The following is a 140325-nucleotide window of genomic DNA, read 5'->3' on the forward strand; positions in this document are numbered from 1 at the left end:
CCAATACAGAATACCAAGAAAATTCCTCCAGTGGAGAAGTAAAGCCGTTGCAATTAACAGAAGCAAAAAACCAAGGACGCTTCTCTCTGCTTAACATCACAAATGTGTTTTAATATAGAGGATTTGGGGAGAGGGCAGTTCACAATATAACCCTGAGGAGGGGTCTCCAACCATGGCAACTTTAAGACTTCTGGACTTCAACTCCCTGAAGTCCACAGTGGAATTCTGGGAGTTGAAGACCACAAAGTGGCCATGGTTGGAGACCCCTCCTCAGGGTTATATTGTGAACTGCCCTCTCCCCGAATCCCCTATGTTAATGGAAGCAATAAATCCTAGGAAGGAAAGAAGGAAGGAAGGGAGGAAGGAAAGAAGCCTAGGCAGAGGAGAGCATCGTCCTTCCACACGCCGTGACAGTCATATCCTCCACAAAAGAAGCAGAGTTTGTTTATCACTCCCCCCACCACCATAAAATGTACAGGGAACCATCTGCCAGAACCAGGGGGAAGCTGGGATGGAAATGGGGGACCCCTCCAAGCGACATGGCACCCGGGAAGGAAAGAAACATGTCTCCCTTTTGTTTTGCTCCCTTCCTCAAACAACAGGCGGGTGATTGATGTCAATCACAGGCCTCACAGCTCTTCTTTCCAAAGCCAGACAGCCAACTGGGGGAGGGGGGGACACCACCTACCTCCCCATAATTATGGAAAGCAAGGCAGGCGAGACCCAAACGTTATGGGTGCCACTGCCAGGCATCGCTTCCAATGTTTATGCCAACCATGTTTATGGGATTGGAACCCACCCAGATGCCGGAAAGGAGGCAGAGAAGGAGGCGGTGGTGCTAAAATGTGGCTTTGCCAGCACCCACCGGCTCCTGAACATGGAAAGGGTGGGGGAGTCGAAGGGGGAGGACTGAGGGATCCCAAGAAGACAATGGAGGCCGAAGGGAGAAAAATGGAAAGAGAACCCCTGCGATGGAATCCCTACGACAAGCAGGAAACCGGAACACTATGCACAAGAGAGAGTTCTTTTCCTCCCTTCCTCCTTCCCTCCTCCCTCCATCCCCTCCCTTCCTCCTTCCCTCCTTCCTTCCCTTTCTTTCCTTCCTTCTTTCCTTCCCTCTCTCCATTTCCTCCCCTTCCCTCCTCCACCCATCCCTCTCTACACCATCCCCTCCCTTTCTCCTTCCCTCCCTCCCTCCCTCTCCTTCCTTCCTTCCCTCTCCTCCCCCTCCTTTTTCTCACCTTCTCTCCCTACACCATCCCCTCCCTTCCTCCTTCCCTCCTTCTCTTCCCTCCTCCCTCCCTCCCTCTTTCCTTCCTCGTGTTCACTTGTTCCCTTGCAATTGGCCAACCATCTCCCTCTCTGTAGTGGTGCCATCCTGCTGCGCTCGCCCTCCGATACAATCCAGCAAATATGCCGTGATGCTTATTTCAGAGAGAATTATTGATGACACAGACAAGATCGCTCTCTGGTTTCGGAGGAATTGACATCTTGCTCCGCCTCAGGCCCACCGAGGGCCACATCCCCGTCTCAGCTGGGTGGCCTGTTCAAGAGCCGCTCTTCGGCTTGTTCGCCTCCCCTGCCTGGTACCACCAGAAGTCATGGCCCAGTTTCACAGAAAGGAGGGCAGAACCGGGCCCTGGGATCGAAGGCTACGGGCATCCTTGAACTCGGGCTCGGTTGGGGATCCAGCATCTTGTACCTGAAGCCACACTTCCTGAGACGATCTCCGTGGTGTTGCCTTTTAATATTGTGGGTTAAGCCTTAGATACGCTGGCTGGGGGATTCTGGGTCTTGCAGTTCTCACTTCTTAAAGTTGCAAAGATTGAGAAACACTGAGCTGATGGAAGGAAGGAAGGAAGGAAGGAAATAGGATGGATGGATGAAAGGTAGAAAGGAAGGAAGGATACAGAGGAGAAGATGGATGGAAGGCAGAAAGGAAGGAAGGAAGGAAACAAGATGAATGGGTTGTAGGTAGGAAGGAAGGATACAGAGGAGAGGATGGAAGGGAGGAGAGAGATGGGAAGGAACTAAGGAAGAAAGGAAGGAAGGAAACAAGATGGATGGATGGATTGTAGGAACAAAGGAAGGATACAGAGAAGATGGATGGAAGGCAGGAAGGCAGGAAGGCAGGAAAGAAGGAAGGAAGGAAGGAAGGAAGGAAGGAAGGAGAGAGATGGGAATGGGAAGGAAGGAAGGAAGGTAGCTAAACCAAACCAGGGTTTAGTAGAATATGTGAAACGCAGCTGGCGTGAAGGGGGGAGTTTTGGGGCGTCCACCTCCGGCTTGTGAAAAGCACCCGTGCCTCCTTCCAAAAGACCCCTTATTTGTATGTGAGAGAGGTTGGTGCCAGATTAAACAGGCAAACAAACGGGAGGGATGGAAATCAAATATTTGCCTTCATTGAGTGTGCTTTATGGTGGTGGTTTCACCCAAGGGCTGTGCACCACTCATCACTTCGGGAAAGTTGTTTGCGGAGATTATTGCTTTCTGGAGAGGACCAGCCCAGGAAATAAACACCAGATGGCAAATGGACTTTCTGAAGCAACTGAATGCACCTGTCTCTTTGGAAGGCCCATCCTGGCCCAGGTGCCCACAAGAGGTGGGCTTCTGCCTCTAGATCCCTGGGTCCCTCCTTGACTTGAGGACCCTTCATTGGAAGGGACCTTGGAGGTCTTCTAGTCCAACCCCTTGCTTGGGCAGGAAACCCTACACTACTTCAGACAGATGGTGATCCAACATCTGCTTAAAAACTTCCAGTGTTGGGGCATTCACAACTTCTGGAGGCAAGGAGTTCCATGGGTTAATTGTTCTAACTGTCAGGAAATTTCTCCTTAGTTCTAAGTTGCTTCTCTCCTTGTTTAGTTTCCACCCATTGCTTCTTGTTCTACCCTCAGCTGCTTTGGAGAATAGCTTGACTCCCTCTTCTTTGGGGCAATCCCTGAGATACTAGAAGGCTGCTCTCGTGTCTCCCCTGGTCCTTCTTGTCATTAAACCAGCCAGGCCCAGTTCCTGCAACCGTTCTCCATGTGTTTTACCCTCCAGTCCCCTAAACCTCTTGGTGGCTCTTCTCTGCACTTTTTCTAGTCAACCTAAAAGTTTGGGCCTTTGTGGAAATAAGTATGAAAATACATTATTCAAGGCTGCAGCCTCCATCCCAGCCCTGTTGGTCTGCCTCGGAGAGGAATTGTTTTCCTTGATTATCTCCCTCACCCAATTTGCCCTTTTTGGGTAACACTCCGATTAATTAGATGAAAATGTGCAACAAAACACTTTGCAGATTAAAAAAAAATCAACAACCCAGAGGCACCAAAGTCTCTTGTTTATGGGTGATGTTTTTTAGCCCTTCCAGAGCTGTGAAGAAGGAGAGACCATGAAAAACTCCACAATTAAGGTTCTTAGAAGAGACCAATAAAGACACAGATTTATTTAGGTATTTATTTCAGGGCTGGTCCAATCTTGCCAACTTTAAAACCGGTGGACTTCAACTCCCAGAATTCCCCAGCCACCTCTTTTATTAATAGAAACATAGAAGATTGACAGCAGAAAAAGACCTCATGGTCCATCTAGTCTGCCCTTATACTATTTCCTGTATTTTATCTTAGGATGGATATGTGTTTATCCCAGGCGTGTTTCAATTCAGTGACTGTGGATTGACCAACCATGTCTGCTGGAAGTTTGTTCCAAGCATCTACAACTCTTTCAGTCAAATAATATTTTCTCTCGTGGCTTCTGATCTTCCCTCCAACTAACCTCAGACTGTGCCCCCTTGTTCTTGGGTTCACTTTCCTATTGAAAACACTTCCCTCCTGAACCTTATTTAACCCTTTAACGTATGTAAACATTTCGATCACTTCCCCCCTTTCCCTTCTGTCCTCCAGACTCTACAGATGGAGTTCATGAAGTCATTAATAATTCCTCTCCAAATATTTCTTCACTCAAACCATCACACAAAAATGCATCTCTTTATTTAATGTGTGCTCCAGTTGGTAACACAAACGCTACAGGACATCACTGCTTGGATTTTATTTATGTCATTTAAAAAAGGATGGACTTTACAAAATTGCTTGTGGTGGTGGTTGAGAAAACAGCACATTTTTAAAGAAATACCAAGTCAAAAAAACCCCAACTTATCTTAAATACAGATATACATGTTAGGAATGTTACATACAACAATGACTGGTACCTGCTTTTTCATTTGTGGAAAATGTGACACAACAGATTAATTTTCAATGCACGCAATATTGCACAAGATGGACTGAGGGCAATGAACTCTCGTGCCAATGGCTGAAATTACTTTTATTTACTAAACCCTCAAAATTCACTAGCTGGAAAAGATTGTCGAATGTCTCTGCATTATGTTCTAATTTTGTCATGCAAGAGATTGTTGCTGATGCAGCAAATTCAATTTCCTTTTAATTTTGGTCACATTTTTTGTAGACCACTAGTAGTTACGAAACCTTGTCCATCTATTCCAGAGCTGGATTAGTTCTTCTCCCTGACACTTCTGGGGACAGAAGGAAAGGTTCCATAGTCCGTGTGTCTTTCCAGATACGATCCAAAGCGATTTTCTTAGATTTGAGAGAAGTAAAAGCAACTTATCGAGCTATAAACCCAGGGCTGGATTCTAGCTCATCGTTTCAGATTTAGGTCTATTCAGTGAAAAGAAAGAGAGGGGGCAAATGAATTATTTCCCAAATTAACTGGGCATGAAATTGAATACACGGGGTGCTCCTAGAAAAAAAGATTTATTCGTGGACTATGAAATCTCATGCAAAAGTTGACAAGAGAGAAAAAGTTCCTGGACAGAAGCCGAAGGAAATAATTGTTCTCTGAAGTGTGATTTATAGTGTGGAAGGAAAGGGTGGTGGTGGTTTTACTAGAAATTCTCCACGGGGAAAATTGAGGAGTGCAGAAAATGAGGCTGCTCATATAGAAGGTGATAGAGTGAGAAATCACACCTGGATTTACACAAGTACAAATGGCCAGGAGACATACCATAGAAACATAGAAACATAGAAACATAGAAGACTGACGGCAGAAAAAGACCTCCTGGTCCATCTAGTCTGCCCTTATACTATTTCCTGTATTTTATCTTACAATGGATATATGTTTATTCCAGGCATGTTTACATTCAGTTACTGTGGATTGACCAACCACATCTGCTGGAAGTTTGTTCCAAGGATCTACTATCCAGAGAGATCACCGTTTCAGGGTCCTGTCTAAAACAAGTTCAACCTAAACTTCCCAATCCTCAGACCAGTGGAGGGTTTGATCCATCCCCCCCCCCACCCCCCGAGTTCAAAATACGCTTATTGCCAAGAATTTGTAAGATGCAGTGAAGACTTTACAGGTTGAAGTTCAACCACTGGGTCTTCCTTTGTCATGAAGTTTGTTTATGTGGTTAGGATCAGGTGTTTATGCCATAACCTTCAAAAAACTGTGGTAAGAATAAACAAGAATGTACAGTGGTGCCTCTACTTACGGACTTCATTTGTTCCATGAACAGGTTCTTAAGTAGAAAAGTTTGAAAGAAGAAGCAATTTTGTCCCATAGGAATCAATGTAAAAGCAAATAAGGCGTGCGATTGGGGAAACCACAGGGAGGGTGGAGGCCCTGTTTCCTCCCAGGAGATTCCTAGAGAGGCCCCACGGAGGCTTCTCCCTGCCTTTTTCAGCCTTGTTTCCTCCCAGGAGATTCCTAGAGAGGGCCCATGGAGGCTTCTTCCCACCTTTTCTGGTTACAGTTTCGGAGGCTCGGGTTTGTAAGTGGAAAATGGTTCTTGAGAAGAGGCAAAAAAAATAAATCCTGAACACCTGGTTCTTCTCTAGAAATGTTTGTAAGTAGAGGCGTTCTTAGGGAGAGGTACCACTGTACTTAGAATCACATAACCACCGCTGACTTAGATTCACCAAGCCAATGTCAAGTTCCTCCTGAAACCACTGAAGTAATCCGAGAAGTCAACCACACAGAACTCTGGATCATTGCTGGAAACCAATGATCTACTGTAATCCACGTTGGGTCCCAAAGCTCAGAGTAAAATGGATTCTTTCTCAGTGAGCGAAATGGCTTTGGTGACGCTTTTGCGTGAGAACGACTGGACCGAATGGATTGTGTCCTCGGTCAGGGCATTAGCCAGCCTGGACAGGAAGGTGACCTTAAACTTCTTGAAATCTTCGCCCATGAAGACGTAGAGAATGGGGTTCATGCAGCTGTTGGAAGCAGCGATGGCGGTGACCAGGGGCAGCCCAATCTCGAAGACGGTGCTTGAAACTGAGTGGTGATGGATCTCCAGGAGGTGGAGAGTATGGTATGGACACCAACACAAGAAGAAGGTGGTGATGATGGCCACAATAATTCTCAAGGGCTTCTTGGATTTGGCCAGGCGGTTCTTTCTCAGCCGAAAAATGATGGTAATGTAACATACTGTGATAATGATCATGGGAATGATAAACCCCAACAAGAAGCGAATGGTGGTCACCATTTTGTGCCTCTGCTGGCCGAGAGCGGTGGCATTGGGAGACATGGACAAGGTGAAGTTGTTAAAACAAAGGATGCGATCCCGGGAAGGGGTGATGTCTCGATAAACAAGGGAAGGGGAGCTCATCAGAAAACCAATCACCCAAATTAGGGTGCAGAACAACCAAGCAATTGTCGGGCTCCGGCGCTTTTGCGATTGGACTGGGAAGACCACCAGGATGCAGCGGTCAAAGCTGATGGTGGTCAGCAGGAACACACTGGTGTACATGTTGAGGTTGAGAAGCAAAACGTTGACTTTGCACATGTCCCGGCCGAAAACCCAGTGGAAACCCATGGCGGTGTAGGCGATGTTCAGGGGCAGAAAGACATTGAACAGGAAGTCGGCCGCTGCCAGGTTGAGGAACCAGATCGTGGTGACCGATTTCTTCATCTGGCAGATAATGGCGATGACCAAACCATTGCCCAATAGGCCCAGGAGGCAGGTGATGCTGTAGATGACAGCAGCGACCACTTGGACTGCAGTCAGGGGGTCTATTGGGGTTTTTGTACTATATATGTCTCTGTCAGGGTTGAAGTCTTCGAAAATATCGTAGTCCATGTACGTATAGTTCTCCCATTCTTCCATGACCTGTTGGAACACAGATTGATCAAAAACTTGACTGCGCGGAGACGGACATGTTAACATTAAAATTAAAAAACAAAGAAGACTTATAAAATTCGGATAGAAAGAAGACTTATAAAATTGCAATAGAACAATGTATGAATGATAAACATCCAGAAATTTAAAAACATTTAAAATAACAATTTGTTTAAAATGTATACCGAAATTGGTTATCTGAATTACATGATGAAGATAAGGCAGTAGGAAATTATAATAGATGTATATATAGATAGAAATTAATAACCGAATTAATTTTATTATGAATTAATTAATAACCACATAACTATTACCCTTTACTTGCAAGAAACATCAAATCTAGTTACAGATATGTAATCTTACAATCCTACTCAAAAGAACGATCTAGAAAAACGACCTTATGTATGAAATGTAAAAATAGCTATTCAAAATAGCAATTTAAAGGCTTTGTAAATAATGATAGTTAACATATTAGTTGAGCCTGTCTCTTTCTTTTCCCTTTCTTTCTTTCTTTCTTTCTTTTCTTCTCTTCATGTTTTCTCTTCTTTCTTCTTCACCTTTCTTTTCTTTCTGTGTTCTTTTTGCTTGTTTTTGCAATTGTATTTGATTATCACTTTTTGTCCGTTTTTTTATATGCAAATAACTAAAAAAGATACTTAAAAAAACCCAACTAAGACTGCCTGCCTGTAGCAGCTGTGTAACAATTGAGTAACAACAAAGAACTATTGTTGCAAGTCCAAACTAATTGTTACGGATGGATGGAGAAGAACATAGACTAATTTCTTCACAACTCCTTCCTTGGATGACCCCAGTCCTAACCAATTCCCATATGAAAGGAGGATTCGGAACACGGCTTTCCTGAAAACAAATCTCCTGCCTTGAAAAAATGTCCAGAATCCCTTGCAGGAGAAACAAGGCAGATCTAGTGGTGGAACATCAGTCTGGTACCTCTGTTAGATTAAATTATATTACAGCACCGGTAGACTTTGTCTAGGTGACATTTAAAAAAGAAGAAGCAAAAACCCTTTTTCAAGCAGAGCATAGTGGTGTAAATTATTTAATACATAAACCACAATTTTTTACTAAAAAGTCTTTGTGAGAGGTAGCAGCCGATGCCTTTTAATAAAATTTGTGAGTTGGAAAAGGTGGTGAGAAGTTTTATATACAAATATTTATTTATTTATTTTTATTTATTTATTTATTGGATTTGTATGCCGCCCCTCTCCGTGGACTCGGGGCGGCTAACAACAGTGACAAAAACAGAATGTAAAAATCCAATACTAAAACAGCTAAAACCCTTGTTATAAAACCAATCATACATACAAACATACCATGCATAAATTGTAGAAGCCTAGGGGGAAAGATTATCTTAGTTCCCTCATACCTGACGGCAGAGGTGGGTTTTAAGGAGCTTACGAAAAGCAAGGAGGGTGGGGGCTATTCTAATCTCTGGGGGGAGTTGGTTCCAGAGGGCTCGGGCCGCCACAGAGAAGGCTCTGCTCAATATACTGCTCAAAAAGAATAAAGGGAACCCTCAAAGAACACACCCTAGATCTGAGTGAGTGAAATATTCTCATTGAATGTTTCATTTGCACAACTTATTCCATTTGCACAACAGCCTGTGAATTTGATTGTCAATCAGTGTTGCTTCCCAAGTGGACAGTTTGATAGAAACATAGAAACAACATAGAAGATGGACGGCAGAAAAAGACCTCCTGGTCCATCTAGTTTGACCTGATACTATTTCCTGTATTTTATCTTAGGCAGCTCAAGTCCACAAGTCTTAAAGTGACCATGGTTGAGAAAAACTGGGTTAAAATCTGAACTAAGAAGAACCCAACTAAAAGCATATACATATTTTTAACCAGCATTGCCTTCTCCTTGGAGATCCTGCTCAATGGAACCAAGAAATTTTAAGCTAGAGCTTAAAGACAAGACAAAGGATTTCCAAGCAAACAGAAAACATTAATATTTCACGGCCAGATTTTACAGAAAACAGAGGGGCAGTTGGGATCCTGCCAGCAAGAAGGGGCCAAGCCACCTGGCCTCTAGAAGACCAGATGGACTCCCCTTCCAAAGCTGTGGGCGAGATGCAACCAGACTCCAGAACGGTCCCAGTTCCAAGGTTCCTTGGCCATCTCAATTATCATACGACGAAGCCAAGAGAACAAGGATTTCAAGTTATTGTCCAGTTGGATCAGAATGCAGAGTAGCAGAGTTGGAAATTCTTGGCAGTCAGAACAGTTGATCAATGGAACTGCCTGCCTCCGGAAGTTGTGAAAGCTCCAACACTGGAAGTTTTTAAGAAACTGTTGGATAACCGGCCGTGGAATCCCTGTGGCTGGTTAGGTCCCACAGAGTCGGCCTTCTGCAGCTCCCATCAACCAGACAACCAGACAATGTCATCTGGCAGGGCCTAGGGGAAGAGCCTTCTCTGTGGGGGCCCCGGTCCTCTGGAATCAGCTCCCCCCAGAGATTCACACTGCCCCCATCCTCCTCGCCTTTCACAAGAGTCTCAAGGCTCAGTTATGTCGCCAGGCTTTAGGTAAATAGATCCAGACCCCCTGACCAATAAACCAATACAAACATTTAATATATTGGGTTTTTAGCTTATGTAGTTTTTTAATTAATTAGATTTGTTTTGTATTCACTATTTTATACTGTATCCTGTGAGTCTTTGGAGAGGGGCGGCATACAAATCTAATAAATAAATAAAATAAATAAATAAACCCTTTGTCTGAAGTAGAGTAGGGTCTCCTGCCTAAGCAAGGGGTCAAACTAGAACATGACCTTTCCAACTCTGCTATTTTATTTTATCTGCACCCCTAACCCCCAACATTTCTCCCTTAGACCATCCATGATTGACCTCTCCAGGTTCCTAAGAGGTCAGTAAGGGGCGGTACATAAGTGCACCAGCCTGCCTTTCGTCCCCTGTCCAATTGTCTTTCCTTTATCTCATATCTCATATATCTTTTCTTCCTTTCATATATCTTCTCCTCTACTTTTATATCTTTTCTTTATCTATAAGACTTCATGTCTATCCTCTTCAATATGTATTGTGTATTGAAATAAATAAACAAACAAACAAACAAACAAATAAATAAATAAGTTTAGTTTCTCCAAACGGCATCCCAAATCACAGGCAGACCACAGGTTTTCCTGAGCCAGCCAAACCAAACCAGGGCCCAGGAGCGAAGGAAGAGAAGGATCCCAAAAGGTCCTTGAGATGAATCTTCTTACCGTCCACAAGCGACGCTCAACGCAGGTCTGCCCTTGCCAGTTCAGCCGAGTCGGCCTCACGGGGAACTTTTTCCTGCCAAAGGTACAAAACACACAACAACAATGACACCCGGTGGAACGAAGCCTCTCAGCCAAGGACGAGGGAAGCAACGTTCCTGCTTAATGAGCCGTCGGAGGCGAGGTCTGCTTTGGGGCTGCTCCGCAGGCAGGCGGGGGTTTTGGAAAGAGGAAACGCTTTCAGGGAAGTTTGGCTTTCTGCTTTCCCTCCTGGTCTGTGTGGGAGGGAGGGAGGGAGGCAAGCAGCTGTTTGGGTGGCACCCGAATGGGCAGGATCGGAAACTTTGCTATCCTGGATGGAGCCACAGCAGCGGCCAGCCACAAAGTTCTGAGTGAAGTTGTCACTCAAGGATAGAAGGTTTGGGGGGAACCTTATGAAATGAGGGTCCTGGATTGGGCAGAGCTTGGAGTCCTGCATTTTTGTAAGCATGAACATGGCTTCTTTCCAGAAAAGGACCACCTGGTGGGCTCCCACCCACCCCTGCCTCGTTTAATTAGTTCAATTAATCTTTTGACCACCAAATTGACATCTCCAAATAAGGGGTCTCTGAGGATGGAGAAGAAGGTGGAACAGGACCGAGCAGAAGCCCAATTAGGACTTCAGAATAATAATAATAATAATAATAATAATAATAATAATAATAATAATAATAATAATAACAGCAGCAGCAGCAACAACAACAACAATAATAATAAATAATAATAATAATAATAATAATTATAAAATAACAACAACAGAGTTGGAAGGGACCTTGGAGGTCTTCTAGTCCAGTGTTTCCCAACCTTGGCAACTTGAATATATTTGGACTTCAATTCCCAGAATTCCCCAGTCAGCGAATGCTGGCTGGGGAATTCTGGGAGTTGAAGTCCAGATATCTTCAGGATGCCAAGGTTGGGAAACACTGTTCTAGTCCAACCCCCTACTTAGGCAGGAAACCCTACAGTACTTCAGACAGATGGTTATCCAACATCTGCTTAAAAACTTCCAGTGTTGGGGCATTCACAACGTCTAGAGGCAAGCTGTTCCACGGATCAACTGTTCTAACTGTCAGGAAATTTCTCCTAAGTTCTAAGTTGCTTCTCTCCTTAATTAATTTCCACCCATTACTTCTTGTTCTACCCTCGGGTGCTTTGGAGAATAGCTTGACTCCCTCTCCTTTGTGGCAACCCCTGAGATACTGGAAGGCTGCTATCCTGTCTCCCCTGGTCCTTCTGTTCGTTAAACCAGCCATGCCCAGTTCCTGCAACCATTCTTCCTATGTTTCTCCATGAATACCAAAGCTTCTAACCGTGTCCTCTTTGGGCTGGTGGGACCAATTCTTCACATTTTTGTGCATAGTCAGAATGCCCAGTGGCCCATTAAGCACTGCCAGAGAGACCCTCTATTCTTGATGGGAACATGCACAGTTCAATTTCTGTTCTCAATTCGGGTGGACTTCCAATTTTGCAAAAAGATTCTGCAATGCAACGCCAGCAACCAGCTCATCACTTTTTCTTCTCAAAACCCAAACAGGATGTCCTGATTTAGAAGCCTCCTGACTGAAGCCCTGACCACCAACCATAGTCAGCGCCCCCAAGCACTCCCCCCCCCAAAAAAGCTACAGGGTTGCCTTTCCCCTGGTTTCTATCTCGGCAACACCAAGGACGGGCAACTTGTTGTGCTTTGTTGTTTCTGGTAAGCTCGAAGGCACGAAATTGTTGCTGTCTAGGCAGAAGATAAGGATGCCTGTAGAACCGTCTGCTCAGCACAAAGCCAAGGCTATCAGGTGTTTGGAAACACAACCACCAGAGGAAAAAGAAAACAAAGGGAATCTCAGCCCAGGGCGAGATAGGAAAAGGCTACACAAACCACGGCACACAAGGGCGCCTGTTCCATCTCCCTTCTGCTTAGGATCGGGCTAAAGAGTTCCGGCCTCCACCAAGACAGACCCTGGCCTGGTTTAGCCGTGCAGCCCCCTGCTCCCTCGGCTTTCTTTCCAAAATTGCCCGTCTCCTGGAATTCGTGCCCAAACACACACACCAATGTGCCCATACTTTCCAAGTCAGAGCTGTGTGTTTTTCATAGGAGTTGAGCCTAGACGTGCCTGAATGGGCAGCTAATTTCTATCCCTTCAGACCAGAGTCCAAAAAAGTCAAGATTATTGTGGCCACCACATCCAAGTTCCACCTCTTTTCTAGATGCACACCGGGGAATAGAAACATAGAAACATAGAAGATTGATGGCAGAAAAAGGCCTCCTGGTCCATCTAGTCTGCCCTTAAACTATTTCCTGTATTTTATCTTATAGGATGGATCTATGTTTATCCCAGGCATGTTTCGACTCAGTTACTGTGGATTTACCGACCACGTCTGCTGGAAGTTTGTTCCAAGCATCTACTGCTCTTTCAGTCAAATCATATTTTCTCACGTTGCTTCTGATCTTTCCCCCAACTAACCTCCGGTTGTGATCCCTTGTTCTTGGGTTCACTTTCCTATTAAAAACACTTCTCCCCTGAACGTTATTGAACCCTTTCACATATTTAGTCATAGTCTTCGGAGAGGGGCGGCATACAAACTAATAAATAATAAATAATAAATAATGATAATATTTAAATGTTTCAATCGTGTTCCCCCTTTTCCTTCTGTCCTCCAGACTCTACAGATGGAGTCCATGAAGTCTTTCCTGAGAAGTTTGATGCTTAAGACCTTCCACCATTTTTGTAGCCCACCTTTGGATGCGTTCAATTTTATCCATCTCTTTTTGGAGGTGAGGTCTCCAGAACTGAACACAGTATTATTCCAAATGTGTAGAATGGATCCTTGGCCAAGTTTGGTTGATCCAAGGAGATCAACTGATTTCACCAGGACTGACAAGGTCATAAGTGGAAAGGGGCAGAACTTCCAATTTGGTGACCCATCACACCAGTTGAGTTGCATGAGAAATAAGGCAGTTGCATGAGCTTGCAAAGCATCTCCAATGCACAGATGCCCACAGAGAAAGTGGGTTGCAGACAATTTTAAATCTTAGCCGCTCTGCCCCTCGGAAGGGATGGAGAGAAAATCATTTCCCACCCTCGGGCAAGTGTGGTCTCTTCCCATGAGGTCTTTGGCTCTGCACTCCAACTTCTTTGACACTCTTAACGTGTCCCAGGAGGAGAATAACGTGGCTGCCTGTCATTCCGCAAACCCCACCCACCGGCATAGACCCTCACCTTGGGAAGAGATGGCGGCCTTACTTTGCTGGTGAGGAAACGTCGCTTTCAGAAGATGTTTTGGCCCAGGGAAGTCTTCAAGAGCAGCCGTCTGGATGGTCACCTGCGTGAATAGGAAAACAGTGCAAGGAAAAAATGAAGTGGAGTGCGAAGAGAAGAAGGGAAGGGTGAGTAAGTGATATCAGATATTACTAGCTCCCTCATCCTTCCTGGCTTCCTGTATTTGTCATTTCAGGGTGCAACACCCCCCCCCCCTTGCATCCTGCCATATCATGACACTTGCCACAAGATAACACTTGGGCATCTTCTCAAGAAAAGGTGGTCACTGATTTCCAGGAACCAATAGCCACCGCTTCCTTGAGACGATCCTCAATCTTGAGTCTTGTATTGGCAGTTCTGCGTTAGCAAAAACTCCAGAAGAGAAAGATTGAGGGGTCGGGATTTCTGACAGTCAATCAATCAATCAATCAAAAGTAATAGTAATAGTAATAGTAATAGTAGTAATAGTAGTAATAGTAGTAATAGTAGTAATAGTAGTAATAGTAGTAATAGTAGTAATAGTAGTAATAGTAGTAATAGTAGTAATAATAGTAATAATAATAGTAATAATAATAATAATAATAATAATAATAATAATAATAATTTATTAGATTTGTATGCCGCCCCTTTCCGAAGACTCAGGGCGGCTAAATGGGTGAAGCGTGCGGTCAGGCAGTAGGGAAAGCGAGTCGAAGGCTTGGCTGCATAGCTAGAGTTATCACAAGCAGGAAAAGGGAGATTGGGATCCCACTGTATAGAGCGCTGGTGAGACCACATTTGGAATAATACTGTGTCCAGTTCTGGAGACCTCACCTACAAAATGATATTGACAAAATTGAAGGGGTCCAAAGAGAGGCTACAAAAATGGTAGAAGGTCTTAAGCATAAAACGTATCAGGAAAGACTTCTCCTTCCCAAGTGTTGAATCTACTTCATCTCTTTTGGCCAGCTGGACTTCCACCCCTGAGTGAAATCAGAGCCCAACAGGGAAAGAGGAGCATTGGAAGCCCTGGTTGGAGTCGGCCCAGAAGCCTGAAATGAAGAAGGGATGAAACCGAAGTGTCTCCAGGGGATTCCTTCAGGATCAGAGAGAAGAATTCAATTCATGATGGAATCCCAGCACGAGCCTCCTTCGGGGTCTGCCCACCGGTGCTCTGGTCAGATTTCCAATGGCTTTGTGAGTGCTGCCCTCTGAAAGATCTCCAGATCCTCCCGCAACACTCTTTTGGCACTTGTTGAGCCCGGATGCCAGCTGGGAAGAGGCAGGGAGGGAAACCAATATTGTTACACGCTCCAGCCCAGATAAACAGCTTTGCACAGCCAGGGACACAGAGGGGGGGAGAGGTTTTTCCCCAGGCCCTCTGTTGCTTTGATCTAAGGAAGCTCCCCTGCTTATCTCTAGCCCTGGTGGCATTGCAAACAGGCTCAGCTGCTGCCTCCTCTTTGACAATTCTGGGTTTAGCTCCTTCCCCAGGGACAAGGGATCAAACTGGTGCAAGGTATGGTAGAAATCATGGTGGAACTTGCCCCCAACTTCCTAAGAAAACCCATTAACCCAGGCTTCACTGGGTTATGGGGTTCTTGGGCACCCCAAAGTGCCTCGAAGACGGATCAGCCCAAGGGATTTGGCTTAGCTCTCAGGTTGTCCAAAGCATCCCAAGATGAAGAGGATCACGGGCTGTGGTTGAGGAAACACCTCTTGAAACTCCAGAGGGATCAAAGGCTGGGTTAGATCAGCAATCACTGATACTATCACACCCTGCCCTAATTTTTTTAAAAAACATCCACATTGTGTTTGTGCATTCATTTATGGGTGGGTTTATTTATCTACTGAGAAGAGAATCACCTACAAAAAGATATGGATGAAATTGAACAGGTTCAAAGACGGGCTACAACAATGGTGGGAAGCCTTAAGCATCAAACTTCTCAGGAAAGACTTCATGAACTCAATCTGTCTAGTCTGGAGGACAGAAGGAAAAGGGGGGACATGATTGAAACATTTAAATACATAAATAAGGTTCAGGAGGGAAGTGTTTTTAATAGGAAAGTGAACCCAAGAACAAGGGGGCACAATCTGAGGTGAGTCGGGGGAAAGATCTGAAGCAACGTGAGAAAATATTATTTGACTGAAAGAGGAGTAGATGCTTGGAACAAACTTCCAGCAGACGTGGTTGGTCAATCCACAGGAATTGAATTGAAACATGCCTGGGATAAACATAGATCCATCCTAAGATAAAATACAGGAAATAGCATAAGGGCAGATGAGATGGACCAGGAGATCTTTTTCTGCCGTCAGTCTTCTATGTTTCTAAGTTCAGGTTGAAGGACAGAAGATGCTGTTATCCAAGCTGTATCTTTGGGCTCCTGAAGTCATCAAGAATGCAGGACACTTGGCCGGAGAGAAGTGACCGTTCAGCTGAATCAGAAACCTCCACCCAGCAGCTGTTCATGAAGAGGGCCAAAAAATGCAGAACTAAGCAGGCGATCTGTTGAGAAGCTGCTCCGAACTCAGCCTGCTTGGTTTCTTTCCGGACGTTTGTTCCAAATAAAAGATTGCAGACTTTTGACGGCAATCGCTTGCTTAGACAGACTTTGGGCAGCCTTTGACCGGGAGGGGTCTCGGCCTTTGCACCCACCGTTTCTTCCCTCTGGGGCTGCAGCTGGGCCCAGGTGGGATTCACAGTTAATAAGGTTCCTTCACTTGGTTTGGTTCAGAGGTGGGTGGGTTCTTCCAGGTTCGGACCGATTCTTTTAAAAAAAAATAATCTTCACTGTTTACACTTCTACAAAGGAATCATTGAGTCTGTCATCTGCACCTCTGTCACTGTCTGGTTTGGTTCTGCAACCCAACAAGACCGACATGGACTTCGGAGGAGAATCAGTATTGTCCTTATGTGTATTGTATGTTTATGATGAGGATGGAACTGGTAGTAACTTGGCGGCCTGGGTCGCTGGAACTTGGCCCCTGAGCCAATTCTCTCGGTTCTGCTGTTGCTGTTGCATTCTTATTTTTTGCTTCTGTGTGTGGAATTGTGAGTTTGTTTTCTATAGTTCTGTATATTATATTATACTCATTTTGGGTATTTCTGAGGAAGATACGGTGTTCTGTCGGGCTCTCTGGTAGAATCCTCCCAAAAATTCACAGGTACAAATTTCAGACACACACACGTTTGAAAATTCAAAACAATGTTCTTTATAATGAAAATTCCCTTAAACCAAGCCCTCTTTTGGTATAGCCAAGAGCACTGGTCTCCAACCAAACTGGTAACTTGTACAAGTCCCTTATCAGTTCTGTGATACTTAGCTTGCAGCTGTGAGGCAATTCACAGTCCTTCTTCTTTCACAAAGTGAAACACACTTTGCTCTGGTTTAGTTTCAAAGCAGGGAAAAATCAGCACACAAAAGGTCAAAGTCAGCAAAGCAGTCACGAAACACAAGGATCAGATAATCCTCCACAATGGCCAAACCTACAGGCTGCTCTTTATAGTAGCCTCACTAATGACCACAGCCCCACCCAACCACAGGTGGCCGCATTTTCTTTGATAATCATCTCTCAGTTGTTGCTGCCTCTGCATCGCTCTCCGCATGCGTGGCTGTATCATTAACTCTTGTTCTGAATCCAAGGAGGAGCTAGAGAATTGATCTCCTTCTGAGCTGTCTGCCCCACTCTCCTCCTCCCTGTCACTCATGTCTTCTTGGTCAGAGGAGCCTTCATCAGCAGATTCCACCGGGGGCAAAACAGGCCTGCAGCATGTGGATGTCTCCCCCACATCCACAGTCCTTGGGGCAGGAGCTGGGCCAGAGCTGACCACAACAGTACGAATTTGTTTTTAGGGGTTTGATGTTTCATCGATTTATGGTGCAATGTTTCTATATTTTCATTTTATTTCAGTATGAAAGGAAGGAGTGTCAATTTTTGTTTTTCTTTTAGGTTTTTTTATGCATTTTTTCTGTTTGAGCCATTTGTACCAATTTTCCCATATTTTGTAAAATTTGGATTTATCTTTTTCCTGTAGTTCCAAAGTCATTTGGACCTGAATTATGAAGCTTCAAGTTGTGGGGCTGTTTCTGTTTTGCAATCTTGCTGCCCTTATAATATGGAGGATTAAGTATTTGTCTTCATTTTTAAATTTCTACCTTGCAATACCAAGAAGGAAAAAATCAGGTTTTAAAAGGATTGACTGTGCCACAATTTGCTCTAGATAGCTTTTGATTTTGCACTGGGCAAGTCCACCATAATGTTGTGGTTGGCTCTGGCCCAGTTCCTGCCCCAGAGAATGTAGAGGTGGATGCAGGGGGAAATTCAACATGTCACAGGCCTGTGTTATTGCCGACAGAATCAGTTCAGAGTTTAGTTTCCTCGGACGAAGAAGAAGGTGGGAGTGACTTGGAAGAGGGGGGCTTGGCACACAGCCCAGGCAGTCAATCTCCATTATCTTCCATTGATTCGGATGAAGACGTCTTGGACCCACGCAAGCGCAGAATTATGCATAGAAGAGACCAAGTAAGGACATATTACAGGAGATAAGAGAGCCCACCTGTGTTTGGGCGGGGCTCCAGTAATTAGGGCTGCTGCTATTAATAGCGGCATGTGAGTTTGGCCATTGTGGAAGAGTATCTGATCGCAGTTTTTCAGGCATCCTGTGTTGCTGTTTTCTGGACTTTGTTTGTTCATTTTTCACGGCTTTGAAACCAGAGCAGAGCAACGTGTGTGTGTGTGTTTTTGGAAGAAGAAGGGTTGTGAAGTTTCTTCATAGCTGCTAGCTAAGTACTTAATGACTGCTTAAGGGAATTGTACAGACTACCCGGTTGTTTTGGGATGAGTGCTCTTTGCAATACAAAAAGAGTGCTTAGTTTATTTTGAATTTTGGGATAAAGAACATTGTTTTGAATTTTCAAACGTGTGTGTGTGTGTGAAATTTGTACCCTTGAATTTTCGGGAGGCTCCTACCAGAGAGCCCGGCAGAACACATAAGTGGTGGTAGGTCCCTGTTTCCCTTTTGCATTTCCAACAAAGCGGTGAAACATTTGGATACATTTTGTTGAGTCTGTGCATGCGTCAAAGCTTTTAAAAAGTACTGCGCACGTACGCGCCCACATCCAATGCCCGTGCCTACCCCTGAGTGAATCGGCAGTGGGAGAGGCCAGAACCCACCCCCCTGGCTTGGTTGGTGGGGTGAATTTGCCTGGCCTTCCGCGGGCGCAGGAAAGGAAGGGATTGTGCCACCGGGATGGAGATCCAGTCTCTGCCCCAGCCATCGTTTTAAGAGAATGAGCCCCTGGGGGCAATCGGCTCTTCAGGGGGCCGGATGAGCAGAGTGTGAATTTTGGTTGACCACAAAATTGTCATCTCAGCACCCGCTTCCTTTTTTTCAGTTTTCTCTTTGGTCCCTTTGCTGACTCAGCCAAACCGTTGTGCAAGTTTTGACACGTTAACTCTGACGATGCTCGAGCGACGCAGGTCCCTACGTGGGCTCTGGAGGGTCTCCAAGGATTTAGCAGTGGAAAACGACACATAAATTGTTGCAAGCTGGGTTTAAAAAAAAATAAATTAAAAAGGCTATTAAGCAGCTCCAGGAGATATCAAGGCCTGGTAGTGGGAGGCCTCTGGGTTGACCCACTTCCCAAAGGAGAACTTTGCGTGCCTGGGGCAAGAGAGGAGGAGGAGGGTCTTGGGCTGTAGCAAGGTCATTGTTAAGAGGGCAAATCCTGCAGACCATAATATTCAACATTCTGATCTTGTTTGGATCCGATGAGCTTGATTATCTCAATCCCAGATTGAGGGGTATTCCCAGAGCACATAAAACGAAACACACAGGTACAGTGTATGTGGTACCTTGCTCAACCGTAGTAGCTGTGAGAGGGACCTTGGAGTCCGAGTGGGCAACCATTCAAATATGAGCCAGCCGTGTGCAGCAGCTGCCAAAAAAGCCAACACAGTTCTAGGCTGAATTAACAGAGGGAGAGAATCAAGATCACACAAAGGGTTAATACCACTCGGTAAGGCCACACTTGGAACACGGCATTCAGTTTAGTCTCCATGATGCAAAAAGGATGTTGAGACTCTAGAAAGAGTGCAGAAAAGAGCCACAAAGAGGTTTAGGGGACTGGAGGCTAAAACATATGAAGGATGGTTGCAGGAACTGGGCATGGCTAGTTGAATGAAAAGAAGGACCAGGGGAGACAGGATAGCAGCCTTCCAGTACCTCACTCCATAAGGAAGAGGGAGTCAAGCTATTCTCCAAAGCACCTGAGGGCAGAACAAGAAGCAATGGGTGGAAACTAAACAAGGAGAGAAGCAACTTAGAACTAAGGAGGAATTTCCTGATAGTTAGAACACTTAACCCGTGGAACTGCTTGCCTCCAGAAGTTGTGAATGGAAGCTTTTAAGCAGATGTTTGATAACCATCTGTCTGAAGTAGTATAGGGTTTCCGGCCTAAGCAGAGGTTGGACTAGAAGACCTCCAAGGTCCCTTCCAACTCTGTTGTTGTTGTTGTTGTTGCTGCTGCTGCTGCTGCTGTTGTTGTTATTATTACTATTATTATTATTATTATTATTATTATTATTATTATTATTATTACCACCAGTCAAAGATTAAATTTGGCTAGGATGGTTATCATCCTGGACTTTTGGGCTGCAGAAACCCTGGTTTGTTTAGCTTGGTTTGGTTTGGTGTCTTCTCTGATATTCCAGAGCTAGGAAAGACTCACCTTTTCCAGGGTATACGCCCAAACATTCCTCCCTTCTCCTCTCCTCCACAAGGCTTGCTTAACTTCAGAAGCCCTCCAAAATCTGACGGAGACACTTGGGGAGGATATCAATAGCCCAAAGAGTCATCAGACCTTCCTTGGTCCTTCAGCCTCCTGGAGAAGATGCTGCCTTTTTCTCTGGCGACCTTCTCCGAAAGGGACCCTCTGGGGCAGAGGTCCTTAAACATGGCCACTTGAAGACTTGGGGACTTCAACTCCCAGAATTCTCATCCACAAGTTTTCAAGTGGCCAAATTTGGGGACCCCTGCTCTGGGGGGCTGAGCGATGCATTTTCAACCCTCGGCCTTTAGGGGTGTCTGACTCCCCCAGTGTCTTCGGGCTGAAGTCTGAGGGCAGCCTGTCCAAGTTCCCTCTGGAGGTCATTTCCAAACTCACCCCAAGGAACCTGTAAAAGGAGACTAGGAGCAGATATCAGTTTAATGACATCAGTGGAGAGGACAAAAACCTCTCTCTCTCTCTCTCTCTCTCTTTTTCTCTTTCTCAGCCAGCTTGCTGAAATCTTGGCACTTCCTTTTGTTTCATCCATTGCAAAAAATAAAAATTTTAAAAAATCACTTCTGCAGAGGAAATTCCCCAGCGCTCTTCTCTTTTTTTCATTCTGCTGACCCTCCATATTGAGCTGGGAGGAATGTGAGGCAACCCAGAGAGCGGTTTATAAAACCACTGAACGACGTCTGGAAACCCCCCCTATTCAGATCAATATTTCTCTGAATCTGCTGCCCCTTCCCCTAAAGGCAGGAAAGACTCCATGAACTCCATCTGTAGAGTCTGGAGGACAGAAGGGAAAGGGGGGACAAGATGGAAACATTAAAATATGTCAAAGGGTTAAATAAGGCTCAGGATGGAAGTGTCTTTAATAGGAAAGTGAACCCAAGAAGCAAGAAGAAGGGGGCACAATCGGAGGTGACTTGGGGGGGGGGAATCAGAAGCCACGTGAGAAAATATTATTTGACTGAAAGGGTAGTAGATGCTTGGAACAAACTTCCAGCAGACGGGGTTGGTCAATCCACAGGAACTGAATGTAAACATGCCTGGGATAAAGATAGATCCACCCTAAGATAAAATACAAGAAAGAGTATAAGGGCAGACTGGATGGACCAGAGGGTCTTTTTCTGCCGTCAATCTTCTATGTTTCTATGTTTCTAAAGTCTTATCGGGTTGGGTTGGGTTGGGGTCCTGCCTCCTGTCCATTGCAGCCAACCCAGCACTGTGGTTTGAGGATTGCTTTGTGGTTCCGTGTTGCGACTGTTGCAGACCGTCCTCGTGATTAAGCAGTGATTTGAGCGATGACTGAAGTTAATCACTTGTCCCTCTTGGCCTCCCTTCCTTATCTTCACCAGATAAATCCCTACACAAAGTGTTGCATTAACAGTATTGTGATTGTCTCAAACGGGGCGCCTGATAGCCTGGGATTGTTGCTAACCTTTTCCATGGGCTGCAAATCCCTGAAGCCGAGATGAAAAGGGGGGGGGGAATTTCCTGCAGAATTATTTGCCGTTTGGCCAGCGATGAGATACTTTACTAGAAGAGCCGTCCACTCCTCCACTCGCAACAGAATCCCCTACGCAACTATACTTACAATCCTGGGTTTAGAAAGCTTAGAACTATGTCGCCTTAAATACGACCTGAGCATAGCCCATAAAATCATCGGCTACAACATCCTTCCTGCCAATGACTACTTCAGCTTCAACCACAACAATACACGAGCACACAACAGGCACAAGCTCAAAGTAAACCACTCCAAACTCGAATTCAGGAAATACAACTTTAGTAACCAAGTAGTTGATGCATGGAGTTCACTACCAGACTCTGTAGTATCATCACCTAAGCTCCAAAACTTGACCCTTAGACTGTCCACTGATGACATCACTCAATTCTTAAGAGGTCAGTAAGGGGTGTGCATAAGTGCCTTCCATCCCCTGTCCTAATGTTTCTCTCTTACTAGTATCATGTATATAAATATTATATCTTTATATATAACCAATACAAAACAAACAAATAAATAAATAGTAGCCCAAAGGAACTTTTGATTTTGCAAAAGAGGTCCTCCAAAACCAAGGTGAGTTATTTTCCTCTAGTTATTCCATCTTTTACTCTGTGTGTCTCTGTGTGGGTGTCTCTACTACTCTTTCGGTGAAATAATATTTTCTCCCGTAGCTCCTGATCTTTCCCCCAACTGACCTCAGATTGTGCCCCCTTGTTCTTGGGTTCACTTTCCTATTGAAAACACTTAAACCCTCCTGAACCTCATTTAACCCTTTAACACATTTAAATGTTTCGATCATGCCCCCCCCTTTCCCTTCTGTCTTCCAGACTATACAGATTGAGTCCATGAAGTCTTTCCTGATACGTTTTATGCTTAAGACCTTCTACCATTTTTGTCGCCCGACTTTGGACCCGTTCTGTTTGATCCATCTCTTTTTGTAGGTGAGGTCTCCAGAACTGGACACATTATTATTCCAAATGTGGTCTCACCAGTGCTCTATATAAGGGGATCACAATCTCCCTCTTCCTGCTTGTGACACCTCTAGCTATGCAGCCAAGCATCCTACTTGCTTTCCCTACCGCCTGACCGCACTGTTCACCCATTTGGAGACTGTCCGAAATCACCACCCCTCAATCCTCTTCTGGAGTTGTTGCTAACACAGAACTGACAGGGTTTTTTCCCTGCTCAGCAAACCTGCTTAGTAGGAACAGGGGAAGGGTAACATGCTATGCAAATCCCTGAACCCAATTTGCTAACCTAATGAATTCTCTGGTTACCCCATGCACTCAAAACATTAATGCCGCATTAAAGCCGCCTCTTTGTTCCTGAAAGAGCCACGAAGCAGAACATGAGAAAGCTTCACGGTTCCTTTTTGCTTCTAACACACGAGAAGTAGAAAACAGACCGGAGTTCAGCCCTGTTTCCCCCATCTTTAGATCTTTCAGACCCCATTAAGAAAACCATAGGTAGTCTAACGTCAACATCTGCTTGGCCAGAAGAAATTTGACCTGGATGTGAAGCCAATTTGGAATTCTTGGAGGAATTAAGTGTGGCCACATCCACCATCATCTCCTTGGCTGACCAGCACATCTGTTTTTGCAAAAGCAAGAAATAATTTCCTCCACTGACTTGGTGGGAGAAGAAATCTGAACAAAATGACCAAACGGCCAAACAGCAGATGAAAAAACAAGGTGTCCATCAAAGTCACACTACCTCAAGGTTATTTGGCCTCATCTGGACCCAAGTCTTCCTCATTTGAATCCAGAAAAGCTGCACTCTCTAAGGAGAAACTCTAAGAATTGTGGGGCTTTTGAGTCATTGCCATCATATCTGATGGAGATTCTCAGCTATATTAGAGGGAGAAGAGCGGCTACTATCTACATATACATAAATACTGACAGATTGGTTGGTTGGTTTAATTATATTGCTGGTTTAATTCGACTTTGGACTCTCTCCCCTGTTTACTCTCTAGGCAAGAAGGAAGGTAGGCGCCTGAGGGCCACTACCAGCTGAAAATATGCCAGTGGAGGCTTTTCAGTCTCTCCATCCCTTTCGTAGACTTCTTGCCCAACTGTTTCACAACCCCCTGAACTTTACAAGAGGAGGGAATTGTGCTTACGAGGCTGCTGTCTCAGGGTTCAACTCTGGGAAAGGAGAAAAAAGGAGAACCAGGGATTCGAGTTAGAGGTTGAGATTCTCCTCCTTCGCACGATCCTCCTCCGTGAGATATAACACGTATTCAAAGATTGGGAAGAGGTTTGTGGCTACCCTACAGATGCTCAACTCCTTAGGTGGCCAAACACGTTGACCACTTTCAGCCTTGCCAAGCAGCAGGAAGCTGAAATTTTTCAGGCCACTCACGTTTTGTCTCAGGGTTCAGGTTTTGCAAGTCTAGATATAAAAGCTGATCAATGCAAAACAGGCGTGTTTTTTACTTCCCCGGAGAGGAGAAAACAACAACAACAACAACAACAATAATTTAATTTAATTTTTAATTTAATTTATTAGATTTGTATGCCGCCCCTCTCCACAGACTCGGGGCAGAGATTATTATTAATAATATGATAATATTAATAATAATATTAATGATATAATAATAATAGTTTATTTATAATGCCCTTTTAACAAAGGGCATAACAACATAACAGCAAGCCGTATACAACTAGCAATGACAGACAGATGACAATACACACACTTAGCTAAAACATAACTAATAAAACCACAAAACTTGTTGGAGACCTTCCCAACTTCTCCAATTTCTTCCCCTCTTGCTGATCCCCAGAACAATCTGCTGAATCAAAGAGAAATTTCTTTAATGCCTTGCGGAGGCGGAGAATATTCTCCTCTAACCGAAGGGAAGACTGTTCCACAGACATGGGGCCAGATCTTGAAAGGCCCTGCAATTTTGATGTGGCTGTATGTGTCTGTGGGACCCTCCCCTGCCGAAAGTTAAGTCCTTTGATGGTGTACACCAAGATACATACCATCCCTAACAGTTTAAATTGGGCCCTGTCTCGAATTGGCAACCCAAGGTAGAGATCTACTTGGGGCCAACACTTGGGAGGACCTGGAGAAGTTTAAAACCAACCGCACAGCACTATTTTGGACCAGGGATAATGGACGCAGCCAATACCTTTGGCTCAGCCAAGTCACCGTCCTGCGTCTTCCACTTCACCGAAAGCACTTTTCATTCCCTTCAGAAGGAGAAAAAGCGTCGAATTCCTCCAACGGCCTGTGGCGTTTCAGTCCAGGTGAGGTTTGCAGGTTCTCGCCAGGAACTCGGCCAGGGGCACCATCCCTTCATCGGAAGGGGCACCCTCGAGGAGAAGGAATGACCTCCGGATCTCCTGGAAGACCACGAGGCAGGTCCTTCAAGAGACAAGCATCTGCACAGCAACGGCGCAAAGAGAGGCGCGGGAAAGAGGTTGAAGGAGGAGGAGGAGAAGAAGAAGAGGACACGTTGTCCCAGGATTTCTCCACTCGACTCCTCCGCAGCTGGAAGGGGAGAGGGTGGGGCCGCCTCCGTCCGCCAGCCATGAACAGTGGTTGCTTCATCCCAGGCCCTTGGCTGCCAGATATTTTTCCTTCATGCAAAAGGATTACACTCCAGGGAGGCTGCACGAGGAAGTGACCGCATCTTTGAAGGTGGAGGAGGGAGAGCTGGGGGGGGTCACCTGACAAGGTTTCAAAGCAGGGGGGGCCTGCTGGGGGTTCAGGAGACTCTGGGCAGTTTGGAGAACCCCTAAATCCCATTCCTATAATAATAATAATAATAACAGCAACAGAGTTGGAAGGGACCTTGGAGGTCTTCTAGTCCAACCCCCTGCTTGAGCAGGAAACCCTACACTACTTCAGACAGAGGGTGACCCAACATCTTAAAAAGTTCCAGTCTTGGGGCAAACATAACTTCTAGTGGCAAGCTGTTCCACTGATCAAATGTTCTGCCTGTCAGGAAATTTCTCCTTAGTTCTAAGTTGCTTCTCTCCTTGTTTAGTTTCCACCCATTGCTCCTTTTTCTATCCTCAGGTGTTTTGGAGAATAGCTTGACTCCCTCTTCTTTGGGGCAATAACCCCTGAGATATTGGAAGGCTGCTCTCATGTCTCCCCTGGTCCTTCTTTTCATTCAACTAGCTGTGCCCAGTTCCTGCAACTGTTCTTCGTATGTTTTAGCCTCCATTTATCCCCTCATCCTCTTTGTCACTCTTCTCTGCATTTTAGAGTTTCATTGCTAATTTGACTCCTATGACAATCATTAATTGTTGCACCTCATGATTCTTGACAAACCTATATATTCTTTTATTTACACTGAGATCATCTGCACTCAAGACAAATTCCTTGGGTGTGCAATCACGCTTGGCCAATAAAGAATTCTATTCTATTCTCTTCTCTTCTTATTTCTCTTCTGTTCCTAATTTCTCTTCTCTTCTCTTCTCTTCTCTTCTCTTCTATTCTACCAAAGACTCAATCAAATCAGACCACCCTTAAGACCTCCATGAAAACCCCACCTCCATACTCACTGGGCTCACTTCTAGTTGACCTCTGCAAGAAGTTCTCCATCGGATTAAGCCATTTTTCCCAATTTCGGCTGCATCATTCACCTTCTGAAGACAGTAGGGAAAACGGGGTTGTCTTGAGGGCTTTCCTGCCTGGGAGGGAGACATTTGTGAATTGGCGACATGAAAAAGCGTTCAAGGTTTCTCGCTCATCAACTTCCTAAAGGCCAAAGGTGGAGCTGGGAGCTTTCTGGCTTCAGCCCAGTTCTTCCTGCAAATTCCTCACCAAGGATTCCTTCCAGGGGACTGCGGGTGCCAAGCCAACGTCTTGGTCAAAAGGGGAACGGCCGTGAGAATTGCCCTCCCTGGAAGAAATCTACCTGACAGACAGACCGTCCACCTGCCAGAATGGAGAAAGGGCTTTGGCAGAGGGAGGGACGGGGGCACGAACGGAGACAGAAGAACTGTTGCAGCTGCTGACCTAGAAAAAAGAAGCTCAACCAGCAAAACCAGCCAGGAATCAAGTCGAGACGTGCGAGGCAGAGGCTGGGAGAGGCCTCCGAAAGAACCAGCCCATCGCTTACAAGTGGGGAGGTCGAGGCAGCACACGGGACACTGCTGCTGGGCTGCCCCATCTCCCCTGGCCGGAAGCGAAGGCAATAATTTTAGGTAATTTAATTAGGTTTTCCTCTGCTTCATGCCCCATGACACGAGGATGTAATGAAATTTCAAAACGTGGTAATTTTACAGCCAAACGTTATTAATACTGCAACAGGGTTGCTTGTAGCCAGTCATCAAATTGCCTCGTTTGCAGGTGAGTGCAGCATTGTCCCTGCCCTTCCTCGTCCTTCTCCAAGGATGGTTAATGAGGATTTACACTCTGGGTGGCAGAATGTGGCTTTGATCGGGAGGATTAGGGTCTGAGAAAGAGGCGGGGGGGGTGGTTATTTGCCCCCCCTTGTTCCCATTTCTGCACAGGGAGAGGGAGGAGAAGCTGTTGCGAGGCACAGGGATAAAGGGTTTTGTGCCACTGTGCATTGGTTATAAATTATATCAGCTTGGTGTTTTTCAATTTCTTCCACTTTAAGAAGAGTGGGCTCCAGCTTCCCAGAATTCCTCAGTCTGCTTTGCTGGCTGGGCAATTCTGGGAGTTGAAGTCCACCTTCGCAACATCCCTAGGAACATAGAGGATTGACGGCAGCAAAAGACCTCCTGGTCCATCTAGTCTGCCCTTATACTATTTCCTGTATTTTATCTCAGGGTGGATCTGTGTTTATCCCAGGCATGTTTAAATTCAGTTCCTGTGGATTTGCCAACTACGTCTGCTGGAAGTTTGTTCCAAGCATCTACTGCTCTTTCAGTCAAATAATATTTTCTCACGTTGCTTCTGATCTTTCCCCCAACTGACCTCAGATTGTGCCCCCTTGTTCTTGTGCCTAATAAAAACACTTCCCTCCCGAACCTTATTTCACCCTTTAACATATTTAAGTGTTTCGATCATGTCCCCCCTTTCCCTTCTGTCCTCCAGACTATACAGATGGACTCCATGAAGTCTTTCCTGATCAGTTTGATGCTTGAGACCTTCCACCATTTTTGCAGCCCGTCTTTGGACCCATTCAATTTGATCCATCTCTTTTTGTAGGCGAGGTCTCCAGAACTGGACACAATATTATTCCAAATGGGGTCTCACCAGCGGGATCACAATCTCCCTCTTCCTGCTTGTGATACCTCTAGCTATGCAGCCAAGCATCCTACTTGCTTTCCCTATTGCTTGACCGCACGGTCCACCCATTTGGAGACTGCCGGAAATCACGACCCCTCAGTCCTTCTCTTCTTTTGCTGACACTTGGGGATAAGCTTGCGAAACCCTGTATTGATTCTCCAAAGCTCGTTTTTGCAACGTGGATAGAACAGAGTCCTCATTTAAAAATCCTGCTGGCTTCGGTGGTGCCGATCCCAGCATCTGAAGGTGCAGCATGGCGAGGCCCCATAAAAGACCAGCGTCACATAACAGCTTATGACTCTGCCAATGGCCGCTGTGGAGGATCTAGTCATTGGAAAGTCCGTATAAATCAATAGAGCTAAATTGGGAAACCTGGGCAGATGGCCACGTCAATCCAGAGCCCTCCCCTGCTTTTAGGGAAACAGCCCGGGGGAGAGTGAAGACGGCCGGAAAAAAGGCTGAAAATCAGCTGACCAGCACACACTTGCATGCTGGAACTGACATAGGTCAATGCTTCGCGGGCCCTTAGATATGGTTCGATGTGCCGCCTGTGGCATCCGTGTCATAGGTTCGCCATCACAGGGCTAAGGCTTTGCAAAGTGTTGGTCATCACCTATAAAGCCCTTCATGGCACCGGACCAGACTATCTCCGGGACCGCTTTCTGCCACACGAATCCCAGCGACCGGTGAGGTCCCACAGAGTCGGCCTTCTCCGGGTCCCGTCGACTAAACAATGTCGGCTGGCAGGACCCAGGGGAAGAGCCTTCTCTGTGGCGGCCCCAGCCCTCTGGAATCAGCTCCCCCTGGAGATTCGCACTGCCCGGTACCCTCCTCGCCTTCCGAAAGAGTTTAAAAACTCATCTTTGCCGCCAGGCCTGGGGTTCCTTAGATCATCTCCCCTGACCAATGAATGCTTTAGTTTGATTGTTGAATGAATGATATTGATAGTTTTTTAATTAGAATTTGTAATGTATTAATTGGATTGTTATTATTGTTCTTGGTTTTTTTTCTTTACGTGCTGTGAGCCGCCCCAAGTTCCCGGAGGGGAGCGGCATACAAATCCAATTAAATCTAATTTTGCACGACAAGCTTGGTAAGCAGTCCCTTTGATGTTGTGGGGAAAGCATCAGGCCCTGAGTTCTAGTCCTGCTTGCCTCGGAAACTCCCCTCATGGCTTCTGGTAGTGTCCAAGGCCAGGCTGGAGAGGCCACGAAGGAAAAAGAAATTTAAAAAATGAGAGAATAGAATATAATTCTTTCTTGGCCAAGTGTGATGGGACACACAAGGAATTTGTCTTGGGTGCAGATGCTCTCAGTGGACATAAAAGAAAAATATACACTTGTCAAGAATCAGGAGGTCCAACAATAATCGTCATAGGGACCAAATAAACAATGAGGAAACAGTCAATATTAATAAAAATCTTAAGGATACAAGGAACAAGTTGCAGTCACAACCTGGAGGGTCAATCCCTGATGTCCGTCTGTTGCGTAGATCTGTTTCTTTGGATTCTGGGGAAGTGGATGGGAGACTTTCAAGATGCAATTTGAGAGTTAAATGTGCGATTGGAACCCACAAATTATGCTTTGCGCTGCTCTGTTGTAATTAATGAGGGTTTCGTCAGTGATAAAGAAGGGCTGTGGGCGTGGATGAGTTAATTTGTTAATTAGTGGGAGCCTGATGGAGGGAGAGAGAGAAAGAGAGGAGGCCTCTCCTCACATCTCATCATCCTATTTTGGGTGTTCAAGTTTAGCCAAAGAAACAGTCAAAGACTTCGGGAAAGAAATTATTTTTTCCACTTCTGGTGGAAACTAGACAAGGAGAGAAGTAACTTAGAACTGAGGAGAAATTTCCTGACGGTCAGAACGGTTGACCAGTGGAACAGTTTGCCACCAGAAGTTGCGAATGCTCCAACACTGGATGTTTTTAAGCAGATGTTGTCTCACCATCTGTCTGAAGTAGTGTAGGGTTCCTGTCTAAGCAGGGGGCTGGACTAGAAGACCTCCAAGGTCCCTTCCAACTCTATAATAATGATAATAATAATAATAATAATAATAATAATAATAATAATAATAATATAATGGATAGAAGAGATGGAAGAGTCTTTGGAGAGGGATGGCATACAAATCTAATAAATCTAATAAATAATAATAACAATAATAATGATGATGATAATGATGATGATGATGAGAAGGAGAAGGAGAAGGAGGAGGAGGAGGAGGAGGAGAAGAAGAAGAAGAGGAAGAAGAAGAAGAAGAGGAAGAAGAAGAAGAAGAAGAAGAAGAAGAAGAAGAAGAAGAAGAAGAAGAAGAAGAAGAAGAGAAGATATAGGAGATATAGGAGAGACTATAGGACAGGGGACGAAAGGCACACTAGTGCACTTATACTCGCCCCTTACTGACCTCTTAGGAACCTGGTGAGGTCGACCGTGGATAGTCTTAGGGTAAAGTGTTGGGGGTTTGGGGATGATACTACAGAGTCCGGTAGTGAGTTCCACGCTTCGACAACTCGATTGCTAGAGTCATATTTTTTACAGTCAAGTTTGGTGCAGTTAATATTAAGCTTGAATCTGTTGTGTGCTCTTGTGTTGCTTTGGTTGAAGCTGAAGTAATCATTGGAGGGCAAAAATCTCTTGCAGCAATGGATTAACACCACAAGCAGAAAAACGGTCTCCTTCTCCCCCCCCCCTTTTTTCATAAAAAGAAAAGAGGAAAAATTAGGCAGCATCAGGCAGTGTCTTGCCTCCCCACCCGGACTTCTCTCTCTCCTCCTTAAGCAAAAGAACCTCCCCTCCCTTCCTTTTGGCTGCCATGGAAACCTGGGGAGGGGGAGTTAGAGATATATAGGGTAACTCGCTTTTAAACTCGTCTGCTTCTATTTTTAACCCCACCGGAGGAAGGACAAGGTGGGTGGGTGGGTTTTTGCCAGCCTGGTTGGGGAAAGAGGCAGTGAAGGCTCCCAGGGGACGCGCAGAAATCTCCACTTCCCAGACTTCGATGGGAAAAACAGAAGCTTTTACTACCAAGCAGAAATAACATGAAAGTTGGTTTTCCCCAACGGAAGATCCTTTGTTGGAGCTTAGGCTGGCTGCGTGCAATACATTGTAGCTCAACAAATCATGGTCTGTTGGCTTGTCTTCTGCATGCAGGCCACGCTGCCCAGACCAGAGCTCTGAACGGCACTAAACCTCTGCCGCCTTGGACTCGTTTTGAGTGAGAAGTTTCAAGGAGAAATTTCATCCTCCGTTCTTTGCCTCTGGCACTCTCCTGGGGCTGAGATAATGATAATAATAATAATAATAATAATAATAATAATTATTATTATTATTATTATTATTATTATTATTATTATTTAGATTTGTATGCTGCCCCTCTCCGAGGATTCAGAGCGGCTAAGATGAGATAGAAACAAAGAAGAATTGATGGCAGAAAAAGACCTCCTGGTCCATCTCGTCTGTCCTCATACTATTTCCTGTATTTTATCTTAGGATGGATCTGTGTTTATCCTGGGCATGTTTAAATTCAGTTCCTGTGGATTTACCAACCACGTCTGCTGGAAGTTTGTTCCAAGGATCTACTAGATGAGATGAGAGTTTTCCCCAGCTCTCCACTCAAACTGAAGCTCCTCCAAGGGTCTTTTATTGATGAAAAGGGGGTGATCCGGGCAGGGAAAGTGTTGGGGTCAAACCCCAAAGTGGTCCATATGGAGAGGCGATAGCAATAGCACTTAGATTTATTTACCACTTCACAGAGCTTTGCAGCCTTTTCTAAGAGGTTTAGAGAGAGTAAGTATATTGCCCCCAACAATTTGGGTCCTCATTTGACCGTACTTGGAAGGATGGAAGGCTGAGTCAACCTTGAGTCAGGAAGGAAGGAAGGAAGGAAGGAAGGAAGGAAGGAAGGAAGGAAGGAAGGAAGGAAGGAAGGAAGGAAGGAAGGAAGGAATAGCAATAGTACTTAGACTTAGACTTCCCAGTGCTTCCCAGCCCTCTCTAAGCGGTGTATCCATTCCTTCCAATAACAACCTGTTTTTAAAGAACCGCCGGCAGAAAATCTCAAATATTTAAAATGTTGATTGTGAATACATACTCAAATGAAAATGGAGGAAAAAAACAAACTGTTGTCAAATGAGCCATTATACCACAGAATAAATATAGTTGAAAGGAAACATAGAGAAATAGATATTGATAATTTAAGGAGACTAACGTGTATTAGTCAGTACGAATTGAAATGGTTGCAAATGAATAAGCTGCAAATTAAAAAAAAAATCCTGCTACATAGCAGGTATCCATTCTAAGTTCTGATACCAAAGTTACTTAATGTATAAAGCATAATGCTTTATTTTGTCTTGTTTGTATCTATGTATGTATGTTTTCCTTTTATGTTGCCTTGTTTTTATCAATGTAAATAATCAATACAGTATATATGTTGTGGTTAGCTCTGGCCCAGCTCCTGCCCCAAGGACTGTGGATGTGGGGGAGACATCCACATGCTGCAGGCCTGTTTCGCCCCCCCACCCGGTGGAATCTAATGATGAAGGCTCCTCTGACCAAGAAGACATGAGTGACAGGGAGGAGGAGAGTGGGGCAGACAGCTCAGAAGGAGATCAATTCTCTAGCTCCTCCTTGGATTCAGAACAAGAGTTAATGATACAGCCACGCATGCGGAGAGCGATGCATAGGCAGCAACAACTGGGAGATTATTATCAAAGAAAATGAGGCCACCTGTGGTTGGGTGGGGCTGTGGTCATTAGTGATTAGCAGCCTGTGGGTTTGGCCATTGTGGAGGATTATCTGATCGTTGTGTTTCCTGACTGCTTTGCTGACTTTGACCTTTTGTGTGCTGATTTTTCCCCGCTTTGAAACTAAACCAGAGCAAAGTGTGTGTCACTTTGTGAAAGAAGAAGGACTTTGAATTGCCTCACAGCTGCAAGCTAAGTATCACAGAACTGATAAGGGACTTGTACAAATTACCAGTTTGTTTGTTTACACACACACACACACACACACACACACACACACACACACACATATATACTGTATTATTATTATTATTATTATTATTATTATTATTATTATTATTATTATTATTATTTGGCAAGCAGATATTTCTGCCAACAATAAAACCGATCAATAATTGGATCAGAGGCGAGCAGAACCTCTGTTCTTTTCCCTTAAGGAAGAAACCCCTGCATGGTTGAAATACATCATGGATCAGCCTGGTAAGTAAACGCATGGTGGAGTTCTAAGCCCTTTCCCACAATTAATCCACCTGTCAATAAATGCCTTTTACTTACTTTTGAAGAAATACATGATGATTTAATATTAATCTATCCAAGACCCAGATGGCGAAATCAGGGCTGGTGGCAGCATTGGTTAACACTGAGATGAAAGGATTAAATTAGATATTGAGTTAAGATGTTTAGGTTTTGTTATAAATAGAAAAAGAATATAAGGGACTAGATTTTATAATATTGTTATTTGAAGATGAAATGTATCTCATGGGTGGTTAATTTTAATTGACTTAGCAAAGAAGAGGATAAAAAGTACATATTGAAAGTATTATTAGTGCTTTTTTCTCTCTCCGAATGTTTAACCTATCTAAGAAATATTATTAATTATTATTTTAAGCATTGATTCTTTGTTTTTTATTGCTCCTGTTGTTTTATTGTATGTTGAAAGAAAAATAAAGAAAAATTTTATACACCCCCCCCAAAAAAAATAAAATAAATGTCATTATTTTTAATTCTCCTGGGGGAAAACAGCCAGGGCAGCCCATCCCAAAGCTCCGTTCTGGTCGTGGCCAGGTGGAGAAGCTACCTGGTCTCTTGCCAGCTTCTTTTCACCGTCCGTGGCTAAGTCGAGAGATGATTGGGGAATGCCAGTCTCTGCTGCCCTCTTTCGGCAGGGGACTCTGCCTGGCGGCTGACCAGCCTGGACACTTGCCTCTCGGGTACCACTTTGGCTCTGCCTGATCCATAGATGGAGAGGGAAACTTTGCCACTCACGAGAATCCCTGAGGTTTTCCTTCCTAGCCGCCACCTGCTCCTTTGCACTTCCAAGCAGGATTTTGATTTTCCCCTCTGCAGATGTCTTGTTCCTAATTGTGTCATGAGCTGTTTTAAATATAAAATGGTACCATGAAGCCATTTGCACCATCTGCACCAAAGGCAAATTCCTTGTGTGGCCAATAAAGAATTCTCTTCTATTCTATTTGCAACTACAAGCAACTAGATTTTTTTTTCTACATACATTTATTTAAAAACCAAATAGAGCATCTACGTTCAATACGATACATGTATGCTACAAATCACATAATACACATATGTCAACCCATATTATTTGCTGCAGTGGTTCCATTCAATAATCTTATTTTATTTTATTCTTATATCTTCTCCTCTATCCTTTCTTTGATATATTTTACTACATGTATATTCTCTATAATCTGCAATGTGTATTGGACAAAATAAATAAATAAATAAATAAATAAATAAATAAATAAATCCTGCCAAGGGCTCTCCTTAAAAAGGAAAGCAACAAAAGACGCGGATTTTCATCATAAAACCGACTGAGATGAAGATGCGCGTGTTTCTCCGTTTCTGACGTGCTACTGGACTCCCGTGTTACCCTTGAAAGTCTGGGGAAATGACCTCATAAGCTTGCAGGCCAGGTTTCCGGATGTGGCGAAGCACTTCTCTTCTCTGCCCAAAACAAACATGGCCGCGCCGGCTTTCTGCGGCGGAAGTTGTCCTATGTGGAATGAGCGACGATCGGCAAATAAGGCCCGGGGGGGGGGAGTCATTCGGGCCACTTTTTTGTTTCCGCCCCCCTCCGAGAAAAAGGACAATTTGCGCCCCAAAATGTGGCGCATCCGCCGCCTCCCCCCGCCACCGGTCTCCTTGACAACGCGCTTCCCTCTTTTTTTTTTTTAATCCACGCGCCCCGCCTCCGCCTCCTCCCCAATGGCCCAAAGGACGCCTGTTGTGATTGACGTGGAAATAAACCAATCGCTTTCCTCCACGAGGCCAGCCTCTCGGGCCTTGCGTCTTAGCCTCCTCCCAAGAAAGGAGGCGAGACACGGAAGGAGATCGACACGCAGGGGCAGCCAATGGGAGGAGAAGAGGGGAAGGTCGGTGGAGGTGGGGCAGAAGGAGGTGGCCAATCGGAGGACGGGTTAATAAGGAAGGGGGTGTTGAGGGGAGGAACCGGAAGAGAAACTTTGGGTGGGTGATGGAGGAATGTGGGGCAGAGCGAGCCGGCTCCGGGTAAGTGCGGGAAGGAGGGCGCGGGTGGGGGTGAGTTGTGGGGAGGGGAGGGAGGGGGTCATTGAGAGGAGGGGGAGAGAGAGGGGAGGGGAGGGGGTACAAAAGGAATAAGGGGGAGGGGGCAGGTGGGGCATCCTGGGAGAGAGGGGGGGCAGGCTGGGGCCCGGGGGTGGGGGGCCCTCTGCTGCCAAGAGCCTAGTCCAGGGGAAGGCCAAGTGGGCTCTTCTATGACATGTGGACTTCAACTCCCAGAATTCCTGAGCATGCATGATGGGCTCAGGGATTCTGGGAGTTGAAGTCCGCAAGTCAGAGAAGAGCCAGCTTGGCCTTCCCCTGGACTAGTTAGTGGTGGCTCCTCTAGCCATGACCTGGTTCTGATGGGTTGTGTGAACGGGGCAAGGAGAGTCACTTGGGGGACACTTTGCTAATCTTTCCTTCTCTTCCGTCCCTTCCTTCCATCCATTCCTCCCTCCTTCCCTTCCTTCCCTTCTCCCTCCCTCCTTCCTCCCTCCCTTCCACAGGTGAGACCCTCCAGGAGAGCGATGCCACGATGCCCGCTGTTCCTGGCGCCCCGATGAAGCTGTTCTCCATGGCAACCGGCGTGGCAGCAGTGGAACCGGAGCTGAAATGGGTCTCCCTCTGGCTCCGGGCCCGCTGGGTGGCGGTGCTGGCAGCGGTGCTGGCGTCCCTCCTGGTGGTGCTGCTGCCGGTGCTGCTGGTGGAGGGCCAGTGCCAGGTGGTCCTGAAGGGCTGGGCCTTCCTCCGGAGCAAGATGGGCCTGGGCTACGTGGGCCTCACCACCTACGCGGGGCAGAGCACCCAGCTCAGCGTCACCTCCGGCGGGTTGGAGCTGATGGTGCTGAAGGCCAAGGCCTCCCCAGGTCAGTCGCTCGCTGGAGCCCCCCCACTCCCATTTGCCAGAAGAATTGCGGGTTGAAATGGGGGTCATGAGGTTACTTCCGCTGATGAAGTTACCTAGTTATTATTATTGTTTATCATATTATTATTATTATTATTATTATTATTATTATTATTATTATTATTAATTAGATTTGTATGCCGCCCTTCTCTGATGACTCAAGGCGGCTCACAGAATTGATACAAACATAAGCATGTAGCACAAATATAATAATTTAAAATACAACTAAAAGCCCCAGTGTAATACGCAATCATACAGTGCAATCATACAATACATTACATTTGGTGGAAAATCTGAAGCATCAAATTTATCAGGAAAGACTTCATGAACTCCATCTGTATAGTCTGGAGGACAGAAGGGAAAGGGGGGACGGGGACATGATACATTTCCTGTATTTTATGTCAGGATGGATCTGTGTTTATCCCAGGCATGCTTAGATTCAGTTCCCGTGGATTGACCAACCACGTCTGCTGGGAGTTTGTTCCAAGCATCTACTCCTTTCGGTCAAATAATATTTTCCCACGTTCCTTCTGATCTTTCCCCCAACTAACCTCAGATTCTGCCCCCTTAATAATAATAATAATAATAATAATAATAATAATAATTTATTTGATTTGTATGCCGCCCCTCTCCGCAGATTCGGGGCGGCTAACAACCATAATAAATATGTTCTTGTCTTCACTTTCCTAATAAAAGCACTTTCCTCCTGGACCCGATTTAGCCCTTTAACATATTTACCCTTTAACAATTGATTTTTATCAAAAGTTTCATGGGCTATACCTAAAAAAAGTTCAGTCTTCCTTCCTATTCTTCCCTCTAATATTTCCTCTAGCCAAATCTGGATTTCCACCCCCCAGTATCTCTTAATTTTCTCAAAGCTCCACTACATAGAGCAGTGTTTCCCAACCTTGGCCACTTGAAGATATTTGGACTTCAACTCCCAGAATTCTGGGAGTTGAAGTCCAAATATCTTCAAGTGGCCGAGGTTGGGAAACACTGACATAGAGTATAACATGACCCAAATGCGTTGTTCTTCGTTGAACAAAATGCCACGGCTCCCTAACGGCCTTTGCTTCGTTTCCAGAGGTCAGGCTGGAGGCCAAAGCGGCGTTGCACCAGGCGCTGGAGATGAAAAGGCAAGGGAAGCGCGAGAAAGCCCAGAAGCTCTTCCTTCACGCCCTCAAGATGGACCCCGACTACGTGGACGCCTTGACCGAGTTCGGCCTCTTCTCTGAGGAGGAGAAAGACATCATCCAGGCCGACTACCTCTACTCCAAAGCCTTGACCATCTCCCCCCACAACAAGAAGGCTCTGATCAGCCGGGACCGGACGTTGCCCCTGGTGGAAGAAATCGACCAGAGGTTCTTCAGCATCATCGACAGCAAAGTCCGGAAGGTCCTCTCCATCCCCAAAGGCAACTCGGCCCTGCGGAGGGTGATGGAGGAGTCCTACTACCACCACATCTACCACACCGTGGCCATCGAGGGCAACACCCTGACGCTCGCCGAGATCCGGCACATCATCGAGACCCGGTACGCCGTCCCCGGGAAGAGCCTGGAGGAGCAGAACGAGGTCATCGGCATGCACGCCGCCATGACGTACGTCAACACCACCCTCGTGTCTCGGATGGGCTCGGTCCGCGTGCCGGACGTCCTGGAGATCCACCGGAGGGTCCTGGGCTACGTGGACCCCATCGAAGCCGGCCGGTTTAGGACTACGCAGGTGTTTGTCGGCCACCACGTCCCGCCGCACCCTCGCGACGTGGAGAAGCAGATGCTGGAGTTCGTGCAGTGGATCAACTCCGAGGACGCCATGGGCCTGCACCCCGTCGAGTTCGCCGCCCTGGCTCACTACAAGCTGGTGTACATCCACCCGTTTGTGGACGGCAACGGCAGGACCTCGCGGCTGCTGATGAACCTGATCCTCATGCAGGCCGGCTACCCACCCATCACCATCCGGAAGGAGCAGCGGGCCGAGTACTACCACGCCTTGGAGGTAGCCAACGAAGGGGACGTCCGGCCCTTCATCCGCCTGATTGCCAAATGCACCGAGACCACCCTGGACATGCTGCTCTTCGCCACCACCGAGCATCCCGTGGGCCTCCCGGAAGCGGGGAACGGGGGCTGCAAACAGACCATCTCGCTCAAAACCCGGACCTGAAGGGCGCCCCCTGCAGGAGGAGGGCTGGGAAAGCACTTTTCTCTAAAACATTTCATTTATTTATGTCTTTTTAAGTTAAGTTGTTTAATGCGGCGGGCCCTCCCTATTTATTACCCCCAATAAGGCCCCGAGTAGCTTGTCTAATTTCATTGCAGTGGGGAAGAGGACGGTCTTTTAACGCCAACAGAGTTGCTTCTCTGGCTGGTTAAGAATCCAGCAGGAACTGCTTCAGCTGGAACAGAGGTAGGCCAAGTGGGCTCTTCGATGACATGTGGACTTCAGTTCCCATAATTCCTGAGCTAGCAATGACTGGCTCAGGAATTCTGGGAGTTGAAGTCCACAAGTTATCGAAGAGCCAACTTTGCCTACCCTTGAGCTGGAAGGATGCAACCCATGGTCAGCTGTCCAGCCAGAGATGGTCAGGTATGGAAAATGTAGCTGTTACTTTACTCATCCGAGTCCAGCTGAGTTGTTGATTGGTGTCCTTAGTGCAGTGTTTCCCAACCTTGGCAACTTGAATATATTTCGACTTCAACTCCCAGAATTCCCCAGCCAGCAAATGCTGACTGGGGAATTCTGGGAGTTGAAGTTCAGATATATTCAAGTTACCAAGGTTGGGAAACACTGCCTTAGTGAACTGATGCAGTTTTGGTATTGCTCAGTTTGCTAACGCCTGGGGGGGGGGGGGGGGGTACTAGCCCAAACTCCCACCTGTTGAGGGAAGGAAGCTTGTGCGAAACCCACAAAGCTCCGGTTTCACCTGCCCGCCCCCCCCCCCCGGTTTCTGTTTGCGGCGGTTTCACACCTGGAACCAAACCAGCTTCCTGCCTCCCGGTGCCTTCCTGGGGACTGGCATTTGTCTTGAATTGTGCCTTAGCCCTTTCCCCAGCAGAACCACTCCAGGGGATCTCGGTTCAGGCCAGACCCTACTCTGAAGCAGAGCTCTTCAAACGTGGCAACCTTTTTTCAAGGCTCCCAGAATTCTGAACGTTGAAGTCTTTAAAAGTTGCCAAGTCTGTGGATTCCGTGGGCTTTGAACTGCCGCTTAAAAACGAACGGAAAGAAAGCCGTCATAAACTGACTCCACAATACCCCAGCAGAGCCCCCTCTCTGGAAGTTGGAGACTTCTACGTTTGCTCTGGTGGGCTATTGTCTGTGGGAAAAGCCTTCCCAGCCTCAAGTCGAAGGGCTTCCTAAAACTCCGATAGCACTTTATACTTTTATTTTAATTGGAGCGTACAGACACCATTGCCTGAGATTTCAAAGGAGGAAAAGTGGAGGTGTGTGAGTTTTTTCTTAAGTTGCGAATTCTGCACCCCTGCACAACCGGTGCCCCTAAATGAGCCCCTCTCCCTCTTCCTTCTGCTCCCCCTCTCGACATCTTGGTTGCCCCCGGGAAGAACCCCCACGCGATGGGACAGGCGGGATACAACCGTAAGTCGGTCCAGGCTTCGGGAAGGGACCGGCTGCCCGTTTAACGCAAGCCGGGCAGGTACAACCACAACGCAGTGTGTGAAGTAGGAGCAGCGCCTAAGAAAGTGCTTTTGCACAACTCTTTTGGAAAGTGTCTGCCTATTTGTTTGCAATAAAGAGATTTTCCCAACTCTGGCTCTTTTTAAAAAAATAAAGGACTATATCTTTTCCCTCGCAGCTCCCAGGTACGTAAAATAAGACGGACAGCCTGAAGCGCTGGAATTTCATGTGTGATATTGTTTTGTTTGCAAGTAAGGGGAGCAGAATTGTGGGTTGCTTTTGTGAACAAGGGGTTGGGTGTCACTCTGGGATTGTTCCTTAAACCAGTGTTTCCCAACCTTGGCAACTTGGAGATATTTGGACTTCAACTCCCAGAATCCCCCAGCCAGCATTCGCAGGCTAGGGAATTCTGGGAATTGAAGTCCAGCAGCTCAGATAACCCCTTTGGGCATCTAGGGCAAGCAAAACTCCAGAGAGGGGCAGCATACAAATCCAATAAATAAATAAAAACAGGATTACTGGGTGTGAAGTCCAACAAATCAGAGGAACCCAGGGCAAAGGGGAGGGGGGTGTTTTTGTCCCCCTAGGAACTGTGATTAGAGGTTCAAAATGCAAACTTTTGTTTTAAAACACCCCAGTATCTTCCCTCCGTTTTTTGCAAAGCGCAAGGCCCACCCCCCTCGGCTTGATTCAAGCAGGTCAAATAAACAGCCACGTTCAATTGCAATAACAACTTTAATGAACCCAGAGGAGGAACAACGCCACAGGGTCACACTTTATATTGTATACAACTTTTTTTTTCTTAAAAAACCCCCAAACATTGCGAGCCAAACATCTCAAGAACCAAAAGGGGCCTGGCTGGAGACCCAGGCAGAGGGAAACATGGAAGCTGAGCGGAAGGCCCCTCCCTCTAGTGCAGAGGGGTCTCCGAATTTGGCAACTTTAAGACTTGTGGACTGCAACCCCCAGAATTCTGGGCCTTGGGAGTCCACAAGTCTTAAAAGTTTCCAAGTTTGGGGCTCCTCTGCTCTAGTGCCAGGTCAGCGAGAGCTCCAGAGCAGCTGGCATGTGCCGGTCATATCCACAAAGATGGGCATGGATTATATACGTATTTATAAAAAAACAGACTTAACCTTGAGCAAATGGGTCAGTATAAATGCCTACCCTCCTATCCCAATAACCAAAATAGGCCATTGCGGTGGAGTTTCTCACACCTGCTATTTATACTCATTTTGTACAAGAGCTGCTTTGTGTGGTGTGCAAGGGAAACAGCATATTGCAAAGCTGCCCGGTTTAGCTCAGCACCTCAAAAGTTTTGCATTACAAACCAGACCGAGAGGCTCGATTCAAATTAAACTCTTCATTTGTAGAACAACAGCTGAAAAAAACCCAACTATTAAAACATTCTGTGGTCAGCCTCGAAAGGGAGCGCTGGCCACATTAAACCCCCAATATGAGGGAGCATTGAAAAACTATCTTCAACATACACACATCCCCAACTCAATAACTCTGCCCTACGTCAAGGGGGTGGGGAATTGACACCCCCCTGCTTGGGCTTTCGGTGGACGTAAGAGTCCAAACTAGAATCGGCGGGGAAACCATGATCAGCCGCAGCGGCCGTTACAGGACAGGATCAAGCAATGACCTTCCAGGAGGGGGGCTTAGGAGCCCACCCACCCCAGCCTTGCCGGCCAAAGGCAGCCGCTCACTTCTTCAGCAGCAGCTGGGCAAAGTCCGCGTTGGACATCATCTTGGGCTCCTCTGCAGACGGGGCGGGCGTGGCGGCTGGTGGTTGCACCGTGCCGTTCTCTGCCTGGCCTGCTGGGTTGTTGTGGCGCTGCAAGGCACGAGGGACCAACGCCAGCTGGGTCCTTCTCTTCCGGCGGCTGCAGGGGAAGGGGCAGATTTAGGACGCTTGCAAAATGCGCACAGAAGGTTAAACAGTCTTGACGCTGTGGAGCGATGGAACCCGGGCAGCCCACCACCCCAACAAGGCCAGGCCACAACCCTAGTTTGCGAATCCCTTGAGCTGCAAGGTGCCTGCTTTGGAATAATCCACATGTGGCCCTGTTAGTTTCTCTGTTTCCAAAGACACGTTCCTGCCTTAATATGGTCGTGCGCCATGCAATTAATTTTTTAAAAAAAATCTAGCTGATGTTGTCAATACTGTATTTTTTGGTGTATAAGATGTCCCTTTTTCCTCCCTAAAAAAGGCTGATAATTTGGGTGCGTCCTATACTCTGAATGTAGCTTTCCCCCCACCCACCCACCCCAGCTCTAACTAGGTGCTGGCGATGTTCCCAGCTCTGACCTTGCAGGCTCTTTCATTCCTTCTCTCTGCAAAGAACGTTTTCCAAGCCCTGAGTCTTTGCAGGGTTTTTCCCACTGCTCTACTTGCTCCGAATGTTTCTCTCCAGGTGCTAACGATGTTACTCTCTCCAAATAAGGTTTTTTTTAAAGCCCTCAACCAGGGGATAAAACAATGTGCTGAAACTGACCAGACAGGACGCTGGCCAGGTGAATTATTTTCCCTATTTTCCTCCCCAAAAACTAAGCTGCGTCTTATACTGTGAAAAATACAGTAAGTATAAAAATACACAAAATGAAAACCCAACTGATTTCCTACCTAGCAACCTAAAAAAGTTCCAAAGTGGAAAAACGACCAAAGGCCTGGTGGGTTAGAATAAACACCCTTTGCTTAAATAAGGTTCAACCCCCCCCCCTTTTTTTTTTCATTCTGGAGTTCCGGGTTCAAAACACTCACGAGCCAGAGCCCTGCCGCAGGTTCTGATCTTGAGATTCCGGCTTCTCGGGAAACCTTCGGGACGGAGGGTTGCTGATGGCAGCGTTGATGACGAAGTCCCTGATGGTCAGCCCGTCCATTTTCAAAAGCGCCTGGGAGGCATCTGCTTCGTGCTCAAACTCCACGTAGGCCAAGCCCTGAGAGAAAAAAGGCAGAGGGACTATAAGAAACCCTCCAGGTTCCCCTCCAACCTCGGATCTTGGCCTCCTCCGGGCCTCGTCCACTAAGCAATGCAGGTTGGAGGGACCACGGGGGAGGGCCTTCTCTGTGGCTGCCCCGGCTCTATGGAACCAACTTCCGCCCGATATCCGTACTGCTCCCACCCTGCTGGCCTTTCGTAAGGCCACGAAGACCTGGCTTTGCCGGCAGGCCTGGGGGAGGGGGGGGCATGAATTTACATCAATTTTATGAATGGTGTGCATGTATATGACCATGAGTGTCGTTTATAATACCTTTTTATGGGGGTTTTACTTTTATAAGGTTTTATAAAATGTTCAACTTCTTTTTATCCCTTTGTATCTATTTATATTGTATTTTTATTATTGTTATAAGCCGAGTCCTTCCAGGATTGGGCTGCATAGAAGTCCAATAAGTAAATACATAATAAATGAGATCAGCGTCCCACAGTGGGTGGGCAGGGCAGCCTCCCACCCCCACCCCCACAAAAACCCCGCACCTTGGGTTTGCCAGCTCGGTTGGTGACCATCCGGATATCTTTCACCTTCCCGTGGGCGCTACAAATTTCCTCCAGTTCCTCTTTTGTGCACGAGAAGGGCAGGTTGGAGATGAAGAGCTTGTGTTTCTCGAGAGCGGTGCTGTACTTGAACACCTGCAGCGGGGCAGAGAACACCCAGGGGGAAGACTCAGGCACAGGCCGGAAGAGGGTGTGTGTGTGTGTGTTTGTGTGTGTCATAAGAGGTGCTGTAGATGGTCACTGGGTTGCACTGCGGGAGGGAGAAGGCCCAGTCAGCCTCTCGCGGGAAGAAAAAGATGGAGCGTGCAGGGGGCGGGGTCTAGTGGGATGAGAGGATGTGGCCCCTCCCTGCAAAAGCTGCTCGGAACAATTCAGGGCATCCACCCACCCAGGCAACCATCAATCAGCCAGGGGCTTCGTAGTCCCCACCAATTATTATTATTATTATTATTATTATTATTATTAATTGGATTTGTATGCCGCCCCTCTCCGCAGACTCGGGGCGGCTAACAACAGCAGTAAAACAGTACAACAAAATCCAATACTAAAAAAGCAGTTAAAAACCCATTATATAAAGACCAATCATACAGACAAACATACCATACATAAAATTATTTTAGCCGCTAGTCTAAATGGTGTTGGGAGTGACCCTTGTCCACCTCAGGCCATGCCTGGTTCTGAAGAGGATGAGCCAGACCCCTCAGGGTACCCTGGGTGCTGCCAGAGGAAGCTGAGAGCGAGAGTGAGGCAGACCGTGTCTGGGGGGAGCCAGAGGGGGCTGATGTGACATTGGGCGAGTGGTCTCAGTCAGACAGTGAGGAAGACATGTTGGTGGAAAACAACTGGATAAATCCTCGCTAGAGAAGAATGGCCAGAAGGCGGGAGGGGATCCAGAGTGAGAGGTACTAATCCAGAGCCTTAACTCTTTGAGGTGTGATGTCACTTCCGGGCTATATAGAGGAGGGGGTCTGGGAAATGGGGGTGTGGGCTTTCAACGCTTGTTACACGGAAGAGCCGAGAAACGGTGGCGTGGCTGAAAAGGAATCCTAGAAACCATGGTCGCTGTCTCCCAGTGCCTTCTGTGCTGTGCAAAAGTTCCCCGTGAGCTTCTGCCTGTGTTTTGATTGATGGGAAGAGAGTTATCTCGGGAGGGGGTAAGGAAGGAGTGTTGGCACGCTGCCCAGACCCCAAGTCGAGGCTGCTTTCGTAATGAGGTAGATTCGTCTCCTTCATACGCTACTTAAAACTCTGCACTGCAATCTGTGTGTCCTGCTTGATTGAAATAAAGAGTGACCTTTATGACTAAGGAGTGATTTTTCTGGAATTGGGATTTTATCGGAACACCCACCAGTGGACTTGCTGACCCTGCCCCCCCCTTGCGACTCCCAAGGCCGACGGTCAAGAGGGGCACCCACCTTGAAATCCGGATTCTTGCTTTTATCCACGTAGGGAGAGACGAACATGGGCCTGCCTTCCACCACGGTCCGGTCCAGTTCGAAGGCTCGCGCAGCTGACCTCTCGTCCTTGAACTCCACGTAGCAGTAGCCGCGGAATGTCCCTTTGTTACTGTAGATGGGTCGGACTTCGGACACTTCGCCACAGCTGGAAAAAAGGCCCTGGAGTTTCACCTCCGGCTCGGCCATGTTGTAGGAGAGGTTGCTGACGAAGACGGTGAAGTTCTCTTTCCTGCTGTCGTGAGGGACCTTGGGGGCGTCCTTCCGCTTGGGCGCTGCTGCCTCTTCCTTTGGCTTGGGGTCCTCCTCCTTCCCGGAGAGCTCCGCCTCCAGCTCTATGTTCCGCTCCAGCTCCAGCTCCAGCTGCCTCTTCATCTCTTCCTCATCGGAGTAGTAGTAATCCTCACTGTAGTAGGAGGGCACCGCCTTCTTGGCAGGGACTGCGGCTGCTCGGGGGGACACAAAGAGGTTGCTAAGGACCGGCCTGGCTCAGCGGTTAAAGGCACGGAGCTGGCCAGGTGGAAAGCTGACCACCTGGGTGGCAGAGCCAAGCGCTGTGCAAGAGGCTGGGCTCCCGTGAGTCGGGGGAAAGATCAGAAACAACGTGAGAAAATGTTATTTGACTGGAAGACTAGGAGATGCTTGGAACAAACTTCCAGCAGACGTGGTTGGTCAATCCACAGGGACCAAATTTAAACGCCCCTGGGATAAACATATATACCCACCCTAAGATAAAATACAGGAAATAATATAAGCGCAGACTAGATGGACCTGGGGGTCTTTTTCTGCCGCCAGTCTTCTGTGCTTCCCGTTCTTTTGCCAACACCTAGCTGTTTGAAAGCACACCTGTGCCAGCAAATAGGTGCCCTACTCTGGAGGGAAGGTAACGGCGTTATGCGGGCCTTTGGCATACAGTCTCACTGATTACCTGACCACAGAAAAGTCTCCGGACAACGCTGGCTCTCCCAGCACCCGCCTCCTACAAGTTGGGCCCCAGCTTCTGCCTCCTTTAAAAGCACCTGCTCTGTAGCCACCGAGGCCACACCTGCTTTCCTCACCTGAGGGCTCCACCTCCCAGCCACCAATCCATGAGCGGGAAAGAAACCCTGGACGCAACCTCTGCCTGGGCCCAACCCTTTCCCAGGCATTTCACGCACGGGGGCTCTCGCCTGGCTTGCCTGCTTCTGCGCCTACTAAGGCAGATCAGGGAACTTGATGCCTTCTGACCCTTCGAGATGGCGGACCTAAGGCACGGGCGCCACAGGTGGAACTCGGAGCCATATCTGCTGCCACGCGAGCTGTTGCCCTAGCTCAGCTCCAACGTGCATGTGTGTGATCCGGCCAGGTGATTTTTGGCTTGCACAGAGGCTCCGGGAGGGCGTTTTTGGCTTCCAGAGAGACTCCCGGACATGGGAGAGAGCATTGTTACCCTCTTCCAGCTCCCGGGAAGCCTTTGAGCCTAGGGAGGGCAAAACACGAGTCTATTGGGCCCACCAGAAGTTGGGAAACAGGCCGTTTCCGGCCTCCAGAGGGCCCCCGGGGAGGCTGTCTTTGCCCTCCCCAGGCATTGAATTATAGGTGTGGGCACTCCCGCTCACCCACGCTCTTTCAGCACCCGAGGGGAAAAAAGGGTCACCCTCACTGGCTTAAAATAGGAAAGTGAACACAAGAACAAGGGGACACAATCTGAAGTTAGTTGGGGGAAAGATCAAAAGCAACGTGAGGAAATATTATTTCGCTGAAAGAGTAGTAGATCCTTGGAACAAACTTCCAGCAGACGTGGTTGGTCAATCCACAGTCACTGAACTGAAACATGCCTGGGATAAACACAGATCCATTGTAAGATAAAATACAGGCAATAGTATAAGGGCAGACGAGATGGACCATGAGGTCTTTTTCTGCCGTCCGTCTTCTATGCTTCTATGTTAAAAGACCCCCTGCAAGGGCCTGCAGTGTTTTGCAAAGGGCCAGGTCAGGCCAAGCTAGCGTTCTCCCCTCCTCCCCGATTTCAGCTTCCTCATCACCCCAAAGAAGCAGCAACCCCCCCAGAGCAGAGCTTGAGGAGCACCGCCTGACCTTCCGCCTCCTTCTCCCATCCGCCATCGTCGGCTGCCTTCCGCTTGGCTGCGGCTTTCTGGAGCCTCCTGATGGACCTCTTCTTGGCCCGGGCCTGCCTCCGCTGCTCCACTTTCTCTTGCTGCTCCTTCGCCAGGGCAGCCTCCTTCGCCTCCGCCTGGCAGGAGAAAGGGCCTTGTGAGCGCAACTCCCACTGGGGAGCTCCCTTCCCCTTGGAGGGCTGCAGCTGCCGAGCCACAGGGCCACAGGGCTGCCCGTTCGGGGGCATCGCTCTGGAGCCATGCGGGAAGGGAACACGGGAGGCCTTCAGGGGCCCTCCCGATCATCCGCAAGGGCAAGAGGTCCCGTCGACTAAACAATGTCGGTTTGGCGGGACTGCGGGGGAGGGCCTTTTCTGTGGCGGCCCCAGCTCTATGGAACCCCGATGTTCACACTGCTTCCATTCTGCTGGGTTTCCGAAAAGCTGTTAAGACCTGGCTTTGTCGACAGGCCTGGGGGCCGTGAACTTTAACCCCAGACGTGCCCGAATCCATGTTCGCTTGGTATGTACATTGTTAGATTGATTTGAGGATTTTTAATGGGTTGTTAAGGGCTATGGAGTTTTAATTATTATCGTTGTTCGACTTATTTTTATTATTGTATTCTTTTTTATTGTAAGCCTCCCCGTCCCCCAAATCCCTCCAAAGGGGGCTACAAGTCATTGTCCTCCTCCACTGCAGCCAAAACTCTGAAGCAATAAAGCACGTCCATCAGGTAGCCAAAAGACGGGGTACAAAAAGGGTGGAGGGTCTCAAGCATAAAACCTATCAGGAGAGACTTCATGGACTCCATCTGTCGAGTGTGGAGGACAGAAGGAAAAGGGGGGACATGATGGAAGCATTTAAATATGTCAAAGGGTTCAGAAAGGTCCAGGAGGGAAGTGTTTTTAATAGGAAAGTGAACACAAGAACAAGGGGGCTCAATCTGAGGTCAGTTGGGGGAAAGATCAGAAGCCACGTGAGAAAATATGATTTGACTGAAAGAGTAATAGAGGATATAATTACAACACAGGAGGGAAGTGTTTTTGATAGGAAAGTGAACCCAAGAACAAGGGGACACAATCTGAAGTTAGTTGGGGGAAAGATCAAAAACAGTGGGAGAAAATATGATTTGACTGAAAGAGAAGTAGATGCTTGGAACAAACTTCCAGCAGACGTGGTTGGCAAATCCACAGGAAACTGAATTTAAACATGCAGGGAATAGTAGAAGGGCAGGTGAGATGGACCAGGAGGCCTTTCTCTGCCGTCCACCTTCTATGTTTCTGTGGTGAAGCTTGTAACTGAAGGAGACTTTTAAAGAGCAGAGACCCCACTTTGACTCTCAAGAGGACCTGGGGGGTGGGGGGTGCCCCCCCTTCTCTCACCTTCGCCCTCTGCTCTTTCACTCGAGCCATCCGGAGTTCTGTCCGGTGCACAGCCGTGTCCCAGTCTTCCAACGTCCCTGCGAGAGGACAGGAGAGGAGGTTGGGGGGGGGGGATCTCTGCTCCCGCCCCAAATATCAACCCGAGCAGGAAGCGGGGGGGAGGGGGGGCTGCTCACCTTCCAGCCTCTCCAGCGAGAGCAGCACCTCACAGATGTGCTCCGGGTAGTCGTGAGTGAACTGAATGGCCCGGTACAAGGCTTTCCTGGAGTGGAAAAAGTCCCCGTGCGCCCTGCAGGCAGAGAGGGGAGACAGGGCATCAACACCCAAGGAGACGCGGCTGGGTTCTTTCTTCTTTTTTTTAAATTCTGCTTTTCTTCTGAGCATGCCCAGAAGCCCTCTTGGTTTCGCCATCATCATCATAACAGTGGCACCTCTACCTAAGAAGGCCTCTACTTAGGAACTTTTCCAGATAAGAACCAGGTGTTCAAGATTTTTTGGCCTCTTCTCAAGAACCATTTTCCACTTACAAACCCTGAGCCTCCGAAACTATAACAGGAAAAGGCGGGGGGAAGCCTCCGTGGGGCCTCTCTAGAAATCTCCTGGGAGGAAACAGGGTGGAAAAGGCGGGGGAAAGCCTCCGTGGGGCCTCTCTAGGAATCTCCTGGGAGGAAACAGGGTGGAAAAGGCGGGGGAAAGCCTCCGTGGAGCCTCTCTAGGAATCTCCTGGGAGGAAACAGGGTGGAAAAGGCGGGGAGAAGCCTCCGTGGTGCCTCTCTAGGAATCTCCTGGGAGGAAACAGGGTGAAAAAGGCGGGGGGAAGCCTCCGTGGGGCCTCTCTAGGAATCTCCTGGGAGGAAACAGGGTGGAAAAGGCGGGGAGAAGCCTCCGTGGAGCCTCTCTAGGAATCTCCTGGGAGGAAACAGGGTGGAAAAGGCGGGGAGAAGCCTCCGTGGAGCCTCTCTAGGCATCTCCTGGGAGGAAACGGCCTCCTCCACCCTCCCTGTGGTTTCCCCAATCGCATGCATTGTTTGCTTTTACATTGATTCCTAGGGGCAAAATGGCTTCTTCTTACAAACTTTTCTACTTAAGCATCTGGTCATGGAACAAATGAAGTTCGTAGGTAGAGGTACCGGTACCACTTTATTGTTGTCATTAACGTTGTTGTTACTATTACTATTAGCCTTTATCGTTTATAGCATTCAGACTCCCCAGGGCTTTCAGAGCCTCTCTAAGCGGTTTGGGTTTCTTCCCCCTTATTTATTATGCTTTTCCCCCACGAATCCTCTCGTATTTCCTGAACTGCCGATTTCCCTGATTTGCTGGAGGCCCTGACATCCGGGTGCCAGCGCTGGTGGCCCCTTGGTGGGCCGAGAGGACGAGAGCCGGCCCTCTTACCGCTCCATGTTGTAATACTCCAGCCACATGTTGGCGTATTTGGCGTTCCCTCTGGCCATGATGTCGTCCCAGAGCTCTCGCGCTTTCTCCATGTTGTTGCACCAGCAAGCCTGGAAGGGGGGGGGGCAATTAATACCCACCTGAAAAGATCCCTGGGTAAACAACCCACCCACCCCGCCCCTAAAAGCAAAGGACGGGGGTGGGTGGGGTTGGGGTCAAGCTCACCTCAACCCTGGCCCAGTCCTGCATGACGCTGCAGGAAGGGTCTCCGCTCTCAGGGAACCCTGCGGACAAAGAGAATGAAGCCACGGTCATTTCTGATCGGACCACGGATCCCCACGGCAGAAGGAAGGGGAACCCCCCCCCCATTGTTTTCTAAATAAAAGGCAACCTACTTTCTTCAACGCGCTTTAGAAATTGGAGGGAACGGGCAAAATACGACCGCAGCTCTTCCAGCTCCTTACTCGACACTGAAAAACAGCACGGAGAGAGCGCAGGGCCCTTCAGGAGACGGCCCCGGGGTGCTCGCTTTCTAGAAGCAAGGTGCTTTTTTCTCCAACGGAGGAGCAGTCGGGGCCATCTCACCTATGTGGCTCAGGGCCAGACTATTTATGGGACCCTCTTGCCGCATAACCCCCAGTGACCTATAAGAGCACAGAGTTGGCCTCCTCCAGGTCCCATCGACTAAGCAGCACAGGTTGGCGGGGCCACGAGGGAGGGCCTTCTCGGTGGCTGCCCCGGCTCTATGGAACCAACTACACCTGCAACCAATATCCATACTGCTCTGACCCTACTGGCCTTCCGATTATGACTGCTTTGTAATTAATGGGTTTCTTTTAATACAGGGGTTTCTAGTTTTAGATTATATTCGACTTCTTTTTTTTATTGTTCTGTTTGTACTTCTATTATGATCATTATCGTAAGTCCTTGGGGATTGGGCGGCATTGAAGTCGAATGAAGGAATGAATAAATGTGGCCCTGGGGCAAAACTGACCCCTTGCTGGGAACTGGAAGAAGGAATCCAGAACGGGGGGGGGGGGGGCTCAGAGTGGTTGGGGTCAGCACCACCGTCCTCCACCATTCCTCACCTTCGGCGAAGTCCACTCTTCTCCGGAGGTAATCAAGATACGCCTGCCAGATTTCCACGTAATCGGTGGCCTGATTGAAGCCGGCATTCGTGCCCTTTACAAAGGTGTCTGATACAGAGGGAGAAGGAGAGAAGTGAGGGCCAGCTCCTTCCCTCGCTCCAGTCTCCAACTCTCAGCCTGAGCCAGGGGGAGCCCTCGACAGGGGGTCCAGGGGGAAAAGCATTTGGACATCCCCTGACATTTCCCTGTCACTTGCGATCTAGTTAAGGCCTGGTCATAGATGACGTCGTACCAAACGGCCGAGCCATGGAGAAATATCGGTAGCTGAGGAGTTATGCTCATTTTTGCTAGACTCTGCCAGGCAGCGAAATCCGGGGGGTTTTTACATGATTTTCCCCCTGACTTTTGAACATTTTAATACAGTTTGATTTCCCCCACAATTTATTCCGTTTTTTTCACCGAATTCCCTAATATTTCCCAAACCACCATTTTCCCCGATTTCCCTTTTTCCCAGGTTTGCTGGACCCCCTCCCTCAAAGAAAGAGGCTCCACGCAGCCTACGCAGGGCCTGGGGAGCAGGCAGAGAAATAAAACCAGCTGGTGTCTCCTGCAGCTTGAAGAAGATCCTGTAAACAGGACTGGAGCACTGTGCGGCTTCCAAGCAGAGGTGGAATTATTATTATTATTATTATTAATATTATTAATTTATTTATTTGAATTATATACATATTTAAAAACACACATAAACAGATCATTGTGTTATTAGTTTGTGAGTACAATTATAGATTGTCTGTTAAAGGACGACACAACATATAATTCCGTCCCACCCCTTACCCCTGCGGCCTCTTTGCAGCTTATCTTATTGTAAATTCACGGATAATCATGTCAGTGAAGTTATATACATATACAGTAATACCTCATGATACGAACTTAATTGGTGCAAGGAGGAGGTTCGTAAGACGAAAGGTTCGTAAGATGAACCATTGTTTCCCATAGGAAACAATGTAAAGTCAATTAATCCGTGCAACCAAAAAAACCCCCGCAAAAAAACGGCTTTCGGCAACTGCTGGGAAGCGGCGCGGCTGTTTTAAAAGGTGACAGCTGGGCTGGGGGGCTTCCCAGCAACCTCCTGAACTGAACCCGGGGTTCAGAAAAATTTTGCCTCTTCTTACGAACTTTGTTCGAGTTACGAACCGGCGTTCGGGAGGCTTCTGGGAAGCCCCGCCGCCCGGCTGTCACCTTTTAAAACAGCCGCGCGGCTTCCCAGCAGTCTCCGAACGCCGGTTCGTAACACAAAAAAAGTTCGTAAGAAGAGGCAAAATTTTTCTGAACCCCGGGTTCGTATCACGAGTTGTTCCTAAGACGAGGGGTTCGTATCTTGAGGTACCACTGTATATATATAAATTGTACATATATACATATCTATACTTATATAGAAATAACAATAATAGCTCCGTTAAAAAGAATTTGTCAACAAATAAAAAGTGATATTTATCTATATTTGAATTATTGCATTTTCTTTCCTTTTTTATATCAGCCTTACGTACATCTATTATTATTATTATTATTATTATTATTATTATTATTATTAATTAGATTTGCATGCCACCCTTCTCCGAAAACTTGGGAATGCTGCCAAGGTGGAATGGTGACGTGTGCTCGCCCCGGGGGCTCTGAGTGCTATCAGAGTCCAGCACGATTATGCAACTTCACCCGTGCAGAAGCAAAATTGCCCAGAGACACAAGTGTGCCCATACTTGGGCGCGGTTTTCTGATTCCGCGCATGCCGGACTCCACTAGCACTCAGAGCGATGGGGATGACCACACGTCACGGTTCCACCTGAGCAGCCCACCTCCAAGAAGCCTTCCGTGCCCCCAACAGTCCTCCCGGCCCTACCTGTGATCGCCTGATGGTCCACCTCGTTCCTCTCCATGGCCAGCAGGTACTGCTTCCACAGCTTGACGGCCCAGGGGCAATTCCTGACCGCTCGCTCGCAAGCCGAGAGCACCACATCCTTCACCTTCAGCTGCTTGTCCTACAAAAGGAAGCGCGTTTCAAGCTGGTTGAAAGCCGAGCTAACTGCGGTTCTACGCAACGCAGACGAGAGCGTTTGGTGGGTGAGGATTTATTTATTTATTGTATTTACATGTCGCCCCTCTCTGAGGACTCGAGAAGCCTTGCCGAGACCCCTGGAGCACTTCACAGAGAAAGGGTTCCATTAAAATCTCAGAAGCCGCAGAGAAAGGCCAAAGACTGCATCGAGTGGAGGCGGTTCCCCCTCTGCCCAGGGCGTCCAGGGGGAAAAGCATTTGGAAATTCCCGGACATTTCCCTGTCACTTGCGATCTCGTTAAGGCCGCGGTTGTAGGTGACGTCATACCAAACGGCTCAGCCGTGGAGAAACATCGGTAGCTGAGGAAGCAAGTTGTTAATGACATGCCTGGGATAAACACAGATCCATCCTAGAATAAAATACAGGAAGTAGCATAAGGGCAGACTAGATGGACCAGGAGATCTTTTTCTGCCCTCAGTCTTCTATGTTTCTATGTTGCCACAGTTATGCTCATTTTTGCTCGACTCTGCCAGGCAGCGCGATCCGTTTCTTTTTACGTGATTTTTCCCTGACTTTTAAACATCCAGTTAGAAACATAGGAGATGGACGGCAGAAAAAGACCTCCTGGTCCATCTCATCTGCCCTTACACTATTTCTTGTATTTTATCTTAGGATGGATCTATGTTGATCCCAGGGATGTTTCAATTCAGTTGCTGTGGATTGACCAACCACGTCTGCTGGAAGTTTGTTCCAAGCATCTACTCCACTTTCCGTCAAATCATATTTTCTCACGTTGCTTCTGATTTTCACCCCAACTGACCTCAGATTGTGCCCCCTTGTTCTTGGGTTCACTTTCCTATTAAAAACACTTCCCTCCTGAACCTCATTTAACCCTTTAACATATTTAAATGTTTCGATCATGTCCCCCCTTTTCCTTCTGTCCTCCAGACTGGACAGATGGAGTTCATGAAGTCTTTCCTGGTACGTTTGGTGCTTAAGACCTTCCACCGTTTTTGTAGCCCGTCTTTGGACTCGTTCTATTTGATCCATCTCTTTTTGTAGGTGAGGTCTCCAGAACTGGACACACTACTATTCCCAATGGAGTCTCACCAGCGCTCTATACAGCTGGATCACCCTCTTCCTGCTTGTTATACCTCTAGCTATGCAGCCAAGCCTTCTACTCGCTTTCCCTACTGCCTGACCAGTTTACCCAGTTTGGTTTTTTTCCCTGATTTATTCAGTTTTTTTCACGAATTCCCTGATACTTCTCGATCCACCGATTTCCCTGATAATTTGCTGGACACCCTGCCAGCCGTAAAACATTTCTGCAGATGTTGCCCCACAGATCTGAATTTCCTGAGGTTCTGAAGCTCTTTTAACAAGAATTACTCTGGCTAACCCAAAGAACTGACTAGACCCAGGAAAGCTATTTCACCAAAGGAGGGAAGTTGCCGGTGAGAGGCGCTCACCAGGTATCTAGTGTAGCTAGCCCAGAGGTCCGGCACAAGGCAGTTCTCGCCCAGCGCACGCTCGTAGATCAGCTGAATGCGGGTTGGATCCCCAATCTCCATCTCGAAGTCGATGTAAGCTTGATATTCGGCTAGCCTTGGGGCCTTAGCTACCAGCTGGAACAACAAGAGAGGAAGAAAGATTAGATTAGATTTATTGGATTTATATGCCGCCCCTCTCCGCAAACTCGGGGCGGCTCACTGGTAAAAACAGTACATAGTGACACATCCAATACCCACCAATCCAATTACAATTTTAAGTTAAGAAATCCATAAAACAACCCCAATATATATAAAAGAAGCACACAATCAATCAAACACCAAAACAACATGGGCAAGGGGGAGATATTTCAGTTCCCCCATGCCTGGCGACAGAGGTGGGTTTTAAGGAGTTTATGAAAGGCAAGGAGGGTGGGGGCAATCCTAATCTCAGGGGGGAGCTGGTTCCACAGGGTCAGAGCCACCACAGAGAAGGCTCTTCCCCTGGGTCCCGCCAGACGACATTGTTTAGTCGACGGGACCCGGAGAAGGCCGACTCTGTGGGACTGAACCGGTCGCTGGGAAAGCTCTTTAGGGAAAGCCGATCAGGGAAAAGGAACCATTAGGAAGCAAACACAAAAAACGGAGGTTACACATAGCATTGCTCAGCGTAAAAATCACCTTAAAAAATAGGGGGGTGGGAAGGGGACAATCTCAGAAAGTTTGATTTTTGAGCTTTTTTATAGTTAATTAGGCATGCTATGTTAATTAGAATGAGCCGGGGTGGCGCAGCAGGTAGAGTGCAGGACTGCAGACCACTGAAGCTGACTTGTAGATCTGAAGGTCAGCGGTTCAAATCTCATCACCGGCTCAAGGTGGACTCAGCCTACCATCCTTCCGAGGTGGGTCAAATGAGGACCCAGATTGTGGGGGCCAATATGCTGGGTCTGTTAAAAAAAGTGCTATTGCTAACATGTTGTAAGCCGCCCTGAGTCTAAGGAGAAGGACGGCATAAAAATTGAATGAATGAATGAATGAATGAATGAATGAATGAATGAATGAATAAATAAATGCTGGTTTCAAAACTGTAGTTAGTTTTCTTCTACCACATCAAGTTTTTTCTCTACACCTTATGAGAATTTTGAGGTTGCAACATGAGCATCAAATTGCCGTTTTTACATAGCCGTCTTGCTCACTTCCTGGAAAATCTTGGTGCAGTTAGTGATGAGAAGGGTGAGCAATTCCACCGAGATTGGAAGGTCATGGAGACAGGGGATCAAGGTAGGTGGGATGGACATAGGATGGCTGACTATTGTTGGAGCATTGAGCGAGAATGTCCACAGATTATAAACACTCCAGAAAAAGCTACAAGCGCAAATTTTTACCTTAACATGCATAATTACCATTCAATTTAAAAAAAACTGTTTGTATGAACACAATTTAACTTGCAGTAACTCTTATAGCCTTTGTATGAATAAAATTATTCTTTGTAAACAGTATATTTGGTAAAATTTGTATGAATTTTGAGGGCATCCTGTAGCTTGAAAAGTTGACGTGGCAGACAAAAACTGTGGCTATTTCTGGATCCAGAGGCCAAAAGTTAGTGGAAAGCAAGTGACAGATTTAAGGCAACGAAATTGCTGCTCCCCAGTGATATCGTTTAGATACCACCAATTTAACATAGACCTAGAAGCAGTTTTGTTCCTCTTCCCCTGACCAGCTTGACGGCAACTTCCAGAACCTTCCTGCAGCGCCCCTTATAAAAAGACCCACCCCAAAAATACTGTTAGTACAGGGTACATGGTTGTTAGGGATTGCCATTGTAAACTCCATATTGTAAACTGTACCAAACTTGTACTTAAAGAGTTAATGTGCACTCAAAGGGTTAACTTGTACTTGAAGAGTTAATATTCAAGGGTGTTTCATCACTTTCTCATTGAAGCTATAAAAGCTCATTATTTTGCTTGGTCCTTTCCTTTCCTTCCCTTTTGCCTGAGACGGGTGGGGGGAGTTGTGTCCAAGCTTCGTGCTTGTATAAGCTTTGTGCTTTTATCTATATTGTATTTTAGCTTCGTGCATATTATCTATATTGTATTTTGCTTTGTGCTTTTATCTATATTGTGTTTTGCTTTGTGCTTTTATCTATATTGTGTTTTGCTTTCTGCTTTTATCTATATTGTGTTTTGCTTTGTGCTTTTATCTATATTGTGTTTTGCTTTCTGCTTTAATCTTGTAATTGCTCAGTGCGTATTATTCTGTATTCACTTCGTGCTTATTCTGGATTGTTTATGTTTTGTTTATATGTAAATAATACTTATTTAACTAAGTCTGTGTCTTGGCTTGATCACACATCCACGCTCGGTTAAAATTCTCTGCTCGGTGTTGTCGAAGGTCTCATAGCTAACTGAGACAAGCCAACAAATGCCTCCCAAAGGAAAGCTGGGAGCCCAGAGAAGAAGGCGCTGCCATTGGGAAGGAAGGGCCTCAGAGGGAGGAGGGTGGTGGGCCGGGGTGACCCTTATGGGTGGGAGGGGAGCCACTTACCAGGGCGTTCTCGAAAGGCTTGTACTTCTGCAACTGCTTCAGAGCCTTTCCGTAGATGTGCAGTGGGGCCTCTGGCATTGGCTTGTCAGACCAGTTTTCGTATTCCATCAGTGTCGATTCCATGTCTCCAGAAAGAGAGAGACAGGCCTGTGTCAGCCAAGAAGGGGTGGGCGGACTCCCAGACCCCTCCCTCGCCTTAAGCCCCCCCGCGGCTGCTTCGGCTTTTGGTGCCCCTTGCAAAACTCAGAAACACCCCACCCCCCCATTCCTTCTGGAATCGAGGAACAAGAAGCCACAGGATTTTAGCTTAAAAAAAAATCATTCTAGCAAATGTTGCAAATATAATCAAGACGGGCACATTATAACATATGCGGGGGACTTCCGCTAAAGGGGGGGGGGGGGGAAATTGAGCCAAAATATACATATGGCTAGAAAAGATAATAGGGAAATGTAGATTTTTAACTCTGAAATGTTTTTATTAGAGATGATATGAGTAAATTTTGATAAGAAAAGTAGGTATTTAATATCAACAGTGTCTAAGCAGTGAGGATTATCTTCACGCAATATTGGAAAAATGAAGAAACACGAAGCAAGACATTAGATTGTGCAGAAAATGGACAGACGTGCTTTGAAAACCAAACAGAAAGAAAACACAGAACATTATCAAACATGGAACTTGTTTTATCAGTGGTTGGGGGGGAAAAGGGAGGGAGATTAAGAATAGAATCTGTGTGGCTAAGGGGATTAAATGCCCAGGCAATACAGTGATCCCCCGCTCGTTGCGAGGGTTCCGTTCCAGGAACCCCCGCAACGAGCGGGTTTTCGCGAAGTAGCGCTGCGGAAGTACAAACACCATCTGCGCATGTGCAGATGGTGTTTTTACTTCCGCAGCGCTAGCGAGGAGCCGAAGATTGAGGACTCAGCTCGGAAGCTGCACGGGTGTTTTAAAAGGTCTCCGCCGGCATGGGGGGCTTCTTAGCACCCCCCCAAACCCGAGTTGGGGGTTCGGGAGGTGGTAGGAAGCCCCCCATGCCGGCGGAGACCTTTTAAAACACCCGTGCAGCTTCCGAGCTGAGTCCTCAAGCCAAGCGCAGAAGTTAGCCTTGAATCCCTTTGAATCCCGCCGCTTCTGCTGGATACGGGCGATGGGGGGGGCGAGCTGCCACAGCCCCTGGCTTCCGCGCCGCTCGTCCCACCCACCGCCCGTATCCAGCAGAAGCTGCTGGATTCAAAGTGCTGCTGGGAGCCGCAGGCGAAAGGAGCTCGGGCATCGGAGCGCGGCGCCAGGCATTGTTCTCCGGACCCCGCCCGCTCAGCCCCGCGGCGGCCCTTTCCCTCTCCAGGCTGGGGGCGGGGTCCGGAGAACAATGCCCGAGCTCCTTTCGCCTGCGGCTCCCAGCCCACCGCCTGTCTCCTGCTGCCCGGTTTAGCCAGGACACGAGCGGCGAAATGACTTGGAGGAATGTGAAGCTGAAACCGGCCGGTTTCAGCTTCACATTCCTCCAAGTCATTTCGCCGCTCGTGTCCTGGCTAAACCGGGCAGCAGGAGACAGGCTTTGAGTTTTGGCTGCGGGGGGAGAAGTAGGACTTTCCTAACTCCCTCGCCCCGCAGCCAAAACTCAAAGCCTGTCTCCTGCTGCCCGGTTTAGCCAGGACATGAGCGGCGAAATGACTTGGAGGAATGTGAAGGCTCAGCGGATCAAGGCCGGCTCCTCTCGGCCCAAGCGGCTGCCTTGATCCGCTGAGCCTGGCTGGCCCGGAAGATCGTAGCGCGCGTTGGCTGCACTGGCGGCGACATTGCTGCCGGCTTGGCTTCGCTCGCCGCTGCAGCCAACGCGCGCTACGATCTTCCGGGCGAGCCAGGCTCAGTGACGGAAGGCAGCCGCTTGGGCCGAGAGGAGCCGGCCTTGATCCGCTGAGCCTGGCTGGCCCGGAAGATCGTAGCGCGCGTTGGCTGCAGCGGCGAGCGAAGCCAAGCCGGCAGCAATGTCGCCGCCGGTGCAGCCAACGCGCGCTACGATCTTCCGGGCCAGCCAGACTCAGTCACGGAAGGCAGCTGCTTGGCCCGGGATGCTGGGCCGAAAGGAGCCGGGCTTGAAGATCGCAGCGCGTGTTGGCTGCGGTGGCGAGGGCTTGCGATGGAGGGTGGAGGAAGCGGCCATGGGAGGGCGAGCTGCCTCAGGGAGGAGGATCGGGCGGGACCAGGTGGGGGCTGGAATTTCTCCGCTGGGAAGAAGCGGCCAGGGCGAAGGGCGGGCGAGCGGCGAAGGGCGGGCGAGCGGGTGCTGGGGAGGGCTTCTCGCCCTCCCGCCAGCAAGAGGGGGGAGCGAACGGCATGGGCAGGCGAAGGGCGGGCGAGCGGCAGCGAGGAGTTTGCGTGGACGGTGGGGAAACTCCTCGCTGACGCTAGAAAGAGGGGGAAGACCCAGGGAAGCCGCCCAGCAGCTGATCTCCCGGTTGCCATCTACGCATGCGTGCCCGGCACGCATGCGTAGATGGTATTTTGACTTCCGGGTTGAAAAATCGCGAATTACCCTGTTCGCAATGGTCGGGGACGCAATAACCGGGGGATCACTGTACAATGTTTATTAAGCACTAAGAAATGTAATTAATAGAAAATTTATTACCTTTATTTTTTTTTAAAAAGAAGCAGCAGCTGAAGGATTTGGGGACAGACCTTGGGTTGAGGGGGCAAGCGATAAATGACCCTTTGCCATGACCCTTACCTATCAGGGGAATCCCCAGCTCCCGGCGATAGAGCGAGTGGATCTTGTCCAGTTGCGCCTTGATCTTTTGCTCCTGCTCAGGGGTTGCGACACCGCCGGGTTCGGGCTGCCAGGGGAGGAACAAAGCACATGGATCGGCCTTGGCCCTCAGCGGCAGAAGCATTTTGAGATTCCCTGATGTTTCCCTGACATTTCCCTGTCACTTGCGATCTAGTTAAGGCCGCGGTCGTAGATGACATCACACCAAACGGCTGAGCCGTGGAGAAATAACAGTAGCTGAGGAAGCAAGTTCTTGCCACAGTTGTGCTCATTTTTGCTGGACTCTGCCAGGCAGCGCGATCCGCTGTTTCCCTGGCTTTTAAACATTTTAATACAGTTTTTTCCCCTGATTTATTCCGTTTTTTTCACAAACTCCCTGATAATTCCCTGATTTCCAGGTTTGCTGGACACCCCGAGGAGCCAAAAGCAGCTAAAAGATGCACATGCATGAATGATTTTAAAAAAAGACACCTCCCAATCCTGGGTCAGGAACTTCTACATACAAACATAGAAGATTGAGGGCAGAAAAAGACCTCCTGGTCCATCTCGCCTGCCCTTATCCTATTTCCTGCATTTTATCTTAAGATGGATCTATGTTTATCCCAGGCATGTTTACATTGAGTTACTGTGGATCCACCCTTCCTTCCTTCGTTCTTTCTTTCCTTCTTTCCCTCTTTCCTTCCTTCTCTTTCTGTCCTTCCTTCTTTCCTTCCTCATTCTTTTTTAAAAAAAATATTTTTATTGAGTTTTTTAAAAAGACAAACAAAGACATACAAGACTAAACACTTAAGGAGCTACCATTGCTCCGCTTGTCCTAGAAGTCTATCTAATACAAAAATATAAAAAATCCTAACTATAATCAGATCTAAGCAGAAATACCACACATGTAAATTACATTCTTGTTAGATTTAACTCTATATTTTTAATATTAAACTTATTAATTAAATTTCTTTATATTTTAAAATATTATATGCTTATACAAAAAGAGAGAACAAAAAGGAAAATTATTAGTAATACTATTTACTATTTCCTTCCTCATTCATAGAAACCTAGAAGACTGACGGCAGAAAAAGGCCTCCTGGTCCATCTCGCCTGTATTTTATCTTAGGATGGATCTATGTTGATCCCAGGCATGTTTACATTCAGTGACTGTGGATTGACCAACCACATCTGCTGGATGTTTACCTGCATTGTCGCCAACATGGCGTTTTCAAATTCCCGGTAGGCCTCCCAAATAGAAGCTCCTTTGGTGACGTGGAGACCAACCGCGATTACCGCCCGTTCCAGGATGTCGCGAACTCTGGCGATCCCTCCTTCCTGGCCGATGCCCCCAATGGAGTACTGGGCATACTCCAGCCAGACATTAGGACCTAGGGAAAAAAGCCAGGGGGGGGGGGAAGGAATCACTTTTGGGGGGCTTTGGAGAAAAGAAGCTGAAGTGAACTCTGACTTTTTCAGTTCCTCCAGCAGCGCAAGTTCTTTGGAGAATCTCTTACGCCTTCAATCCAGTTTATCTCCGTGCCTTTGATTGCGCCTGAAAGGCTATTTCCATTTAAAGGGAAACTCACAGAGGTAGTCTTTCACAGCTCTCTCAAATAGCTCGTAGATCTTCTCCCGGTCCGAGTCTTCTTCAGCCCGCGCAATCTCATCCTTCAGCCAGGTTAGCCACAGGTCTGTGAACATGGGAGGAAGCCAAAGGTTAGGAGGCTACCAGAGTTTAATCCAGCAAAGGATATTGCTACATAACGTATTACTAAAGCAGGGACAAATATGTATGTAGTTTTAGTTAAAATTACATAAGAACATAACAAGAGCCATGCTGAATCAGGCCAAAGCCCATCGAGTCCAGCATTCGGTGTGACAGTGGCCCCCCAATTGTCCATGGAGATCTTGAGCAGAAGGAGAAGGCAACACCCTCCCTTTCCCTTGACCCCCAACAAATGGGACCCAAGGGAACCCTGCCTGTCTCAACCAACAGAGGTGGCACATGGACATCCGTTTCAATAATCACCTATGATGCACTTGGCATCTATGAATCTGTCTAATCCTGCCTGGAAGCTCTCCAGACTGACAGCTGTCACGACCTCTTTTGGAAGGGAATCCCATCAACCAAGGACCCTCTGCCTATGAGCTTTAGGGAGGGGGCCCTCGTCCTGGTATTGTGTGAGAGAGAAAAGGATTTTTCTCTATCCACCGTTTCTATCCCATGCAGGATTTTATGCACGTCGATCAAGTCACCCCTTAAACGATCCTTAAAGTGATCATTAGTAGTGATCATTAGTCGAATACACGTATGTACCATGTTTCCCTGACAATAAGACATGTCCCCATAAAAAGGCCAATTAGCCTTTCCAGCGCATGAGCTGAAATAAGAGAGCAAGGTCTTATTTTCGGGGAAACACAGCATCTACTAAATTCAACAGGGTTTAAGTCTGAACACATGTTCACATAGCTACGTTCTACTTACATTTCAAGAAATCAAAATCTTTTCTGAAAATAATTTAACCTAAATAATTCTCTAGTGTAAACGCTCCGGAGTTTTGCTTGGTTTCCATCGTGATACGAGCCAAACATCTGGCGGCAATTAGGTGGTGCCACAAGTAAATCACTAGTAATTTTAACTAAAATTACAGCAAAGCTGCCATTTTTAATGCAACCCAGAAAACAGAAGATAAAACAGGCGACATAATTAAGAAACCTCAGCTTTCATTTAAAAGCGCGGTAAAATGTTTGCCAGAAAAGCTTCTACTCTCTGGGAGTTTGGTGGTTGAGCCGATCTTGAATATTGCTACCCCCTTCAAATTGCCAAATTTCTACCCCACCCACCCGCCCACCCACCCAAAGATCTGGGGAAAATGAGCAAAGGCCCTGGCACAGGAACCACCTTTGTTTAAAAAACAACGGCATGTGCACATTTAACGGGACCCACAGCAGTACAAATTGCTGCACATTTTCACCTGGGGATATATTCTCTGATGCTGTCAAAACTGGACTAGTGTGAGTGCAAATCTCAATGTTTAATGTTTCCAGATGTAAAATAATGCACTTAGGGAAGAGGAAACCTCAGTCTGAGTATTGTATTGGCAGTTCTGTGTTAGCAAAAACTTCACAAGAGAAGGATTTAGGGGTAGTGATTTCTGACAGTCTCAAAATGAATGAACAGGGAAAGCGAGTAGAAGGCATGGCTGCATAGCTAGAGGTATAACAAGCAGGAAGAGGGAGATGGTGATCCTGCTGTATAAAGCGCTGGTGAGACCACATTTGGAATAATACTGTGTTCAGTTCTGGAGACCTCACCTACAAAAAGAGATGGATAAAATTGAACGGGTCCAAAGACGGGCTACAAAAATGGTGGAAGGTCTTTAGCATAAAACGTATCAGGAAAGACTTCATGAACTCAATCTGTATAGTCTGGAGGACAGAAGGAAAAGGGGGGATGTGATGGAAACATTTAAATATGTGAAAGGATTAAATAAGTTCCAGGAGGGAAGTGTTTTTAACAGGAAAGTGAACACAAGAACAAGGGGGCCCAATCTGAGGTTAGTTGGGGGAAAGATCAGAAGCAACGGGAGAAAATATTATTTTACTGAAAGGAGTAGATGCTTGGAACAAACTTCCAGCTGACGTGGTTGGTCAATCCACAGTAACTGAATTTAAACATGTCTGGGATAAACATATATCCATCCTAAGATAAAATACAGGAATATATACTACTTAAAGGCAGACTAGATGGACTATGAGGTCTTTTTCTGTGGTCAATCTTCTATGTTTCTCTGTTTCAACACAAAATAAACATGTTAGCTGCTTTTTTGCTAAGGTTTTCAAACCTTACCAAAAGGTATTGCACTCTCAGTGCAGATCGAGCCTATACAGTACAAAATTTGATTGTAAATGTAGTGTATGCACCCCCAATTCCCAGTACATCAGCAGGATTGTATATCCCCCCCCCCAATTAATCTTGCAGTCTTTGGAGGTAGACTGCAAAGTCTGGGTGGGTGAGTCTCCCCACATGCATGGGCGTGGCGAGGAGCAAGGGGAGGTCAAGTTCAAGGCCAAGGGGACCTTCCCTTGCTCAGCAGGGGGCTTTGCCCTATAGTTGCACAGGAATGTTTTAAGGGTTATTTCCACCTGCTTCGTTTTACCTCTGCAGGTCCTGAGTTATTCAATAAATGTGACCTATATATCCCAGCGGTTTATTCTTATTAAATGCTTCAATTGAAAATGCATGTTAGACCCTTTCACTCTATATGCAAACTTTACCAGTAACAACTCTTTCATTTATGGAGGAAATTTTTTTTGTGATCACTCAGTATCCCATTTCCATTCATGGGATATATATCAAGATTTGAATTTCTGCAAGACCAAGAGACTTTGCTTACCTTCAGTGAGTGGAAAAACTTTGCTCATTCTCTGGCGGGCTGCATGAAGGGTGCAGAGTTTCTTTTCCCGGCGCAATATTTTTATCAGATCCACGTGACTGTCGTAATCATTCTCATTGTAGTACAACTAAAAAAACATTGTCAAAACAAGTTGTTTTATTTACACAGTTCGACAGACACCTAGCTAAAAGCTATTGATGAGTGCCATCCAGGGATCTTGGCAAAATTTACTTATGGATTAAATCTGTCTAGTCTAGAGGACAGAAGGGAAAGGGGGGACATGACCAAAACATTTAAATATGTGAAAGGGCTCAATAAGGTTCAGGAGGGAAGTGTTTTTAATAGGAAAGTGAACCCAAGAACAAGGGGGGCACAATCGGAGGCGAGTTGCGGGAACGATCAGAAGCAACTTGAGAATATATTATTTTACTGAAAGGGGAGTAGAGGCTTGGAACAAACTTCCAGTAGTTATGGTTGGTAAATCCACAGCCACTTAATGTAAGCATGCCTGGGATAAACATAGATCCATTCTAAGATGAAATACAGGAAATAGTATAAGGGCAGACCAGATTATTATTTATTATTATTATTTGTTAGATTTGTATGCCGCCCCTCTCCGTAGACTCGGACCAGGAGGTCTTTTTCTGCCATCAATCTTCTCTGTTTCTAGTTTTAATTAATTTAGATTTGTCTTTGTATTTTACTGTTTATATTACATGCTGTAAGCCAGCCGAATAATAATAATAATAATAATAATAATAATAATAATAATAATAATAGATTTGTATGCCGGTCCTCTCCGAAGACTCAGGGCGGCTCACAATAATCCTCAGAGAAGAAGGGTGGCATACAAATAAAATAAAAAAATAAAAAAATAAAAAATAAATACATACATAAAGCAACAAACCCGCCCCCCCTCAAAGCCTTCGGGCCAGGGACCCCCTGCACCGGGGTCGTAAGTCGAGGACTAGCCGTGTTATTATTATTATTATTATTATAGAAGCGGGGGGGGGGTCCCTGGGAATCCCCTCCCAAAGCAACAAAGCCCCCCCCCAGGGGCTCAGGCCAGGAGGGGCTCCTTCCTCTTCCTCCCCAATTCATTACTATTCCCATGCGCCCCCGCACCTTTTCATCCCTGGGCGGAGCATAGAGGGGTGGGCGTGTCCTACCTGCCCGAAGCCGCGCCCCCTCCTCACCTTTTCTTGCAGGCACCTGATGTCGATGTCGATGTCCGTTTCGCCCGTGAGCCTGCTGCGCCAGTAGGGCTCGTCGTCTTCGTCATAGTCGCCGTCCTCGAAGCACTCGGCGTTGGGGTCCTCGGCCGGGGAGCTGCTGCTGCTGCTGCTGCTGTCGTCGTCACCGGAGTCGTCAGCGACCGGTTGGTCGATCAGCCGGATGAGCAGGTCGAGGTCCGAGCACTCACCGTCCGACATGGCGCCCGGCGGCCGCCCTCGCTGCGCCCTCACCGACAGGACCCCTCGCGCGCGCGTGCGCAGAAAGTCCGGGCTGCCCCGAGCGGCGCCTGAAGCGAGAAGAGCCCGCCAAAGGAGAGAGCCGGGCGCTCGGACCTTGAAAAAAGAGGCGAGGTTGTTGTTGTTGTTTTTTTAGTGGGACCTTCCGCACCAGGCCGAGCGGGCGCGGGAAGAGCTCCGGGGAGGGAAGGGGCGTGGCGATCTAAACAGGCACTCGCAGAGGGAAGCCGCGGGCAAAGGGGCCTCGGAGGCAGCCTCTGGCTGCCGCAAAGACCCCTGGGAGGAGCCAGCACACCCCCGCCCACCGTGCAGCGAGGGAGGGAGGAGGCGGGGCTAACCCTTGAGCCACGAGGGGGCGGAATTAGAACGAAATAAAAACCCGTATAAAATGATAACCGAGATTTGTCATTAGGGCGGGGGGAGGGAGAGGCGTCTCCTGGACATGGAGGCTTGCCTGCGCTTTCCCGCTCAGCAGCGGCGCAAGGAAATACCTGCCAGGCAGAGCGAGCGGTTAAGCTCCCTCCTCGACGGCCAAGTGGGGGGGGCGTGGCTACGTGGCTCGGCGCCTTCTCCTTGTCGCGCCCTGATGGCGTCACGCTCGCCTCGCCCCACCCTTCTGTTGATACTGCGTGCTTACCCCCGCCCCCTCCTCGCGACTGCGCAGTGGCTGCGGAAAGGGACAAAGATGGCGGCGTTGCGGGCTAGTGGCGTTAGGGTCGCGGCGCTCCTCAGGCCTGGCCTAGCCCGGCCTCCGCCTCCTCCGGCCGCCGGCTACCACGAGAAGGTGGGCCGGGCCTTGGGAGGGGAGATGGGACACGGTCCGTAGCCTTCCCCCACCCCCCGAGCTGAGGGACTACAACTCCCATCGCTCCCTATAACGGGAGCTGCGTCTCCGCCCCTTGCACGGCCCAGGCTGTCAAAGGAGGAGAAACCTCGGGGGGTGGGGTGGGGTCCCGTCAAAGGAGACCCCCGAGGAGGGGGGGTTGCGGGTTGTCAGCCGCCCTGGGTCCGTCAGGAGAGGGGCGACCTATAAATCTAAACGAATAAATAAATCTAAATACTGTATAAATAAAATTAGGATAGATAGAGAAATATAGATATATAAATCTACGAAAACAAAGACATAGATATATATGCATATACAGTATATGGTTGGTTGGTAGGTAGGTAGGTAGATAGATAGACACAGACAAACAGACATAATAAATGGATGAATAGATAAACGATAAATTATAAATTGATTGATAGATAGATAGATAAATAAATAAATCGATAGATAAATGATAGATAGGCAGATAAATAGATGATAGATAGACAGACAGACACCGGGGCTTATGGGATTGGAGGAGGCAGAGCAGGCAGGGCGGTTTCTGTTTTTAGCAGGCGGAGGAGGAAGAAGCAAGAGATAAAAAGACAAAGCCCGGGGTTGTGAGTTTTCTTTCTCCCTCCTTCGGCCTGATTCCTCTTGTGCTGCCTCTCCCTGAAAAGCAGCAAGGGCCATTTAGCCAGCCTCAAGGGCCCCAGTTGTGGGCAAGAAAAGCCTCCCAGCCTCACTTTTTGGGAGCTGGTCAATCCCGTTTCACAACCTCCAAGCAAGCTTATTGGGAGAAGCTTCTCTTTACCTTTCTTCTGTGAGGAGGATTCTCCAGGATTCTCTCAGTTTCACCCTGAATTTTCCCTTCCAGGTGGTCGATCACTACGAGAATCCCAGGAATGTGGGTTCCCTGGACAAGAAAGCCAAGAATGTGGGGACTGGCCTGGTGGGGGCCCCAGCCTGTGGTGACGTCATGAAACTGCAGGTAAGCAAAGGCCCTGCTTTTTTCCAGGCAGCTCAGCACGCCCAGCCGGTCCCCTTCCCCTTACTTGGCCTTGCCCTAAAATCGGGGTCTTTGTAACTGCCCTCAGGTCGAGGTGGACGAAAACGGAAAAATCGTGGACGCCAGGTTTAAGACGTTTGGCTGCGGGTCAGCAATCGCTTCGAGTTCTTTGGCGACAGAGTGGGTGAAAGGGAAGACGGTACGTGCTGCCCATTTCAAACCCCAGGCCGGTATTTAGAGACATTGTGAACCTTCGGCCTTGGTGGAGCATACTCTCATGTAAAATAAATATTTCTAAAGCAAAATAAACCTACGCAAAAGCTCCTGGGGAAAGAGCTACCCAGGCCTTTCTAAACTATCAATTTGGCTCAATTTCAGGTTGATGAAGCCTTGAAGATAAAAAACACGGATATTGCTAAAGAGCTTTGCCTGCCGCCAGTAAAACTTCACTGCTCGAGTGAGTAGAATTTTCACTTGATTGCATTCAAACACAGCCACATCATATGTTTTTCCAAGCTCTGACAGTGTCCCCCCTCCTCTCTTTCTCCCCAGTGCTAGCAGAAGACGCCATCAAAGCGGCCCTGGCGGATTACAAGTTGAAGCAGGGGCCAAACTCCAACGGACCGGAGAAGAGCGCAGCCAGTATGTAGGACACCTGGGAGCCAGCTTCTCTTCATTCCCCTCGTAGCCTCAGCACGATATCTTAGGAGCTTGATCCACCGACGTTTTGGAAAGACGCACAACTCATACGCACAATGTTAAGACTGTATTAGAGCCAACAGGATAGACTGGCTTTGCTGCAGCTTTTTGCTCTTGGCTTCTTCTCCTTTATCGCTGTGAAAGGTCTTTGTCCGAGATATGATTTGTAGCCTTAAGGATGGCCACTAAAAGGGGCGGGGGAGGGGGGTTAGAGTTGTCTCTTAGCTACAAAGAAAAGTCCCAGGGCCATTTCAGGTGTGACCCTTGAGTCCACAGGGACAAGCAATGGTGTATGGCATGCCAGCAGTCTGGAGGCTCTTTGGGCTTAAGACTACAGTTCTGGTCATTGATTTGGGGAGTGACAACAGTGTAGTTTTATGTTACTGGCTTCATGTTCCCTTAACATGATAGGGCTGATAAGTACAGTAAATCTGTCTCTTCTATTTTCTAGGTTGGAATTCTAAAGAAAGGAATATATTATTTCACCTGTTAATTAATTAATCAGTTAATTGATTGTTAATGCACACATTTCAAATTTGTTTGCTGTTCAGCCTGTGCTACACATGCAGAGATAATATATGTTTGTTCTACAGAACAACGAGCTCTTTTAATTTGCGTTTTCTTTATTTACATCACACCTTTGCTATTTTTACAAGCAACTCGAGGTGGAGAACATACCTGATGCTCCTTGCTCGTTTCCCTGTAACAGAAGTCTTCAAACTTGGCGACTTTAAGACTTGTGGAAAGTCCCAGAAAAGTCCACAAGTCTTAAAGTTGCCACGTTTGGGGACCTCTGCCCTATAATAGCTGAGGAAAATAGGGACTGACCCAAGGTCACCCAGATGGCTTTCATGCCTAAGCAGGACTAGAATTCACATCTCCCGGTGGTGTCTTACCTGTGAGGCCAAGCCACCTATTGGCCAGCGAGCAGTTGCTTGTTGCCTGGGGTGTTCTGAGAGCTAAAGTCCAAGGTGCCAAGCTTGAGAAATACTGTACCACATTTTTTTTATCAGTCCTAATTGACATTTTGGAAGTCTGGCATTCCCCCCCTCTGGTGCCTGGCTGGCGGTATCTGTCAGCTTGCGATCTCTTCGTTGCCCAAAGAATTTCACCGTTTGGCATAGATTGGAAAACCAGCACCAGAGAGCAGCAGGGTATTTCTCAGCACATGCGAAACGGCAGCTGCTGCTCTTGAGGGATTTTTAAAAACCTACCTAATGAGAATAAGAGGCTCCATTGAAGGCGCCAGAGGGGACGGTCTTTAAAGTAGGGGCCCATTGACATGTCCAGGCGGGCTGATGCGATGGGGACAATCGCAACGTGGCACTTCCCTCCTGCAAAGGCTGCCCCGGCCAGCATTCCTCAGAGGCCGGGGAGGAGAGGCTCCTGACAGGCAGGCGAAGGTTTGTCACCCCTCCCTCCTGCCTGAGTGCCAGCTGCCACCCTGTATTTGGGATAATTTATCGGCAGCTCAGGTTTCCAACCAAAACAGTCCTCAGCTGCCGAAACATGGCCTGCCTGCCGTTGATCCCAGCAACTGGGTAATCCCTCTGAATCCATCCCGGTCAGCAATAGGGCTCCCCATTCAAAGGCAAAAGGGAGAGAGGCTTAAAAATACACCATTCTGAAATATTTTGCATCCGAAGGAGTGCTTTCTGGCAGAGACAGAAGATTGAGGGCAGAAAAAGACCTCCTGGTCCATCTAGTCTGCCCTGATACTATTTCCTGTATTTTATCTTAGGATGGGTCTATGCTGATCCCAGGCATGTTATTATTATTTTATTATTATTACTTATTGGATTTGTATGCCGCCCCTCTCCACAGACTCGGGGCGGCTAACAACAGTGATAAAAAACAACATGTAACAATCCAATTTAATAAAACAACTAAAAACCCTTATTATAAAAACCAAACATACACACAAACATACCATACATAACTTGTAATGGCCTAGGGGGAAGGAATATCCTAACTCCCCCATGCCTGGCGACAAAGGTGGGTCTTGAGTTATTTGCAAAAGACAAGGAGGGTGGGGGCCGTTCTAATCTCTGGGGGGAGTTGATTCCAGAGGGCCGGGGCTGCCACAGAGAAGGCTCTTCCCCTGGGGCCCGCCAAACGACATGTTTCAATTCAGTCACTGTGGATTGACCAACCACGTCTGCTGGAAGTTGGTTCCAAGCCTGGACTCCTCTCAGTAAAATACTACTCTTTCAGTAAAATGATAAAGAGAAGTTTTTGTCAAAAGGGCTGGATCGAGCCATTTTGATCTGCCCGTTTTACCCAAGTTTTAGAATCAGGGTGTCCAGCAAACCTGGAAAACAGAAACCAGGGAATTATCAGGGAAATTGGTGATTTGGGAAATATCAGGGAATTTGAGAAAAAAACAAATAAATTGGGGGGAAAACAAAGTGTATTAAAATGTTTAAAAGTCGGGAAAATTTTGTTTAAAAATATATATATATTGCACTGCCTGGCAGAGTCGAGCAAAAATGGGCATAACTCTGGCAACAACTTGCTTCCTCAGCTACTGCTATTTCTCCATGGCTGAGCTGTTTGGTATGATGTCATCTATGACCATTGCCTTAACTAGATCACAAGTTACAGGGAAATATCGTGGAATTTCCAAATGCTTTTCCCCCTGGACACCCTGCAAGTTTTCATTTCCATAGATGACCTCCACCTTTTAAAAGCTCTCCAAGAAACAAAGCTTAGATGATCACCGCGTTGCCTTCCTCTTTTAAATCTTCCCTGGTGCTCAACAGCCACATCTCTGTTGCCCTAAGCTCTCATGTAGTTTGTTCTGGTGGTATATCGTGCCAACTGGGGCCACATCCTGGTTTATGACAAAATGCAAGCCCAGTTTAAACGCAGATCCTGCAATGTGGAGCCGGGAAGGAGCCCAAAAGGTTTTGCTTTCAATAGCCCTGGGGTGGGAAGGGGCTTCTGGGGAGGGGCCGCCACAGCCCGAGGGAAAGGCTACGTCTGGAGCATTCCTTGAAGGCGGTTAGAAATGAAAGGAGTCGGTGTTCTGTCCATCTCTCTCTGCCTGTCATAAATATTGGGCAGATTTCTCTAAATCTGGACCATGGGAACCCACAGACAAACCCACAGCAACGGCAAAATTACAGCCCTCCCTTTGTTCCCGGAGTGGCCAAACCTTCAGGGCTCCAAGCAGCCATTTTTAGTCTTTGAGGTTTCTGCTGGATTCGAGGTCAGCATTTCATGGTTTCTTGGCACACTCTGCCGTGCCGGGCTGCAGGACCTTTGAGTCAGGCTGTCTTCTCCCCCCACCCCAAAGCACTATCAAAAGCGGCAGTGCCTGGTCAGCATCCCCACCACCCCAGAAAACATGTCCCCTTTTAGAAACATAGAAGAGTGACGGCTGAAAAAGACCTCCTGGTCCATCTGGTCTGCCCTTATGCTATTTCCTGTATTTTATCTCAGGATGGATCTATGTTAAACCCAGGCATGTTTAAATTCAGTGACTCTGCATTGACCAAACATGTCTGCTGGAAGTTTGTTCCAAGCATCTACTATTTCAGTCAAATAATATTTTCTCACGTGGCTTCTGATCTTTCCCCCAACTAACCTCAGATTGTGCCCCCTTGTCCTTGTGTTCACTTTCCTATTAAAAACACTTCCCTCCTGGACCTTATTTAACACTTGAACATATTTAAATGTTTCGATCATGTCCCCCCTTTCCCTTCTGTCCTCCAGACTAGACAGATTGAGTCCATGAAGTCTTTCCTGATCTATTTGATGCTTAAGACCTTCCACCATTTTTGTAGCCCATCTTTGGACCCATTCAATTTGATCCATCTCTTTTTATAGGTGAGGTCTCCAGAACTGGACACAGTATTATTCCAAATGTGGTCTCACCAGCGCTCTCTATATAGCGGGATCACAATCTCCCTCTTCCTGCTTGTCATACCTCTAGCTATGCAGCCAAGCATTCTCCTTGCTTTCCCTACCGCCTGACTGCACGGTTCACCTATTTGGAGACTGTCAGAAATCACGACCCCTCAATCCTTTTGTACAGTTCTCAGAGTCTATATGGGAAAAGCCATTTAGAAAACGCACCTTTCCCCTGCTTGGGGCATAAAAAGCCTTGCGGATTTGGTTCCTTAAAAACAGCCTGACCAAATGCTCCCAAGTTCAGCGGCTTTGTGCTCAGAGAAAGGGAGAGGCAGAAAAAATAATAATAATTGGGGAGGTTTGTTTTGCACACTCCTATCTCTCCTTCGCAAGCCTGCATCAGTGTTGACCTTGCCAAGGGTTTGTGTTGCTTCTTCTTTCTGAGAAATTACGCAAATTGCAGATTTGAAGGTTTTCTGCAAAGGAGGATATAGACATAAAGTGGCGACAGGTTCTGCAGAATTGGGAGTTTGAAAGCAGAGCTGTGCCTGGAGTTGAAAGCAAGCAAGGGGGAAAATGAGGCATCCCCAGTCTCAACTTTTTACTAAGTCTGCACTTCTATTTCTATTAGTTTTTTCTCACCCTTTTCCTCCCACTTAGAACTGTAACTTGTTGCTTGTATCCTTAAGATTTTTATTAATATTGATTGTTTCTTCATTTGCTTATTTGGCCCCTATGACAATCATTAAGTCTTGTACCAAATGATTCTTGACAAATCTATTTCTTGCGTGTGTGTACAATGAGAGTGTATGCACCAAAGACAAATTCCTTGTGTATCCAATCACACTTGGCCAATAAAGAATTCTATTCTATTCTATTCTAAACCCCCTTCTTCTTCCACCCCGGTTCTCCCCATGGCTGAGGCTTCAAGGCAGGCACAATTTCTCCCCCAGAGTCCAGAGTGCCCTATGGAAGTGGTGGTGGGGAAAATCTCCACCGGGAGGCCTCTCTCTGGCCCAAGAATGCCGGCTATTTCCTCTTTGAATCCCAGGAGAGAAAGAAGTTTCACAACATTGCGTCGAGCCACCGAGAGACAGTGAAAAGTCAAACCCAGCAGAAGGAGGGCAGGGGGAGAACCTTTGGGGGCTGTTTGGGAAACAGGATGAGAAGGAGGGAGACGGGAGGGGGGTCTCTCTTGATGCAGCCCAGAATTGTGTTGGCTTTGGGGGCAGCTGCTGCACATGGCTGGCTCCAATTTAAACGATTTAGTGGACCCCTTCTCCATATAACCCAGTGGGTCAAAGAGGAAATGTAATTCAGATTTTGAGGAGGGGTTTGGGTGTAATCTGAGACTGGAGGAACTGTTTCCAAGAAAGAAATGAGATTTTTATAGGCTGCATATTAAGTAAGAACTCTTTTTTGGCCTGCGGGCGGGGGGGGGGGAGACCCCCTTCCATTTCTGTGCCAACAATTATTTTGCTCTTTCAGGTCTGTTGCCTGGAGAATTCAGGGCCTCATCCACACATCCACACAACGCCTGCTTTATCATTTTTTAATAGAACATACATTTATAATGGAAAAAAATACATTTGGACTCAAGGGTCAGGCAAGGAAAAGAAACATTACAGTGGTGGCATTTTATCAAACTTGGGACATTTTAAAAAAATAATCATTGGCCATGTCAACCAAATAACCATGCTGGCTGGGGAATTCTGGGAGTGGACGTGCAAACTCCTTAAAGCTCAAGTAAAAAACAGTTCTAGGTGTTTGGGCATCTGGTTTCCGCCACACACGGGTTGGGTTGGAACATCTGGAAAGTGAAGAAGAACTGTACAGGTGTTTATTTTGTGTTTTCATCAGCACGGTGTCCTTCCTGGTGTGTTAAAGTTTAGGAAGTCCTAGGAAAAGAGGCTGAGAGGTTCACAAGACCCTCTTCATGCTAAGTCAGTTGGCGTTTAGCTGGTTGCAAAGCTCCAGATGTTGCATTTTTAAGGCCCCCTTGGTGTCTCTCATTCCAAAATGGCCTTGAGTGGGCAGGAGACTCTGCCAGAGAAGGTCAAGCTACGAAACCCTCTCCCAGATAAGTCCTCAAAACTACAATAAATGTCTCGGTCAGCTAAATTTATGGATGTTTTTACTACGATTACAAGGGTCACCCCTGGGAGAACCCCAGTGGGAGGAGAAGTCATAAATATCAGCAGAACCTTTGCAAAGAGGCTGGGAAAGAAACCAAGGAGGGTTTTTGTTGTTGTTGCAAACATGGTCTCCTGGCACCCAGCTTCTTCAAGGCTTGTCGCAAACCAGGTTAATCTCCCTTGCTTCAGATGTAAGGCTTACTGGAAGGTTTTTCTTCTTCTACTTGGCCCAGAAAGATTAGCACCTGGAAATCATAAATCCAATGTCCCCCTCAAAATATAAACATGATTTTTTTAAAGACCAAAAATAAAGTTTTCCCTCCCATCACTGAGTTTTAAAAAAGAGTTCAAAGTGTTTGAATGCTGAAAAATACGGGGCCTGCTTCCTCTGTAGATCTTGACAAATGAAGAACCTGTATAGATAAAAATCCACCTTTGTTGGGCTCCATTCACTCATGAAAGTCCTCAGTATCTTCCCCTCTACTGTCTGAGTCTTTGTAGAGGAATAATTACCCAAAAAATATCTTCCCAAAGTTGGTTGGGTTGAGCAATCGGATCTCCTAAAGCAGGGGGCTCCAACCTTGGCAACTTTAAGACTTGTGGACTTTAACTCTTCGTTCTGGGAGTTGAAGTCCACAAGTCTTAAAGTTGCCAGGACTGGAGACCACTGTCCTAAAGCACCTGGAGAACTTGGAGTTCAGGATAAACCAGATTTTTTTTAAAAAAAATAATACTTGGACTGAGTGGTGGATCCATTGTACTGTACATTGTTGTCATTGCTTGGCTGGAAATTGTACTTAAATATCTGAATTCAAGTTGGCGGTTCTGAAACTATAGACAGCCACGAGGAGTTGAACTTTCAGAACTGATGCTAATAAACATAAATGAATTAATGATCGATACAAGGGACAACTAAACAGAGTTGGGCCAGGATTCGCTTTAAAAGAAGCACATGGGCAGGTCATATCTTCAAGTTTGCCCAAAAACAATCTCATCAGCAATGGAGCGGGAAAGAAAGGTCTAGATGACTTCATGACTCATAGAAAGGTTGACCAATCAACTCTTGGCCCAGAATTAAGGGTTGATATAAATAGATGATCATCCAAAGGCACATCTCAAAAACTATGTATGTGCAGGTATGTCCTCCCTGAAAATGGGGAAAGTCCTAGAGGACGAGACTGGGATGTTTCCTCCAGGTGAATTCTGGAACCACGTTGAAGTCTACGTGTCTTCAACAGGTCTTCTAAAATAAGTTCTATCTTACCTGCTCAGCTGGTTGAATAGCTACATTATGGCCATGCGGTCACTCAACTTCCTTCTCTCCCCCCCCCAGATGTGTTAAGTGACTCTCATTACCTCCCTGGGCAGGCTAGTTGGCAGGGGATGATGGGAGTCATGGTCCTGGAGGGCGCAAGACTTGGGCAAGTCTACAGAACTGAAGAAAAATCACAATAACGTAGCACTTCCAGGTGTTCCTTGGGAGGTGGCTGACGTGTCTTCTTTAAGGTAAAGATCTGCCCCCCTCTGTTTGATAAACAGATCCCTGTAGATTTCGTATTGTCGGGTGTGTCGTCCCCCCCGTCCCCCGCCAGGGATGGGAGCTGAGCCCGTTTAGTTTTGGGATTCTTCTGTGGGTTCAAGAGTCAGTGGAGAACTGGGCTCTTCCTTCAGCTCCCCACCTTCGGGGACAGGTGTGGCAGATTCCTCAGTGGGCGGGGCTTCCTTGGACTCCTCAGGTGGAGGTGGGTCGGCCTCCACCACAGATGGGACCTCTTCTTCTTTGGTCTCGGCAGCCACCGAATTGTTTGGAGCCGACATCTCTGGAGGCAGCTCAGCCTCCGTTGGCGATTTTTCCTCCCCCTCTTCCTTTTCTTCTTCTTCTTCTTCCTCTTCTTTAGAGCTGCTCTCTTCCCCACCTTCTTTTTGGGCCCCTTCCTCTTTCCCTTCAAGGGGAGGGTCTTCCATGGGGCCACTCTTCCCGTTGGCCATGACGACCTTGGTTGGAGACTTGAGGTTCTGGGCCGCAGCTAAGATGTCGGCCTGCAGTTGTTTGGTGGAATCCACCGGTTCCTCTTGACCCTCGTCCGTCGGCTTCTCGGGGACTTCGCTGAAGGACTTGGCCCCCCCGGCCTTGTCACTCTGATCCACGTACTTCTTTTTGGGAAAGGATGATGGGTAGTAGGCGGAGGCCTTGTGCTTCTGCTGGGTGATGACAGCTGCGCAGACGATGGAGAGGAAGATGAGCAGCAGGGAGCCGACCACCAGGATCAGGAGCATGTACGTCTGGAAGAAGTTGACGATGCCGTCCAGGAGGTTGAAGGAGTGCAAAGTTCCGTTGACCGAATCGACCACGAGGCTCCCCGAGGTGGGGCTCGCACTCAGCGTCGCCCTGGCCGAGGTGGGCTCGTGGGGAGACTCCTCGCTGCCTCCGCTCCCTTCGCCCTCTTCCAGGACCAGGTTCTGAATTGACCTCGAGGCACAAAAGGGCGACACCAAGAGGAGGAGAAGCAGGCAGAGATCTGGCACAGCCGCCATGGCAAGACTCGGAGGACCACACAAACGTCTGGATGGGCTGGGGGAGAAAACACACACGCAAGGGAACAGTTATTCTTCAAATCAGAGGAACCTTTTTTTCTGGAAGGATTCCTCCTTTCCACCCCGTAAATAAGTCCACAGCTAAAACAAACCGATCTGAAGGAAGGCAATCAAATATTTGGGGGGCCCCAGTCTGTTCCCTGCCTTCCCCAACACCAAATGCTCCTTTTTCATTGTCCTTTGGATAAAATCTATGCGCCTCCACCAACTGTAATAGTTGACCTTGTTTTACTTGGTTTCTATAGTTTGTTTATTGGCCGTTTGTGATGGTAATAAAAACATTTGTTTATTCTAAAATCTGCAATGATTGGAACAACAATCAACCAACCCTGAGGTTTGAACTCTTAGGCCAATTCCAGAATAGTATTATCATTAGCGTTTGGACTTATATACCGCTTCAAAGTTCTTTGGAGTTCTCTCTAAGCAGTTTACAGAACCAGCCCCATGCCCCCAACCATCTGGGCCCCCATTTTAGCAGGGAGGGAGGGAAGGAAGGAAGGAAGAGCAATAGCCCTTAAACTTATATACTGCTTCACAATGCTTTCCAGCCCTCTCTAAGTGGTTTACAGAGAGCCAGCCTCTGGCCCCCCAACAATCTGGGTCCTCATTTGACCCACCTTGGAAGGAGGGAAGGTTGAACCAACCTTGAGCCTACTGAGATTTGATCTGCCAAACTGCTGGTGATCGGCATGCCATACTGAACTCTAACCACTGCACCACCGAGGCCCCGATGGCAGTCACCATAGATCACAGACCTAAGAGGGCTGTAAGGGGCATGAATAAGCACACCAGCGTGCCCACCACCCCTGTCCCTCATTTATCTGTGTTTACATTTTTTAATATTTATTTTTATATCTGCTTGTCAGGGCCCCAAGAAGCATCTGAGAATGAAAATGATGGCCGAGACTTTGGCCTAACCCTAACTCCTACCTTCAAAATGCCGCTACAGAGCCCTGCACACCAAGACAACTAGACACAAGAACAGTTTTTTTCCTGACCACCATCACTCTGCTAAACAAATACATTAATTCTCTCAACACTGTCAAACTTTTTTCTAAGTCTGCACTTCTATCAGTACTAGCTTTTCCCATCGTTCCTATCACCCATCTCCTCCCACTCAGGACTGTATGACTGTCACTTCTTGCTTGTATCCTAAGATTTTTATTAATATTGATTGTTTCCTCATTTCCTATTTGACCCCTACGACAATCATGTTGTATCTCGTGATTCTTGACAAATGTATATTTTCTTTTTATGAAAGCATCAGCACCAAAGACAAATCCCTTGTGTGTCCAATCACACTTGGCCAATAAAGAATTCTATTCTGTCCTGTCCTATGTTCTGACAAATAAATGAAAAAATAAATAAATGAAACACTGTATATATATATATAGGGAGCCCTGGATCCCACAGCTTGGTGGTCTGACCATGTTAAGGTTAATTTCACAGGCGCAAAGACGCAGCCCAAAACCCTGGTTGCATTCGTTCACATCTGCCTTTAATTTGGGGGTGTCTCTGCAAAAGGGGGGCCAGTGAAGTTATTCTGCTCTATCCAATTTCCAAACAGCCGTGCTCTTTGTTCAGCGAAGGAGAGGGAGAACTTGGAGCCCTGCGAGGGGCTTCTGTCCACGCGGGCATCTGGGCATCTGGAGCCCGGAGTCGCTTTGCAGCCTCGGTTGCTCCCAACGGTCCCCGGGAAGGAAGGGGGTGTTTAAGGATCCCGATTTGGCCGGAGCGGAGCACAGCTGGCAGAGGGAGGCATTCCTGAACTTGGAGCCACTCAACGGAAACGGCTGAGCCATGCGAGACGGTCAAGAAAGCCGGCCAGCTCTGCCCCTGCTGCTGGGCGAGGTGGACTTTAGGGCCCCGTTCACTTATGGGGTAGATCTACACGAAGAAAGTGCAAGGAATCTCTCCCTTCCTTCTCCCTCTCTAAACTCCCACTCTTGCTCCCACTCTTACTCCCTCTTTCTCTCCTCTTTCTTTCTTTCTCTTTCTTTCTTTCTTTCTCTCTCCCCCTTCTTTTCTATCTCTCTCTCTTTCTCCCTCTATCTGTCTGTCTCTACCTCTCTCACACAGTCTAGGATCCCCAGGGAGCAGCCCAGGGGTGTCCTTCTGCACATAGTCAGAGGCTAACCCTTCCCTTGAGACTGCCCAGGCTTTGGGACTTTTTCCAAATTCCAGATGTTTTGCTAAAAGCAGCCACGCTGAAAACCAACCCTTTCTTGACCAGCTGAGGGCAATACAGGCACACTCCCCCCCTTGCTCAGCCCGGAGCCTTCCCGCAGCCCTCAGAGTGGGTGGTCTGGCCATCTGGATGTCTGGGGAGGGGGCTGGAACAGCTGGAAGGCCCTAGATGGGCTGCCAGATGTGACCGGTCCCCCTTCTCCCACTTTCCAGCAGTGGCTTGGCTTCTCAACTCTCCCGAAACTTCAGCAGAGCAAAGTTGGGGATGGTGGCAAATGGGGGGATACCAAGAGGGGGAATTTTCCGGGCCAGGAGCTACCACGGAGGAGCCCTCCACAGCCCCCTGGACCACATTTTGATCTCCATCCTCTGCACTGGGTTGGATTTTCTTAACGAAGGATGCTGCCATAAAAGGCCCTTCAGCTTCCAACTTCCTTCTTTGCTTCCCTGCCTCCCTCCTCCCCCCAAAGGGGCACCCACATTTTTGGGGTGGGGGTACATCTCAGGGCCCGGTGACTACAGAGCCCACTTTCTAGCTCCTCAAACGGGCTTTTTGCCCTGTCTGGCATCTCAAAAGCATTGCGTTCCCAGGATGAAAAGCTGATTAAGGTGGGATGGGGGTGTCTGCCTCCCCCCTCCCTTTTAAGGACCCCCTCCTTTTAATAGAAACCAACCAGATGTTTCTGAACACCTCAGACGGCACCCGTCCCACTTTGAGTAGCCACAAATAAATAGACGGCTGCTGAGCTCAGCTGCCTAAAACTTGGTGTAAACTTCAAACCTAAGAGTAGCCCAATAAAAAACAACAACTCCATCATGGTCCTTTTACCCCTCACCCAAACAACTGTCCCGCAAACTTATAAAATAGCATTATGAACCATTGATAAAAGGATGAACAAATTCAAAATGACAAAACTCTAACTCAAGTTTAGAAACTTAAAACTTGCATCTATACTGATAGTAAAGATCTTAAAAGCTGTAATCGGGTCAACAGATGGGTTGACACCACTTATGACTTCTGATAAACTTAACGATAGGAATTTAACTTTTCTTTCTTCTTCTTCTTTCTTTTATTCTTAACTTTTCCTCTTCTCTTTTCTTTCCCTTTTTCTTTCCTTCTCTTTCTCTCTCTTTAGCCTTATTTTCTTTTATATATGTAAGCGTGTGTTTGGATTTATAATTGCATACTCTAAATTCATATACATTTGTACCAATATTCACATAGTCCTTTTGCTTTATGTATCCCCTATTTATCTCCAATAAAGTTTATATTTTCTTTTTTAAAAAATCGTCTTTTTTTAAATCCCTCTGCTGCAGCATCTGGGAAGAAGGTGTCCTCCTCCCTTCCTCATTCCCGGGAATGCCTCCAAGCCCCTGGCTTTGCTCTTGGTCTTCCCTCCGCCTCCCTCCCTCCTTCCCATAACATCTTCTCTCCACCCACTTTGGCTTTCTGTAATCTGAGATCTCTCTGAGTCTCCTGGGCAGGAACAAATGATCAAACGGCAATTAAATCAACAGTCCAGACTCCGCTTGGGATCCAGCCCCCCCCCCCACCTCCAAAGAGCCAGCTGCAGACTCCGGACCACAACGGGGGGTGTTTAATTCTACTTTGTTTCAGGGGTGGGGGCTCCCCTGGACTTCCCAGCCCCCTGGACACCCCCTCCCAGGAACACGGCCATCTAATCTGTACTTGGACTCACTGAGTCAAAAACACAAAAGAAAGAAAGATAGATGGATGGATGGATGGATGGATGGATGGATGGATGGATGGATAGATAGATAGACAGACAGATAGATAAATAGATATGATAAAGTAGATAGGAAGGAAAGAAGGAAGGAAGGAAGGGCTTTCCACTTGGCTGTTTTTAGCAAAACATCTGGAATTTGGAAAAGGTTTCAAAGCCTGGGCAGTCTCAGGGAAGGGTTAGCCTCTGACCATGTGAAGAAGGACATCCCTGTGCTGCTTCCCAAGGATCCTAGATTGTGTGAAAGAGATAGAGACAGACAGATAGAGAGAGAGAGGAAGAGAGGAAGAGATAGAAAAGAAGGGGGAGAGAGAGAGAAAAGAAAGAAAAAAGAAAGAAAGAAGGAAAGAAAGAAAGAAGGAAGAAAGGAAGAAAGAAAGAAAGGAAGGAAGGAAGAAAGAAAGAAAACGAGAGAGAGAGGTGGGAAGAGAGAAGATAGAAGGACTTATGAATGTGTGATTTGAAAAGCGAGGCAAGTCCCTTCAAATTTACTTCTTGTGAATATTTTCAAGCCAGCCATCAGGGGGAGAATGCATCCACTCCAAATACCAACCCTAAGGGCTATCAATAGAGGATGGTTCTGGGAGGGAAGGGGGGGGTCTTCTCTCTTTCCGTCCCCCAGGCTCCAAGTGCAGCAGAGGAGGCACCACAGGGAGGGCCCCGCTTGTGAGTCGAGAAGAAGCCCTGGGCTGGGGAAAGGAAGCCTCTCAGTTCAGGGAAGGGATGGAGAGAGGAGAGACCTGGTGAAGATAAGGATGAGAATCGGAGCTTGGGACCCCCCAGACCTCCCCTCAAAAGTGGTTCTGACCCAACCCCAGCTCTGCAACTTTGTGGGAGCAGACAGGCGCCCTGCAAAAGTTTGCGCAAGAGCCCCTTGGTGTTCAAGGAGCCTCCTTGGGCCACTGAAGTCTACCAGATAGAAGCATCCCCTCCACTGCTCCCAGTGGCCACCCTCCAGGTGCAAGGCTGGGCAGGGGAAGGGGGGATTCTGCTGACTGGCCCTCAGGTGCCCCGCTGGCTCTTTCTGCACCCCTGGAGTGAAAAGGGGGGCCTCGGGGGGTCTTCCGAAGAGTCTCCCCATTGCCAGGAAGAAGAATGGGCAGGAGACCCCCCAAGGGAGGGGACTCAGCTGAGCTGCCAAGCAGGGGAAGCGCCAGGCAGGGACTCACCCGGGGGAAAAGGAGGCCAGGAGGCAGCTGGTTCCGCTCGGGACGTTTTGTCCTCCGAGTTGGGCCGCCTGGAGGGGCTCAGCTCTGCTCCGCTCGGCTCTGCGTCCTGGGCAGCTCTGAGCCAGGCCAGCTTGTTTGCATTAAGTCTGGTTTCATGTGGGAATGGGAGGGAAGGAAGAGGGAAGGGCAGGACGGCCCCAAACAGCTCCCCTCGCCCTCCCCTCCCCTCCTCTTTTCTTCTGGAGGCAGAAGCCCCCCCCTTCCTCCTCCTCCTCGCTGGGAGGGGCCGGGCAAAGCATGAAGGGGGGGGGATTCATGTCCCGCACATCTTTCCCAAAGGCAGAGCTTGTAATCCAGGAGTAGCCCACCAGAAATTAATCTTTTCTTTCTTTCTTTCTTTCTTTCTTTCTTTCTTTCTTTCTTTCCCTTTCTCTCTCTCTTTCTTTCTCTTTCTCTTTCCTTTCCTTCCTTTTCCTTTCTCTCTTTCTATTTTCTTCCTTCTTCCTGTCTTCTTTCCTTTCCTTCCTTCCTTTCCCTCCCTCCTCTTCTTCTTTCCTTTCCTTTCCTTCCTTTTCTTCCCTCTTTCTTCCTTCTTTCTTTCTTTCCTCCCTTCCTTGCTCCCTTCCTTCTTTCTTTTCCTTCCTTTCCCTTCCTCCCTTCTTTCCTTCCTTCCTTTCCCTCCCTCCCTTCTTTCCTTCCTTCCTTTGAAGTCCAAAAGTCATAGAAGAGCCAACTGTTGCCTACCCCTAGCCAAGTTAGTAGTGGCTTCCCCAGCCAAGACCCAGGTCTGACGGATTGTGTGAACGGGGCAAGAAGAATCACTTGGGGGGACACTTTACTAATTCCTTCTTTCCTTCTCCTTCCTTCCTTTTCTTACCCATGGCAGTTTGGGACGAAAGAAATGCCGGTTTGTTCCAACTTGGAACCTCGTGTTTCAGCCTCCGAGTCCATTGCTCCAACCAGGCGCTGCTCCCTCAACTGACCAGAGTCCAAATCTAAATGAAAATGTGGGTGAAAACTTGCTTTCGAGGCAGGAACGAGACGCAAAGATCAGGCTCAAAGCAGCCAAGTCTGTGGCAAGTTCTTCCTAATTATTTGCCCCAGGAGCACAAGGGGGCCTCTGAGCACGCACCGAGTTTCTTCTCCTCCAAAAACAGCCCTGCTGGGTTTGCTCTTCTCCTCAATTATCGCATCGCACTGACGCAAGATTGCTGGAGAAGGCAGACATTGGCATCGTGCTCAGCTGGAGTGTGGTTTGGTTCTGGTTTAGCCTGTCGCAGGAGCATGATTGTGAGTGGGGCCTGTTGCGGCTTATTCCACAATCCCTGGGCAAATTGGATAATTTAAGTCAATTAGATGCCAGCAAATGAAATGAGGGCGCTACGTTTTCCTAGTCAATACAATGGAGGAATGTCGAATTATGCAGCAAGTCCCTCCTCTTCCTCGCCTCTGCCAGAGAACCATAGTTTTATTCCAGTCAAGCCTGCACATGAAATTTGAAACTTTCCTCTCCTCCGAGTTTTTTAAGGACCCCAGGAGAGCGCAGGGAGGAGGCCGGGAGAAAGAGGGCAGGGGAGAGTTAAGTTGGTTTTAAAAAATGATTTTTCTCCCCCCTCTAAAATGCCTTATCAGGCTCGTAAAATACATGGCTGTCACATGCCGGGGAATTCTTGCTGGAGCGCAGAAGGAATTCCAAGACACTGAACTTTTTCCTGTGAGAAAGAAAAATCAAATGAAGCCGAGACTGGGGAAATACACTGCTCAAAAAAATAATAAATGGAACCCTTAAACAGCAGAATATGACTCCCAAGTCAATCAAACTTCTGTGAAATCAAACTGTCTACTTAGGAATCAACACTGATTGACAGCCAATTTCACCTGCTGTTGTGCAAATGGAATAGTTGTGCCAGTGAAAAATTCAATTCATTCAGATCTAGGGTGGGTTCTTTGAGGTTCCCTTTATTTTTTTTTGAGCAGTATGTTTATATATATTTATATTTATTCATTTGTCCAATGCACAAATACATAGGAAGAAAAATAGACATGTGGTAATATAAAAGAAGGTGAAGGTGAACTTAGAGGAGAGGATATATGAAAGGAAGAGAATATATAAGATAGGTGGAAGAAAGGAAAGACGATTGGACAGGGGACGAAAGGCACACCAGTGACCTTATGGACGCCCCTTACTTATGCACTTAGGCACTTATGTTTGCCAAGGTTGCTGCCTTTCAGTTTTCCTGGCTATTTTTCCTCCCCAAAAATGATGTGGCTGTTGAGTGGATGGAAAACACAAGGCAGCTGAGAATTCAAAGCTTCAAAAGAGGGGGAATTTCAGAGGGTGGGAATCGGACGGAGGGCACCGAAGAGGTGGTGGGGCTCGAAGGCTGGCAGGTCTTTCTGAGTGGCAGCCAAGCATAGCTCCCACTCTGGACCAGGCCCCCAATAATAATAATAATAATTTAATGATAATAATAATTTATTAGATTTGTATGCCGTCTCTCTCTGAGGACTCGGAGCGGCTCACAACAAGCAAAACATTATATACAAATCCAATATTAAAACAGTTTTTAAAACCCCTATTTTTTTTTTTAAAAAAGGTCACAAGGCCCCCTGGGGTGCAGCAGGAGACTAACCCCCCCCCAATGAGAAAAGGACTCGTGCCCAGCCTGGAAAGGCCCCCAGGGTTGCAGAATTACAGAACCCCAAACCTGGCAATATTGGGCAACATCACCCCATTCGCATTCAGTGCCTTCCCTGGAGGAATCATGCTGGCTGGGGAATTCTGGGAGTTGAAGTCCACAGAGATTAAAATCAACTGGGGAATTCTGGGAGTTGAAGTCCAGAGAGCACAAAGTCACCTAGAAACCCCGACCGAAGGCCTCCTCGCCTCTCTCCGAAATCCGTCTTTGCAGGGGCTCCCAGCATGCAGGGGTGGCTTGGCCGAGTGGCAGGCAGGCTGGACGGCTGGCCACCCCACAAGGGAGTCCCTCCCAGGCTAAAATGATGCTGCTTGTGGCTTGCTCAGCCTCAGGGTCACCGTAGTCCTCTCTAATTTAGCTCTGGTGGAGGGACCATCCCGGCTGAAACCCTTTGGAGACGCTCAAGCACAAGCACGGCCCTAACCGGCAATTTAGCTCAATTCTCTGTCCAGGCTCCGCTTGTAATTTGGGCTGGGTTTTTTTTTTTATTTCTCCCTCTCCCTCCCTCTCTTTCTTGCTCTCTCTTCCAGCTGAGTCAGCAGCTCCACACCCAACTGTTAAGTGGCTGCAAGGAAGGTCTTCATTGCCTAGAGATTTGCACACCCAAAGGAAATTATTTGGCTCTAAAGAGCCTGCTGGTGGCATCACCAGGGCTGGTTTGACTCACAAAGTTTCGTTTAGCAACTGTTTGAGGTCACAGCGGCACAGCGGACAAGGGGATAGATGGGCAACTCATCAAATTTGCAAATATTACGAAACTGGCAGGAATAGCCAATTCTCCAGAAGGTGGGTGCAAAATAAAGAAGGATCTTGACGTGGTTGGTCAATCCACAGCAATTGAATTGAAACCTGCCTGGGATAAACATAGATCCATCCTGAGATAAAATACAGGAAATAGTAGAAGGGCAGACGAGATGGACCAGGAGGTCTTTTTCTGCCCTCAGTCTTCTATGTTTCTATGAATGAGGAAGGAAGGGAGAAAGGAAGAGAAGGAAGGAAGGAAGGAAGGAAGGAAGGAAGGAAGGAAGGAAGGAAGGAAGGAAGGATCCACAGTCACTGAATGTAAACCTGCCTGGGATAAACATAGATCCATCCTGAGATAAAATACAGGAAATAGTATAAGGGCAGACGAGATGGACCAGGAGGTCTTTCTCTGCCGTCAATTTTCTATGTTTCTGTTTCTATCTTGACAAACTTGAACAATGAGTGGTGCCATCTAACAACATGAAATTCAAGGGTGAAAAGTCAGGTTCTACATTTAGGCAAGAAAAACCAAATGCACAAGTACAGTGTATGTGGTACTTTGCTCAACTGTAGTAACTAAGAGAGGGACCTTGGAGTCCTAGTGGACAACCATTTAAATGTGACCCAGCCATGTGCAGCAGCTGCCAAAAAAGCCAACACAGTTCTAGGATGCATCAACAGAGGGAGAGAATCAAGATCATGTGAAGCGTTAATACCACTTTGTAAGGCCACACGTGGAATCCTGCATTCAGTTTTGGTCACCACGATGCAAAAAGGATGTTGAGACTCTAGAAAAAGTGCAAAGAAGAGCAACAAAGATTGGAGGCTAAAACATAGGAAGAACGGTTGCAGGAACTGGGTTTATGTCTAGTTTAATGAAGAGAAGGACCAGGGGAGACATGAGAGCAGCCTTCCAGTATCTCAGGGGTTGCCACAAAGAAGGAGTCAAGCTATTCTCCAAAGCACAAGAAGGAAGGAAGGAAGGAGGGAGGGAAGGAAGGAAGGAAGGAAGGAAGGAAGGAAGGAAGGAAGGAAGGAAGGAAGGAAGGAAGGAAGGAGGGAAAGGACCAAGGGACACATGATAGCAGCCTTCCAGTATCTCAGGGGTTGTCGCAAAGGAGTCAACATATTCTCCAAAGCAGCTGAGGGTAGAACAAGAAGCAATGGGTGGAAACTAAACAAGGAGAGAAGCAACTGAGAACTAAGGAGAAATTTCCTGACAGTGAGAACAATTAACCAGTGGGACAGAAGTTGCCTCCAGAAGTTGTGAATGCTCCAACACTGGAAGTTTTTAAGCAGAGGTTGGATAGCCATCTGTCTGAAGTAGTGTAGGGTTTCCTGCCTAAGCAGGCGGCTGGTCCCCCCCCCCCCCCTGGGCTATTGCCCACCGCCGCCACTATTGGCACCCTCCTCGGGAGGCCGCCAAAGGTTGCTTTGAAAGTCGGCCCCCTCGCGCCCATGGCTTCTCGTCGCTAATAGCGGCGGCAGGCAATAGCTGGGGGAGGGGCGGCTTCTGCAAGTGGGAGCTCCAGGGCTGAGGCTTCCACTTGTGGCTGTCCCCACCCGCCCGATCCGTCCTTCTCTTCGGCTTTCTTGGGGCGCAGCTCCTCCCACAGCGGTGGCTGCAGTGGCGCTGGCGATCCGGCCGCTAGCCGCTCCGAGCGCTGTGGGAACGTCCACCCCTCTCACAGTCCTGTCCCGGGCTGTCAGTCAAGGGGCTGCTTCCCATCCCCCTGCCAGCTTGCTCAGAACATTCAAACTAAGGAAAACCTTCGCCGGCCTCCACAGAGAAGAAAGGAAGAGAGAGGATGAGAGAGAGAGAGCAACAGAGAAAGAAAGAAAGAACAAGAGAGAGAAAGCATGAGAGAGAGAGAAAGAAAATAAGAGAGAACAAGAGAGAAAGAAAATAAGAGAGAACGAGAGAGCAACAGAGAGAGAGAGAAAGAACAAGAGAGAGAAAGCATGAGAGAAAGAAAATAAGAGAACGAGAGAGCAACAGAGAAAGAACAAGAGAAAGCATGAGAGAAAGAAAATAAGAGAGAGAACGAGAGAGAGAGCAACAGAGAAAGAACAAGAGAGAGAAAACATGAGAGAAAGAACAAGAGAGAGAGAAAGAAAATAAGAGAGAGAACGAGTGAGAGAGAGAAGGAAAGCAAGAGAGAAAAAGAGATAGCAAGAGAGAAAGCAAGAGACAGGGAGAGGAAAGGAGAGAGAGAAATGAGAACAAAAAGGGGAGAAAAAAGGAGAAATGAGAAAATGATTGAGGCAGAGAATGAGAGGAGAAACAAAAGAGGTGATTCTTGAAGCATATGGTAAAAAGAACCCAAATAATAAGAAAAACCCCCCAGCCCACACCTGTTTTTGAAAAGAATAAGAGGAAAAAACCCAGCCCTCAACTGGTTTTGGAAATGGTTCGAGTGTGCATACACTCACACATACATAAGGGGGGGAGAGAGACAGGGATGGAAAAAGAGGAGAAGTGAGAGGGAGAAGGAATGAGGGGAAAAGGGAGGAAGAGAGAGAAATGAGAAACATGAGAGAAAAAAGGGGGAAAGACAGGAGAAGTACCCAGAAATGAGACAGTGGTATAAATTTGAGGAGGGATGATTGATGATTGACTGTATTTATAAGGGGATGTTACATGGGATTGTATATATGATTGTATATGTATCTCTCTCTTGCCTTCTTCCTCTCTCTCACTCTCTTCCTTCCTTTCTCATCTCTCACTCTTTCTTTCTTTCTTTCTCTATCTTGCTTTCATCCTCTCTCTCTCTCTTCCTTCCTCTCTCATCACTCTCTCTTTTTCTTTCTTTCTTTCTTTCTCTTTCTCTCTCCCCCTCTTTCTCTATCTCTCCCCCTCTTGCTCTTTTTCTCACTTTCTCTTGCTTTCTTTCTCTCACTCTTTCTCTCTCTCGTTCTCTCTCTTGCTATCTCTTTCTCTCCCCCTCTTTCTCTCTCTCTCTTTCTCACTTTCTGTCTATCTTGCTCTGTCGCTCTCACTCTCTCTTGTTCTCAGGACGCTGGCGAAAGTGCTTTTCTTTTTTTTTAAAAAAAATTTTTATTGAATTTTTAAAAAGGACAAACAAGGACATACAACAATAAACATTTAAGGAGCTACCATTGCTCCTCTTGTCGTAGAAGTCTAACTAATACAAAAATATAAAAATCCTAACTATGATCAGATCAAAGCAGAAATGTCATACATGTAAATTACATTCTTGTTAATTTTTAACTCTATATTTTCAGTATTAAACTTATTAATTAAACTTTTTTATATTTTAAAATATTCTATGTTTATACAAACAGAAAAAACAAGAGAAAAAAGTTATTAGTAATACTATTTAATATTTCATTCTATATTATAGTTAATTATTAATGCCATTTTTAAAATTCCACCAATCGTATACTTTATCCCATATTTTATAATATTCTGTTTCAGTTTGGTTATTTAAACGTTTAGTCATCATATCTAGTTCTGCACATTCTATAATTTTTTTTAATACTTCAGTATCTTTTGGTATTGTATTTTCTTTCCATTTCTGTGCGAATACTATTCGTGCCGCAACCAATATATGTATTATTAAATAATAAATTTCTTTTTTATACTTTGTATTTGAAATACCCAATAAAAACAGTTCAGGAGATTTTTTGATCTTTTCCTTTGTTATTTCATTTATCTAGTTCTCTACTTTGTTCCAAAATATTTTTGTCTCAGGACATGTCCACCATGCATGATAATATGTACCAATTTCTTTTTTACATTTCCACCATATAGGTGATACAGATGAAAACATTTTAGAAATTCTATACAGTGGAAGGTGCCATCTATAAAACATCTTAATTTGATTTTCGGCGAAAGTGCTTTTCAATGTCCCTGCCAGCCCGCCCGGAACATTCAAATTTTTTTTTAAAAAGCCAGTTTTCTTTCTTTTTCGGCAAGAAAAACCTTGGCCGGCGGAGGAGAGAGAGAGGTGGGTGGGCGGGTGGCAGCGGAGAGTAGCCAGGGGCTCGAGGGGGCTAGAGGCGTGGGGGAGGCTGGGGGGGCCGCGGCGTGTGCGCCCTTGGAAAAGGGTGTGCGGGGCCGGGGGGCGTTTTGGGGTGCGCTGGCTAAGGCGTGAGCAGCCTACAGCTACAGGGAACGCTCCGGCCGCCCAAGCCTCGTTCCCCAACGCCGCCACCGCGAAGGGGCTCCTACCTTCGCCTGTGCGAGCGAGGAGCTGGAGCTCGGCGTCGGCGCTGCTCACTGGGCACAAATTACTGCGGACGCCAGGGGGACGGCAAAACCGTCCGGGGCCCCCCCATTTGTCAATTTGGCCGGGCCCCTGACGCCACCAGTAGTACCGCCCTATCGGCGGCCCTGGGGGGACAGCTTCTGCAAGTGGGAGCTCCAGGGCTGAGGCTTCCACTTGTGGCTGTCCCCGCCCGCCCGATCCGTCCTTCTCTTCGGCTTTCTTGGGGCGCAGCTCCTCCCACAGCGGTGGCTGCAGCGGCGCTGGCGATCCGGCCGTTAGCCGCTCCGAGCGCTGTGGGAACGCCCACCCCTCTCACAGTCCTGTCCCTGTCCCTGTCCTGTCCACAGAGAAGAAAGGAAGAGAGAGAACGAGAGAGAGTTCCCACTTGCAGGAGCCGCCTCGCGGCACACCTGACCATGTCTCACGGCACACTAGTGTGCCGCGGCACACCGGTTGAAAAACACTGCTCCAGACTATATGGAAAAGGGCTATTCTCATTGAAGTTATTGAATGTTGTATTAAATAGTAATGTTCCTTGTTCATCTGATTTTCAATAATGCCAAGCAAAAATATTTCAGGTTTCATTTCTAGTTAAATCTTTGTTATTTCCTTTATCCATTTCTGAAGTTTGTGCCAGACTTCTTTAACTTGTCTGCAGGTCCACCACATATGGAAGTATGAGCCTTGTTTCTCACCACACTTCCAACAATTAGGCTTGAGGTTAGCGTCCATTTTTGCTAATCTTTCGGGGGGCATATGTAGTGATTATCTCAGATCCAAAGAAATAAGCGACTTGGTCCATGGTTTTGCCGGAATCTAACACGACTGACAAGGAAACCTTTACCTTTTACCCTAAGTCCTATTTTATTTTATTTTACAAAATTACAAATAAAGCTTTTTTAAAAAACAAAACTCTTCGGTGTTCTTTTTTAGGCATTGCACCCCAGTTCTGCCCACTTTTTTTGGAATTCAGTCCTTGACAGGCTGTTTCAAGGTTGTAGCAGCTTTGAAGCTGACTTAACTGCCCATTTTATGGGCCTATATGTTTATTTTGGCATTATTGTGATTCCAGTGGGTCAAAAAAAAAAAAGACATAGAAAGGGGTTATCTTTGGTTCCTAGAATCATATATCAGAAAGGGGGGGGGGGCTGATGTCTAAATAAAACCAATTAAATTTAAGTTTCTAAAACTAAATTAAACCTTTTAAATCGGGGATGTCCAACCTTGGTCATTTTAAGGCCATTTTAAGACCTGTGGACTTCCAATTCCCAGAATTCCCCCAGAATCTTGGGAGTTGAACTCCAGAGGTTTGAAAGCTCCCAGGGGTGGGTTGCCCCTGACTTAAATCTAAGTTTTTTTTTAAAAAAATTAAAACATTCCTGATTTCGAAGGCTTTTTCCTCCACTTAGCACCCAGTCCAACTGCTAAGACCCCACTCCAAAACCATCAGCCTTTTCATACCGCTTAATGGCAGCAGGAAACAAAAAACAAAAAAACCCCATATGTACAATTTTAAGGCACTTCTGCCCTTGGTTTTTTGGCAGGGGAAACAGCGTCTGTGCTGGGCGGAGCTGATGCCATCTCTATGGCTCCCGCCTCTTGCTGGTCCTGGTAGAGGGAGCAAGGGGGCTGGAAGCAGGAGACGAATCCGCACTTCCCTCCAGGCGGTGAGCCTCCAAGTCCGCCCTCTGCTGCAGGATGAACTCCGCATTGGTGATGGGGACTCCCGCCTCCTGAGCTGGTTTGCAGCGCGACAGGTCCTCAGGGCAGGACACTACTATACATTTCTCCTGAAATCGGTTACAAAAAAAAAAGGTCAGATTGTCCCCTTTCCCTGTTTCAAGACATGAGTCACACGTTTCTTGCGTCTCAATTTGCCTGTCTGCTGGGACCCAGGAGAAGAGCCTTCTCTGTGGCGGCCCCGACCCTCTGGAACCAGCTCCCCCCAGATATCAGAGTTGCCCCCACCCTCCTTGCCTTTTGCAAGCTCCTTAAGACCCACCTCTGTTGTCAGGCATGGGGGAACTGAGACTTTCCCTTCCCCCTAGGCTTACAGAATTTATACATGGGATGCCTTCCCAGAAGCCTCCCGAACGCCGGTTCGTAACTCGAACAAAGTTCGTAAGAAGAGGCAAAATTTTGCTGAACCCCGGGTTCGGTTCGGGAGGTTGCTGGGAAGCCCCCCAGGCCGGCTGCGACCTTTTAAAACACCCGCGCCGCTTCGCAGCTGTCTCCCGAAGCCGAACGAGGAAGTTCAGCTTTGCCGTTCGGCTTCAGGAGACAGCTGCGAAGCGGCGCGGGTGTTTTAAAAGGTCGCAGCCCCCCGGGCCGGCTGTCACCTTTTAAAACAGCCGCGCGGCTTCCCAGCAGTCACCGAAAGCCGTTTTTTTGCGGGGGTTTTTTTGGTTGCACGGATTAATTGACTTTACATTGTTTCCTATGGGAAACAATGTTTCGTCTTACGAACCTCCTCCTTGCACCAATTAAGTTCGTATCATGAGGTATGACTGTATTGGATTTGTACACTGTTTATTATTGTTGTGAGCCGCTCTGAGTCTCCGGAGAGGGGCAGCATACAAATCTAATAAATTACTATTATTATTATTATTATTATTATTATTATTATTATTGTTGTTGTTGTTGTTGTTGTTATTTGCAGAAAAGATGTGAAGATTTAAGACATTTGTATGAATCCCATGAATCAATATTTTACCCCCAACATGAAACATCAAAGTAAAGAAGTCATTTCTGTTAATCCATACAATACATTGAGTGTTTCGTTCTCACTTAATACTTTTCTTACGGAATTTTCTTTTTCCTCGATTGCAGTTTGAGGACTGGAGACTTCGGAGCTGGAAGCTCTTACTTCCATTTCTAGTGTGGTCATCCTGTTGTCCTTTTCCTGGAGTTTTTCTTCCAATTCCTCGTTTATCCTTTCTAGTTCTTCTACTTCACGCTGTAGATTGTTTGAACAAAGAAAGTTGTGTTATTAGGAAATGGAACCCAGCTCTTCCAGATATTATTTTCAAAGGTGGAGAAAAAGTTTAGCTATTATTGGTGGTAGCTCTGAAACTTGCAGAGTTAATTTTAGATTTCAGAAGCTCTGAAGATCATTCATAACAACTCCAATATTTTGAGTGTAGCCTGAAACAGTGAAAATTATCAGAAAAACAGACAGTTTTGTACTAGAATAGTAAGAGCTGCGGCATCAGAGGAGGATGAATATAAGCAAAACTAATTTCAGAACTACATCTCCTCATTTATAAAAGGTCACCCAGGGCCATTTCATGCATCTATTGGGAAAACACTTTGCTTTTTCACATGACAGAAATTTCCAATATCTTGTTTCCTGCAACCATGGATTTAAAAGCACCCTTCTATATACAGTCATACCTCGTCTTACGAACCTAATTGCTTCCCAGGGGAGGTTCGTAAGACGAAAAGTTCGTAAGACGAAACATGGTTTCCCATAGGAAACAATGTAAAATCAATTAATCCGTGCAACGCAAAACAACCCCCGCAAAAAACCGCCGCCGCCCTGCTGTCACCTTTTGAAACAGCCGGGGGGCTTCTCAGCGGCCTCCCGAACCCCAAACCCGGAAGTTCGGCAAAAGTTTGCGTTCGGGAGGCTGCTGAGAAGCCCTGCCCCCTGGCTGTCACCTTTTAAAACAGCCGGGGGGCTTCTCAGCGGCCTCCTGAACCCCAAACCCGGAAGTTCGGCAAAAGTTTGCGTTCGGGAGGCTGCTGAGAAGCCCCGCCCCCTGGCTGTCACCTTTTGAAACAGCCGGGGGGCTTCTCAGCGGCCTCCTGAACCCCAAACCCGGAAGTTCGGCAAAAGTTTGCGTTCGGGAGGCTGCTGAGAAGCCCCGCCCCCTGGCTGTCACCTTTTAAAACAGCCGGGGGGGCTTCTCGGCGGTCTCCTGAACACCGAAGAATCCCCCGGCTGTTTCAAAAAGCGACAGCTGGGCGGCGGGGCTTCTTGGTGGCGGCGGCCGTGGGTTCGTAAGAAGAAAAAAGTTTGTAAGAAGAGGCAAAAAAATTCTGTCTTTTAAGTATTGGATTTGTACACTGTTTATTATTGTTGTGAGCTGCTCCGAGTCTCCGGAGAGGGGCGGCATACAAATCTAATAAATTATTATTATTATTATTATTATTATTATTATTATTATTGTTGTTGTTGTTGTTGTTATTTGCAGAAAAGATGTGAAGATTTAAGACATTTGTATGAATCCCATGAATCAATATTTTACCCCCAACATGAAACATCAAAGTAAAGAAGTCATTTCTGTTAATCCATACAATACATTGAGTGTTTCGTTCTCACTTAATACTTTTCTTACGGAATTTTCTTTTTCCTCTAATGCAGTTTGAGGACTGGAGACTTCCATTTCTAGTGTGGTTATCCTGTTGTAATTTTCCTGGAGTTTTTCTTCCAATTCCTTTATTATCCTTTCTAGTTCTTCCTTTTTACGCTGTAGATTGTTTGAACAAAGAAAGTTGTGTTATTAGGAAATGGAACCCAGCTCTTCCAGATATTATTTTCAAAGGTGGAGAAAAAGTTTAGCTATTATTGGTGGTAGCTCTGAAACTTGCAGAGTTAATTTTAGATTTCAGAAGCTCTGAAGATCATTCATAACAACTCCAATATTTTGAGTGTAGCCTGAAACAGTGAAAATTATCAGAAAAACAGACAGTTTTGTACTAGAATAGTAAGAGCTGTGGCATCAGAGGAGGATGAATATAAGCAAAACTAATTTCAAAACTACATCTCCTCATTTATAAAAGGTCACCCAGGGCCATTTCATGCATCTATTGGGAAAACACTTTGCTTTTTCACATGACAGAAATTTCCAATATCTTGTTTCCTGCAACCATGGATTTAAAAGCACCCTTCTATATACAGTCATACCTCGTCTTACGAACCTAATTGCTTCCCAAGGGAGGTTCGTAAGACGAAAAGTTCGTAAGACGAAACATTTTTTCCCATAGGAAACAATGTAAAAGCAATTAATCCGTGCAACGCAAAAAAACGCCGCCGCCCTGCTGTCACCTTTTGAAACAGCCGGGGGGCTTCTCGGCGGCCACCCGAATGCCGAACCCAAACTTATGGGTTTGGCATTCGGGAGATGCCGAGAAGGGCCCCCCCCCCCGGCTGTTTCAAAAGGTGACAGCCGGGCGGTGGGGCTTCTTTGCGGCCTCCCGAACCCCGAAGTTCGGCAAAAGTTCGCGTTCGGGAGGCTGCTGAGAAGCCCCGCCGCCTGGCTGTCACCTTTTAAAACAGCTGGGGGGCTTCTCAGCGGTCTCCCGAATGCCAAAGAGTCCCCCGGCTGTTTCAAAAAGCAACAGCCGGGTGGCGGGGCTTCTTGGTGGCGCCGGCCACGGGTTCATAAGAAGAAAAAAGTTCGTAAGAAGGGGCAAAAAATTTCTGAACCCCGGGTTCGTATCTCGGGTTGTTCATAAGACGAGGGGTTCATATCATGAGGTACCACTGTATTTCTGTATTTTATACAGTGGTACCTCGAGATACGAGTTTAATTCGTTCCGGACCTGGGCTCTTAAGTCGAGCAGCTCTTATCTCGAACGACTTTTCCCCATAGGAATTAATGTAAATAATTTTAATTGGTTCCAGCCCTCAAAAAACTCACAAAGTTAGTCTAAATTATGCAGAAAGACATGTTTTTAATGAAGAAATGTACATGTACATATAAATGAATAATGAAGTTTCTTTCACTTAACTTGTAAACTTTCTTAAACTTTTAAATTTACATATGTTCAACTTCTCTGCCACCCAATCCTGTAGGACAGAGGTCCCCAACCCTTTTTGCACCAGGGACCGGCTTTAAGCGATCAAGAGAGGAATGGGTGAATGAATGGACGGAGGGTGGGAAGGAAGGAAGGAAAGAGGGAAGGGACAGGAACAGAGGAAGGAAGCAAGGAAACTTATGAAAGGGGAGAGTAAGAGAGGAATGAGTGAAGGGAGGGAAGAAGGTGGGAAGGAGAAAGAAAAGAAGAAATAGAGGAAGGGAAGGTAAAAGAGAAAGAAAAAGAGCAAGCAAGAAAGAAAGAAAGAAAGAAAGAAAGAAAGAAAGAAAGGGGGAAGGGACAGGAACAGAGGAAGGAAGCAAGGAAACTTATGAAAGGGGAGAGTAAGAGAGGAATGAGTGAAGGGAGGGAGGGAGGGAAGAAGGTGGGAAGGAGAAAGAAAAGAAGAAATAGAGGAAGGGAAGGTAAAAGAGAGAAAGAAAAAGAGCAAGAAAGAAAGCTGCAAGCACCCCCCCGAGCCCCCCAGGCCGGCTGCAACCTTTTAAAACACGCGCGCTGCTTCGCAGCTGTCTCCTGAAGCCGAACGCGGAAGTTAGCGTTTGGCTTCAGGAGACAGCTCCTTGGCGCTTGTATCTCGAATTTGGGCTTGTAAGTAGAACAAAAATATCTCTCCCCTCCCAGCTCTTATCTCGAGTTGCTCTTAAGTAGAGCAGCTCTTATGTCGGGGTTCCACTGTATTTTTATAAACTAATAAAAATATGAACAAAACATATCTCAGTCACACCCGCAGTTTGATTATTAGTTGGTGTGGACAACATTTAAAGGTTTTGCAAGGCCCCAGGGATCCCAGATTTATCTGCAAGGTTTTATTACATGCATTAATCCTTGGTGGGAAAAAATGGGACAGCAATGCTCATATGAAAAGATAACGCTCAATTTCTTATTTTGGGCTGCCTAAAATAGGGATGCTGATTAAACAATGAATTAACAGACTTTACTTCCACTTTATGTGCTTAAAGAACAACTTTAAGCAGGTATTGAAATAGAAAACAGGCTGGCCACTTTCAAGCTGGGTTTGCTGTGTCATGTTGGTGCTGTTCCCACTGTTATTTATTCCCTTAGTAAATATTGATTACATTTATTGACTCAGTAACTACTTTCAGTATCAGTCAACAAAGTGAATCTTAAATATAAATCAGGATTCAGAAGGTGTAATTTAATTTCTTTTAAATTGGCACTGTCAAATCAAATGGTTTTAAAAACCAGTATTACAAGTCTGATTTTTCTCCAACATCTTCTCCAATGGCTGAAATAGAGCTGGGCAAACTATAAACGTATACTTTATATTTATAGAGGATTTTGGAACGAAATCAGCCTTCCCTGCTCATCCCTTTTAGAATAAATGCAGAGGGGTTTTTTAAAAAAAAATCTCCATCATTAAGGTAAAAATAGGGAGGATGCAGAGTTGGGGAAAACTAAATCAAAGACAAAATTTATGGTAAACAATATTAATGAAATTAAAACGTGGGAAAGATGCCCACGCCCATAATTCAATGCCTGGGGAGGGCAGAAACAGCTTCCCCTGCCCCCCCGGAGGCCAGAAACGGCCCGTTCCCCAACTTCTGGGGGGCCCAGTAGACTCACCTTTCACCCTCCCCAGAACCAGGAGGGGGGAGGAGGAGGAAGGGGAGGGGGGCCGCCCTGGGCTTGCTGGAACAGCTTCCCCCCCCTCCAACCAGGCCGGGGTCAGCCTCGTGGGGGACCCGCCTCGCCGCCCCCCAGCCAGACCCCCGCCCGGGCGCAGCGCTGCTCGACCGCCTTCCCCCCCCCGGGCGGCTCCTCCCAGCTCGGGCTTCCTGCCGGCGACCCCCAACTCACCCGCCGCTATGCGTCCGCGAGCTGCCCCCGTCTCCTCTCGCCGACTCCCGGAGTGAGCAAAGGATGCGGCGCAGGTGGAGAGCTGCGGGAGGCGGCGGCGTCTTCGGTCCAGAGAAGGCGGGACCTTTTCCCTCGCGCCCAATCGGCAGCGAGCCCGGGGCCGGACCTTTGCCCCGATTGGCCGGGCTCGCCTAGCCGCGGTTTGTTTCAACCTGGGTTAATCCAGGCACAGCTGTGAAGGCGGAGATGCGGGGGGTTGGCCCCCGGTACGTGGAGGGAAAGGCTTCCCTGGCAAGGCGGCGGCAAAGGACGGCGTTGCCGAAGGGGCGGGGGTGGGTGGGGAGAGGGAGAGGGTGGGGGGTCCCTCAGGGGCCACGCGGAAGGAGGCCTCACGCAGCGCCCCCGCCCTTCTCTCCCAGGCCGCCCTCTCTGCGGCTGGACTTGAAGACCTCCAAGGTCCCTTCCACCTCTGTTGCTGTTGTTATTATAGGAGTGGGATTGAGGGCTTCTCCAAACTACACAGAATAAAAATGAGGAAAGAAGGAATGAAAGCCGTTGGCCTTTAGGGGCAGCTGCAGGACATTCACCTCCTCTGGGAGACTTGACTTAATTAACTCTGATCGCCTTTGCAACCCTTCTCCTTTGATATGGGGATTAGGTCTGGGTAACTTCTCTGTGGGGGTTTGAGTAAGTTTGCTCATTTCAGTTGATTAACTCCGATTCAGTTCGCCTGTCCATTATCCACTGGGAAAATCTCATTTTCAGACCACGATGGGCTTCTGTTTATATTTTAAAAGGGAAGATGGAAACGGTTAAAAGGAATAAAAATATATTTGGATATTGAATATGGAAGAAAAAATACCCCAAAAGAACTCGATATTTAATTATGCATTTAACAACTGCTGCCAGAATATCCTATGCCCAATTTTGGAAAAACAAAATGACTCCCTCAGAAACAACACTATAGATAAAATCTATAAGTGCATAGAAATGGATGAAATAACAATGGCAATTAAGGGAATAAATGGTATAGAATTCGATGAAACATGGAATAATTGGTACAAGTAGATAGATAATAGAAACAAGGTAGTATGATACAATGTGTTAGTGCACACAGAAACAGATAAATATATAAATATGAAATATACACTGCTCAAAAAAATAAAGAGAACCCTTAAACAACACAATATAACTAAGTAAATCAAACTTCTGTGAAATCAAACTGTCCACTTAGGAAGCAACACTGATTGACCATCAATTTCACCTTCTGTTGTGCACAACTTTGTACAGAACAAAGTATTCAATGAGAATATTTCATTCATTCAGATCTAGGATGGGTTCTTGGAGGGTTCCCTTTATTTTTTTTGAGCAGTATATTTGGATATAAAACTTCTCACCACCTTTTCCAACTCACAAATTTTATTAAAAGGCACCTCTCACAAAGACTTTTTAGTAAAAAATTGTGGATTGCAAAATGCTGCTGCCAGGCTCCTGATGTTTTGCCCTCACAGATTAAGCCTGTCTCTCCTCCTACAAGGACTAGAAACTTGTTTTGAAACCAGAGATTAGGAGGAAGCGAGACTCAGGGTCAGTTCTTCTGAAAAGCCAGAGGGAAAAGGGCTGTTTTGAGGATTCTTGATCTTGCAGGACACTGCGACTTCTTCGGGGCTCCCCACCCCCCCTGTGGACGACGCCAGGGCACAAACTGTTGGGTCTACACCGTTAATCTTGTCTCCCTTCTTTGGCCTGAAGAATCAAGGCTGTTCGGCTTTGGAGCCCAGGTGCAAGAATGACAGACGAGAGGGGAGGAAAGAGATTGCAGGAGAAAAACAGAGAGAGAAATTATCTTTTCACACCAGCTGGTAGGGTGGGAACATAGAAACCTAGAAGATTGACGGCAGCAAAAGACCTCCTGGTCCATCTAGTCTGCCCTTATACTGTTTCCTGCATTTTATCTTAGGATGGATATATGTTTATCCCAGGCAGGTTTTTATTTATTTATTTATTTATTTTGTCCAATACACAATGAGGGTTTTAGTGGGTATATATCTACATACACATACGCATGTTTCAATTCACTTCCTGTGGATTTACCAACCACGTCTGCTGGAAGTTTGTTCCAAGCATCTACTACTCTTTCAGTAAAACAATATTTTCTCACGTGGCTTCGGATCTTTCCGCCAACTCATCTCTGATTGTGCTCCCTGGGATAAACATAGATCCACCCTAAGATAAAATACGGGAAATAGTATAAGGGCAGACGAGATGGAGCAGGAGGACTTTTTCTGCTGTCAATCTTCTGTGTTTCTATAACATCTGGGACTCGGAAGGAGCAGGAATGGGCGGCGTTTTTGCAACCTGTCCTTCTCCCAAACGGAGAAGAAGGTGCAGGAACCTTTCGGGTACCAAAGTGAAGCCTCGAGGGTGGATCGGTTGAGCACAGCCAGCAAGGAGACCCAACCTCGATCCCTTTGAAGCCAATGCAACGTTTGCCCACGGCCCATCCGGGACCGGATCCCACCCAGGACGTTTGAGTCCTTTGACTGAAGATTTGTGAGTCTGGAGCGTGGAGGGTTGGAAGGGTGCAAAACAGTGCTGGCTTTGCAGGTGGTGGGGGTGGGGCATCTCAGTGAACACAACACACACACACACACACACACACAAACCTCTTTCTTTGGAAGTGGGCTGCAGAAACAGAGTCGTTTGGCCGAAGTTCAAAGGACAGCCGGTCCAGGAGAGCTGCCCACAGCCTTGTGGGCGCTTCTGATGTGTCCAAAGTTGGCTCTGCGGGGCTTCATTGTGGCCACAGCTGAGGGCCACCCGTGCCCCCAAAATGCCCACCTCCAGGGAGGAGCCCTCTTCCCCAAACCATTTGGTTTCTGTGGAGCCTCGCAACTTGGCTAAGTTGTGCAATTTTGCACGTGGCAACGAAGCCAGAGGGGGAAGCCCCCCCCCCATGGCTGTGTTGGAAGAAAATCACCTGTGGGGAAAACTGCAGGTCCCCTTTTTTCCCTAGGAGACATCGGGGGCCTGTCCTCCATGAGGGACAGCAGCTTGCAACATTCAGAAGAGTGTAAACGAAGAACCCAGAACTGTCTGCATAGGGGCACATCTTGGCTTGGGGGGTGGGTCAGATTTATTTATTTATTTTATTTATTTGTTTGTTTTGTCAAGTACATATTGGGGGTATGTAAAGCTATAATAATATTCATATACATGATAGTAGTAAAAAAAAAGAAAGAAAAAGAAACGTTAGCACAGGGGACGGAAGGCAGGCTGGTGCACTTATGCAGGCCCCTTACTGACCTCTTAGGAATCGGGAGGGGTCAACAGTAGACAGTCTAAGGGTAACGTTTTGGGGGTTTGGTGATGATACTACAGAGTTGGGTAGTGAGTTCCATGCATCAACTACTCTGTTACTAAAGTTGTATTTCCTGCAGTCGAGTTTGGAGCGGTTTACATTGAGTTTGCATCTGTTGGGTATTCACATGTTGTTGTGGTTGAAGCTGAAGTAGTTGTTGACAGGAAGGATGATTTTATGGGCTATGCTTAGGTTGTGTATAAGGCGACATCATTCTAAGCTTTCTAAACCTATCATTGTGTAAGTCTAGTTGTGTAGGGTCTTCTGTTGTGAGTGGAGGAGTGGAGGGCTCTTCTCGTAAAGTATCTCTGGACATTTTCTAGGGTGTTTATATCTGAAATGCGATGTGGCTTCCAGACAGATGAGCTGCATTCGAGGATTGGTCTGGCGAAAGTTTTGCATGCTCTGGGTTATTAGTGTGAGATTGCCGGAGCAGAAGCTACGTAGGATGTCCCGACATTCTTTGGGGCAGGATCGGCCATTCCCAGCATGGCCTCTGCAGACTGGACCTCGAGTTCCCACCCTCCAGTTGGCATGCAAACTAAACCCGGTGGGCTCCATCACGAACTGCCCTGTGCAAAGCAGCCGCAGCTGACGTCTGGTCTTTCTCCGCTTGGATTTTTCACTAGCAAAAACCCCGGTGACGGCTCCGTCCACTGCTGGGCGGGAAGAGATGCCAGAGCCGGCCTTCCCTGGCCATAGAGCTGAGCCAGGACTCTGCGCCTCTCAGGAGCCGAGAGCTGATTCATCCCGATGGAATGAGTGTTTGCATTCCCCAACGGGGGACGTCAGGCGGGAAGGAGCCCCCTCCGAAAGGCAGGAAGGACAGAGAGCGGGCAAAGGAGCGTGCAGGTCACAGCCTTGGTTGGGGGAAAGGGCTCCGGGCACACCAGGCCTCCCCACTCGGCCTCAAGGGGAGAAGGGCGGGCAGCTGGTGGGCAGGGCTGCAGGGCAAAGGAGCCCCCCCAGGGCTGGAGAAGGGGGGCGATTGGCAGCAGAAGCACCGGCCCCCTCGCAGACCCCTGCCTCCCAAGGGCAGGAAGGGATTCGGAGAAAGAGGGCCCACATCGGGGTGGGGGGGGCATGAAGGGCTAAATGAGCCGGGGTGGTGCAGTGGCTAGAGTGTAGTACTGCAGAGCACTAAAGCTGACTGCTAGGTCAGCGGTTCAAATCTCATCACCGGCTCCAGGTTGACTCAGCCTTCCATCCTTCCCAGGTGGGTCAAATAAGGACCCGGATTATGGGGGCAAATAGGCTGGCTCTGTTTTTAAAAAAGAGCTATTGCTAACATGTTGTAAGCCGCCCTGAGTCGAAGGAGAAGGGCAGCATAAAAAGATCGAATAAACAAACAAATAAATAAATAGAGATATTAAGGGGACAAAAGAAAACGAATCAACTAAAATATGGAAGAATTGGCATAAATGGATCCCAAAAAGATACAGGACAGAAGAACTGTAAGCCTCGGATCACACTTGTCCCGAATTAATGGAGCATCTCACCATATGGTTAATCAGGCAAGATGGGTGTATGTTAAAAATCTCTTTTCTTTTCTCTTTTCCCCTTTCTTTTAATCACTAACACATATGAACTGAGATTGACGTAAGCTCCCTGTTTTCCCATTGTTTGTTTCTACCCATGTGCTATAAAGAATATTAAGAATGTACTGTATACCAAAAATGGGCAATGATCTGTAAATAGATGTATTTCTATATGTAATAAAAACAAAAACAAAACATAAATAAATAAATAAATAAATAGGTATTTAGGTAGAGAAAGAAAGAAAGAAAGAAAGAAGACATCAATCAATCAATCAATCCACAGAATGCCAGGGGGAAAAGCAGGCACTTTTTTTGCAATGCTCAACCTGGGTCCTCCCCCCCCCCCTCGAGCTCTCTACTTGGTGGATCACCAAAAGGGGGACCGGCCTTTAGAGGCTCCAGAGGGAAGGAGGAGGCAGCCCAGCCAGGCCCGGGATCCGTACGGCCTCTTTACAAAGCGGACTCTGTGCCAGCACGGATGGGGGTTTGGGCTGGAGCACATCTGGTTTGAGTTGCAGAGCAGGGAAGGAAGGAGGAGGCAGGAGCTGCCAAGGAAAGATGGGGCACCGAGCACAGCCGGATCCTTGGAACCTCAAGACACAGCAGAGGCCATAGCAACGGCAGTCAGTATTTGGGGCAAAGAGAAGTGGCAGGCAGAGCTTTCCCTGACAGACAGGGGAGGGATCAATGGTGGATCCGGTTCCGGTGATTTATGACGGGCAGATTCCCCGCCCTGCCAGCCCCCTGCCACCTTTGCTCAAGCTGAGCATAACACCTGCACATTTCCTGCACGTTTCAGTCCTACCTATAACTAGGCTCCCATTGCATTCAGCGCGGTATCCGATGCGCATCTAATAATCTGATGTACAATTGATGTGCTTTGTGTTCATCCATATCCATAGATGTTGGGCTGCGTGTTTAAAATTATTATTATTATTTATAATTATTTATTTTATTTATTTATTTATTTATTTAATTGGATTTATATGCCGCCCCTCTCCGAGGACTTGGGGCGGCTCACAGCATGTACAGAAAAACAGGAAACAATAATACAATCCAATTATACCTTAAAAAACAATCTTAAAATTCTAATTAAAAATCTAATTTTATCTAATTAAAAATCTAATTAATATCTAATTAAATTAGATTTGTATGAGTCATAACCAACACTTTGAATTGTGACCGGAAATTGATCGGCAGTCAATGCAGACTGCGGAGTGATGGCAAAACATGGGCATACCTGGGTAAGCCCATGACTGCTCTCGCAGCTGCATTCTGCACGATCTGAAGTTTCCGAACACTTTTCAAAGGTCGCCCCATGTAGAGAGCATTACAGTAGTCGAACCTCGAGGTGATGAGGGCATGAGTGACTGTGAGCAGTGAGTCCCGGTCCAGATAGGGCCGCAACTGGTGCACCAGGCGAACCTGGGCAAACGCCTCCCTCGCCACAGCCGAAAGATGTTTCTCTAATGTGAGCTGTGGATCAAGGAGGACGCCCAAGGTGTGGACCCTCTCTGAGGGGGTCAGTGATTCCCCCCCCCCGGGGTAATGGACGGACAGATGGGATTGTCCTTGGGAGGCAAAACCCACAGCCACTCCGTCTTATCCGGGTTGAGTTTGAGTCTGTTGACACCCATCCAGTACCCAACAGCCTCCAGACACCGGCACATCACTTCCACTGCTTCGTTTACTCTAAGTAAATCAAACTTCTGTGAAATCAAACTGTCCACTTAGGAAGCAACACTGATTGACCATCAATTTCACCTGCTGTTGTGCACAACTTTGTACAGAACAAAGTATTCAATGAGAATATTTCATTCATTCAGATCTAGGATGGGTTCTTGGAGGGTTCCCTTTATTTTTTTTGAGCAGTATATTTGGATATAAAACTTCTCACCACCTTTTCCAACTCACAAATTTTATTAAAAGGCACCTCTCACAAAGACTTTTTAGTAAAAAATTGTAAATTTGCAAAAGGCTGCTGCCAGGCTCCTGATGTTTTGCCCTCACAGATTAAGCCTGTCTCTCCTCCTACAAGGACTAGAAACTTGTTTTGAAACCAGAGATTAGGAGGAAGCGAGACTCAGGGTCAGTTCTTCTGAAAAGCCAGAGGGAAAAGGGCTGTTTTGAGGATTCTTGATCTTGCAGGACACTGCGACTTCTTCGGGGCTCCCCCCCCCCCCTGTGGACGACGCCAGGGCACAAACTGTTGGGTCTACACCGTTAATCTTGTCTCCCTTCTTTGGCCTGAAGAATCAAGGCTGTTCGGCTTTGGAGCCCAGGTGCAAGAATGACGGACGAGAGGGGAGGAAAGAGATTGCAGGAGAAAAACAGAGAGAGAAATTATCTTTTCACACCAGTTGGTAGGGTGGGAACATAGAAACCTAGAAGATTGACGGCAGCAAAAGACCTCCTGGTCCATCTAGTCTGCCCTTATACTGTTTCCTGCATTTTATCTTAGGGTGGATCTATGTTGATCCCAGGCAGGTTTTTATTTATTTATTTATTTATTTTGTCCAATACACAATGAGGGTTTTAGTGGGTATATATCTATATACACATACGCATGTTTCAATTCACTTCCTGTGGATTTACCAACCACGTCTGCTGGAAGTTTGTTCCAAGCATCTACTACTCTTTCAGTAAAACAATATTTTCTCACGTGGCTTCGGATCTTTCCGCCAACTCACCTCTGATTGTGCTCCCTGGGATAAACATAGATCCACCCTAAGATAAAATAGTATAAGGGCAGACGAGATGGAGCAGGAGGACTTTTTCTGCTGTCAATCTTCTGTGTTTCTATAACATCTGGGACTCGGAAGGAGCAGGAATGGGCGGCGTTTTTGCAACCTGTCCTTCTCCCAAACGGAGAAGAAGGTGCAGGAACCTTTCGGGTACCAAAGTGAAGCCTCGAGGGTGGATCGGTTGAGCACAGCCAGCAAGGAGACCCAACCTCGATCCCTTTGAAGCCAATGCAACGTTTGCCCACGGCCCATCCGGGACCGGATCCCACCCAGGACGTTTGAGTCCTTTGACTGAAGATTTGTGAGTCTGGAGCGTGGAGGGTTGGACGGGTGCAAAACAGTGCTGGCTTTGCAGGTGGTGGGGGTGGGGCATCTCAGTGAACACAACACACACACACACACACACACACACAAACCTCTTTCTTTGGAAGTGGGCTGCAGAAACAGAGTCGTTTGGCCGAAGTTCAAAGGACAGCCGGTCCAGGAGAGCTGCCCACAGCCTTGTGGGCGCTTCTGATGTGTCCAAAGTTGGCTCTGCGGGGCTTCATTGTGGCCACAGCTGAGGGCCACCCGTGCCCCCAAAACGCCCACCTCCAGGGAGGAGCCCTCTTCCCCAAACCATTTGGTTTCTGTGGAGCCTCGCAACTTGGCAAAGTTGTGCAATTTTGCACGTGGCAACGAAGCCAGAGGGGGAAGGCCCCCCCATGGCTGTGTTGGAAGAAAATCGCCCTGGGGGGAAACTGCAGGTCCCCTTTTTCCCCTACGAGACAGTGGGGGCCTGTCCTCCATGAGGGACAGCAACTTGCAACATTCAGAAGAGTGTAAACGAAGAACCCAGAACTGTCTGCATAGGGGCACATCTTGGCTGGGGGGGGGGGGGGGCAAAGCCAGATTTATTTATATATTTTATTCATTTATTTTACCAAGTACATATTGGGGGTATGTAAAGCTATAATAATATTCATATACATGATACTAGTAAAAATAAATAAAAATGAAAAAGAAACATTAGCACAGGGGACGGAAGGCACTCTGGTGCACTTAATGCAGACCCCTTACTGACCTCTTAGGAATCGGGAGGGGTCAACAGTGGACAGTCTAAGGGTAAAGTTCTGGGGGTCAGGTGATGATACTACAGAGTCAGGTAGTGAGTTCCATGCATCAACTACTCGGTTACTAAAGTCGTATTTCCTGCAGTCAAGTTTGGAGCGGTTCACTTTGAGTTTGTATCTTTTGTGTGCTCGTGTGTTGTTGTGGTTGGAGCTGAAGTAGTCGTTGACAGGAAGGATGTTGTAGCAGGTGGTTTTATGGGCTCTGCTTAGGTTGTGTATAAGGCAATGTCATTCTAAGCTTTCTAAACCTCGGATTGTGAGTCTAGTTGTGTAGGGGATTCCGTTGTGAGTGGAGGAGTGGAGGGCTCTTCTCGTAAAGTATCTCTGGACATTTTCTAGGGTGTTTATATCTGAAATGCGGTGGGGGTTCCAGACAGATGAGCTGCATTCGAGGATTGGTCTGGCGAAAGTTTTGCATGCTCTGGGTTATTAGTGTGAGATTGCCGGAGCAGAAGCTACGTAGGATGTCCCGACATTCTTTGGGGCAGGATCGGCCATTCCCAGCATGGCCTCTGCAGACCGGACCTCGAGTTCCCACCCTCCAGTTGGTGTGCAAACTAAACCCGGTGGGCTCCATCACGAACCGCCCTGTGCAAAGCAGCCGCAGCTGACCTCTGGTCTTTCTCCGCTTGGATTTTTCACTGGCTCCGTCCACTGCTGGGCGGGAAGAGATGCCAGAGCCGGCCTTCCCTGGCCGTAGAGCTGAGCCAGGACTCTGCGCCTCTCAGGAGCCGAGAGCTGATTCATCCCGATGGAATGAGTGTTTGCATTCCCCAACGGGGGACGTCAGGCGGGAAGGAGCCCCCTCCGAAAGGCAGGAAGGACAGAGAGCGGGCAAAGGAGCGTCCAGGTCACAGCCTTGGTTGGGGGAAAGGGCTCCGGGCACACCAGGCCTCCCCGCTCGGCCTCAAGGGGAGAAGGGCAGGCAGCTGGTGGGCAGGGCTTCAGGGCAAAGGAGCCCCCCCAGGGCTGGAGAAGGGGGGCGATTGGCAGCAGAAGCACCGGCCCCCTCGCAGACCCCTGCCTCCCAAGGGCAGGAAGGGATTCGGAGAAAGAGGGCCCACATCGGGGTGGGGGGGGCATGAAGGGCTAAATGAGCCGGGGTGGTGCAGTGGCTAGAGTGTAGTACTGCAGAGCACTAAAGCTGACTGCTAGATCGGCAGGTCAGTGGTTCAAATCTCATCACTGGCTCCAAGTTGACTCAGTCTTCCATCCTTCCAAGGTGGGTCAAATGTGGACCCGGATTTTGGGGGCAAATAGGCTGGCTCTGTTTTTTTAAAAGTGCTATTGCTAAAATGTTGTGAGCCGCCCTGAGTCTAAGGAGAAGGGTGGCATAAAAAATTGAATAAATAAATAGGTAGGTAGGTAGGTAGGTAGGTACATAGAGAGAGAGAGAGAGAAAGAGAGAGAGAGAGAGATGCACATGATAGATAGATAGATAGATAGATAGACAGACAGACAGACAGACAGACAGACAGACAGACAGACAGACAGACAGACAGATAGATAGATAGATAGATAGATATAGGTAGATAGATGATAGATAGATAGATAGATAGATAGATAGATAGATGATAGATAGATAGATAGATAGATATAGATAGGTAGATAGATGATAGATAGATAGATGATAGATAGATAGATAGATAGATAGATAGATGATAGATAGATAGGTAGATAGATATAGATAGGTAGATAGATGATAGATAGATAGATAGATAGATATGGGTAGATAGGTAGATAGGTAGATAGATAGGTAGTTAAAGAAAGAAGAAAGAAATCAATCAATCCACAGAATGCCAGGGGGAAAAGCAGGCACTTTTTTTGCAATGCTCAACCTGGGTCCTCCCCCCCCCCGAGCTCTCTACTTGGTGGATCACCAAAAGGGGGACCGGCCTTTAGAGGCTCCAGAGGGAAGGAGGAGGCAGCCCAGCCAGGCCCGGGATCCATACGGCCTCTTTACAAAGCGGAGTCTGTGCCAGCACAGATGGGGGTTTGGGCTGGAGCACATCTGGTTTGAGTTGCAGAGCAGGGATAAACCAAGAGCAGGGAAGGAAGGAGGAGGCAGGAGCTGCCAAGGAAAGATGGCACACCGAGCACAGCCGGATCCTTGGAACCTCAAGACACAGCAGAGGCCATAGCAACGGCAGTCAGTATTTGGGGCAAAGAGAAGTGGCAGGCAGAGCTTTCCCTGACAGACAGGGGAGGGATCAATGGTGGATCCGATTCCGGTGATTTATGACGGGCAGATTCCCCGCCCTGCCAGCCCCCTGCCACCTTTGCTCAAGCTGAGCATAACACCTGCACATTTCCTGCACGTTTCAGTCCTACCTATAACTAGGCTCCCATTGCATTCAGCGCGGTATCCGATGCGCATCTAATAATCTGATGTACAATTGATGTGCTTTGTGTTCATCCATATCCAGTCTACGGAGAGGGGCAGCATACAAATCTAATAAATAATAATAATAGATGTCGGGCTGCGTGTTTAAAATTATTATCATTAGTATTTATTTATTTATTTATTAGATTTGTATGCCGTGCTATTCACCTCTGCAAATATCAATAAACAGGATATAAATACAGTAGAGAGACTGAAAGACCTAAAGTGAGGCTGTGGGTCTGATGGTCTTCCTGGTTTAGGGCGCCCTCCGGTGGCAACGAGGAGCGTTGCTATTTGTTCCATTGCTCAAAAATATAAAGGGAACACTTAAACGCAATATAACTCCAAGTAAATCAAACTCCTGTGAAATCAAACTGTCCACTTAAAATAGAATTTTATTGGCCAAGTGTGATTGGACACACAAGGAATTTGTCTTGGTGCAGATGCTCTCAGCGTAGATAAAAGAAAAGAAAAGCAACACTGATTGACCATCAATTTCACCTGCTGTGGTGCACATTCACCTTTGTACAGAGCAAAGTTTTCAATGAGAATATTTCATTCATTCAGATCTAGGATGGGTTCTTGGAGGGTTCCCTTTATTTTTTTTGAGCAGTATATGTGATAGTAGTAAGAGAGAAACATTAGGACAGGGGACGGAAGGCACACTGGTGCACTTATGCACGCCCCTTACTGACCTCTTAGGAATTGGGAGAGGTCAACAATGGAGAGTCTAAGGGGAAAGTTTTTGGGGTTAGGAGATGATACTACAGAGTCTGGTAGTGAGTTCCAGGCATCAACTACTCACTTACTAAAGTCGTATTTCCTGCAGTCGAGTTTAAAGCGGTTTACTTTCAGTTTGTGTCTGTTGTGTGCTCGTATGTTGTTGAGTTTGAAGCTGAAGTAGTCGTTGACAGGAAGGACGTTGTAGCAGATGATTTTACGGGCTATGCTTAGGTTGTGTTTAAGGCGACGTAGTTCTAAGCTTTCTAAACCCAGGATTGTGAGTCTGTTGTGAGTGGAGGAGTGGAGGGCTCTTCTGGTAAAGTGTGTTTGTAGTTGAGGATGTGTCATAACCCTGAGGAGCATTTTCAGGCTGGGGAGCCACAGGAGGGCTATGATGTGAAATCTGAACAACCCATCTGGGAGCCCTTCAGTGCTTACAAAAGGTCTTTTGCCATATCCTTAAAAAAAAAAGTTTCTTCGGTGAATATTTTTTAAAATCCAGAAATGGATGAAATACATGGCATTTCTGACCAGTTTGCAAGTGAAAGGTTGTGCTCAGAACACACGCAAGCCAAAGAACAGAATTGCACAACAAAAGACTTGTCTGTATACACCCCTGGACATTTCACAATCCAAGCCGAAAACTTTCCGATCTCAGATGCTACAACAGGGGAGAAAAACATTTCCTCCCTCCCCCCCTCCCTCCTTCCTTGCCTTCCTCCCCTCCTCCCAGGGGTGGGCTGCTGCCCAGAGGGGGGGGGATGCAGTGGGGTAGTGATAATGGAGCTCCACCCCAGAGCACCCAATTTGCACTGAAAGATGTTGAAAGAAAATGCAGGGTGTCCTGTGTAAGCCATGCCCACAGTGGGGTAGTCAAAAATTTGGTAGCCCTTCACTGCTTCCTCCCTCCCTCCCTTCCTTCTCACCCTCCCTCTCTCCTTTCCTTCCTTCCTTTCCTCCCTCCCTCCTTTTCCACCCTCCCTCTCTCCTTTCCTTCCTTTTTGAGGGGGGGCAAACAATTATTTTGAAGGCTGTCCCTGAAAGCAGCCTGGCTCCTGCCCCCCTTCCTGGCAGAACGGAGACCCTGCCTCAACCACAGTAGCAGCAGCAGAGTCCTTTCCTGGTGGGGGTGTGTGTTGTGCAGAGCCCGTCTCCATCCCGGCATTGCATCAGAGGCCGGCCGGCCTGACCGCCTGTGAGTCACCTCCAAGGGCCCAGCGAGATCTTCTCCTCTCGGGCTGATGTTGCAAGACAACCAGTTTGAAAGCCTCTTGAAAAGGGAACCTACGGGATTTGCAAGCTTTCTTTGAAAAAGGTTGTTTTGAACTCGGGGCCTGTTGACGTCAATCCTCTCTCCCCCGCAGAGAAGGGGAACTTCTGGAGAGGTTCCTGAGAACCTGCAGGCTCAGGAGGAGTCTAGCTGGATATTCATTACGGAGACACATTCACGAGTCTCTTCCACACCTACTTTGGAGCTTCTGGGAGGCAGTTGAATTGCCCAACAGAAAAACAGGTGGATAAAGGTGTTTACTTTCTTCAATGAAGGGAAATTACAGTGCGTTTCCAAACCATTTCCCCCTCTGATTTAGTGAAAGACAGACAATTCATTTGCCATTTTGGCGATATTTTTCCCCAAAGTCTTTTTCTGAACGTTCTCACTTAATCCACACTGTTTTTACAAGCGGTTTTTTCCCCTTGTTTGATCATTGCTTGCACGACAGTTAAAAAAAAACAAGATTTCAAATTCAGAGACCAGCTGGTGAAAAACGAAGGACTTTTCTGTAAAACAAGTCCCACTCAGTGCCAGAATAAAAGAGTCTGTGACTGGCAGGTGTCCCCCATGACGAGGAAGAGAAAGCAGAACAGGGAAGCAGAAACTGGGAACCAAGAGAGAGCGGAGGGGGGGTGAGGAGGGGCCGGGCGGTTGGACCCCAAAATAAATGGAGAGAAGAGCTTCTCTCTGTCCCGTTCAGGTCAGGGGATAATGGAACCCAGGTCCATTGGGGTGGGCCTTCCCTGCAGCCTGAGTTGGTGTGGCTAGACAAAGACTCGTGGTGGGATAAGATAGTTTCCTCGCAAAAGGAGATAAGAATGAAACAGGAATTGGGAAGAGAGGAGAGATGGGGAGGGGAGGAGAAGAAAGAAGAGAAGAGGAGAGGAGAGAGAAAACTCCCTTTAAGTTTGGTTGCAAAACTGGAAGGGAGAAGAGCACATTTTAAAATTGAGGTGAAGGCAAAATCCAAGCCAGCCCCAAGGACCCCAGAATAGGGAAATTTGGGGACCTCCCACTTTCCGAGCTCCCCCAACAGGACCTGGGTCGAGCCCAAAATACGATGTTTCTGCAATGACCGATTGGTTCCAGGGATGCCACCACAACCTTTTTTTGCATTTCAAAATGTTTTAATTATTTTAAAGGTGGGTTATTTAAGGACCCCCCCTCCCCAAACTCAACTCAATTTCAAACATAAACCATCTCAAAAACACTCTGGAAATCTTAGTTCTGTAGTAAAAAATTTTTTTTTTAAAAAAAAAAGCAGAAATGTTTCAGTCCGTTTTGAGATTTCACACTTCAGTTATTACTTTCTAGATACGATGGTTTCAAAAAAGGGAACCGAGAGACCTTCCTGGGGCAGCTGAGTCGCTGAATAAAATCTTCGTGGTCTGGGGGAACCTGGAGGACGTGAGCCTGGAGGGAACCGAGTGAAAAACCTCACCAGAAAATAACTTACATCTTTCAGAAATGTCCCCTTCCCAAGCGCCTCTAATCTGCCCTGCAGGGCTTCAGGGAAACACTGCACTAAGCCTTGTTTGGAACAAGCCACCATCGTTCAAACCAATGGGTGAGAAGACAGGGGCTGTGTACAGCAGATCGAGTCCTGGGTTCAAATGACGACGTTGAGAAAGATTGAGAGGCTCTAAGACAGTGATGGCAAACCTTATTTTTTCCTGGTAGAGAAAGAGCGTAAATGCGTGCTATCAGGCATGCGCGAGTGCTCACACCCATAATTCAATGCCTGGGGAGGGCGAAAACAGCTTCCCCCACCCCCTGGAGGCTGGAAATGGCCAGTTTCCCTACTGGGCCCAGTGGGCTCGTGTTTCGCCCTCCCCAGGCTCCAAAGGCTTCCCTGCAGCCGGGGAAGGTTAAAAACGGCCCCTCCATCCCCCTGGAGGCTCTCTGGAAGCCAAAAACACTCTCGCAGAGCCTCTGGGTGAGCCGAAAATCTGCTGGCCGGCACACACACATGCATGTTGGAGCTGAGCGAGGGCAACCACTCGCGTGCCAGCAGATATGGCTCCGCGTGCCGCCTGTGGCACCCACGCCATTGGTTCACCATCATGGCCTAGAGGACCTAAGCCTTAAGGAAACTGAGTAAAAACCTAACTAGAAAATAACTTACATCTTTCAGAAATGTCCCCCTTCCAGGCGCCTCTAGTCTGGCCTGCAGGGCTTCAGGGAAACACCACGCTAAGCCTTGTTTGGAACAAGCCACCATTGTTCAAACCAATGGGTGAGCCAGCGCAGGTGAGAAGATAGGGGTCGTGTACCGCAGATAGAGTCCTGGGTTCAGATGACAATCTTGGAGAAGATCGAGAGGCTCTAAGAAGGCGAACCAGAGATGTCTGGAGCACCGACCATTAGTGTTCTGGGAGGAAGCTGTTCAGAGTCAAGTTGTCCGCCTCGGTCTCGGAGGCCGTCTCCCCGAGGAGTTGCACCCGCTTCACTTTGGGCTGCCTCCTCCTCCTCTCCTCTTCCTCCTCCTCCTCCTTTTCGGCAGACAGCAGGGACGAGATGCACACCATCTCCGTGTGGTTGGCCTGGCCCAGCCTGTAGGCCCTTTTCTGACGCCACAGCAGAGTCGCCAGGACGCCAGAGCAGACGATGAAGATGGCGGCCACCAGGGCCAGCAGGAGGATGGCCAGCAAACACTTCCCAAGCAGAGGGCTGGGGTCATTGGCAGAGGGACGTTCCTTTTGGGCGGTGGCCAAGGAGCCTGACAACGTGGTAACACGCAGATTTTGTCTCGGGGACCTTGTAGAGGAAGCCGCGGACGTGGACTCCATTTCTTCCAGCCATTTCTGTGTTTCACGGGGCTCGGACGTAGCCATCGGCAGGACAGGTCCGGCCCTTGGATTTAGGCCTGGCCCCCTTGAGTCTAATTTATGCTTCTGGGCGGCCGTGGAAAACTCTGTGTCCTCCACCAAAGCCTGGGACGTAGAGAAGATTTCATCCAGGTGTTGTGGCGGGGCAGAGGTGGCTGCTACGAGGGGGAGTTTTGGTTTTGACTTTGTGTCCTTCTTGGTTGAGGGTGGGATGTGCTCCTGGGTAGCTGTGGAAGCCCCTGAATCCTCAATCCGATCGTGAGAGGACGCGGTGGAGAGATCGTCCAAGGAGGCCAAAGTCGGTGTGACTTTTTTGGACGAAGAATGGCGGCCGTCTTTTCCGGTGGAGAGAGGTCCAGGGCTCTCAAGGTCTTGCTTCAGCGTCTCCGTGGAAAGAAGCTCCCGAGAAGGTTCGGACGTGACCTCCAAGAGCCACGGCCACGTTACCGTCACTTCCCGGGGAAGAGGCTTTGGTTTCGTCTCGCTTTTGCCTTCTGGCAGTGCCTTCTTTGGGGGATGTTTGGTCACGACTTTCATGGGAAAGGTCACTTTCTGGAGAAGCTCCGAGGGGCCTGAAGCTGTTGGAAGGGCAGGAGGCACCTTGGCAGGTTTCTTCTCTGGGTCTTGTCCTCCTTTACGGAGCAACTCAGAGGAGCTGTTACTCCCCTCCGCTGTTGCTTTCCACTTCCAATCGTTCATGTGGACAGGAGTCACACTGGTGCCATCTTGTATGCTCTTGAAATCACCAGATGGGAGGATGCTGGAGAGAACCAGAGGGCAGACGATCCACCAGGAAGCCATTTGGCCTGGTGCAAATAGAAGAAAGCAAAAGACGCAAGTTAGGAACAGTGTGCTTAAATAATAATAATAATAATAATAATAATAATAATAATAATAATAATAATAATAATAATAATAATAATAGAATTGAAAAATCAACAGACGATCCAAAGTGCAGACTCTGTAAAGAAACAGATGAAACAATCGATCACATACTCAGCTGCTGCAAAAAGATCGCACAGACTGACTACAAGCATAGACATGATGCTGTGGCACAGATGATCCACTGGAACTTGTGCCGGAACTACCATCTACCAGTGGCAAAGAACTGGTGGGATCAGAAGCCCGAAAAAGTGGTGGAAAATGAGCAAGCAAAACTACTGTGGGACCTCCGACTTCAGACTGACCGAATTCTGAAGCATAACACACCAGACATCCTGATTGTGGAGAAAAAGAAAGTATGGATCATCGACATCGCAATCCCAGGAGACAGCAGAATTGAGGAGAAGCAGCTGGAGAAATTAGTGAAATACGAAGATCTAAAAATCGAGCTGCAACGACTCTGGCATAAGCCCGTGAAAGTGGTCCCAGTGGTCCTTGCACGCTGGGCGCAGGGCCAAAGGATCTCAGTGGACATTTGAAAACCATCGGAATTGACAAAATCTCCATCTGTCAATTGCAAAAGGCCGCTTGACTGGGATCGGCAAACATAATTCGCCCCTACATCACGCAGTCCTAGGTGCTTGGGAAGCGCCCGACTGGGGATGAAATACAAAATCCAGCATAATGATCTCGTTTGCTGTGTTGTATTGAAATAATAATAATAATAATTATTATTATTATTATTTATTAGATTTGTATGTGTCTCTTCCAATTCTGATTATTATTAGTAGTAGTAGTAGTAGTAGCAGCAGCAGCAGTAGTATTTTTTGTTGTTGTTGTTGTTGTTGTTGTTGTTATTATTATTATTATTATTATTATTATTATTATTATTATTATTATTATTGAAAACAGGATATGAAAAGGTCCTTTAATCGAAATGAGCCCCGATGAAAACTTAGAGGATGTTTTGTGGGTGTCTCGCTCACAGAGGGCGGAGAGAACACGTACGGAAGCCTGAACCACCAGCTCAAAACCTGAACTTTCTGGAGGAGGGCTGACTCAAAGTTTCCTATGGGTTTACCACAGGTTGCAGCCCAGCCTCGCCATCTTTCCAGAGATGGGGTTGTGCCCTTTTGCCGACTGCACCAGGATTTTCCAGAAAGTGAGCAAATGTAAAAAAATGCAATTTTGATGTACTGTATATATGTGTAATAACTAATAAAAGGAAAATATTATTATAAATGAATGAGCTGCAAACCAATTACACCTCTATTTAGCAGGTGTCAATACTAAGCTATGATATCAAATAACCCATGTATAAAGCAAGATGCTTTATTTTTTGTTGTATGTTATATGTATATATTGTTGTTCTGTTTTCTCTTCGTTTTCTTTGTTTTAATGTATATATTTAATAAAGTATTTTTTTTAAAAAAAATGCAATTTGATGCTCAGGTTGCCTAATTAACTATATTCCAAGCATCCACTACTCTTCCAGGAAAATGAGAAAGAAACCATCAATTTCTTTGCACAAATCCACCTGCCGCAGGAGCACGGCACAAACGAAGTGGACTTTTCTTGCTTATCTTCACTAAACCAGGGAGCTCAAAGCAACTTCCGACCTGCTCCATCTCTGAGAATGAAGTTCTGGGTCTCACCTTCAGCAGCCCACTTGGTCTCCAGGAGCCTAAACCTCACCATAAGAACCTAAGAAGAGCCCTGCTGAATGGGGCCGAAGCCCCTTGAGTCCAGCCTTCTGTGTCCCACAGTGGACCCCCAATTGTCCATGGAGATCTTGAGCAGAAATAGGAGGGAAGACCCTCCCTTTCCCTTGAGCCCCAACAAATGGGACCCAAGGGAACCCTGCCTGCCTCAACCAACGTAAAGGTGGCACATGGACATCCGTTTCAATATACTTGGCATCCATGAATCTGTCTCATCCTGCCTTGGAGCTCTCCAGGCTGACAGTTGTCACGACCTCTTCTGGAAGGGAATCCCATCAACCCCCAAGGACCCTCTGGGTGAAGAAATATCTCCCTTTACTTGTTCTCACTTTCTCACCTGTGACCTTTAGGGAGGGCCCTCTCCTCCTAGTATTGTGTGATAGAGAAAAGAATTCCTCTCTGGCCACCGTTTCTATCCCATGCAGGATTTTATACTCTTGGTTCAAGTCACCAGAACTTGAGGCTGCGGCTTCTCCCCGCCACCATTGCCCACCACCACAATGTTCTACTCTTTAGCGAGCCAGCTCAGCCACCACCCAAAGGAAACGTAGCCAGGGACATAAACAGCCGTTGGGTCCCATTGCTGGAGAAGACACCTGTGACGGGGAGAAGCTGCCCTTGGCCTAGGCCCTTCTAGCATCCCCACTCAACGCCAAGAAAGAGAGGTTCCCCTCTGGCCGGACCCGGCTTACCTGCTAGGAGAGGAAAGAGGAACCCTGTGGTGTCGGGGCAGCGTGAGAATGCGAAATCAGAAGAGCCGTTTGGACGACACACGAGGCTGCTTCCTCTGGGGGGGGGAGAGGAAGGAGGCTGTGCACAAGGGTGGCAGAAGCAGCACTGCGGTTAGGAGACTTTGCACCAGAGGAGGAGGGCTGAGGAGGAGGAGGAGGAGGAAGGGAGGTGTCGCATTTGGGTCGGCCAGGCGGTTCGGAGCTTAGTTGCTCTGCACCAGGAAGGCACAGGGCCTCCCGGCGAAGGTTCGGTGGGAAATACCCGGATGGCGACACGTCTCTTCAAAGGCACGGAGCCCATCAGCCCAAGAAGCTTAAGGCCGGCCACCTGCAGGAGGTCTCCAAGGGCCACCACTGAGCATAGAATGAGCAGCCAATGGCTCAGGGCCAGACAATTTAGGGGACTACCTCTGACCTCACTGCGGCCAAAAAGGGCCCATGGAGTCAACCTCCTCCAGGTCCCATCTGCCAAGCAGTCAATCGGGGAAGAGCCTTCTCTGTGGTGGCTCCAACACTTTGGAATCTACTTCCCCCAGAGATTCGCACTATCCCCTTCCTTTTCTGGCAGGCCCGGAATTAGATTGTAGTATATGTATGGTTTCTTTAGGATATCATTGTTTTATTATATTATTGATTTTATTCTGTTCGGTTTTTTCTACTATTTCTCCATTTTAGTATTGTTGCATTTATGTTACTTTTTAGCCACTCTGGGCCTGTTTTGGAATGAGTGGCATACAAATACAATAAATAAAAGGTCGAATCGGTCAGAATAAACCTGGACGTTTCTGTATCAGGCCGAGATGTCGTAGCGATGGTCCAGTCTCGGGGTGTAAGGAGCGACAAAGGGTCTCGGGGCAAAGCCGTGGGGAGACTCCAGGTCACTCGGTCTTCGAAGTAGGGCAAGTGTCAAGAGTTACACACATGAGGGCTGTGGAATGGCCTGCAACCAATTCAGCCGTAGCCGGCTTGTGAACTGCTGCAGGATTCCTGAATTTGGAGAAAGGACCCTGCAGAGTTGAGATTTCTGGCGATGCCTGGCTGGAAGTGACCCATAGAAACACAGAAAAAGACCTCCTGGTCCATCTAGTCCGCCCTTATGCCATTTCCTGTATTTCATGTTAGGATGGATCTATTTATCCCAGGCATGTTTAAACTCAATTCTTGTGGATTCTTCCTTCCTTCGTTCTCTGTCTTTCCTTCCTTCCTTCCTTCCTCATTCATAGAAACCTAGAAGACTGACGGCAGAAAAAGACCTCCTGGTCCATCTAATCTGCCCTTATACTATTTCCTGTACTGTATTTTATCTCAGGATGGATCTATGTTCATCCCAGGCAGGTTTCAATTCAGTCACTGTGGATTGACCAACCACGTCTGCTGGGAGTTTGTTCCAAGCATCTACTCCTCTTTCAGTCAAATATTTCCTCACGTTGCTTCTGACGTAGGGTGATGCCCTTCCCTCACGGAGCATTGCACTCAAGTGTGGAAAAAGGAATGATTGTGTTTTTATTGTGGGTTTTTAGTATTTTTTGCTTTGTTTTAATAGTACTTATTGTCATTGAATCTATTTTTATTCTTGCGAACCGCCGAGTCTGCGAAGAGAAGGGGGGCCCTATAAATCTAATTAATTAATAAATAATCTAATTAATAAACAACCTATTCTCCAAAGCACCTGAGGGTGGGACAAGAAGCAATGGATGGAAACTAAACAAGGAGAGAAGCAACTTGGAACTAAGGAGGAATTCCCTGACAGTTAGAACAATTAATCCGTGGAACAGGAGTTGCCTCCAGAAGTTGTGAATGCCCCAACACTGGACGTTTTAAAGCAGATGTTGGATAACCCTCTGCCTGAAGTGGTGTAGGACTTCCTGCCTAAGCAGGGGGTTGGACTAGAAGACCTCCAAGGTCCCTTCCAACTCTATTATTATTATTATTATTATTATTATTATTATTATCCTCATCTGTTGTTATGGAGTTGCAATTGGACCTTCCCTGCCAGAGTCCTTAAGTGTTCGTTCAGGACAAATTTGGGATGGTGATCCAGCCCTTGTGCAGGCTGTGTCCCCCCCAGACCCCTGGATCCTCCCCCCACTCTCAAATAAGTGAAAAATCACCCCCATCTTTCTCACCTGTGCGTCTTGCAACTGGCCCTCAAATCTGGCTGCACCACCCACATCCTCTTGGGCAGCAACGACTTTCAGACCTTGGTGAATCTTTCCCCACAAGCCATTGTCCCCACTGACCCTCCAGGAAGTGGTACAAGGAAGGGCAGCTCCTCCAACCCACTCAACCTGAAGCTGTGAGTTGGCTTCATGCAGGGCAGGCGGCCAAGAATAAACCCAGTTTGATCGATTGTTGATGTGACTTTCTCCAAAAGATGGTGGACAGCCATCCTCTGGAGACTTTGGAGCTGAAGCAGAGCCTTAACAGGGGCTTCTCAAGCATGTCCTTCTCGAGATGCTGATCTTGGCCCCCCCTTTTTGCCAAAACTGGTGTCCTGACTTGAGGTCTCAGCCTTTTGGCCAAGTGGCAGGACAAAGTCAACTTTTCATTGATGGACGTGAAGAATTCACCCTTCTGCCGCACGAATCCCAGCGACCGGTTAGGTCCCACGGAGTTGGCCTTCTCCGGATCCCGTCGACTAAGCAATGTCGTTTGGCGGGACCCAGGAGAAGAGCCTTCTCTGTGGCGGCCCCGACCCTCTGGAACCAGCTCCCCCCAGATTAGGATTGCCCCCACCCTCCTTGCCTTTCGCAAGCTCCTTAAAACCCACCTCTGTCATCAGGCATAGGGGAATTGAGACTTTTTCTCCCCCTAGGCTTATAGAATGTATACATGGTATGCTTGTATGTATCAGTGGTTCTTTAAATTGGGGTTTTTTAGATTGTCTTTTAATATTAGATTTGTTTACATTGTCTTTTTATATTGTTGTTAGCCACCCCGAGTCTTCGGAGAGGGGTGGCATACAAATCTAATTAATAATAATAATAATAAATAATAATAATAATAATAATAATAACTAAGTCTCCACCTGCCATCTCTGAAAGAGAACCCAGTTGGACGGCTTGAGTTATATTGGCTTGGCCAACCAACCGGTCATTCCTCCCCCCCATGCCTCCCAGGAGCCTCTTTCAGAGCAATCTGGTTGCACAACTCAAGTAGGGTCAAGGGGGCACCTTCACGCAAGGAAACGAAATAAGAGAGAGGTCTGGGTTTGGTCTCTTTTTAATCGTTTGAAATTGGAAGCAAGTATTTGGACATGACACAATTGGGGAGGGGGTTCTTCTACCAGCAGAGCCCCTCGGGGACCCCGGCTGGCCACATTTCAGGGTCTCCAGCCTTGGTAACTTTAAACCTGGAAGGCTTCAATTCTGGGAGTCCAAGTCCTCCAGACTTAAAGTTGCCAAGGTTGGAGACCAAGGTTAGGAGCAAGAAGCTGCAGGCTCCGTGCCCCATGAAATTTAACCCTCCACGCCACAGGAAACCTCTGAGGAACCTCCATCCACAAGAAGCTGCAGGCTCCGTGCCCCGTGAAATCAAACCCTCCACGCCACAGGAAACCTCTGAGGAACCTCCATCCACAAGAAGCTGCAGGCTCCGTGCCCCGTGAAATCAAACCCTCCACGCCACAGGAAACCTCCATCCACACGGCTCTTGGGAAAGTGCACGGATCGAATACTGTTGAGAAGGGTCTCGCTTCTTCCATTTGCAAGAGTGGGGGGGGGGCTGGCTGGCTGAAGGATTCTGGGAGTTGAAGTCCACAGGTTGCAAAGGGGTCGTAATTGCCCCCTGCCCCCAGGTCTCCAACCTCCTGTTGACTGTAAACACGAAACATGCCCGAAGTTGAAGCCGACTGGGTGTAAGTAATGGCTTCCCCATCTTGTAGGCCAGGGGCAGGCAAAGGTTGGCTCTTCTCTGACTTGTGGACTCCAACTCCCAGCATTCCTCAGCCAATCATGCCAGCTCAGGAATTCTGGGAGTTGACGTCCACAGGTCCTAGAAGAGCCAACCGTTGCCAACTCTTGTTCTAGAGCAGGGTTTCCCAAACGTGGCCATTTGAAGATGTCTGGACTTCCACTCCCAGAATTAGGATGTTGAATTCTGGGAGTGGAAGTCCAGACATCTTCAAATGGCCAAGTTTACGAAACACTGCTCTAGACTACAATTCCCAGAATGCTGTGGCACCCGCTGGGATGCCGACTTTGGCAGTGTAAAGAACAGGGGGGAAGGAGGGAGTGCAAACCGCCCTCCCCTCTTTCGCAAACGCTTCGCCCACCTCCAGCACGAGGGAACTGAGCTCCCCCAGCTCAGAACTCAACCCCCCACCCACATTCTCCGACGTTCCCACTCGCTCCTATCACCCTCATCTTCCTCCTGCTCTCTTATCTCCCTGGGTCCGATGCCTCCAGCCCACTTCCTGCAAACCTCCTCTTATCTCTCCACATGACTTCGCTTCCCACGCAGGGCAACATTTGCATTCTCACATTTTTCGGTGTTTAACGGCCACCTTAGGACCCCTGACCCGGGGGGGGGGGTTTACAGAGAGATTTGGGCTCTTTAATTTGGGGGTGAATATTTCTAACAGTGTTTTTGTGGCTTTTAGGTCGGCCGCCCATCTTCCTCCTGGGCCTTCGAAGAGTTTCCAGTGGCTCAAACTCCCGTTAGTCTCTTTGCTTCAAACTCACTCACACACACAGACAAAGGGGGGGGGGGGGGCTGCTAGGGTGGAACGGTGACATGTGCTCGTCCCCCCCCCCCCCCCACCATGGTTCTCTTCTCAGTGCTAGCAGAGTCCAGGGCAATTCTGCTACGGCACCTGGGCATGGAACGAAATTGGGCATGGGGACGCGGGTGCAGAACTGTAGCAGAATTGCACTGGACTCTGATAGCACTCATAGCTACGGGGGGGGGGGGGGGCAGCACACCTCACTGTCCCACCATAGCAGCCCATCTGTGTGTGTGTGTGAGAGAGAGAGACAGAGAGAACCTGGCAGCACATCCCAAGGCTGCCCACGGCTGGACATCTCAGTGGCCCCAATGCCCTGGGCTCGTGCTTGCCGGCCACTCAAGAGCCTTTGGTGACCAGGATGGGGAAGCTGAGGTCAGCCAGAGCTTGGAGTGGAGGGAGGGGGGGGCATGTAAATAACTTCAAAGAGCTTCCTGACCGCTTGCAAAGTTTGTCCTTAATGTCCCAAATGCATCGTATTTTTTTTATAACCTTGTAAAACACCTGGATGATAAATAGAACAAACATCTGCAGGGAACATTGACCCAGAAAATCTGCAATCACAACATGCCAAGATTTGACACAATGATGAAGATTAAACCAAAGCTCAACAAAGGTTGGCATATCAAGGCCCCCCAGGTTTGAAGGTCTGGGGAAAGTGGGTGGGTGGGCGGGGGGTTCAGTCCCTTGGAATGGCAGCGGTGATGGGGGAGGGGGAAGCAAGGCCATTCCCCCCCCCCTCAAATCCAAGTTTCAGGGGAACCAGAAATCGGAGGGCGGAAACATTTAAAAAATTGGGGTCTTTCGGACCCGGCAGTGGGGCAGCCTCAGCAGGCGCTCCGAAAGTAAACAGGCATACACAACTGATTGGTTCCGCCCGATGGCACAAATACACAACGTCCATTTTGATTAAAAAAACTCCCACAAAAATACTGTAAAAATGCTAGAAAGGAAAAAAAAATGATTTAAAAAAAAGGAGGTTGGGATTTTGGCAACTTGAAAGTAAAACAGAACAAAACACACACTTGTGTGTGTGTGTGTGTGTGTTTGTGTTTAAACAAAGGAATAATTTTGGTCCCCGATTTCTAGGACCTTCGGCGGGGGTCCCAGCATCTTACGGACCCCGTGGAATGGCTGAGCCTCCGACCGATGGACCAACGTGAGGAAGGAGGCTGCAGGGTCTGCTCTGGAGTGGCCCCAAAGACGTCGGGACAAGAAGGTGGGCTGCTTGCTAGGCAAAGACTCTCGGCTGCCCGGCTGGGGTGTCCACTGACCGGCTGGGCCCGTCCCTCTCCGCAGCCCTGCAGGCGGCTCAGAGTCCGAATCCCGCCTCCTCCTCCTCCCCCTGCTGTAGACCCCCCCTGCCACCCCGCTGGCTCTCAGACGGCCATCTTCGCCACCTGCTGTTCTAATTTGGAAATGCGCTCGTCCTGGTGCGCGATTGTGTCTTTTAGCGACCGGAGCTCTTTCAAGATTTCTTCCAATTTGGCTTCGTTTTGCTGCGAGGGGAGAAAGAGACGGAACAGAGTTGGTCTTGCGCAAAATGCAGAAAACTTACACTAGAGTGCTGGCTGGGGGATTCTGGGAGTTGTAGTCCAAATATCTTCACGTTGCCAAGGTTGGGAAACACTGCACTAAAGTTAGAAACATCGAAACCTAGAAGATGGACGGCAGAAAAAGACCTCGTGGTCCATCTAACCTGCCGTTATACTATTTCCTATATTTTATCTTAGGATGGATCTGTGTTTATCCCAGGCAGGTTTCAATTCAGTGACTGTGGATTGACCAACCATGTCTGCTGGGAGTTTGTTCCAAGCATCTCCTACTCTTTCGGTAGGAGGGGGGCAGGGGGGACGCTACTCACGGGGTTTGAGGCCTCCATCGCTTTCTTTGGGGTGCTGATGACATCGCTCTTCTTGTTGGCCGCCGGCTTGTTGTCCAAGATGTTCTTCCTGACCACTTTGAGGTCCCGGTTTTTCCCCGGGATGTAGCCGTGCTTGAGGGAGATGAGGAGGGGGTTGGCGTTCTTCCCCTCAAACCACTCCTCGGCCTCCAGGGCGGCCTCGGGCCCAGCGGTGTCCGGATAGAGGTCATCCTGGAAGAGGTCAGACTGGGAAAGGAGGAGGAGGAGGAGAGTACTGGTCAGTTGACCTGCCTGGGAGAACTCGGCCCAACCTCACCAGCCCAGACGGACGGGGTCTCACCTTGCGCGGGACGGTCATGATAATCGGTTCGCATTTCCTCTCGTGGAGTTTGAAGAACCTGGGAGGGAGGGAGGGAGAGGACAAGAGACCCCCCTTTTAGCCACATCTGGAGAGGGAGGGAGGGGCAGCCTTCTCCCTCCCACCCTCCAGGTGTGGGCTGCTAAGGTGGAACGGGGACCTGTGCTTGCCCCCAGGGCTCCGAGGGCGAGTGGAGTCCAGCACAATTCTGCTAATTCACCTATTCCGCTACCTGCCCAGGTGCAGTACCAGAATTGTGCTGGACTCCATGGTTACTGCACCAAAACACGGAGACCCCTGCAGGCCCATGCGTGTTTTCATTACCCGGTTTCCCCAAAAATAAGTCACCTCCGAAAGGAAGATCTAGGAGAGGTTTCGTAGAATTGCCTAATATAAGGCATCCCCTGAGAGTTAGACGTAGGAGAGTTGTGGCCCTATCTGGACTGGGACTCATTGCTCACAGTCACTCACGCCCTCATCACCTCGAGGTTCGACTACTGCAACGCTCTCTACATGGGGCGACCTTTGAAAAGTGTTCGGAAACTTCAGATCGTGCAGAACGCGGCCGCGAGAGCCATCGTGGGGCTCCCTAGATTCGCCCACGTCTCTGCATTGGCTGCCGATCAGTTTCCGGTCACAATTCAAAGTGTTGGTCATGACCTTTAAAGCCCTACATGGCATTGGACCAGAGTACCTCCAGAACCGCCTGCTACCACACGAATCCCAGTGACCGATAAGGTCCCACAGATTTGGCCTTCTCCGGGTCCCGTCGACCAAACAATGTCGTTTGGCGGGCCCCAGGGGAAGAGCCTTCTCTGTGGCGGTCCCAGCCCTCTGGAATCAACTCCCCCCAGAGATTAGAACTGCCCCCACCCTCCTTGTTTTTCGTAAATTACTCAAGACCCACCTATACCGCCAGGCATGGGGGAGTTGAGACACCTTTCCCCCAGGCTTTTTTATATTTATGTTTGGGTATGTATGTGTTCTTTGCTTTTTAAATATGATAGGGTTTTTATGTGCTTTTTAATGTTAGATTTGTTTTCGCTGGAATATTGTTTTTATTATTGTTGTGAGCTGCCCTGAGTCTTCGGAGAGGGGCGGCATACAAATCTAATAAATTGGAATTGAATTGAAATTGAGAGGTTTCGTAGAATGGCCTAATATAAGGCCTCCCCCAAAAGTAAGACCTAGGAGAGGTTTCGTTTTGCAGCCTTCCGGAACAGAAGACATATAACATAGATTTGAAGAGAGTGTAATTGTTGCACATGGAAATAATGGTACGGTAGTGGTAAGATCTTCTTGATAGGATTCACAGAGTTTGGCTGGTACTGCTGGTTTGTGATGACAACTAATGCACAGTGTATAATAAATGTTCATTTTTTTTTGTGTTCAGCAATAAATGTGAATTCTTCTTCATTGAAAAAAAATAAGACGTGGCACAGCTTTCGGAGCAAAAATTAATATAAGACGCTGTCTTATTTTGGGGGAAACAAGGCACCTGCCCGTTCCATCTTAGCAACCCACCTCTGCCGCCCTCCCTGGTCATCAGAAACCCAGTTGAGAGTCCAAGCCCAGCAACGGAGATCCGGCCGGGCAGGTTTTCCGTCTCAAGATTTCCGCTGTGTCCGAAGGCTGCGCACGAGACCCCTGCCCACCCACCTGCCCCTCTCTCTTCACCTGGCGATCTCACACTTGTTGACGTCCAGGCCCCTCTTGGGCATGAAGCCCATCCCCCTCTGGGGCTCTTTGCTGCTGAAGGTGTTGAGGTAGTGGACGTAGGGGGCTTCCTCCGTCACCTCGAAGTAGCGAATGCTGCTGTCGCCCTGCGGGGGGAGGAGAGAGAAGTGGGGGGGGGGCTGAGTGGGTCTATGTAGCAGGCAACGGACACAAATAGCATTAGCATTGATCATTTAGACTCATCTACCGCTTCACAGTGCTTGGACCGCCCTCTCCAGCTAAGTGGTTTATAGAGTCAGCCTCTTGCCCCCAAGGAAGGAAGGAGGGAGGGAGGGAGGGAAGGAGGGGGGGAGGGAGGGAATGAAGGAAGGAAGGAGCGAGGGAGGGAGGAAGGAAGAAGGGAAGGAAGGAAGATAAGAAGAGTCATACTAGATCAGGCCAAAGCCCATCGAGTCTGGCATTCTGTGTCCCACAGTGGCCCCCCAATTGTCCATGGGGATCTTGAGCAGGAAGAGAAGGCAAGACCCTCCCTTTCCCCTGACCCCCAACCAATGGGACCCAAGGGAACCCTGCCTGCCTCCACCAACATAGAGGCGGCACTTGGACATCTGTTTCAATCACCACCTATGCTACACAGCCTGTCCCAAAACTATATACAGTCAATACTCGACTTAAAACTGCCATCCTGTCTCCCCTGGTCCTTCTTTTCATGAAACTCGCCATGCCCAGTTCCTGCAACCATTCTTCGTATGTTTTAGCCTCCATTTATCCCCTCATCCTCTTTGTGACTCTTCTCTGCACTTTTTCTAGAGTCTCAACATCCTTTTTGCATCATGGTGACCAAAACTGGATGCAAATATTCCAAGTGTGGCCTTATAAAGTGGTATTAACCCTTTGTGTGATCTTGATTCTCTCCCTCTGTTGATGCAGCCTAGAACTGTGTGGGCTTTTTTGGCAGCTGCTGCCCACGGCCGGCTCCTGTTTAAATGGTCGTCCACTCGGACTCCAAGGTCCCTCTCGCAGTTACTACCTGTGGAGCAATGCAGCACCTAGACTGTCCCTGTGTGTTTCGTTTCTCTTGCCTAAATGTAGAACCTGACTTTTTTCACCCTTGAATTTCATTTGGTTAGATGGCACCCTGGCTATCTTTAAGAAAGGCCCTTTCCCAAGAAACAGGGGGGATTCCTCAGAGGTTATTATTATTCCCACATCCTGGGAATCCCAAAACAAATCCCAAAAAAGACTTCGTGGTCCAATTCCAAAGCCTTCCTTTCTCTTCAATTGGGAAAAACGACAACAACAGCAACGAAAGCACTTTATTGTGATAAAACACTGAGAAGTAAGCACTCCCCACTCCCAATTCTGGGGAGGAATTCCTATTATTATTATTATTATTATTATTATTATTATTATTATTATTATTATTATTATTATTATTATTTTGGCTCACCTTCCCGCACAGGTAAAGGATGTTCGTATCCGGGTCATAAAAGGGCAGCAGGACGCCGTTGCTGGTGTCCATTTCGTGGAGGGCGACGGGCTCGTCCATGTTTTTCTGCAACACAACAGAGGCCTTGTGGTGTGAGGAAGGGGAGTCCAGAAACCAAGGCTGCCCCCACTTCTACAACGAGGCACCTGAAGCAAACGTTCCCCCAAACGTCCTCTCCATATTTAAGGGGCTAGAAAGGGGGCTGGCTGGGGAATTCTGGAAGTTGACCCACTCTAAAGGGGCCAAAGCTGAGAAACACGGATCTCTCTCTGACCCCAACCCTCCCTCCCCTAGGTAGCTGTACATGTACGAGGGTCCCAAGGCACCACCATTTTTTTCTCAGCCTGCAGTAATGGTACGAATGCGAAACTTTAGATATAGTGATACCTTGTCTTACGAACCCGGGTTTTAAGCACTTGCGATGCTGCAATTTCGCTGAGGCTCCCCTCGCTGGGAAACCCCACCTCCAGACTTCTGTTGCCAGCGAAGCGCCCGTTTTCGCGCTGCTGGGATTCCCCTGAGGCTCCCCTCGCTGGGAAACCCCATCTCTGGACTTCCTTTGCCAGCGAAGTGCCCGTTTTTGCAATGCTGGGATTCCCCTGCAGCATAGCAAAAACACGGAAGTTGGGAGGTGGGGTTTTCCATGGAGGGGAGCCTCAGGGGAATCCCAGCAGCGCAAAAACGGGCGCTTTGGCTGGCAAAAGGCGTGAATTTTGGGCTTGCACGCATTAATTGCTTTTCCATTGATTCCTATGGAAAACGTTGTTTTGTCTTACGAACGTTTCACCTTACGAACCTCGTCCCGGAACCAATTAAGTCCCTAAGACGGGGTATCACTGTACATTATTTGCATTGTCAGGAGTGCGTGTGTAAATTCTGCCTTTCTTCAGACGGAGAGCGTAGCTGCAGCCGTGGTTCTAAATGGCGGCTGTAAGAGACGTGCGTTACAAGCAGCGTGTCCTCATTGAATTTCTCACTGCGGAGAAAGAAACTATTGGGAACATTCACCAACGTTTGTGTGCAGTTGATGGAGAATCGGCAGTCGACAGCAATACGGTTAGTCGCTGGGCACATTTTGAGGATGACGAAGAGGTGATTCACCCAGTGCAGAAATGGCTTTGTAACCAGAACCAGGAGTGGTACCGACAGGGCATACATGCCCTTGGGTCTCACTGGACGGAAGGCCATAGAACGGGACGGAGATTATGTGGAAAAATAGGGAGTGGGTTTTTAAAATTTAAATAATAATAATAATAATAATAATAATAATAATAATAATAATAATAATAATAATATGATAGGGTTTTATATGCTTCTTTTTTAATATTAGATTTGTTTCGCTATAATATTGTTTTTTATTATTGTTGTGAGCAGCCCTGAGTCTTTGGAGAGAGGCGGCATACAAATCTAATAAAATAATAATAATAATAATAATAATAATAATAATAATAATAAGATTTGTATGCCGCCCCTCTCTGAAGACTTATTTAAAAAATAAACTTTATTTATAAACAAAACAAGACACAGACTTTTAAAAAAATAGGGTGTGTAGAAGAAACATCATTCTTTTTTGTGTTTCATTGTGTTCCACAAATAATTGTTGAAGAAAAAAAAGGTGGTGCATTACTTTCTGAGCGACCCTCGTATGTATGTATGCATCTACCTGTCATCCATCCATCTGTGTTTCCCAACCTTGCCCACTTCAAGACGGCTGGACTTCAACTTCCAGAATTGAGATCTGGGGAATTCTGGAGATTTACTTATTTAAATTTAAATTTATGGGCCGCCTTTCTCTAAACAGACTCAAGGTGGCGCACAACAATAAAAAATACAGTAGTAAAATACAGTTTAAAACCCCAATCTAAACATCCACACACCATTCATTTATATGCCGAAGCAAACGCTCCACGGCCCCAGGCCTTGAGAGTGGAGGCTAAGTGAATCTCCAGGGGGAGTTTGTTCCAGAGGAATGGAGCCACCACAGAGAAGGCCCTACCCTGTGGCCCCGCCAGCCGACATTCTTGAAGTCGACCCGTCTTAAAAGAGGAGAAGGCTGAGACACCCTTGTCCAGGGGCTAAAGGCGGGACGTCTGTCTTTCTGGTGCCCAGCTCAGCGCCAGGGACACTTACGGGGTTCCAGAGGGCCAGCTGCCTCTCGCTCATGCGGCTGAACCCCGTGGTGAAAACGTTCCCGTCCGACAGAAAGATGGCTCGCATCGGCCGTGCGCCTTCGTGCGCCTTCTCTTTCTCCTGGAAAAGAGAGGAGGAGGGAGGGGAGAGGAAGGAGGGCAGGTGTCACATCCCAAAAGCACAAAACGATCACAACTTCTGACTTGGCTCCCAAGCAGAGCGAGGACCAGGATACTGAGCCTTGGGAAAGGACCAGGTGGACTCTCACGGCTGACCCAGGGAGCCGAACATTTTGAAGCCCACAGCAGAGGGAGAACATAAGAACCTAAGAGGAGCCCTGCTGAATGGGGACGAAGCCCCTTGAGTCCAGCATTCTGTGTCCCACAGTGGCCCCCTAACCAATGGCACCCAAGGGAACCCTGCCTGCCTCAACCCACATAGAGGCGGCACTTGGACATCCAGAGAGAGAGAGAGAGAAAGAGAGAGAAAGAAATAGAGAGAGAAGGAAGGAAGGAAGGAAAGAGATAGAAAGAAAGAAAGAGAGAGAGAGAGAACATAAGAACCTAAGAGGAGCCCTGCTGAATGGGCCGAAGCCCCTCGAGTCCAGCATTCTGTGTCCCACAGTGGGCCCCCAATTGTCCATGGGGATCTTGAGCAGATAGAGAAGGCAAGACCCCCTCCCTTTTCCTGGACCCCCAACCAATGGGACCCAAGGGAACCCTGCCTGCCTCAACCATCATAGAGGTGGCACTTGGGCATCCGTTTCAATAAGGGAGAGAAGGAAGGAAAGAAAGAAGGAAGGAAGGAGGGAGGGAGGGAGGAAAACTTGGAAATCCCTTTCAATCACCACCTATGATACACTCGGCATCCCTGAATCTGTCTCATCCTGCCTTGAAGCTCTCCAGGCTGACAGCTGTCACGACCTCTTCTGGAAGGGAATCCCATCAACCAAAGAAACATCTCCCTTGATGTGTCCTCACTTTCTCACCTGTGACCTTTAGGGAGGGCCCCCTCGTCCTAATATTATGGGATAGAGAAAAGGATTTTTCTCCATCCACCTTTTCTATCCCATGCAGGATTTTATACCCTTCGGAGAAGAAACCTCTGTAAGGCCAGCTCCTTCATGTTGGCTGGGAACCATGGGAGCTGTCAGCCCGCCCCCTGCGGGAGAAGGCTGGCATTGCAGGTAAAACTGGGGTCAAATTTAGTTTTTCTGAAATGTTACGTGAAAAATCAGTCCCGAGGCGCCAAGGTTGCCCCCCCACCCACCCCGCCCAGGAGATCCCTGGAGACCCACCGCCATGATCTCCTGCTTCCGGGGGTCGATGACGCGGACTTTCTTGTCCTTGGAGGCCGTGCAGATGAGGCTGCCGTTGCGGTTCCAGCTGACGTTGTAGATCATGTCCTGGTGCATGTCGTCCAGCTGGATGAGCGGCTCTCCGGTGCCCACATTCCAGATGAGGACGGCGTTGTCACACCCTGGAGGAGGGGGAGGGGGGAGGAGGAAGAGGAAGAGGAAGAGGTGGAGGCAGGAGCCCCCGTAACTGCCCGCTGTGTCTCTGGCCATCCCCTCGGAGGGCTTTGAGGGCCACAGACCCAACCAGCCCTGCCCCCCCAGCCCCCTCCCCATCAAGCTCACCACGCCCCGTTCCTCAGCTTACCTGCACTTAGCAGCACGTTGCGGGCGGTGGGATGCCAGGCTACAATGCCCACCCGTTTGGAGTGGCCCTCTAGGATGACCACAGGGTCCGTCAGGGAGAGCGTGAGGCCGTTCTCTGGGATCTGCCAGACCTGCCGAGGCGAAAGGAGGGAGACGCAGAGGGTTACTGGACCTCTGGAAGGCTGCGGAGGGAGGGGAGGTGGGCTGGGCCTGTTTGGAGCACGATGGCTCTGCAGGGTACTCAGGCATCAGTCTCTGGCTTTCTCTTTCATTTAATTTAATTTCATATAATTTAATGTGTTAGACTTTTAAGTCTAATCATCATCATCATAATAATAAATAAATAAATATATAAATAAATAAATAAATAAATAAATGAATGAATGAATGAATAAATAAATAAATATACCGTATATTTTATTAGTTTTGTATGCTACCCCTGTCCGCAGACTTGAAGACTCCAGCCCTGACGACCTCTGGCCGAGACCTGGGTGAATTCCCTGGAGGGCCACCCAGCAGAGAGCTGGCCAAGTGCTCACTCGCAGGGGGGCCAGGGGGAGGCAGGGATGGGCTGTCCACCGTGCTCACTTCCCCCTGGAGGAACGGAGGGTCCTGGGAGCATCCGCCCCATGCGCTCCAGAGGCATGAAGAGCCCTTTCCTCTCCTGCAGGCCGACTCCCCCCAGACAGCCCGGAGGAGCAGCGCCACAGACCTCCTGAGCACATGAGTCCCGCCACCCATCCAGGAACCATCTTTGCGCAGTGGGGGCCAGGGCCGGCTGGCTGGGAGGCCTCCCCTGACCAAGCCGTGAGCCACCAAAGCGAGGCGCCACCACACTCACCATCACCGTGCAGTCTTCGGAGCCGCTGGCGATCACCTGGTCATTGTGAGGACACCAGTCAATGTCCAGCACTGGTCCGGTGTGGCCGCACACGGTGGGGTAGGACTTGTCGATTCGACCTGTCTGAAGAGGAGGAGACGGACGGAGGCGGGTGAGGATTACACTTAAATATCTATAATGCAGCCACAGTTCTCACAATTTGAAAGTATGTGTTAAAAAAAATGTAAGTGATCTTGTTACAGAGGGAGGGAGGGGGGCACACCCAGTTCTGCACCAGGGTGTAAGATAAGAGAAGCAAGTGGCAGAAGTTCAACTCCTAGAAACCCCCAGCCTTTCCTCGCTGGGGGGAACGGGTCAAAAGCGGAAGTCAGAGGGAGGGGGGAAGGAGGGCTGAGCAATGGTGTGGGGGGCCCCACCCTCCACACCCTTCCTATGGAAACTCTGAGCCGGATCTTTCGGGAGGGGACAGCCAGCCACAGCAGGGAGAGAAACACAGAGACAATTTCACACAAGGATTGACCAACCACGTCTGCTGGAAGTTTGTTCCAAGCATCTACGACTCAAATAATATTTTCTCACGTGGCTTCTGATCTTCCCTCCCAACTGACCTCAGATTGTGTCCCCTTGTTCTTGGGTTCACTTTCCTATTAAAACACACTTCCCTCCTGGACCTTATTTAACCCTTTCACGTATTTGTTTATTTAAGGGAAATTTTTAGGGAGAGGGGAAAAACTCCCTAAGAGTTTAAAGACTCACTTATGCCGCCAAGTTTGGGGTCCTTAGACTCTCCCCCCCCCCCCGGGCCAATGAGTACAGTAATCCCTCGCTACTTCATGGTTCATCTTTTGCTGATTCGCTACTTCATGGGTTTTCAAAGGGGGCTTAAATCCATTGGAAATTTTAAATCCATTAAAAATCCATAAAACTCTTCTACAGTCCTACTGTACTGTATTAAAACAACCTTGTGGGATATCCCATGTAGTTCCAGCTGAGAAACATTATAGAATGACTGTTTCATGCAAAGGGTGGGTTTTAAAAGTCCAAATACTCGTTAAATACATAAAAAATATCTTTCCTCTACTTTACTGTATATATCAAGTTTGCTGAATGGGATGTGTACCTGTTAATAGACTTTTTAAATGTGACTCTTAATTTTAGCTTATTTTTTATCTCGATGTATTCATTCATTCATTCATTCATTAGATTTGTATGCCACCCCTTTCCGTAGACTCAGGGTGGCTCACAACACAATAAAAACAGTTCATAACAAATCTAATAATTTACAATTTAAAATAATAAAAAAACCCATTATTAAGCAGACATACGTACATACCATACATAAATTATATAGGCCCAGGGGAGATGTCTCAGTTCCCCCATGCCTGACGACAAAGGTGGGTTTTGAGGAGCTTGCGAAAGGCAAGGAGGGTAGGGGCAGTTCTAATCTCTGGGGGGAGCTGGTTCCAGAGAGTCGGGCCGCCACAGAGAAGGCTCTTCCCCTGGGGCCCGCCAACCGACATTGTTTAGTTGACGGGACCCGGAGAAGGCCCACTCTGTGGGACCTAATCGGTCGCTGGGATTCGTGCGGCAGAAGGCGGTCCCGGAGATAACCTGGTCTGATGCCATGAAGGGCTTTTTTATGTGTTGTGAGCCGCCCTGAGTCTTTGGAGAGGGGTGGCATATACATTTAATAAATAAAATAAATAATAAAATAAAATAAACAGTGAGGATCATCTCCTTTGGAGCCTCGTAATCAGGGAGGTTTTTCCCAAGCAGGCCCGGCCTCGATCGGAGCCCCAGGCCAAACACCAGAACCCAAGAGAGTCCATAGCTGAAGGCCAACGAGGGGGGAACTCCTGCCCCAGGCTCACTGGAGACCAAGGGAAGGGAAACAGGGAAATAAAACTGGAGTCCGAAGAGGAACCCCACCCAAAAGGCAAAGTCCTCTCTTGGAAAGGAAAAACCTTTTTGCGGCTTTCCAACAACGTTGTTATTTCCACGGACTGGGACTCCAGAAAGCAAAGGGATTTTCCTTTTTTTAACAGGGGGACACGATCGCGACATTTCAATACGTGAAAGGGTTAAATGAGGTCCAGGGGGGCTTAAGTGTTTTTCATAGGAAAGGGAACCCAAGAACAAGGGGGGCACAATCTGAGGTTAGTTGGGGGAAAGATCAGAAGCAACATGAGAAAATATGATTTTACTAATAGATGCTTGGAACAAACTCCCAGCAGACATGGTTGGTCAAACCACGGTCACTGAATTGAAACGTGCCTGGGATAAACATAGATCCACAGGAAATCGTATAAGGGCAGAGGAGATGGACCAGGGGGTCTTTTTCTGCCGTCAGACTTCTAGGTTTCTATTTAACGTGGTCACCCTGCAGGAGAGTCAGTCCCAGGTGCCTCTGCAGTGGACAGGGGACTCTGGGGGCTGAAACCCACCCGGTTTTGGGGGAGAAATCCTCTCTAGATCTCCAGGGCAACGAAGCCCCTGGGAGGGGAGGCAGCTCGGCTCAACATTTCTTGTCTTTGCTCTCTGAAGTTCCTTTTGTCTTATTGAAACAAAGAGCTTGGAGGAGGAGGAGGAAGGGGCTGCCTGGGCTTAGCTAGCCGGTGCCCACTCGCTGCCCTGCCAACCTCCGGGCCTTCTTCCTGGAACAGGGGATTTTGGGGGGGGGCTTCCCCACCCGCCTGGCACAGTTGCTCCGCCCGGGCTTCCCTCTCCAGGCTGCCCCCCCCAGGGAACACCAGAAGGAGCCAGGGCTGAGCCCCCCCCTCCCCCTCCTCCTCCTGACTCCGCTCCCCGGCCGCCCTCCCTGCTGTGGCTCCGCACAGCCAATCCAGGCGGAGGGAGGGCGGATGTTAGGCAGGCGGGCTGCAGCAGCCGAAAGAGCTCTGATGGCCATATATGGTAAAAAAAAGCCACGTCCAGGGCCCGACGGGGCTGCGGCCTGACAGACGGATGCGCGGAAAGGGCTGCAGCCTCCCCCGGCCAGGAGGAGGCGAGGCTGAAGGCGCACACAACACATGCGCGCGGCAGAGCCCGGAGGGAAGCTGGGCTAGGGGGGGAGGCTGGAGGGAGGCCGCGGAGGGGGGGGGCTGGGCAAAGGAGCAGAGCCCCCTCCCCAACAGATAGACAGCTGCTGTTGCTGCCTGAGACCCCCCCCCCCCTTTCTGCCATGGGGCAACCAAGATTGCAGATGGCTGGGGAGGATGAGCCCCCCCCCCCCGGGGGCCTTTTGGTCTGAGCCATTCCCCTCTTTTTTTCCGGTGGGGGGCCCAGAGAATGTCTCCCAAAGCCCCCCAAGCAATCTACCTCTTTGCAAGAAGAGCTCATTTGCTTGGAACCCACACCACATCTCGGACATCAAAAATGTCCAGAGATACTTCACCAGGAGAGCCCTTCGCTCCCCCACTTGAAACAGAAGACCCTATGAAACTAGACCTTCAGCCCTGGGTCTAGAAAGCTTAGAACTACGAGGCCTTAAACATGATCTAAGTCTTGCCCACAGGATCCTCTGCTGCAACGTCCTGCCTGTCAACGACTACTTCAGCTTCAACCACAACAACACAAGAGCACGCAACAGGTTCAAACTTAATATTAACCACTCCAAAGTTGACTGCAAAAAATACGACTTTAGTAATCAAGTTGTGGAAGCATGGGACTCATTACCGATAGTGTCAACCCCTAACCCCCAACATTTCTCCCTTAGACTGTCCACAGTCAACCTCTCCAGATTCCTAAGAGGTCAGTAAGGGGCGAGTACAAGTGCCCTCGAGTGCCTTCCGTCCCCTGTCCTATTGCTCTCCTATATCTCCTGGATCCTTTCTCTATTCTTTCATTGATATATTTGATTCCTATATCTTTATTCCTATATTTTATGCCTATATCTCTTCTATTCTTTCTCTGATATATTTTACCAAGAGTATATCCTCTATAACCTTCATTGTGTATTGGACAAAATAAATAAATAAAAATAAATAAATAAGAGGGTGGGATTTCTCAGAAACCAGCAGGAGGAAGTGAGCTTCCTGGTGTCTTTCTTTCTTTCCTTCTTTCTTCTTTTGTCCTTCCTTCCGTCTTTCTTTCTTTCCTTCCTTCTCTTTTCTTCTTTCTTTCTTTCTCTCTTCTTTCCTTCCTCTCCTTCCTTCCTCCCTCTGCCCTCCCTGCCTCTTTCTTTTCCTCCCTTCCTCCCTTTCTTCCTTACTCCTTCCCTTCCCTCCTCCTTCCTTTCTTCCTTTATTGAATTTATATGCTACCCGTCTCCGAAGACTCGGGGCGGCTTACGACATATAGGGAACAATATACATCCTAAAATTAATAATCTAAAAAAAACCCCTAAGAACCAATTAAAATATTCTCGTACCCATTCTGTCATCAAGCTCACAACCCATTTGTCGTCTAGGGGGCAGAGTCTAGTGACCCCAAGGCTGGTGGCATAAATGAGTCTTAAGACTCTGGCGGAAGGCGAGGAGGGTGGGGGCAATAGGAATCTCCAGAGGGTTGGGGCCCCCACAGAGGAGGCTCTTCCCCTCTTCCCTCTGCTGCTTCGCCCTTAGTGCATTTTGCAGGGTCCGCTTGGGCCGAGGGGCAGAGAGGAGACCCTGGACGTCCTGCAGTAAATCGCGCCACAAGAGGCCCATGGAAGGAAAAATCAAAACGATCCCCCGACTTACTTTGTGCAAAGGCAAAACCAGGAACGCTCCTCCCCCGCTGGCTTCAATGATGATCGCCACGAACTTGGGGTTGACCGCGCAGAAGGAACTATCCCACGTGACGCGGGACACCCGGATGTCATCATAACACTGGTCATTTTTCACCGCCTGGCCAAACACGTGCCGGAACTTGCTCTGTCGTACCACTCGTCTCATCGTTTCTGCAGAAGAGAAGGCGAATGACCGAATGAATGACCGAATGAATATATACACACAGGCTGCGAGGAGGAGACCCCGTGGCCTAAAGCTGCTGCCTTACAGGCAGACTGCCCAGGTTCAAATCCTAAAAAGGGTATGGCTAGCGGATGAGAGCAAAGCAGCTTGAAATAGATCTATATAATAGTCTCCCTTCTTTTTCATTCTCAGCAAAAATATGTTACATTCATACATAGCTATCAAGAATTGTCCTAAAAATGCAAGTTCCAGGTATAGTTATAAATGAAGACACTCTGCACGGTCACAAACACCCTCATCACCTGTCGGCTTGACTACTGCAATGCGCTCTACATGGGGCTACCCTTGAAGAGTGTTCGGAGACTTCAGCTGGTGCAGAATGCAGCGGCGCGTGCAATTATAGGTATACGTAGGTATGCCCATGCTACTCCATCTCTACGTACATTGTATTGCTTGCCAGTAGGTCTCCGAATGCAATTGAAGGTGTTGGTTATCACCTTTAATGCCCTAAATGGCTCAGGGCCAGAATATTTACGGGACCCCCTCCTCCCTCGCTCCAGCCAGTAAGGGCCCACAGAGTCGGCCTTCTCCAGGTCCTGTCCACCAAACAATGTCGGTTGGCGGGACCTCAGGGAAGGGCCTTCTCAGTGGTGGCTCTGACCCTTTGGAATCAACAATGCCCCCAGAGATTCTCCTCCCTACGGATCTTCCGGAAAGGTTAAGACCTGGCTTTCCTGGCAGGCCTGGAATAATAATAATAATAATAATAATAATAATAATAATAACAACAACAACAACAACAAACACAGCAATCAATCTAATTCCGAGTGAATCGCCCCGAGTTTTCGGAGAAGGGGGGCATACAAATCTAATTAATAATAATAATAATAATTATTATTATTATTATTATTATTATTATTAATTAGATTTGTATGCCCCCCTTCTCCGAAAACTCGGGGCGACTCACTCGGAATTAGATTGATTGCTGTGTTTGTACAGCAGATATGTTAAGATCTGATTTATATTTTAAGATATTATTTATCTTTATTACTGATTTATCATTATTACTGATTTTATTATGCATTTGTGATTGTATTTTAATATTATTGTATTTATTGCATTTGTTAGCCGCTCTGAGTCTGCTTTGGAATGAGCGGCACATAAATACAATAAATAAATAACTAGAATATAATAAAATGCCCTCCGGCCTGCAATGTTGGTTTTCCAAATCTGTCCGGTGATTATTATTCAAATTTCAAACCCAACACTATTTGCATTGGCTGCCCTAGAAATAACAGGATAGACGGCACTTTGTTTAATATATGTTAATTGTTTTCCATTGGAGGAAATGTCAACGGTCAAACACAAACACCTCGGAAACCGCAAACAGCCCGATTCAAAACGGCCACCGAGGGCATCAAACGGGCCCGCTGACTCCTTTGGAAAAAGAACCACCGGAATCGCCGGTTGCTAAATCAAATATTGTGGCACAACCGCCCGATATTTGTAACATTTTAGGCGGCACACGGAAGAAGAATGCAGGGAGCTGGTTTGGAGACCGGCAGTAACCCGCGAGAACAAGCGAGTGGACTGACCGTTGGAACAATGAAGGGCTTATGGAAATATCGCTCCCATCAACGTTGAGCACATTTGGCGACAATTTGCACCGTGAATCTCTCTCTCTTTGGCCTCCAAAGGGAAGCAAGGGCAACAGAGGAACAGGGTCTCTCCCAGGGGCTTCTTATCTGGGCCAAGCCCCCCCCCCCCACCAGCATCAACAGCTCCGGGGAATTTTGGGCAAAGCTGAACACCCTCCGTTGAGTGGCGGCAATTTCGCTTGGCAGAATTTCCCCATTGTGGCGGGGGGGGATTCTGGGCCTGGCAGGGGACCCCCTTGGAGGGAACCAGGCCAGGACCCCGGCAGGCCACATATAGCCCCCTCCCTCCGGCACAGGGGTACCCACAGACCCTCACATCTGTCCCTCTTGCAAACGAGGCTTAGTCATCAGGACTGCAGAAAAAAACACGGCTGCCAACCTGCCTTCCATTGAGGACCAAGTCAAAAAGGGGGCCGTGAAAATATTTACTGACCCCTGGCATCCTGGACACAAACTGTTTCAACTCTGACCTTCAAAACGTCGCTTCAAGAACAGCTTTTTTCCCAAATGCCATCACTCTGCTCAACAAATTGTTCCCTCAACACTGTCAAACTATTTCCTAAGTCTGAACTTTTACGTGTGTATGTGTGTAACATAGAAACATAGATTCACAGCAGGAAAAGATCTCCTGGTCCATCTGGTCTGCCCTTAGGCTACTTCCTGTATTTTATCTTAGGATGGATCTATGTTTATCCCAGGCAGGTTTCAATTCAGTTACTGTGGATTTATCCACCACTTCTGCTGGAAGTTTGTTCATGTATGTATGTATGTATGTATGTACTATATGTATGTATGTATGTATGTATGTATGTACTGTATGTATGTATGTATTGGATTTGCATGCGGCCACTCTCCGTGGACTCAGGACGGCTCACAACATACCCAACAATAAAACAGTGTACAATAATCCAATTGGATCCAATTAATATAGTTAATTTGAAACATTATAAAAGCTAAACATCAAAAACCATTCATTCAATTACAAACCAAGCATCCTGGACATTAAGTGGCCATTACTGCTAATTTTTTCTCATTGTTCCTATCACTCATTTCTTCCAAGTTATGACTGTGTATGACTGTCACTTGTTGTTTGTAAGATTTTTATTAATATTGTTTCTTCGTTGCTTATTTGACCCCTATGACAATCATTAAGTGTCGGACCTCCTGATTTTTGACAAATGCGTCTTTTCTTTTATGCACAAGTCCCTTGTGTGTCCAGTCACACTCGGCCAATGAAGAATTCTGTTCTATTCTTAGGTGAGAGGATTGAATACACACTTTGCAATCCAAGGGCCTCAACAAAGACCACCTCTCTTGTCAAACAGTCACCAGAGAGATGAGGAGGATGTGAGCCAGCCGGACCGAAGAAAGGAAGGAAGGGGGGAAAGAGCAGATGTCAGAAATGCTAAAACCACAAAACATCCTGCTTTGGTGTGTTCTGAATAATGGGGGAAGAAAGAAGAAGGAAGAAGGAAGAAGGAAGAAGGAAGAAGAAGAAGAAGAAGAAGAAGAAGAAGAAGAAGAAGAAGAAGAAGAAGAAGAAGAAGAAAGGAAGAAGGAGGAGGAGGAGAAAGAAGAAGGAAGAAGAAGAAGAAGAAGAAGAAGAAGAAAGGAAGAAGGAGGAGAAAGAAGAAGAAAGAAGGAAGAAGAAGAAGTAGAAGAAGAAGACGAAAGAAGAAGAAAGAAGAAAGAAGGAAGAAGAAGAAGAAAGGAAGAAGGAGGAGGAGAAAGAAGAAGGAAGAAGGAAGAAGAAAGAAGAAGAAAGGATGGAGAAGGAGGAGAAGGAGAAATAAGAAGAAGAAAGAAGAAGAAGAAAGAAGAAGAAGAAGAAGTAGAAGAAGAAGAAGAAAGAAGAAGAAAGAAGAAAGAAGGAAGAAGAAGAAGAAAGGAAGAAGGAGGAGGAGAAGGAAGAAGGAAGAAGGAAGAAGAAGAAGAAGAAGAAGGAGGAGGAGGAGGAGGAGGAGAAAGAAGAAGGAAGAAGAAGAAGAAAGGAAGAAGGAGGAGGAGAAAGAAGAAGAAAGAAGGAAGAAGAAGAAGTAGAAGAAGAAGAAGGAAGAAGAAAGAAGGAAGAAGAAGAAGAAAGGAAGAAGGAGGAGGAGAAAGAAGAAGGAAGAAGGAAGAAGAAAGAAGAAGAAGAAGAAGAAAGGATGGAGAAGGAGAAGGAGAAAGAAGAAGAAGAAGAAGAAGAAGAAAGGAAGGAGAAGGAGGAGGAGAAAGAAGAAGGAAGAAGGAAGAAGAAGAAGGAGGAGAAAGAAGAAGGAAGAAGGAAGAAGAAAGAAGAAGAAGGAAGAAGAAGAAGGAGGAGAAAGAAGAAGGAAGAAGGAAGAAGAAAGAAGAAGAAGGAAGGAAGAAGAAGAAGAAAGAAGAAGAAGGAAGAAGAAGAAGAAAGAAGAAGAAGAAAGAAGAAGGAAGAAGAACCATGCTAATTCACAGTTGTCAAGGAATGAGAGAATTGTGTGTGTGTGTGTGTGTGTGTATACATATACATACATATACATATACATATATATTTCCCCAGGGCTGGGGCTGGCTGTCTTCGTAGGGAACATTTTCTATGTTTCATTTTTTAGGTGTGGCTGAAACGCTGGGCGCATGAAGTCACGCAGATAGAATTTAATATTTTGGAAGTGTCCTTTATTTTTTGCATTGGAGCCTGGAAATTAAGGAGCATTATGCACG

The 140325-nt window shown here is 47.6% G+C and overlaps 7 protein-coding genes across 11 annotated transcripts in view; 2 read left to right on the forward strand and 5 right to left on the reverse strand.

Annotated features, from left to right (window-relative positions):
- Positions 1 to 3946: 3946 nt before the first annotated feature.
- On the reverse strand, positions 3947 to 25367 carry CMKLR1 (chemerin chemokine-like receptor 1). 2 transcript variants are annotated; one of them, XM_070763332.1, is made up of 4 exons: positions 25034 to 25367; positions 13606 to 13708; positions 10358 to 10430; positions 3947 to 7108 (listed from the first exon to the last, which is right to left on the reverse strand). In XM_070763332.1, the coding sequence occupies exon 4, from the start codon at positions 7103 to 7105 to the stop codon at positions 6032 to 6034; it is 1074 nt and encodes a 357-aa protein (XP_070619433.1). In that variant the 5' UTR covers positions 7106 to 7108; positions 10358 to 10430; positions 13606 to 13708; positions 25034 to 25367; the 3' UTR covers positions 3947 to 6031. The 2 variants fall into 2 exon arrangements, with proteins under 2 accessions (XP_070619433.1, XP_070619434.1); XM_070763333.1 differs by lacking the exons at positions 13606 to 13708; positions 25034 to 25367 and adding an exon at positions 11535 to 11634.
- Positions 25368 to 35296: 9929 nt separating this feature from the next.
- On the forward strand, positions 35297 to 40058 carry FICD (FIC domain protein adenylyltransferase). The gene is made up of 3 exons (XM_070763334.1): positions 35297 to 35376; positions 35898 to 36257; positions 37380 to 40058. Exons 2-3 carry the CDS (start codon positions 35927 to 35929, stop codon positions 38453 to 38455), a joined length of 1407 nt encoding a protein of 468 aa, XP_070619435.1. The 5' UTR covers positions 35297 to 35376; positions 35898 to 35926; the 3' UTR covers positions 38456 to 40058.
- A 586-nt stretch (positions 40059 to 40644) lies between these two features.
- SART3 (spliceosome associated factor 3, U4/U6 recycling protein) lies at positions 40645 to 66153 on the reverse strand. The gene is made up of 20 exons (XM_070763335.1): positions 66032 to 66153; positions 65265 to 65636; positions 64069 to 64195; positions 61258 to 61362; positions 60875 to 61059; positions 59651 to 59756; positions 56925 to 57049; positions 54363 to 54518; positions 52738 to 52876; positions 50841 to 50948; positions 50148 to 50222; positions 49978 to 50036; positions 49753 to 49862; positions 48534 to 48646; positions 48358 to 48434; positions 46956 to 47112; positions 44841 to 45325; positions 43408 to 43560; positions 42693 to 42868; positions 40645 to 41814 (listed from the first exon to the last, which is right to left on the reverse strand). Exons 2-20 carry the CDS (start codon positions 65499 to 65501, stop codon positions 41634 to 41636), a joined length of 2874 nt encoding a protein of 957 aa, XP_070619436.1. The 5' UTR covers positions 65502 to 65636; positions 66032 to 66153; the 3' UTR covers positions 40645 to 41633.
- On the forward strand, positions 65902 to 68654 carry ISCU (iron-sulfur cluster assembly enzyme). Its single transcript, XM_070763336.1, has 5 exons — positions 65902 to 66324; positions 67226 to 67339; positions 67446 to 67556; positions 67736 to 67814; positions 67910 to 68654. The coding sequence occupies exons 1-5, from the start codon at positions 65983 to 65985 to the stop codon at positions 68005 to 68007; spliced, it is 744 nt and encodes a 247-aa protein (XP_070619437.1). The 5' UTR covers positions 65902 to 65982; the 3' UTR covers positions 68008 to 68654.
- Positions 68655 to 73449: 4795 nt separating this feature from the next.
- On the reverse strand, positions 73450 to 81900 carry TMEM119 (transmembrane protein 119). Its single transcript, XM_070762555.1, has 2 exons — positions 81743 to 81900; positions 73450 to 76618 (listed from the first exon to the last, which is right to left on the reverse strand). The coding sequence occupies exon 2, from the start codon at positions 76579 to 76581 to the stop codon at positions 75658 to 75660; it is 924 nt and encodes a 307-aa protein (XP_070618656.1). The 5' UTR covers positions 76582 to 76618; positions 81743 to 81900; the 3' UTR covers positions 73450 to 75657.
- A 29397-nt stretch (positions 81901 to 111297) lies between these two features.
- On the reverse strand, positions 111298 to 116346 carry SELPLG (selectin P ligand). Its single transcript, XM_070763417.1, has 2 exons — positions 116316 to 116346; positions 111298 to 113826 (listed from the first exon to the last, which is right to left on the reverse strand). Exon 2 carries the CDS (start codon positions 113819 to 113821, stop codon positions 112556 to 112558), a length of 1266 nt encoding a protein of 421 aa, XP_070619518.1. The 5' UTR covers positions 113822 to 113826; positions 116316 to 116346; the 3' UTR covers positions 111298 to 112555.
- A 3214-nt stretch (positions 116347 to 119560) lies between these two features.
- CORO1C (coronin 1C) overlaps positions 119561 to 140325 on the reverse strand; it is a 38306-nt gene continuing 17541 nt past the window's right edge. For all 4 annotated transcript variants that reach the window (XM_070763416.1, XM_070763415.1, XM_070763413.1 and 1 more), the window contains exons 2-11: positions 135776 to 135975; positions 131097 to 131219; positions 130257 to 130386; positions 129893 to 130074; positions 128596 to 128715; positions 126427 to 126531; positions 124977 to 125122; positions 123282 to 123339; positions 122942 to 123187; positions 119561 to 122576 (exon numbers count right to left, since the gene is read on the reverse strand). In XM_070763416.1, coding sequence (XP_070619517.1) covers positions 122457 to 122576; positions 122942 to 123187; positions 123282 to 123339; positions 124977 to 125122; positions 126427 to 126531; positions 128596 to 128715; positions 129893 to 130074; positions 130257 to 130386; positions 131097 to 131219; positions 135776 to 135970 — 1425 coding nt within the window. In that variant the 5' untranslated portion in view covers positions 135971 to 135975 and the 3' untranslated portion in view covers positions 119561 to 122456. The remainder of the gene's footprint in view (positions 122577 to 122941; positions 123188 to 123281; positions 123340 to 124976; positions 125123 to 126426; positions 126532 to 128595; positions 128716 to 129892; positions 130075 to 130256; positions 130387 to 131096; positions 131220 to 135775; positions 135976 to 140325) is intronic.

This window comes from Erythrolamprus reginae, chromosome 10 (assembly GCF_031021105.1).
Source record: "Erythrolamprus reginae isolate rEryReg1 chromosome 10, rEryReg1.hap1, whole genome shotgun sequence".
NCBI classification, from domain to species: domain Eukaryota; kingdom Metazoa; phylum Chordata; class Lepidosauria; order Squamata; family Dipsadidae; genus Erythrolamprus; species Erythrolamprus reginae.

Bases quoted from the DNA above. Each gene is read 5' to 3' on its own strand.
- CMKLR1 (XM_070763332.1), bottom strand. From the start codon at position 7,105: ATGGAAGAATGGGAGAACTATACGTACATGGACTACGATATTTTCGAA.
- FICD (XM_070763334.1), top strand. From the start codon at position 35,927: ATGCCCGCTGTTCCTGGCGCCCCGATGAAGCTGTTCTCCATGGCAACC. The intron at 36,258-37,379 runs GTCAGTCGCTCG...CTTCGTTTCCAG, and splicing joins GAAGGCCAAGGCCTCCCCAG to AGGTCAGGCTGGAGGCCAAA.
- SART3 (XM_070763335.1), bottom strand. From the start codon at position 65,501: ATGTCGGACGGTGAGTGCTCGGACCTCGACCTGCTCATCCGGCTGATC. The intron at 52,877-54,362 runs GTGAGCGCCTCT...TTCCTTTTGTAG, and splicing joins CTAGCTACACTAGATACCTG to GACAAGCAGCTGAAGGTGAA. The intron at 42,869-43,407 runs GTGCGGGGTTTT...TTTTTCTCTCAG, and splicing joins ACCGAGCTGGCAAACCCAAG to GGCTTGGCCTACGTGGAGTT.
- ISCU (XM_070763336.1), top strand. From the start codon at position 65,983: ATGGAGGCTTGCCTGCGCTTTCCCGCTCAGCAGCGGCGCAAGGAAATA. The intron at 67,340-67,445 runs GTAAGCAAAGGC...AACTGCCCTCAG, and splicing joins GTGACGTCATGAAACTGCAG to GTCGAGGTGGACGAAAACGG. The intron at 67,815-67,909 runs GTGAGTAGAATT...CTTTCTCCCCAG, and splicing joins AGTAAAACTTCACTGCTCGA to TGCTAGCAGAAGACGCCATC.
- TMEM119 (XM_070762555.1), bottom strand. From the start codon at position 76,581: ATGGCGGCTGTGCCAGATCTCTGCCTGCTTCTCCTCCTCTTGGTGTCG.
- SELPLG (XM_070763417.1), bottom strand. From the start codon at position 113,821: ATGGCTTCCTGGTGGATCGTCTGCCCTCTGGTTCTCTCCAGCATCCTC.